This window comes from Eucyclogobius newberryi, unplaced genomic scaffold (assembly GCF_026437365.1).
Source record: "Eucyclogobius newberryi isolate DKJ021-1_F unplaced genomic scaffold, fEucNew1.0.hap1 SCAF_5, whole genome shotgun sequence".
Taxonomy (NCBI): domain Eukaryota; kingdom Metazoa; phylum Chordata; class Actinopteri; order Gobiiformes; family Gobiidae; genus Eucyclogobius; species Eucyclogobius newberryi.
In genome coordinates, this window is record NW_027316167.1 from 22186877 (window position 1) to 22324429 (window position 137553).

Sequence of the window (137553 nt, forward strand, 5' to 3'; positions counted from 1 at the left end):
TTCGAAAATTGGCTATGTGACATTTTTAACTCTATGTGCGCCACTCGGAGGAAAACACTGTTGTAACAAGGTTAAAAGATTGAAGTTGATTTTGAATCATCTGTCACCCATATATATATATATATATATATATATATATATATGTATCTATATAATATATAGATACATATACATATATATATAAGATAAGATAAGATAAGATTCCTTTATTGTCCCACATGGGGAAATTTCATTGGTGCAACGCAGGTAGATACAGAGGTAGATACAGAAGAACAGATCACTTATAGGAAGTCTGAAAAACACTTTCAGTAGAAGATCTCCTATAAATAAATAAATATATGTATATATATATATATATATATGTAAGCTATTCCTTTATTGTCCCACATGGGGAAATTTCATTGGTGCAACGCAGGAAGATACAGAGGTAGACACAGAAGAACAGATCACTTATAGGAAGTCTGAAAAACACTTTCAGTAGACGATCTCCTATAAATAAATAAAAACTCCCATAGACAATAAATAAATAAATACATAAATACCATTGCATGTGATCACGACAGTAATTGCACATGAATATGTGTCACGACAGCACATGGATTGCACATGAATTTCACAGTAATTGCACATGAATTGCACATGAATTCCAACAGCAATTGCACATATGATAGAATTGCACATTGTTAAGTCAGTATTGCGAGTGTTCAGGACTAACAGTGTTTGTTATAAAGTCTGACAGCAGCAGGAAGGAAAGACCTGCGAAACCTTTCCTTCACACAGCGAGGGTGGATCAGTCTCTCACTGAAGCTGCTCTCCAGAGTGGACAGAGTGTCCTGCAGGGGGTGACACTCATGGTCCAGCATAGATGTGAATCTAGCCAGGACCCTCCTGTCCCCCACCTCCTGCACCGAGTCCAGAGCGCAGCCCAGGACGGAGCTGGACTTCTTGATGACTCTGTCCAGCCTCTTCCTCTCCCTCTCTGTGATGCTGCTGCTCCAGCAGGCCACACCGTACAGGAGCTGATGCCACCACAGAGTCATAGAAGGTCTTCAGGGGTGGCCCTGTCACTCCAAAAGACCTGAGTCTCCTCAGGAGGTAGAGCCGACTCTGGCTCTTCCTGTACAGTGCGTCTGTGTTATGAGTCCAGTCCAGTTTGTGGTTCAGATGAACACCCAGGTACTTGTATGAGTCCACTCTCTCAATGTCCCGTCCCTGGATGTTCACTGGTGAGGGGGCAGTGGGGTGGCGTCTGCGGAAATCCACCACCATCTCCTTGGTCTTCCCCGCGTTGATGAGGAGGTGGTTCCGCTGACACCAGTGCACAAAGTCCTGCTCCAGTCCTCTGTACTCCGCATCATCGTCGTCCGTGATGAGTCTGATGATGGCAGAGTCATCAGAGAACTTCTGCAGGACACAGCTGTCCGTATCGTGTCTGAAGTCTGCAGTGTAAAGGGTGAAGAGAAAGGGCGCAAGGACAGTGCCCTAAAACCGTGTCAATACAATAGAAAGGTTTGCGAAAGTAAGTGTATTGTAACATCTGGATTTAGGTGTGTGTGTGTGTTCGTGCGTGTGCACGTGTGTGTGCACGTGTGTGTGTGTTGCAGTTTTAAATTAATATGTGGGACAATCGGAGATTAGAGCAAGAGCAAGGTGTTGTGGGGACATGAGGCTTATCTGGCTGACTGGAAACAGCACATTCCAAACTTGACTAAAAACAATTAAACTGAAACTAATATTATCCGATAAAATAAGAGTGTTAGCCTCAGAGAAGAGAGGAACATTGGCATACATCATAGCCTCAACAGATTAACTTTTTATTGAACTGCTGCAAGAACCATACAATGTGTTGTATTTGTGGACAGATATAAAAAAAAATACCTACAAGCTGAACAAAAAATGGCTTTGATAAAATAACATTGAAATACAAGATGTTGTACAGTAAGTTGTTTTTGCATAATAAAACAATGCATGCTGAATACACACTACATTTCTGACTGCTTGAGCATATTTTTCATCTGGCACAACTGCATATCAGCTTGAAGGCTTCATAGATTCTATATTTCTGATCAACTTGTTGATGCCTGACAAACCTGTGCTTGTTGAAGTATCAGGCCTTAGACTGTCCATGTATGTGTCACTGCCTTTGTCTACACAATGGAAAACAGTTTTTTCATCTGGCTCCAGATTCATATTCAGATCCTACACAGTATATCTAGGATGGTATTCAGTCAACCATGGCCAGTTTGTTGTTTGCTCAAGCAAAGGTAGAGCAGCTATACATGGAGAAGAACAAGCATGGTGCTGCAGACTGGAAGAAACAGAGTGCTAAAAGTGGGATCATCTTTGTAAGTCTTCCCTTTGAGTGTTTCTTGGTTAGTCTGATCTGAGGTGGGGGGACTCTGGGCTGCAGGCACAGAAGTAGGGCTGAGGGTGGTGCGACTGGCACACATCTCATAGAGGTTTCCTGAAAACTCTGTCTTCCTTGAGTCTTTTCTTAGAGACTCCCACACTGCTGCTGCCTCTCCAGGACACCCAGTAAGGGCGGCATTGGCACAGTCATGAAATTCATTCCAGGACCTTTGAAGGTACAGTTAAACGTTAATGTTAGGATTCCATAAACTTAATTTATCTATTTACTAATCTTTATATTACTGATTGGCAAACATTTCATTTCAAGTAGTTAGACACAAGATGCCTTATAGTTTGTTTGTTTTTTACATTAAAGCTAATACTGTTTAACATTTAAAATGAGTGAAATTATTTGTTTTAGGCAAGGGAATATTATAAACTTAATTAAAAACATACTACATACAAATTGGCTGCACATACCTGCATATTGCATCAATGTCTTGTGTATTCTGGTCAGGTTGATTTTCCACCAAACTGTCTCCAAGTCTCAATAAACATTGCGCAAAACTCTTATAGATTGAGCCACAGGAAGGAGGTATCGCAGCTCCAAAACTCAAGGTGACCAAACCTAAGAAGAAAGGAGGTTACATTGATTTTTATGTAATGTTCTTTTTGTTTCTTTGCTTAGGATTTAATGTATGCCTGTTATGGTGTGTTGATTCGTCCATGACAGCTGTAGAGTTGACATAGAAATAAAAGCATCAAACTGAACTAAATCCCTCATTCCTCTGGGAAAGCTTTATGCATGATTTCGGAGCTGGGATATAGAGATTTACTCCCATCCAACCACATGAGTATTAGTGAGACCAGGTGCTGTTGAATCGTATTGTTCCCCGGGTTGGAAACATAGATTACATAAAACAGTCACTCTTACGTCATACTGAAGTTATAGAATATAAAATATTATATTCTATAACTTCAGTATGACAGTATGAGTAATACTTCAGCCAGTATTCATCTGTGATCCCAATTCCATGTTTTTGGTGAAACAGTATAGCAGGCAAACATATACATGCATTTGTACTTAATATATTAGTGTTAATTTGTTTTCACATTGAACATAAAAAGGAATTTCTCGAATTGATCACTGCAAGACAAAATATAAAATCCTGTTTTAGCAGCATTTATATAACTCTTACTGTGGTAATAATATAATAATATAGTACATATATTAGTAGTATTTAATAATAATAGAGAAATCCTTACAGAGAAAAGGTGCAAGAGTCAACAGCATCTTTGAGGTGATCTGTTGAGACTTCATCTTTGACGCTGGAGTGTCCTCTTGAGATGAGTCCCACCTCTGGACTGGAAGGCCAGAAAGTAGACCCTACAGTTTGAAAATCCCAAGTTTTTCCTCATTTGTTTTGAAGATTGCCTGGGCACTAAAGTGCACCATTGCTCAGGACTGTCCAGCTAGATTAACAGAGTAAAGGTCTGATGATGCCCTGATGCTGCATGTGTACATGCATGTGTGTTAGGGAGGGCGTGCTGTGTGCAGCTGACCAATGACAGCATCACAGGAGCACACTGGATTAGTGTGTTCTCATTTCCGCTGTACTTACAACATTTGAAAGAGAAATCAATCATTAGTCATGTTTACTGCACACCCAGTACCTTTTGTTGATAGACTGATATTAATGGTCACACCTTCAATCAAATAAAACGTGCTACATGTAGAGCATTCTTTATAATTTGTTTAGTGACAGATGGGTAATGTCCCAGTGGGAGCTGGTTTGGGCCCATGAGAATAGTTTTTGTACGATGTTGAAATAATGTTGTGATTTTTTAAACTTCAAACCAAGCTTGTACAAATGATTCAGGCGTGAGCAGCTGTCTTACAATATCACTTGTGTTTTTCTGAGCCTCCAAATCTCTGTCCACCAGATGGCTCACATAATGTGCATACAAGAGGAACCTATTGTTAATCTGTGGCTTAAAGCAACCATTAAATACAAAATAATCTGTCTGAATCCTATGAATCAATATCATCAAAGATACTCGCGCTCACCAACATTTGAGGATGGGCTGTATGTGCAGACAGTGGTGGAAGCAATAAAACGATCGAGCGCCAGTGGTGAATGGGAGTGTGTAGAGATCATGAGGGAAGAGCCAGACCCCAACCACAACCTGTGTGAAGCTCTGCAGAGAAATAAGATGTAGATTTTTTTAAATAATGTGCAGTTTAAAAAACAATAATAGGTTCTGTCACACGGGTTGTTTTTCTCTCTACTTTTCATTAATTGAGTAAAAGTTTCAGATTTAAAGCAGGAATGAAGAGTTCCACATTAGCCATGTAATTGCTCTCAAAGGATGGGAAAATATGACAGCATAAGTAAATGCTGCTGTGACATAGAGAAAAGAGGGTGGTGGCTGCAGACAGTTGGATTGACAGCTCTGGATTAAGTATTATGTAACAGCCACCTGATTAGATACGGTCAATGTCTTTCATTCATTTATCTGTTTCACTTGGCCCGAAATAATCTCGTGATAAAGGGCACATTAAATTAATGTATTTTGAGAATTTTCCTAGTAAAAGGCACACATTACACTAAATTATATATTCTAAACAACTATGTAGGCCAGACAGACATATGAAGGATAGTTCCCATGGGCTTTAGGGACCCTGCAACACCCCAGGGAAATGTAGTAGTATATCGATGTCATGGCAAAAACTTAAATTTGTTCTATCATGGCTCATGAGGACAAGGCTTGATTATTTGAAATGTATATTATGCAAGTATATACAAACATTTTAGATGTTTTAATGCTAAAATCTGAAAATAAACTGAATTATAATGTCACCATAACAAAATTGTTAACTTTAAACCATTTTACATAAGAGGTTTTCAGTTCATTTCAGTCTAAAAAGTTTAACAACCGATAATGACAAAAAATAAAAATGGTTCTATACACCTAAACAGAAATTACATTATTGATAAGAAAAACATTTCCATCTCATGAGCTCAGGGCATTCTACTACACACATTGATGTAATAATTAGTATTCAATTCATTTCAGATTTATAGAATATTCACTATTCCTTTAATTTTCTATTGAAACTGAAAACATCATACAAGTCAGCTTAGACTCTAGACATTTCACAGAACCACACAAAAAATAGCAAGTCATAATGTCTGGACAGATTTTTTTTTTAAGCTGTCAGTTCAGTAGATAAGTTAATGTTACTTTTTGTATAACACATCTTATGTTATTTTAATGTATATGGCCAGCCTGACAAACTAAAACATTTACATGTATTAAATGTTCCTTTTTATTTGATACGTGATTTATCCCAAATGGTAGATTTCACTGCAAAATGGCTGGTTTATTGGATGTGCTCTGGTGTTAAACACCATGGCACTGAACCCAACACTATTCATAGCCCCTTTATCATAATAAAAACACTGCTCACATTTTGATACAAAATAGGGTTGTCTAGGACTTCAAAATTACTGGTCTCGTCTTGATGTGAGTTTATATGTCACGCTCCATCTGCAGGCATCAGAAAACACACTCTAGACTTTCTTCCGGGAACTGGAGCTCCCGGAGCTGTTTACAACGGCGGGGCTGCCGAAGCCCACGAGGAGCCGGTCCCTCTCCCGAACCTCCTCCTGTAACTTTGCCTCCGTCACCCGCAGCTGCCGGATAGTCGCTTTCATCTCCTTCATCTTGACTTCCATCAGTGCGATGATGTCCCGTTGTTCGTTCAATTTACGCAGCAGCTCCGAGGATGTAGTCCCGGTGGTCAGAGAATAGGAGTGGTCCAAGGGGCTGCTGGTCACACTCACGTAGTGCACTGTGGGTTGGACGACTATTGCCTTTGGTTCTGTCTTTAATTCATCGATAGGTGCTGTGTAACAAGTGCCCTCTGTTTGAGCGGGAAGTCTCGCTGTGCCCAAATACTCGCCGTTCTGACCAATCTGGACAACAGTGATCTCTTCGTTGTTGGCCTCACCACCGACACTTCCCTCTGGTCCGTCTGGTACACTCAGATTACTAATAACAATCCCAGAGGTGGCGGCAGAGGCAGGAGATGGCACAGGAGATGGCACAGGAGATGGCACTGGAGCTGGCAAAGGAGCTGGCGCAGGGGTAGACACCTTCTTGCCTCTACCCCGCCTGTTCCTCCGCTCATTCACGCCTCTCAGGGGAAACAACGACGGCACTCGTATGGTGTAGGTCTTTCTCCCTCCTGCAAAGTGCACGCTGCACACCCGGTGTCCTGTGGTGGGCTGAAAAGTACTGAAACAGCCGCTGACCCCGGCTCTGGAGATGTTCCTCAGCCACTGCTCTCTGAGCGCGGCGTCTTTAGGAAACGTGTAGAAGCGCAGCTCCCGGTCCCGGTGCGAGTTGTTGTAGCAGCCAGGCACACAGCACGTGAACCCGGGCATATTCACGTCCACTCTGAAAACATAGGTATTGTGTTGAGTTCAAAAAAAAGTGTCCACATTTGTTTCTTAACTATACATTTATATCAACCTTAGCGGCCTACAAGCGGAACTACACGTCCCAAAACACCAACGGCTTTGCGTTCATGCCCTACTAATCGTGGTGCTTTTTCGCTCAATTTACTGGATTTAATTCAAAACATAAATATTATCTGCGCTACATACGACGTGTGAATCTTAATTTTCGCAGGAAAAAGTCTAGTTTTGTTGTCCTCGCTGCACCGTCCTCCTCTTGGAACTAAAAATCCCACAATGCATTGCGCGCCCTTATCCAAATATTTGTTAGCTAGCTCCCCCTGCTGGCAAAGTAGTGGTCAATTCCACAAAACTAAAAACTTTGACTAAGTAATAATATACAATTACATTAATAATGATGATGATAATAAAAGAAAAAAATCAAAAGACAAATAGTATAGCGAAATCAATACCCAGAAGCGTGCAGAGTAATGGTTTATTATTTTACTTTTTACGTGAAATAGACCGATTGCTCCTACAATAGTGTGCTTTTGATTTTACTTTAATGCACTGATCACAGTATCCTTTATTGTTTTGGTGGTCCCCCACGTTTTAGTGATTTGTTGTAGTAGGTCCTGCTGAAGTTACCATAGGCAACGGCAGGGCAGAGACGAGTCCAGCGTTGTGGATGATCCACGTTACTAGAGGAGGTAGGGGGCTAATATAACGCTTTCTGTTGCTTTAAAATAGTGTGGTGACATTGTAATAGTTCATAGATACCTCGGAACAATTTCGTTTAGAAACTATACTGTACTCTGACTATTGAATATCGGTGTCTCTTGTTCCGGGTGTCAACCAGCTAATGTTAGCTGATGGAAATGCTAGTTGGCTAACAGCTAAACATGCTTAGAAATCTCTCTGAGCTCAAAAATCTCCCGTGTCGTTTATATAAAAACACTTTATGATTTGGCCTTTTCCTTCGCATTGAAAATAAATGTATTGTATGGTAAAGTTTACTCCTATTAGCACTTACTAGTCTACATACAAAGCTAGCTTTGTCAAGTGTCTAAACAATGTCGAGCTTGTCCGTTTTCTAGCAAGTGTCTTTTCCTGGTTGTCAATAGGCTCCTTTTGTATATCTATGCCACGTTTTAAAAACATTGCTAGCAACATGCCTTCTCTGTAGTACACATACCAAACCTTACAGTGTTCTAAACGTAATGGTGTGTTTACAAACTAGAAAAATATATTATGTTATGATTACATATAGTGTAATGTATACTACAAGACCCTATGGTTCATTGTGTTTAGCTTAATTTTTAGGTGGCGTTATAAATTATTTATTACTAACTTTACAATCATTTGTTTTGTGCAGGTTTTGTTGAGAATATCCAGAGAAGTAGCAATTGGCTCAATACAGGACAATGATGATCAGCATTAGACTTCCCTAAAGTGCCACCATGCTGCCAGGTGTTGGTGTTTTTGGCACTGGGACCACAGCCAGAGTGCTAGTCCCATTGTTAAAATCTGAGGGGTTTGAGGTCCATGCTCTCTGGGGGCGAAGTGAAGAGGAAGCCAGCTGTTTAGCAAAAGAGCTTGACATTCCATTTCACACAAGTCGATCTGATGATGTTTTGCTGCATCAAGACGTTGACCTTGTTTGTATCTATATTCCACCATCAATGACGAGGCAGATTGCCGTTAAAGCACTAGGTAAGAGGTCAAACATATCCACTGCCCTGTGTTGTCATTATTTTAATGTTTCTTTGAACACCGTATAAAAATATGTTTTGCCTAAACACAATACTACTATCTGTACATTCAATACACTGTAGGTGCAACAGGATTCCTGCATGATTACTTCAGTTTCCTGTTTTAGTTTGCAACTTCCTGAGTTTCCCTGTTAAAAGCTGATGTGTATCACCTCTTTGAAGGGTTCTCAACTATGTGTTTAAAACTAAGATTTACCCCTATGATATGATAAATCAGTTTGGATATTTCTTCCATGGGAATCTTTGCACCGCTTAATAACTGGGTGGGGGGGGAAACAAAAACATATCTAAATAACTAAACAACATATCAATGTTTTACAAAATGTTGAACATGTTAATACGTTTAGCATTAGCTTATTTTGAATTTTAAATTTACTTGGATGTATTTTGTTTTCTGCAGGTATTGGAAAAAATGTGGTCTGTGAGAAAGCTGCGACTGCTGTGGACTCATTCAAGATGGTGGCTGCTGCCCGTTATTATCCTCAGCTGCTCAGCATAATGGGGAATTCGCTGCGTTTCCTGCCAACTTTTGTTGCAATGCAAAATCTGCTGGTTGAGGGATATGTCGGTGAGGTGCAGGTGTGTGACGTCCGAGTGTATGGACCCAGCCTTTTGGACGAGTCGTATGGCTGGACATGTGAAGAGCTAATGGGAGGAGGGGGTCTACACACAATCGGGTCAACCATAATTGATATTTTAAGTTTTTTAACTGGGACCAGAGCCCATCGTGTGCATGGCCTTCTGAGGACTTTTGTGCAACAGAACAATTCTATTAGAGGTATTCGTCGAGTCACCAGTGATGACTTTTGCTTTTTCCAAATGTTGATGAGTGGAAAAGGCTCCAGTCCGAGTGGAGTATGTTGCACTGTAACTTTAAATTTTAATATGCCAGGGTCATTTGTGCATGAGGTCATGGTTGTTGGCTCGGCTGGGAGGTTAGTTGCAAGAGGAACAGAGCTTTACGGTCAACGAAATGGAAGTAAAAACGAGGAGCTTTTGCTTGGAGACAATGGATGGAGTGGGCCTGAGGTGAAAGCGATGTCATTGCCTCAGATCCAGGGATTGAGCTCAATGGTGAAGGCCTTGAGACAGTCTTTTCAGGCCCATGACCGCAGGTCGTGGGCTTGTGAACCTGTAGCCATGGCACCAACATTTGAGGATGGGCTGTATGTGCAGACAGTGGTGGAAGCAATAAAACGATCGAGCGCCAGTGGTGAATGGGAGTGTGTAGAGATCATGAGGGAAGAGCCAGACCCCAACCACAACCTGTGTGAAGCTCTGCAGAGAAATAAGATGTAGATTACTACTTCAGCGTCAATTACACTGGCCATGGCCTTAGAATGTAGTTTTGTTTTAAATCGGGTGCCTAGCAAAGATGGTTTACACATAAATACTGCATCTCTTACTTTTGTGATTATAAAGGTTTACATGTGGGAGCTAGTTTACTATCAGATAATTGATTACACTACATTTGTAAAAATGCCTAAATTTTCTTGTCATAAAAATCCATTTAACAGTTCTGAAATAAAATTTTAGATAGCTGGTTGTATGAATGTGAAGAATATAGATTTATTTTATTTTTTTCTAACGAAAAGAAAAATAAGTAAAGGGCCAATTTACATATCTTTGCCTTCTTTGGGTTTACTTGGGCTGTGTGTGTATATATATGTATATATGTGTATATATATATATATATGTATGTATGTATATATATATATATATATATATATAATAGTGAGATAATTGGTAATGGTTTCAAATTCTATGTGTCTTAATTTATATTTCATGTTATTTATGTTTTTAAGCTATTTTATGGACTAAACCTTCTTGAAAGAAAAGTACAGTCACTGGATTGTACCTGCTAATGTGTTCTAATGTGCTCACATACAAAGTTAAGCAGTTTGCGTTCCCTGTAATCACTCATTGTATCTAAACTGTAAACTGGTAAATACTTCTGCTTTCTGCTACAGATTTTGCCGGTGTTGCAGATGTAATTAGATGGTTCTGGATCTGTCTTCTACAGTTTGCGCACTTAATTCATTCGCAGTACACTTCTGCACGGTGCTTGTAAATTATCTTGAAAGTAAATTTTACACATGCATATATTTGTTTGCACTGATACACATTTTAATAAAAGTGCAGTGTAAAACTGCTAAAATTATTAGTGTATTCATTTGTCATGGTGAAAATAAATGTCCATTGATTTGATGCAAGCTTGAGCAAGTGGTGCTGTTTTATGTTGTAATTGAAATTATTAAGTTGTGTAAACATTATTTCAACAAATACACTTGACTAGAATTGGACACACCATTATATTTATTACATTACCATACCACATACAAGTTTTTATTTGTTATATGTATTGCTATGTTATAGCAATCCATCAGAAATCTGCGCAAATCATCACCAAATCACACCATATGGCTCAACATGCCTGTAGTCAAAGAAAAGACGACTATTTAACAGAATACAGACACAGAAAAAATTGAGGTTTTAGTGGTAGGATATGTCGGTGTAATCCCTCATTCGTCCAGGCGTGTTCCATAGTAGAAAAAGCTTCAGTTGTAGTCATCTGGACTCAGTTTGAAAAAATAGACGTTTCGACTCTCATCCAAGAGTCATTGTCAATAACAGAATTTAGGTCGAGAACTCCGATATTAATACTGTTCTGTGGTAAGACCCGCCCATTGGGAGGAGCCTTCCTGAAGTAGAAAGAGTTGTTTGTTTCAACAGAAACTCCCCCTTGTATCTACCGAGCTAGCCTATTCAGAATCTTAATGGGCTATTAGAAACCTCTTTGTCTTTGTGAGACCCTGGCTCAACCACCCTGAGTACCTGATTAGCATCTGAATGTCCTTTACCTTTCCATGGGTTCAGAATCCCATTATAAATAACAGGAAGATGACTCCTCTTTCAAACCAGGGAGAAAAGATGGTTTGAAAGAGGAGTCAAGGAAGCTATTTTTGTTAAAAAAGAAAGACCTTCTTTAAACAGAAATGGAGGGCTTAGGTTTCATCTTCCTGTTATTTATAATGGGATTCTGAACCCATGGAAAGGTAAAGGACATTCAGATGCTAATCAGGTACTCAGGGTGGTTGAGCCAGGGTCTCACAAAGACAAAGAGGTTTCTAATAGCCCATTAAGATTCTGAATAGGCTAGCTCGGTAGATACAAGGGGGAGTTTCTGTTGAAACAAACAACTCTTTCTACTTCAGGAAGGCTCCTCCCAATGGGCGGGTCTTACCACAGAACAGTATTAATATCGGAGTTCTCGACCTAAATTCTGTTATTGACAATGACTCTTGGATGAGAGTCGAAACGTCTATTTTTTCAAACTGAGTCCAGATGACTACAACTGAAGTTTTAGTGGTAGTGAATTTTAAACGTGCAGTAAAAGCTATGGTCATTTCGACGGTGCCATAGTTTGGACACTCATGATTGGGATGTTGTTCATTTTGTATTAATCTCCCTCCTGGAATTATGATGAACAATGGTCTACTATTCTACCAAATATGCACCAGAAGACCGTGACTGAACAAAACCCTATGTTTTCAGCCCTATGTTCCCCGAGACCTGGGTTAGGGTTTGGTTAGGGGGATATATGCTGCAATATTTTATGCTGAAAAAACATACATTTATGCACAATTATTGAGGATGTGGAGCCTGAACCAGTAGCCTATTCTAGTATTAGCGTAGTTCCCCCGTTCTTAGAGAATGGGGAACATAGGTATCGGGGAATATAGGTATCGGGGAATATAGGTACGCGCCCGACATTCGCCTCCGCAACTAGAGCGGGAGCTTCCTCTGAGTGTGCTCCGCCTGCAGTAGCTCGACGCGGGGAGCTGCGCGCTGAAGTGCCGCTTGGTGCGCCAGTTAGGGACCGACTCTGAAGTACCGTTTGTTTAAAAATGTGTTGTCTTAAAAAATATCCAACGTATTTATATTTAAAAAAAAAAAAAATATTGAGCATGAATCCAAGTTGCTAATAGTAGATGCAATAGTCCTTTTGGGCTGAAAAATTAACCCTTTGTAGATTTTTAAAGAATGTTTTTGTTTTGTCAAAAAACAAGGATTATTTTCAATAGCTCCTAAATCAGCTAGCCTAGATAGTAAACGCTAAGTGATTATAATAGTTTGAGTCTCGAGGTATCACGCACATCTTTTACTTTTTCAAATTAACCCTTTATAGATTTTTAAATAATTTTTTTTTCGTCAAAAATCAAGGATTCTTTTCAATAGCTCCTAAGTCAGCTGACCTAGAAAGTCAAACCCAAGTTATTATAGTAGTTGTGGTCTCCAGGTATCACGCACACCTTTTACTTTTTCAATTTAACCCTTTATAGATTTTTAAGGAATATTTTTCGTCAAAAATCAAGGATTATTTTAGCAGTTAGCAAACACCGTAGAGTTGCTCAACTGACTGATAAACGGTCAAGGAAACGGCCTGTGCTACTGGACCCTGGACCACAGAATGTCAGCAGAGCTTTGAGGCCTTAAAAGCCAAGCTCACCACGGCCCCGGTACTTTGCCTACGCTGACTTCTCCCTCCCATTCATTCTGGAGGTTGGTGCAAGTCATGCTGGATTGGGGGCAGTGCTCTCCCAGGACCAGGAAGGGAAGGTGCGACCTGTTGCGTACGCCAGTCGAGGCCTGCGCCCGACTGAGCGCAACATGTCCAACTACAGCTCCATGAAGCTAGAGTTGTTGGCCCTTAAGTGGGCCCTGACTGAGAAATTCAGGGAGTAACTGCTAGGACACAAATGCGTGATCTATATGGACAACAATCCCCTGAGTCATCCCTCCTCAGACACACTGGGAGCTGTTGAGCAGCGCTGGGCCACCCAGTTGGCCTCTTTTGATTTTGAATTAAAATATCGTTCAGGTAAGTGTAACCAAAATGCTGACACTTTGTCTCGCCAGCCTGGCACTTCCTTACAGGAAGTGGCACCGGGAACTTGGGGCACATGTCTGCCTGGGCAGTTAAAACAAGCCCTACAAGGAACGGTTACACAGGCAACACAGTCCCTTGTGACTTTTCTACCGCAAGTTGCCCCTGCTGACCTCCGCGAGCTTCAGCAGTCTGACCCCGCCATACAGGAGATCCTGACCTTTTGGAAACAAAATCGACAGCCCACTCTTGAAGAGCGACGAGCCCTCTCTTCGACTGCCCTCTTAGTGCTGGCCCAGTGGGACCGCCTGGTAGAGTTAGAGGGGTTGCTGTATCGGCAGGTGTTTCGTCCTGACGGTGGTGGGGCTGTGTATCAACTCCTTCTGCCTAAAGCCTTGGTCCAGAATGTCCTCACCCAGGTCCATCAGGAGCATGGACATCAAGGAATAGAGAGGACTCTGGCCTTGCTGTGTTCCCGGTGCTATTGGCCAGGTATGTCACGGGAGGTAGCCCAATGGTGCCAGGCTTGCGAGAGATATCAGCATGCAAAGGACAACCAATCGGTTCCTCACGCCTTTATGGGCCATTTACTGGCTTCACAGCCAAACGAGATCCTTGCTATCGACTTTACCCTGTTAGAGCAGACCTCCACTGGTCTGGAAAACGTGCTGGTCATGACTGACGTTTTTAGCAAATGCACACTTGTAGTTCCAACCCGCAACAAGCACGCTTCCACTGTGGCGCAAGTCCTGGTCACAGAGTGGTTTGCAAAGTTTGGTGTGCCGGCACGCAAATGTCGTGGCTACGATAGGGATATGATGTTTAGGTGGATGTCTTCCACATGAATTCCAATTTATGGGTTAAATGAATAATTATTGACTGTATTAGTTTCCAACAACGCCACCCTGGATTGGTGCCAGGGACACATACACAAGTAAGGCAAGCGCAAATTCTTTGATTGAGTGGACCAGGAGACTCAGATATAGGAAAACAGTTCACAATTTATTAAATCTAAAGACAGAGAGACAGATCAAAACAGCAGCCCAGATTGTCCCTTAAGGCACTTAGCCCGATTACCCTACCAGGAGGTGGCGCTGGTCCTTAGCAGCAGGCCTGGGACCCGGTACAGTCCCACAGTCCAGCTGGGTGCCAGAGCCGACACTCAAAAACTCCAAACGTTGATATGTTACAGTCTGTCAATGTAGAATGGGGCCGGTGCGAACGTGCCCAAACCCACCAAGGGCACTTGGAGGGAAGTTCTGGGTTTGGGGTCGGAGGAGAGACCCGCGGGGTTACCAATCCTATAAGGTACAATAGTTTGGGAAATTAACTCTCAGATGGATGTCCAGAACCGTGCGCAACAAGCGAGGGAGAGAGGAAAAGAGATACATACCGGTGCTCAAATCTGTGCACTATGCGCGCCGTGGCTGGGAGGAATCCCGGCGCACAAAGCCTGCACGTAACGTCACGCACGGGGCGTTAAACCTGGGGAGCGTGCGGCACGAGTCATGCAGCAAGGTTTGAGCAGGGTTTGGTGAGCGCACGATGCGCAAACCAACCTGATTAACACGCTGGTGTGATCGCTGGCTTTAAGCCTAAACTTTGGGGTGTTTTTGGAGCGATCAGACCTAATTCTCCGGTCCTCGTGCCGCTTGCACTGCTCCCAGGTGGCGGGTGACGTCAGAGGCGAGAAGGGCCAGCGCAGGTGAGGAAGCCTCCTTTTAAAGGCCCAGGTCACAGGCCATAGGCTGTCAGGGGTTATGAGGGCCTACTGCCACACATACACTCGGACCAGGGACGAAACTTTGAGAGCACTCTCATCCAGCAGTTGTGTAAGCTGTATGAGATTACAAAGTCTCAGATATTGAACTATTGGCTATTGGCATGAGGCCATATTATCTGCCCCGGGAGTTCTCGCATGTGATTTTGATTGTAGTCTGTGGCCCCGTTTGCCAATGCTGAATATGCTTGTGAAGCACTGCTCTCCTGCACTTGTAGGCTGCAAACACAGCATCCACAGGCTCTCTTCCTCATCTCTGGTGACTTTAACCACGCTTCTCCCTCTTCTGTTCTACCAACATACACCCAGTATGTCACCTGCCCCACCAGAAACAATAGAACATTGGTTTGTTTTTTGCCAACACCAAAGAGGCTTATTCTTCTTCCCCCCTCCCTCCCCTGGGCAGCTTGGACCACAACCTTGTACATCTGAGGCCTGTGTATGAACCCATCATGCGCAGGCAGCCTGTGGTGTCCCGTGTGGTGAGGATGTGGTCTGCTGAGAGCGAGGAGGCTCTGAGGGACTGCTTCAGCACCACTGTCTGGACTGAGCTTTACGGCCATGGGGAGGACATCAACACCATCACAGAGTGCATCACGGACTACATCAACTTCTGTTTTGAGAACATTGTTCCCTCCCGGACGGTGCGGTGTTTTCCAAACAACAAGCCATGGATTACCCATGAACTGAAGGCTCTGCTGAAGGAGAAGAAGAGAGCCTTCAGGTCAGGGAACAAGGAGGAGCTGAGGACTGTGCAGATAAAGCTGAGGAGGAAGATCAGGCAGGCTGAAGCCGGCTACAAGAGGAGGATGGAGGAGCAGCTGCAGCAGAAGAACATTCAGGGAGTGTGGAGAAGCCTGAAAACCATCTCGGGCTTCAAAATCCCCCCTGCCCAGACAGAGGGGGATCTACAGTGGGTGAATGATTTAAATGCTCACTTCTTGAGATTTGATTGGTCACCCGCCCCTCCCCCTGCACAGCTGCATGCTCCCTCTTCCACAGCTGGACAATGCCCTGCATCCGTTCCTCTTCATTTCTCCGCCCCGGACCATCAGCTCCCCACTTCGCCTTGACTCACCCATCCCCCCAGCACACAGTCCCCCTGCCAACCACTGACTGTCACAACAGCACAGGTGAGGAGTGAGCTGAAGAGGATTAAAGTGAGGAAGGCAGCAGGACCTGACGGCATCAGCCCCAGGCTCCTTAAGTCCTGCGCAGATGAACTGTGTGGAGTTATGGAGCATGTCTTCAACATGAGCCTGAAGCTGAGGGTGGTACCACAGGTCTGGAAGACCTCCTGTCTGGTACCTGTGCCCAAGACACCGCGCGCCAAAGACCTCAACAGCTTCAGGCCGGTGGCTCTCACGTCCCATCTGATGAAGACACTGGAGCGGCTGGTCCTGGACCACCTCCGCTCTACCGTGAGCTCAGTCATGGACCCGCTGCAGTTTGCATACCGGCCTGGCATTGGAGTGGAGGACGCCATCATCTCCCTACTGCACCGCTCTCTCTCTCACCTGGAAAAGCCTGGCAGTTCTGTGAGGATCCTGTTCTTCGATCTTTCCAGCCCCTTCAACACCATCAGCTCCTGAGGGACAAGCTGGAGACTGCTGGTGTGGAGTATGACCTGGCAGAGTGGATCCTGGACTACCTCACGGACCAACCCCAGTTTGTGAGAGCACGGGACTGTGTGTCTGACACTCGGACCTGCAGTGTGGGGGCGCCCCAGGGCACTGTCCTCGCGCCCTTTCTCTTCACCCTTTACACTGCAGACTTCAGACACGACACTGCAGAAGTTCTCTGATGACTCTGCCATCATCGGACTCATCACGGACGACGATGATGCAGAGTACAGGGGACTGGCGCAGTACTTTGTGGACTGGTGTCAGCGGAACCACCTCCTCATCAACGCGGGGAAGACCAAGGAGATGGTGGTGGATTTCCACAGACGCCACCCTACTGCCCCCTTACCAGTGAACATCCAGGGAAGGGACATTGAGAGAGTGGACTCATACAAGTACCTGGGTGTTCATCTGAACCACAAACTGGACTGGACTCATAACACAGACGCACTGTACAGGAAGAGCCAGAGTCGGCTCTACCTCCTGAGGAGACTCAGGTCTTTTGGAGTGACAGGGCCACTCCTGAAGACCTTCTACGACTCTGTGGTGGCATCAGCCCTCCTGTACGGTGTGGCCTGCTGGAGCAGCAGCATCGCAGAGAGGGAGAGGAGGAGGCTGGACAAAGTCATCAAGAAGTCCAGCTCCGTCCTGGGCTGCGCTCTGGACTCGGTGCAGGAGGTGGGGGACAGAAGGGTCCTGGCTGGATTCACATCTATGCTTGACCATGAGTGCCACCCCCTGCAGTCCGCTCTGGAGAGCAGCTTCAGTGAGAGACTGATCCACCCTCGCTGTGTGAAGGAAAGGTTTCGCAGGTCTTTCCTTCCTGCTGCTATCAGACTTTATAACAAACACTGTTAGTCCTGAACACTCGCAATACTGACTTAACAATGTGCAATTCCGTCATATGTGCAATATGTGCCGTCGTGACACATATTCATGTGCAATTACTGTCGTGATCACATGCAATGGTATTTATGTATTTATTTATTTTTATCTTTATTATTTTTCCCCTCCATCCCTTGTTGGGTAATGGGAGGTTTTGTCTATGGGAGTTTTTGTTTATAAGAGATCTTCTACTGAAAGTGTTTTTCAAACTTCCTATAAGTGATCTGTTCTTTTCTTCTGTATCTACCTCTGTATCTATCTGCGTTGCATCAATGAAATTTCCCCATGTGGGACAATAAAGGAATATCTTATCTTGTCTTATCTTACTCCGTACCACCCAGCAGGAAATGGGCAGTGTGAGCGGTTCAATCGAACACTTCACAATATGTTGCGTGCTCTTCCTGCATCCCGTAAGAGGGACTGGAGTGGTTGCTTACCCCAGGTGCTCTACGCATATAACACCACTCCCCACCAGTCCACTGGTGAGTCTCCATTCTTCCTGATGTTTGGGCAAGAACCACGTCTGCCTATTGATTTCTTGTTGGGTAGGGTGCAAGACCCCATGGGGGGGGAAGTGTGCATGAGTGGGTGTTACGACCACCTGGCTCAACGGCAGCCAAACAAAGAGGGGAGTCCACACAGCACTCACAATAATTAATAGTATATTTTTATTATAAATAATCAGGCCCTGACAAAATAAACTAATGTATCTGTGTAGATGGCAACTAACTAAGTGTAGTGTGATATATATCGTTGCAATGAAAATGTGCAAAAATAAACAGAAATAAAACTGTGCTGCCACACAGTACAGCAACCAGTCTTGGGGCGCGGCGAGAGAGAGAGACTGCTCCCACCAGCCTCCCTTATATCCAGGCTGGCGCCACTCAAGCCAAACGATCCTAAGGTGTGTTAGGAGGGACCTACAGTGGAGAGAATCATCTGGCAACCAGGAGAGGGTGCTGACTCCCACTGCCCAGGGAACTGACACCCCTACAGAACCCCTAGGTTCATAACAGTGGGTGAAAAGAGCACCAGACGCGTCTTCAGGTGGCTTTCAACGGGGCAAGAGAAAGATTGCGTCTGGCGGCCTCACGCAGAAAGGCAAATCATGACCAACGGGTCAGAGATGTGCCATTTAAGGAAGGCCAGCTGGTGCTACTTTGCGATTACAGAGCTAGGGGTTGTCGGAAGACCCAAGACCTGTGGGGTCCTCAACCTATGTTGTCCTGCAAGCCCCAAGGGAAGATGGTGTGGTGTACACGGTGGCTCCTGTGGATCAACATACCAAGGTAAAAAGGGTCCACCGATCCCTGTTGAAGGCCCTGCTTTGCAGTGACTCCCCTGCCACTGTCCCTGGTGTGAATCCTCCGGATGCACCTGTAGCACCAATCGTAGAAGATGAACAGTGCTCAGCTGGCAGACTATTTAAGCGCGCCCTCCTCATCCGCCTCTCGTTTCGCCCACACGCTCTTCCGGGCCTTGGTTGTTGGCCACTCCGTCCTCCATTACAGGTAATGACAATCCCGCGGCTTCGATTCATTCATTTCACAAATTCATGAATTAAATTCTTCCGGTAGTGCCGCTGCAGTGCCACAGGCACCCATAATCCAGTCCGGGGCTCTGGCAAATCACCTAGCAGGTAATGAACTCCCAATTCTCCTCAGTCATTCAGTTTCAACGCCCCAGATACACCGGTCAAGTACACCCGTTTGGCATTTAACGCCTTGTCCATGACCACGCGCCGCAGATTGCGGCGAAGGCGCTGTTGTGCGGCAACAGCTGGCCAAGGTTGCGTGCGCTGGTCCACTCAGTTTGGATGCAGCCTGTGGTGTGATCCCATTGAGCAGCTAAGGAAGTATTGTGTGCTACTCCGTCCAAACTACTATAATCACTTAGCATTTACTATCTAGGTTTGCTAACTTAGGAGCTATTGAAAATAATCTTTGATTTTTGACGAAAAATATTCCTTAAACATCTACAAAGGGTTAATTTGAAAAAGTAAAAGGTGTGCGTTGTACCTGGAGACTCAAACTATTATAATCACTTAGCGTTTACTATCTAGGCTAGCTGACTTAGGAGCTATTGATAAGAATCCTTGATTTTTGACGAAAAATATTCCTTAAAAATCTATAAAGGGTTAAATTGAAAAAGTAAAAGGTGTGCGTGATACCTGGAGACTTAAACTACTATAATCACTTGGGTTTGACTTTCTAGGTTTGCTGACTTAGGAACTATTGAAAAGAATCCTTGTTTTTTGACGAAAAATATTCCTTAAAAATCTACAAAGGGTTAATTTTTTAGCCCAAAAGGACTATGACATCTAGGATTAGCAACTTGGATTCATGCTCAATGTTGTTGTTGTTTTTTATAAATATGTTTATATTTTTTAAGATAACAAACGGTACTTTAGAGACGGTCCCTAACTGGCGCACCAAGCGGCACTTCAGCGCGCAGCTCCCTGTGTCGAGCTACTGCAGGCGGAGCACACTCAGAGGAAGCTCCCGCTCTAGTTGCGGAGGCGTATATCCAACGTCCAACGTGAAACTAATTTCACCGCGGTACGCGACCGAACAAAACTACCTCGAAAGCCTGGAAGTCAAATCCCAGGGAAACGTGACGTGTCTGTGTTTGAGAGGCTAAAGATGGCGGACAGCAGCTCTGTGGCAGAAAGGAGATGCGGCTCAGTTTCTTCCATCAGCATGGACACAATATCATCTCTGACAGAACTGGAGGATTTAGAAAATGTTTTCCAACAGCTTTGTTCTGAAGAGGTTTGTGATTTTATGATACATTCGCAGTGTAGTTTGCACTTCCGGGAGACAGCTACTTCGACAGCTTCCATATACAATGAGGAATGACACTGGAGAGAAATAAACAAATATCTTTGCTACATTAGTACATACAGTCCAGCTCATGTGCGATTTGTTCTGATACAGAAAGAAGTGGAAACTGAACTGGACAGACTGGTGGCCCAAGAAAGCACCATTCACACAAAGATGCTGGCTTTGCAGAGAATGGGGTAATCATACCAATATTTTTGCTTTATTGCATAAGATTTACTTGCTTAATGGATACAGTCAGTCATTGTAATCTTCCTTTCTATGTAGGCCTAAACTCCAGCTAATAGAGGGAGATGCCAGTCAACTGTCAGGCATGATAACTTTTACCTGCAGCTTGGCTGAAAATGTCAGCCGCAAAGTGAGACAGCTCGATCTGGCAAAAGTGCGTTTATTATATTTTGGACCATATGCAAATACATTAAAATACAGTTGGTGTAATTTTCTTTCATCAACTTATATCATTATAGACACGGCTGTATAATGTTATCCAACGAGCCGATGACATCCTGGACTTGAAGTTTTGTACAGATGGTGTTCAAACAGCCCTCCGCAATGAAGATTATGAACAGGCTGCAGCTCACATTCACCGATACCTTTCTCTAGACCAATCTGTAATTGAATTGAGTCGACAAGGAGAAGAAAGTATGAAGCTCTGAGTCATGGTGCATACATTTTTACTTGTAAATATATTAAATGTTTACTTTGTATTTGCTCAGGTAGTTCAGTGGATGCCAGTCTGGTTTTGCTCCAAGAGGCAGAGCAAAAACTGAAAGTCATTGTTTCTGAAAAACTGGATGAAGCTGTTGCTGCAGTTGATTTAGCACAGGTGGAAAGATTCTTCAAAATCTTCCCCCTGTTAGGCCTTCATCAGCAGGGGCTTGCACGATTTGGACAATATCTCTGCACTCAGGTTTGTATAAAATAATAGATTATGCATTTAATGTTTTTGAACATATATTGTTGAGATTATAACAATTTAAAATGTAATTTTAAGTGCAACTTTTCATACACTACAGCTTGCTGCTAAAGCCGAAGAGAACCTGATTTTAGCTACAGGAGGAGAAGTGGGTGACAAGAGGGCACCACTTATATTTGCAGACACACTAACACTTTTACTTGAAGGTAAAATTGAAATACTTCTTACACACATTTATTTCTAGTCCCTGAGGATAGTAAAAAATAAGGTTTGTGTATTTTATAGGCATTGCACGCATAATTGAGACTCACCAGCCAATAGTGGAAACCTATTATGGCCCAGGGCATCTCTATGCATTGATAAGACACCTACAGGAGGAGTGTGACAAACAAGCTCAGAAAATAGTTGACAAGTTTATTAAACAAAGAGGATATCACAACAAGGTATGAATTTTATCATGGAATATTACTTTATTATAAGACTTTATTACCTGCTTATTCTTTAATTTTTGTCATAGTTTCAGATAGTTCAAAATAGCATGTTGAAGACCCTTCCAGGGGAACGGACTGAGCCCAGGTTTGTAAAGTGGCTTTCTTCTCTCATGTTGCCTCTCTTTGGAGAAAAATAAACTTTTTTTTTTTTTTTACCTCATCAGGGAGCTGGATCCAGTGCTCACAGAAGTAACAATTATGAATTCGAGGTCTGAGCTTTATCTAAGGTTCTTGCGGCGTCGTATACTTGCAGACTTTGAAGTTGGAGATATACAGAGCATCACAAAGGGTATCATATCATACAGTTTTTTAAATTCATATCAGTAATGTATGTTTTAGACCATATACTCAAACTATTATTTATAGATATTTTTTTATTTGGTAAATGAAATGTAAATATTTATTTTCTTTTTCAGAGCATCAGCAGAATGTGGAGAAGCTCCTTAAACACTGCCAGCTGAGTAGAACAATGCAAGAGCTAATTGGCTACTACATACCGATGGAAGAGTATTACATGAGAGAATCCGTAAACAAGGTATTTTTATTGGTTGAATGACATGTTATTTTGCCAAATGGCTTACAAATTAAGAAGGATTTTTAATGTGCACAGGCTGTTACCATGGATTCATATGAGAAAGGCCAGATGACATCCAGCATGGTGGATGACTGTTTTTACATTGTGAAAAAGTGCATTAGTAGAGCCTTGTCCAGCTCAAGTATCGACTGCTTGTGCGCCATGATCAACCATGCTAACTCGGTGCTAGAATCGGACTTCAGGTGCTAAATTTGTAGCTACATTTAGGCTAACCTATTAGTAACTGCATCATGTTTTTAAATTACATCTGTTTCTCTCTTTTACAGGGAAGTATTGTACAATAAGTTGCGACAAGGTTTTCCAGCGACGACCCTTCAGGACATCCAGCGTGGTGTCAGTAGTGCTGTCAGTCTGATGCAAAGCAGCTTACAGCAGGGAAAATTCAACACTCTGGGCATAGAGAGCACTGAAAATGCGAAGGCTGCGTTTTTGGTAAGATGTGCTGCAAATAAGTGTCTACTAACAAAATCAAGCATGTCCATATTACTAGTGGCCCTTTTCACATGTATTTTCACTCTTTTTCCTCAGGTGACTTTGAATAATGTTGAAGTGTGTAGTGAGAATATTTCTACTTTAAAAAGGAACCTCGAGGTAGTTTTGGTGGGATGGTTCATTCATTATTCTTTTCACTGTAATTCAACATCTTTCTTTCTTCTTGCAGAATGACTGTGCTAAGTTGTTTACACAGAGCACTAGTTCTGTTGAACAGCCCAAAATTGAAAGTTGTTTGTCAGACCTTGTCAACACTTCCACCAAGTTTAAAGATCTTTTACAGGTTACATTTATTGTTAAACATGTATTTTCTGCTTAATTACATTAACAAACATGCTTACAAATGCCCTTTTTGAAACAAAGACACTAAAGTTAACATTATTTTATAGGAGGGTCTGACAGAGTTGAACACAACTGCTATAAAACCTCAGGTCAAACCGTGGATCAGCAGCTTTTTGTCTATTTCACACAATATTGAAGAGGTAATATTTACAGAAATATGTCTTACAAAAGGTGTCCAGTCAAAGCTAAAATGTCAAACTAATGCCACAGGATGAGTTTAATGATTATGAAGCCAATGATCCCTGGGTGCAGCAACTTATTGTCAACTTGGAACAGCTCATGTGTGAGTTTAAGGTACTTTAATACTGTTTGCCATAACTACTATAAACTACAGAGTATAAACTGTATTTTTGTTAAATGTTTTCACTATATACCTCTTCCACCAGGTGGCCCTCTCACCAGTTATCTATGACACTCTGACCAGCCTAATGACCAGCTTAATATCCATTGAACTGGAGAAGACTGTCCTCAAGTGCTCATTTAGTCGGGTAAGAGACGTGGTCACTCCACAAGATGGCAGCAGAAACCAGGTGCTGCTGCAAATCCAATATTGTTGAGAAGACACTTTAGGAACTTCATTGATTCAACACAAGATGTGCATTACCATATGTGAAAATAAGCCAAAATACTTTATCTTGTAGCTTGGAGGTTTGCAGTTTGACAAAGAGCTCCGGTCTCTTGTGGCTTACCTCACAACTGTGACGACTTGGACCATCAGGGATAAGTTTGCCCGCCTTACTCAGATGGCCACCATTCTCAACTTGGAGCGGGTAAATTTTATTGTTAAACATTCAGTCAAGACAAAGCACTTTGGTAATAGTATTTTTGCTAACTTCAAACACTTCAAACACTTTAGGTAACTGAGATCTTGGACTACTGGGGTCCAAACTCTGGCCCTCTGACATGGAGACTGACCCCCGCTGAGGTGCGACAGGTACTAGCTCTTCGGATAGACTTCAGAAGTGAAGACATCAAGAGGCTGCGCTTATAACTGATAAACTCATGCAGCCACTGGTTTGAATACACTATACAGGAAACTTCGCTGAATGGAGTTATAATTTTAACTGCAAACATGTGTGAATGCATTTTGATTTACAGACTGCATATGTTGTCATCCGAGTCAAGAATTTACTTTGTAAAACATAAAATTGATGAATTTATGTGGGTAATTAAGATCTCTAATTATGTCATTCTGTGAATAAGTCTTTTAACCTGTAACTGGCTGTGAGAAATGAGGACACTTTGGCACTAAGGAGTGGAGCTGTGTGGCTGTCAGCGAAACAGCGCAGTAATGAACTTCATTCCCATTAAACTGACAGAAACGGGTCAGACAGCTGATCCAGCAGAGTCATTCAATATACGAATAGCTCCTTGTCTATGACGATGGAACACTTTTAACCTAATAAATTGAGAGCTGTGGTGCAGTGCTGCTGATCCCTGCCATCCACTGGATTTTATGAAGTGCTGTCTTATTGCAATAAAACCTATTGTTCATACTCTGTACAGTTTTCCTCTCTATGAATACAAAGTTATCAATGCGATGAAGCATGAAATGTTTTCCACTTTCATAATTGTAACCCCATTTCCCTGTTTAACCCAACCTATTTCTGTACACACATATACACACGGGTTACACGTTTTACAGACCATGCTAGATGTGGAAAGCCTTGCTGTCTAATAGAAACTAGAAATACAATGTAACTCCAAATCATGAGCACAGATGTAATAAGGAAAAGTGTGGCTTTAATGTAAACACAACATTCGATTGGCTCAGCACAAACATTCCACATGAGAGCAACCAATAAACTACAGAATAGGATGGGATGCAGCACAAAAAACATTCACAGTAAAAAAAAATCTGGTATAATCATCATAATAGTAATATCATATATACAGTCTGGTGCTTTTAAGTAGTAAGGGAGATAGAATGTGGACCAAGATGTAAAAGGGAAGATAATATGAAAAAGGATAGGAAGATGAACAGCTGGGTGCACAGATGAACATGGAGCTGTACCTTTTGCTGTGGCTAGAGAAATGTTACACATAGGTAGGTCCCTGTTTACTCATGAGGCGTAAGTCCCCTGACAGAGGCTGCCTGAAATAATATTGTTTTCTCGGTGCAGTCATCTATTTCTAAACAGATTTACATAGGGATAAGTGTTAAGCACCACAAAGAGAACAAAATGTCAAAGAGGGGGGTGCTTTCAACCCTTATTATTATTATATATAGTTACAGGTATACCCTAGATTTTTATGACATGAAATAAATAAGTGGCACAGGATTTTAGGAGGTAGGAGGAGGCATGTTGGGCATGAGTCATAAATAAATAATTCAATAAAATAAAGTAAAAATTCCAAAATATAAGAGATGATAATATGCATTTGAGTTGGTTATGGTTTACGTTTCCAATCTGTTCTCAGACGGCTGGCACCATTATACAGTATGTTTTTGAGATGGCGGCTGACAGGCATTTTCCTCATGCTACAGGAGGTCAATGGTCAGATACAACTTAAATTTCATAGCTTTTAGAATATCGGAGAAAAACGTGATATGGGCCTGCAGACTAACCAGTCATGCATGGGTCTGAAGGAAGAGGAATTTTGTGCCAAGTTTTAAGTTTTTCTTTCCCAATTGTCACTATGAAGGCAGCTTCCACTTTAATACAACCTCTGTGTTCATACAGCACCAGGATCAAAATCCACTAATTATTCCTTCTTGTACATAGAAATGTTTAAAACATTACGTTGCACACTGCACCAAATGCATTTTTTTTTCTAACAAGACGGAGATAACCCTGGTGCTGCAGTTTCTACCTTAACAGATGTTGACAGTCATTAACACAAACAGAACAGATAACAAAAACATTCAGCTAAAACATTTTTTTTTTCAATTGTAATGAAGACAACAGAAAGGAGAAAAATTATAGCAGTAATCCAGGGCGGTGTCTGACGGCAGCTCTTTGGGCCCATTTGGACGTGTAGACTTTTATTTATGTGTGTTATCAACTCCTCATACTCTCCATGACAACCTGTGTGCTTGTTCAGGCCTCAATACAAGCCACATCCTCTAAGGTTATTTGCAATAATGATGTCAGTGACGGCATCAAACACTACCTGGATGTTCCCTGTGTCTGTGGCACAGGTCAGGTGGCAATAGATCTCCTTGTTGGGAGACCGGTTTTTACTCTCAAACTGAACCTGTATATATGCTGTGGCATCATCGTAAGTATTAGCACCTGTAAAAAGACATATAAATCAGCCCTTTGTGTATTGGCATTGTATCTATAAACTCCATTAAACTCTTAGCTCACCTGTGTATTCTGGAAAGCAGATTGTGAGAGGGGATTTCTTAATCTTCTCAGCAAACAGATCTTTTTTGTTAAGGAAGAGGATGATGGAGGTGTCAATGAAGAACTTGTTGTTGCAGATAGAGTCGAAGAGCATAAGTGATTCATGCATGCGATTCTAGAAAAAAACACAAATAACAGTTCAGTTTTATGTTTGAGTGTTATTACCTTTATCTTAGAGACTGATGAGTAAGAATCACACAGTCCAATATTTTTTTTAATCAAACTTACTGTTGTCTCATCTTCATGAAGCACCTGGTCATAGCCACTCAAAGCCACGCAGAAGATAATGGCTGTCACATCTTCGAAGCAGTGGATCCATTTCTTTCTTTCTGACCTTTGACCTCCCACATCAAACAGCCTTGAGTAGACAAGGATGCACATCTTAGGATAGTGAAATGTATGTAGAAGAAGCAAATACATGTAATAGGTTAAGCCCCTTCCTGAAGTCTACCTGAAATGTAGGTTTTTGAACGTGAAGTGGGTTTCGACAATTCCAGTGGTCTTCACTCGGGTTCTCAGGATGTCTTGCTCCGTGGGCTGGTAGTCTGCGGCGCCAATTCGGTCTAAACTATCCAGATAGCTAAACAACGAGGCAGGAGGGGACAGATGTGTACCGTTACCGTAGAGTTTTATGGCAATGAGTTATTGTAGTATTTACTTGTTAATGCACTCACTATTTGGCTGAATCATTGAGCTGGTATTCACGAGCACGATTAAAGCACTCTTGTGTTCCAGCATCTGCCCATACACGGTTCATAGCAGTCAGAAGCTCTGCAGAGTATGGTTCTGTGTCCTCCATACGACTGACTACATCACACACCAACTTTGCATCAGCCTAACAATTACAGAAAGAATATACAAATGGGTTTAGGTTCGGTTTCGTGGCTTGAAATGATAGATTTAGGTTCATCAGGAACATGACCAACTTTTCTGTCTTTGTCACCAAACTCAATTCCCAATGAGTCCATGGCTCGAAGGATGGCGGCCAAGCTCTGAATAGTGTTGCTGTAGACCACTGGCTTATACTGCTTCACATCATCCCCTGAAAAGCCATCTTCATGGATAATCCTGGAAACGCACATTTCATGTATTAGCACAAAGGGAAGAGTGGGTTAAGAGAATACACTGACACATCCCCATATGTTTCTCTACAGAGTGGTTTAGTCTGGGCTGATACTGAAATGATTTTCTTTGCACTCTTCTCTTTTTAGGCCTTTATCTGTATTGTGATTTCTGTTATGTCTTTGTGATTTCAATGCATTTGTTTTCCTGTTGTCTGAAGCACTTTGAATTAGAATTCCCTTGGGTATGAATTGTGCTCTACAAATGTTACAATGTACATGACAGCACAACATTACACATTTGTATTAAATCATTCTCAGTCTGTGATCTGTAGCTGGACAATGCACTGCAATGTGATATTTGAGACATTTATTATTTATGAGTGTCAGTGTCAGGGAAAAAGTCACTGCAAATCAATCACACACCATACTACATTTCCCAACGAAACAGTGCTATACAATGTAATTCAGTCTGCCAAGTAAATTGTCCAATGAACCTTGCCTTTGGTTTGTGAGCTACAGTGTTCTTCCTTTAGCTCAGGGGTTTATATATACAATGAATATAAAAGCTTTTCAATTCGTCAAATTGTTCCCGGTTATGACAGAGGATTCCCACTGTGTCGACAGATGTGAGCCATACCTTCCTTAATCCAAACATTATATCATGTGAAACGGAATAATGGAATGCAGGATTAATATCTTAAATGAACATCAAAATAGCAAAATTCCATAATTTTACTCAGTAGCCTACCTCTACAAAGCCAGATCTTTAGATCTGTGTTACGTAGCCTATTTGTATTGAATTATTAATAGACAATTAGGCCTACCGCTGGTGACCTATTCATACTGTCAGTACTCACTAACATATGGACATAATATGAATATCTTTTCAAGCAAGAACACTGTGCCCCAAATAAGTTACTTGTTATATAGCTTACAGTGACCAATTGGCCCTCTGCGAAACCCCATTTAATTTCCACTTAATTTCAGTAATCAGGTCCTGTAGGTCAGATATTAGAGGAAAAGAGTTTCTCTTCCACTAGGTCTGACTGCTCACAGCCAACTCAAACCTACTGCTGCTGTATGACTGGCGGTGAGACTACTAAAGTGAGGACTAGAACGTGTATGTAAACAGGGCATGCATGGTTCACTGTCATGGGGTCAATGCAGACCAAAGAGGTTGTGAAGGAGGATACTGCATTACAGGAAGACCAGAGGAAGAACCAGCAAAAGGGCAAAATATCAAATCTGCAGTAACACCAGGGTATTTTTCAGACTGAAACTTTACTAAGAGGGTTATAGACAACTACTGTGATTTAAAACATCAAAGGGTGATTTAGCTTAGATAGTAGGAAGGTTTAGATGCCATATTTCCACCACAAATCCGGTTTATAGGCAAAGTACTGTCGGCAATATCGGGCACTTAAAGCCATTAAGATTAAAAGGAGGTATTCACTAATGGAGCAGTAGTGACCTCTGTAACTCATGCACGAACAGAGGACAACACCCACGTAGAGTCAGTCACTACTGCCATACTGTAGTCAAGTGAAGTCCTTGTTAGCCACATTTCAGCATCGTCCAGTGAACAGCGCCCTGGGACACACCGCTGAGGCCTATTAGTCTACATGGGCCGAGCATAATTAAATTCATAGGTAATTGTAGAGCGCTACTGCAGAAAAACAGCCAAGTTAAACTCTTCCAAACTACAACGTAGATATAGTGATTGATTGGCCATAACTAAATGAGGTGTGTGGAAGTTGACAGAAGCTGATACTGTACTGTTGCTATGGCAGCAGCCAATTTAAGCGGAACCACATAAAAACCTTCATTTTGTCATTTGAATTACGTTTCCATAGCAACCGGGTGTCCCGATCAGTCAATTTGTGATGTCAAGACGTGCATTGTGTAAGATTTGTGTTTGATCCAAAATAAATCAGATCTGTCGATGAGGACATTGCGAAGGCGACTACAGGAGGTGCTGAAGTCACCGGTGGCACTCCTACGGGGCGACGGCCTCTTGAAACATGGCGGCTCAACCTGCCTTAGCTCAGATAACAAGGGGAGGGGATCGGGCCTTTTACTCCTCACACGACAAATCAGGTTGAAAGCAAAGTAAAAATGACACTTACTTCATCTGTTTGACAATGGTACTTTTGCCGGACTCTCCACCGCCTGTAAAAATGAAGATAGCCGGTGTTGAGAGAAATCAGTACCATGGAGAGCACCTCCGCCCCATGCATCCCACTATCGGGAGCAGGAAGCCGCAGCAGCAGCCCTACGGCCCAAAAACGGAGTCTTACCGAGTAGAAGCAATTTCACGTCCTTTGCGGCGACCACTCCATCTTCTTTAAGATTTTTTTCGATGGCTTTGCTCCTGTCCAGAGCAGCGCGCTCCTCGGCGCTCAGCGTACATCCCATGTTTCAAGGCGAATGAGCAATATCCTCTCTGGTCCGCCCTGTCCCTCGCCGACACTCAATCACTGCGTTGACTCTCTGCGCTCCCTCCGCCGATATTCACTACAGCATTAGGCCCAGAGTGAGGGCAGAACAACGGTATTTTTTACCTGTATATTTGTCACCGTCCCCTCTCTCCGCTTCGAGGGGGTTGTTAGGGGTGGGTTGTCCGCTGCTAAAGCTTGATGGTTGGGGTTATTTCATGGGGAGGGGGTGTCCTTAAGGGCGGAGTTGGCCGCAAGAGGAAGAGGAGGAGATAACGCAGACAATCTGCCTTACGTCAGGGGAGCCGTGTTTAAGCACGTCCCGTGAAATAATAGGTATATAGCTGTGGAACATGTTGAACCCTTGTCAATTTTATTGTCGATTAAAGTAAATGTGCACAACGTAAGTTTGCTGTTGTGTGGTCTTCCCCCTGCTTGACTCCATGGACATATTATTTTACTTAGTATTAACCCTCTCAACGAAGACAGGTAAATTCAGAGTTGTAATGCTCTAAGTTGTGTTTTTCAACTTATTTTTGAGCCATAAAAACATTTTTAATTGAGAACAAGAAAGGCAGGTTCATTCCCATACTGTGTAACATGTACAATGACAGCATCTCCAAGGAGAAAAGCAAGTCTCTATATACAATACAGATAGAATGAACGTAAGCAACAGCTCAATTTCATGCAATTAAAATTTAATGAATGAGCTTTAAACAGTGTTATTACAGAGTTCCCTCATCATTTACTTTCTCAATGTTGTGTTTCAATTGATTCTTGCATGTTTGAGAAATCCTACATTCAAGGCTTGAGTGCTCAGAAAATTGCAGTTTTCACCTACCCCTTATCCCTGCCCACTGCTCTGTACTTACTAATTATTCAAAGTATCTAGTCTCCGGGTCATATATGTAGGGGTAAAAATGTTGAACTGGAAACCTTCCCCAAAAAAATAATGATAAATGCAGATATATGGGAGTTTTTGTTTATAGATCTTCTACTGACAGTGTTTTTCAAACTTTTCTTCTGTATCTACCTCTGTATCTACCTGCGTTGCATCAATTAAATTTCCCCATGTGGGACAATAAAGGAATATCTTATATTCATACTGAATATATGCATAATGCACAATATTTGTTGTTTAATGTTGGGGGTGAGACTGCAGTATACAGTGTTTGATAAAAGCTTCTAATCCTATGCATCACATCTGGATGGATGGTCAAGTGGAGTAAAGGGGGTTGGGCTTTTGCAGCATGAATGAAGGAGGAGAGAGAGGTCAACCTGCAACAGCCTCAATCCATCTGTGAATGTCTTTTTGTCACTAGCGGCAGATCAAACCTGCAAACTTCTACATTTGACCTTGTAATGCAATGTGACACAGCGGCTACAAAATACTGTCTCCATCAGCACTGTTTGTGGACCAGGCTTGTGCACGTGATTGACAGGGAGCGATGGGGAGAGAGGCAGGCAGGATTTACACTAAACTGCACCTGAGTGAATTTAGATTCAATTATATTTCAGTTTTAATTACACTAATGGATTGAACAAACGTGAAGACATTTTTCACAACCATTTAATTTCTACAAACTAATTGGTGGTTGAAAATAAGGGCAGAGAACAGATATGCACTCATTAACCCACACAGACCCAACAGGTTTGATCAACTTATACACAATCTTAAACAAAAGATGGTGATATGCGTAATAACATATTATACCTTTCAATTCAGACAATAATAAAACATCTTCAAAATAATCACGTAATAGTACTTATTTGTATCATTATTGCAGCAAGCTTTATGCTTGGAATGATTTTGGGGCTAATCATCGCTCCATAAAAAATGACTGCGCTATAAATGGTTAGCGCGCAAAGTGAACCACTTTCATTTCATGCGTGAATATCTCACGGCTGAAAGTCCAGAATACTTTCAGCCAAGCTCGTGAGTTTGCAGTCCTCCAGTGCTTTGACCAGTCGGCTCAGTTTGGCCTGTCTCCCCTCTGCTTGCATGAAACAATTCAGCAGTTGATAGGCTTGTTCATACAGCCCCTCTCTGTCATATTCATATGCCAGATTGTCTATGGCAGGGCCTTTCAGAGCTCGGCAATTCTTTCCCAGCGCTCGTCCAACTATTTTCCATTGACGACCCACTCCGCTTGAAAAACTTTGAACATCTGCTTGGGTCAGCATCCGATCCTCTTGAAGGCCAGAGACAGGACAAACAGTCAATGTAAATGATTGGGTCAATAAGACGTGGGCAAAAGTAAAACACAAACTTACTAAAAACTCTATTCTGAAACTGGAAGCCATTGATGGGCACAGACTCCTCTTGCGTGAGGGGCAACGGCTGCTGGGTGTGATTGAAAGCCTGATTTTGTAGCTGCAGCTCCAAATGTTCAATTTCTTCATCACAAAGTCGCTCTGGCTGAGAACACAACAAAGTGAAGACAAACAAGATGATACTGTTGTGTAATATAAAACATGAAGTATACTGCTTTGCAGATTATATTACTCTTTTATAATGACCATACAGTTTATTGGCCTATTTGTGAGGTCCTGCAGTTATTTAACCAGGATTTAAAATTGGACACAGATACAACAAACAAACAAACAACATTAAAATAACAGGTAATTAAAAACAATTACACATTATTGAGGCAGTCTCTAATGCTTTTAACATGGTTTTAAAGGCATTTAAGCCCATTATCTCAGTAAATTTCCAGTCTTTCTGCAACATGTTCCAAGCAAAAGAAGCTATGTGGACAGAAGCTGTCTTGCCAATCTCTGAAAGAAACAGCAGTAAATAAAAGTGTGCCAATGCCCGAGTTGGGATCGAGCCAGCAACTAGAATATGGCCAAAATGAATATCACGGCTTTCTTGAACATTATGATTTAGATTCTATCACGATATTCATATTCCTATTTTTCCATTGCCATCAAGAGGTAAATTATATAATCTGCTTCCAGCTGTCACTCACACAGAGGCTGACCTTATTATTATTTAAGTATTTAAATCAAATCAACTTGAAAATGGATACATTTTACAGACTTTGGACTAAATGGGAAGTTTTTTGGGGGGTTTTCCAGGCCATGGTTTTATTTTTTTAATTATTTGCTGGATGTCTGCTGTTTTTAGTTTGTGTCTGCTCTCTCTCTGGTTGTGTTCTCTTTCACTGTGTTTGTTTTTATGTGTTCTTAAATTTTAAAAATAAAAACATTTAAATTGACATTTAATTTTTTTTTTTACATATATCAAATCAAGTGAGGCTGGGAATAAAAAAAACATTTGCTTTAAATAATAACATCTGTTGATCTGTCTATGTTTGATCAAACGATAGTCTTGATGTTGTGTGTACGGCACAATCAACGGACAAAACACAAGAATAAATAAATGTTACCTGTGAAAGGTGGATTTGTTGTAGGCAAAGCTCAATTTGGTCGAGATGAGGATCCAGAGTATGCGTACTAGCCTTGAGCTGGGTTTGCACAGTGATTTCTTCGGGCAGAGCAAGCAGTCGGCAGCCATGTTGAGAAAGGGACTGCCGCATCGTTGCAGAGCTGTAACTCTCTAAAAATTGCTGACAAGTGGACATATCCAAAAACTTGATCTCCACACCGAGGAAGGGGTCGGCATCGTGAAATTTTAATATTTCATAACCCTCTAGACCACCTGCTGAATCTAAACAAAACGTCAAAACAGGTCAATATAAACCTGACACCTTTATGAAAAGTGAAGTAAACAACAACTTTTACCTGAAAGTGTTAGCTTGATAACTTTAAAGACAATAAATTTTCCTTTATTGTCTTTGTAGAGTGACAACAGGTTCACACTAGGGCAAAGTGACTGCAAAAACAGCACCGCACATCCTGTCCATGGCCCACGACCCATAATCTTGGTTGCCATTCTGTCGACTTGTCAAAACACAGACCAATCAAAACCAAAAAATAAAGACAAAATTCTGTGGAGTTTATGGCACGACCACAGCAGGCGTCGACCCATGGTAGTATATGTATTATATAGAATATGTATTATCTAAAATAAAATATGGCATAAAAAATGACTAATAAGGTAAGATAATGTACTGAAATAATCGATGTAGCAAGAAAAAACTAATATTGCAAATTTGGGTCCTCCATCTGACCAAAGTTTACCGTTTTTGAAGGGAGTGTCTACAGAGCTGCGGTGCGTGGCCGAAACTGCTATGTTATTTTGTGCCGCGGCTGCTGAAACTGTTGGGCTATTTGACCGCGCCGGGTTAGGTTTAGGGTTAGGGTTACGGTTAGGGTAAGCCATGAGGCTATATGGCCGTGCCGCGGCTCCTGAAACTACTGGGCTATTTGACCGTGCCGCGGCTCGGCAGCCATTTATGAAAGTAAAAATGTGAATTAAAAAGTCAATCTTCATTTTTCTCATTAAGAGGAACTGTATGTAAGGTTTGGATTTTAAATTCCTTATCTGTGCGCCCAAATAAACATATTAAAATTAAATACAACTTTTGCTGATAGCATTTTTATTTATTATTGTATTTATTTTAAATTAAAAAAACAAAAACAAAGGACTTAATTTTCAAGTTGCTAATATTACAAATTTTAAGTTTTGGCCAGATGAAGAACTGTCCATATGAAGTAGAGACCGTTTCCCCAGGCAGACCGTTTCTCCAGGCAGTTGAACATGTCCATTAAGAGTGTCCTCTAAGTGCTTTGTGCAGGGTAAGACACTGGCAACATGGTTTCAGTTGTGAATATAGGTTCTTTTTTGTCCTAATTTGAGTCATGTTTGACTAGTAATTTAAGGTTCAATGTAAAATTAATGTACAGTGTCAAAAAGTATATATAATATTATAGTATAATAAGTAATAATATAGTTATTTGTTGAAAAACAGTAATTGTATATTGCATATGTTCATATTGTGCAGCCCTCTCCAAGATAAATACATTGTGCTGTTAAACATATTGTCCTCTCTCATGTGGCCTCACTGTACCCATTTTACCCCAACCTGCTTGTGAAATATTCATTACATAAAAACATGTTTAATCTTCTCCACTTCCCCCGCTCAGTCTCTCGCTCCTGTACTCTGATTGAACTACAGCGCCGCACTGACAGCTCTTGGTCTGTCCACAGGATGTGCAGGACTCTCCATAGAAAGAACAACACTGAGCTGGATTATATTTATGCCCTCATATTTTTCTAATACAGTATGCACAGGAATCTCATAAATCAGCCAGTATGTAATTATGAGCGATCCTATCTACTGGTCCCTGAAAGTATACTGTGAGATTATTTCAATGGCTGCATGAGGATTACATGATCATGAGGGGCTTAAAATATATCATTAGTGATTTGGCTGCCAAAAGACAACCTCTAGTATTCCCTGAACAAACTATTCAAAGTATATTAATGTTCCATTTAACAAACAAGAGCAGACGACTTGATAGTTCCTCTCAGACCAAACACCAGAGCAGCTCAAGCAGTGGAAACTCTAAACTCCCGAGTCGTATAACTACTATTGGGACAGTCAGCTTTCACTGCACAAGGGACCAAAACAATGGAACTCTTCGCCTGTAGAACTCAAGGGAGAAACAAACTGGGCCCTTTTCAAACAAGAACTCAGAGAGACTTTTTAATCGGACATTGTTTATGACTGTCTTTTTATATCAAAGCTAGAGACGGACATGAGAAGACATGAGCTCATGAAACACATGTTCCCCATCAAATAAACCTACATATATAAATAAGTGGTGCTTGGGTAATATTACCAAAAAGGAATATCTCAAAAATAATTTCGCAATAATCATGCTATATTTTAACAACGCATCAGGGATTTGCTAAAACGTGTTTGTGAATGTCTTAGTTGAGGTTCAAGTATAACGCAAAACATAAAATATACCATAAAATGAACCACTAAAGTCTATTTCAGCTTTTAATATTCTCATTTTGCACATCTCCAAGCTATTTATATATTCATTTTAAGGCCAATTTTCTGTCGGATCTAATTGCACACAAAATATGTGCAATTTTTACCCATTAAATTTGCCTTATTTTTATATAAAAACATGACATAATGAGAAATGTGTCATAATTTATTTTCTGTGAATAAGCTACAGGACAAGTTTAAAAATCTGTAAATTATTATGATTTTTCCTATTCACCTGCAGTGTCTCGCCTTAAAAAGACAAATGTGAAAAATAGACTAAGGCGTTACAGAAAAATAGCAACATTTCTCATATCAACCCGATACAAACATGTGGGAAAACCCTCCAATATCACAATAACTCATCCCTATTTTAAATTAAAGAGTTTTCAAGTAAACTGAGTCAAAATAAATGGGATTAACTTAACGTAATTAACGTACAATTAGAACGATTACTTTGTTGTTGTTTTTTTAAGTAATACCGGTGTGTTTGATTACAGATCCTGTCAAGCAAGCTTAAAAGTGGTTCATTTGTTATTAGTAAGGGGACATTAACCTTACTCATTGTCTTGAGTGGACTTTGACTTGAACTCCTGGACCATCTGCAGCCTGTCCATACCTGGCAGTGATCTTTCCTTCACTGTAGTTTCACTTCTTTATTGTTTTGATTTTCCTTGTCAAGAAGTGGAAGCTCTGGAATAGTTGCCCATGTTTATTTCCAATGATCGCTTCATATTTAGGTTTTCCTTCAGTTGTTATATCAATCCTTTTGTGAAGCCCTGGGACCTGACAGGTGTGGTGATTTTTTGGAAAATAATCTGAATAAAAGTGAATGGGGAAAAAAGGGCTTTGGGGTGGGGCGCTTCCTTCTTTTTGAGCAGGAACAAAAGATAAGTCAACAACTATATACAAAATAAAATATCCATTCGTTTTTGAGGGATCCAGCAAACAAGATATAGTGCAAATATGGAAAGTAAGGGAATATATTCTCTATTTTCAATATATGTATCATGTTATTCATTTTGACTTGTTCCTCTATTATTGTTAAGTAATAAGTAAAACATATTGTAACATTCTGTCGTAAAGTCGATACATGCCCAGGAAGTATAATGCCCACCTCATGATTCAGAGTGAGACATCAGCACATTGTACGACAGTGGTCGAGAGGGATTTGTGCTCCTCACGTGAACGGATTTTTAGCTCCTACAGGTGAGATGTCCTTTGGTACATAATATTACGCTGTTATTTTAGTCCCAGTGATGTTAGAAACGCCAGATTTGAAAGCTGTAAGATCGCTAAATTCTACATCAAACGAGTTTCTCTTGTTGTGGCCATGTACAGTATAGCGTGTGATTATTGTTATCTTTTAGTTGAAGTAGTATTACCAAAAGTAAGCAAAGTACTTAAAAACAATAAAGGGCATAACAAGTGCGTCTTATATTGTCTTATGAATGGTAGAATATGCTTGTAAACGCATTAAAAAAAAAACAAATAGAGCTTTAAAAAGAAAACAAACTTACCGCACAACTTTGTCAAGTTCCTCGATCGTCTTCCTCCAGCTGCGCCACACCCACTTCTACGTCACTGCCTACTCCCTCCTGATTGGCTACGTCGATGCAAAGAGCGTGCCGCTGACTGGCCAGTGCAAGCCATAGAAATAGAGTGCTACATTCCCACAGCAGTATAGTGCAGAGCTTTTAATAGATCCAATGGTGCAAACATGTACAGTCAATGGTGCAACCACGTACTACAGAGGGGATTCATCAGCGTGGCAGTTATGATCATTGAATGTAGAGATCATTAACCATGTAATTTGATCATGTATAAAAAGCAGGCCAGACCACTGATCAAAGACTCGATCCAGAACAAATGATCGGTGATCCGTTGTTTAAATTGTATAACATAGGCTAATACATGTATAGCTTCTGAAAAATCCTAAAACCGATGATGTGACCGTGTGAGATCTAATAAGCAGCAGTAACATTAATATTGATTTTTTAAATTATATTAGCCAGATAAGAAAATAATGCTCTTCCACAGAATACACATTAAAAACCTTGAAAGTTGTTTATTCATAGTATACAAAAGAGAAATCAATAAATGTTCTGTCTCCTGAAACATCAGATGCTTGGAAGCTTTTGTGGTTTATATGTTTCACAAATTTGAGTGTTTCCCTGTCTCTGTAGACCAATGCAAGAGAATTATCCTCTGGATACACAGTCAACAACTGCAAAAAAATAAAAAATAATCAGTAATATATTATGTTTGTTGTAAATTTATTTAATCAATATTGACAACTTACTTCCTCATCCTCTTCATTAGCAACATAACTTGTGAAGCCCCCAAACTCTGTGTCCCAGTCTGAGAAGAAAATTACATCAGTATATAAAGTATAACAGAATGATCATGGTACATTTTTTAAACAGTGTAAATAGTATTGTTGAAGTACAAATCTGTGGTTTATGCATCATATTACATATTTTCTGTACTTAATTTAAATCCAAAAAATGTGTCATTAGTGACGTATAATGGCGGTTTGTTTGGACTCACCTGCACATCGGAAAGGCAAAATCAGGTCCAAGGCATACTCTGCTCGTGCAGCTTCACCATCATGCAGCAAAGTATAGCTGCCATGAGTCCATCGGCGTAGCTCCCCACTACATTTTGGTGTGCTTTCCACTTAAAACACAGACCAGTCAAGACCAACATAAGACTTAGTTTAATTTTGATACTTTAAACAGAGATGCACCTGCTGATCCATTATTGTCTGATGTTGTTTCATCAGCAGAGGTCCCGGCTTCTTCTCCTTTTACATTTTCTTTTGTCTTTTGTTCTTCTTCATCATCATCATCATCATCATCAGAAGGACAGAGATAGTGCAGTCGAAGGCCAGTAAAGTTGGAGAGAAGTAGGAAAAAAACCTCTGAATGTAGGAGTTCCCAACAACCATAGACACAATCTGGCAAATTATCAAGTGAAGCAACGTCATAGCACCTAAAAGCATTCAAATAAACTAGATTAAACACTGAAATGTATTTATACAGCAGCAAACATGGGTTACCAGTCTGACCTTTTGTTGACCGGCCCTTTCTTTGTCCACTGAATCTGACTGAGTTGAAGGGCTTCGTTTACTTGCCTAAATTTCTCCTCCTGAGGAGAGAATCACAATTAACCAGGAGCGAGTCAATGAAAACAGGATGCTTGAAATAATAATTAACCTTTAGAAAGTCTTTTAGTTGAATCTCTGAGCTATCCTCAAACTCTCCCTGAATATGCTCTTGATAGGAAATATCCAGGTAGACAGGATTGACCCACTCCATAAGCAGAGTTTCCTAATACAATAGAATATAATAAGTTTCATACATTGCATTCATACACTACACAAATACTACAACTTAGAAACATTAAGATTACATCTCTTGGTAAGTGAGGTGTTCTTGTCAAAGGCGGCTCAATATAACGTGGTGGTCGTTCTAAAGACGGTCCATGGAACCAACCGCTGAGTGAAAGGCGGCATTTGTCTTTTGACAAAACTTCAGATACCTGAACCAGATGAAAACTTAATTTTAGTTATGTCATTCATGAAAAATAAATTACAAAAGGTTTACATATCAAGCCTCATCTTACTTGATGAAAAGAAACTGGAGAAACTTCGAAAATTACAAGTGTGTTTCGAGTAGGCACAATTGTCTTACTTATTTCTTTTGGTTGGAAATTACCTACAAGGAAAATAAATAAATATATATAAATATCTATATATATATATTGGAGCCCATTTTTTTATACATTTAGTTTAATGCAGAAAAAATAGAAATACTGCAATGCTCACAGTCCGTTTTGTAAAGATCAAGGGTCCCCCCATCACTGCTGTCCCAAGGAGGTACAAGATACAGTATAAAAGCAACACGTCTGCCCTCCAATTCATCGTCATGACAAAGAAGAACATCTAAAAGGAATTATACACGGGAAAAATATTTACATAGAAGAATGGATAAGGATTTTCCATTTCCAGAATAAAATTACCAGTGTATTCATATTTGGCACAAGAAACATCAACTGTGGTCTCAAGTTCAACCCCTATCATGGTCTCCAGCCATGGCCGAAATTGTTGAAACAACACAGACCTGAAAAAATTATAATAAATAATAAAAACAAAAACTACAGTATTAATTGAACTATTATAGTCCCACTTGGAAAGTGGCAATTGGTTTGTTTGCATGCATTTGAGTTAATTGTAGTTGATCACAGATACATTTGTAACTGTTTATTAAACTCAAACCTAAGGAGGCTACTAAAGAATAGACAGTGCATCATTTTGGCAAGACTTTGTTAGGTCTACTTATTGTTACATGTGGTATATCAACATATTGACTGCCAACTGCGATCTGATTATCAACCCAAATAACAATCCGGCAATCTGGTATTCTCGTATTCATAAAACACTAGTCGATCTAGAAATAAATAATAATATATCTATGGCTCCCCCTTGTGGTGAAAGGTCACATCTATACTGTAAAGGAAAACTGATGTACTGTGCTTTATCTGCTATTACCTTATGGCTCTGATGTGTGGTTCATTTCTCTTCTTGAGGTCGTCAGACTGCACAGAAGCACCAGGTGAGTTTAAAAAAATGCAGCTCACACATCATGCATTAGATCATATGTGTGATAACGTTTGTAAATACCTGTTTAAACTTGTATAAATCATTCGATTTTTCATTAAAGTTGAGTCCCATCAGTTCTTTCTGTAGGTTATCAACAAAATCTTCTTCACCTATAAAATTTCTTATGATGCAGTGTGGGAAAGGATGGCAGGCCAACTCAAGATCTCCTATTCAACGCAAAATATGTGTTTACGTAGTTCATCTTCAAATTCTGAATATATTAATTTATTTATTATTAGCATTTTTATTTCTTCAGGATTTCTTTGCCCATAATCTTCATTAGACGGGAAAGGACAGCGTGAAATGGGGATAAGAGTGAAGGGAGGACATGCAGCAAATCGGCTGCACTTGGAGCCTTGCATGTGTGCTGTGCCATAACCAAATGGCATCTGGGCAGCACCAAACTCAGAATATATTAAGTATTCGTGAGGTGATTGTTTAGAAGAGGGTTTCAAACCCGTGTTTTAGACATCTCATTTCCATAAAATAATGAACTATTTTTCAAGAACTAAAAACAAATATCTATGTTTTACCACATCAAAGCGATACTGATGAATAAATATATTTTAAAAAAATATACCATGGCAATAGTGTGTTTTCTGGCTCCATGCTTGCGTCACTTCTGCCTTGACTTGTTCTTCTAAAACCGAGCAGAGTCCAACGGTCTTCTCTGCACTGCTCTTGTTCTTTCTCTTTTTTATTTCCGTGCTCCCACAATCATCTTGCGGTCGCTTCGAAGTCATTTGGAAATACGTCTTCAGAAATCGTACAAATGATGTAAAACTTCACAGCTGATTGCAACCAAAGAAAGCGTGTTTGGCTAACAGTGTCGCGGATTAATGACGTATTTCTGTCCCAGAGTTTGGGGTGACAGGCTCTTAACATGGATCTATCATATTATGGCTCTTAACGATCCTTTATTTTTATGCTCCGCCCCATTTCACGACCCTGACCTACGGATGTGCCCTCCGAGAACACTGTTGTGATTTTGGGCGTTACGAAAATACATTTAATTAAATTAAATTAATTGCCTGGATGAACTCTTTTTGCACTGAATGAACTGCTCATCAGCCTGGATGATCTCTCCTCATACTAGAAGTAACACACTTCTGGCTCCAGTCCCATGCAGTCTGTCCATCCTTGTAGTTTCTACTTCCTTGCACAGAGTTTTTTGTAGTTTTTCCTCAAAGAGGAGGAGGGTCTAAGGACAGGGGAAGCTCTGGGACAGTTATCCATTTGCAAAATTCCTGCGAACATTGTTTAATTGGCTTTTGATAGATTGTTTAACCTGTTGATTAAATCAACTCTTTTCGAACGCCCACCGAGGCAACTGCCGTTGCAACAAAAATAAATGGAATTGAATGTAGAATTATTCTCCAAAAATCAACCATAACATGATAAAAGAAAAATACATAAAAGTAAATAGTGCACAAAACAATAGTACACATTCTAGCATTACAGTGGTCGAAACAGATTAAAATGATCAATAGATTAGCAACTAACAAACCAAATTATTATGCTCAAAATGAGACCTTGTTGAGACCACCGAAGATAAACTGAAGAGAATACATTTATTTTTAATACATAAAAGTAGCTAGTAGTAGGACATAATTTCACACATTAAAGCTTTAAAAACGTCTTGTATTTTATAAAAACATTCAAATGACTGATTTATTAAAAAGGGGGAAAACAGACATTACAGGGTAGAAGAACAAATAATAAATGTTGCAGGTTGTTTAATCAAATAATGTCCTCTTTTGTAGGACATAAAACCATATTTTTCACACTTATACCTTCTACAAAAAGCAACTATTTAAAAAAAAGCAAGAGTCATTACATAATTAACACAGTTGTGGACTGGCAGTTCAGTCACGTTTGCCAACAATGACTGCACTCATAGAGACAGCCAGACATCCCCCATCTACTTTAGTTATAGATAAAGTTGAACCTGTAAAAATATATGTAAACATTAGTCTAATTTGATAAATTCCTCCATTTAGATTTGTCAACAAAATACCTGCTCAGCAGTTGTGGTAAACTGGAAATTATAGGGCCATATCCAGGCGCATTGTCATACAATTCAAACAATGGTGCTGCCACTAGTTTGTAGTTTTTAGGCACAGCAAACAACGCTGCAAAGACCAAAATGCACATTTATTTTTTGCAATGCATATTCACATACAAATTAAGTACTTTTTAGAATTTTTAATGCAAACAAAATTGTATATGTTCAAACCTTTTTCTTGTAGCTGCACCAGGAATAGCTTCTTGTGCTCTTTTGGCTTGGTAATGTGAGCAGGAATGTAAGGGTACTGAAAACATTTTTTTTTTTAAATCAATATATTTCTTCTATATATATATACTTATTTTTTTGTAAAAATGAATATATTCAATCCGCATCTTGCTTGATATAGTACATAAAGGTATATCAAATACTGACCTGCGGAGGCTCAAAATTGGGACGCCACCAGTTGCCAATGCAGTCATCAATAACCCAATCTTGCTTTACACCGTCCTGTCGTCCAAGGATCTAAAAGACAATGACATTAAATATCTGAACATCCGCACATTGAGACAAGTACAAACATACTTATTAAGATACTGTACCTCTGTCATTAAACGTTTCAAACCCTCTACTTCATCTTCTCCTGGATTTAACTCTCCACCAGGCCTGAAGAGGGAAACATATCACGGTTATATTGATTATATTATTAGTAGTGCAATCTAAAGAAAATATATCCAGAAGGCTCACAATTTGAAAAAGGTGGTGCCCAGTTGCAAAAGAAGAACATGAGGCAGTCGATGTTCGTGCACAATCAGAACGCCCTCCACTGTTCGCCTCATTCCCATCTTATCAAACTCTTCTCGCATCCGTTGAAACCTGGCAGCCACGGAGCCATCTTTTTCATAAAGAGGCTCTTTAGTGCCAAAGGTGTAATTGGTGAGCGGGTATCTAAATAAAAAAACAAATAATACATTGGATTACATTTGAACTGCAGCATTTATAAATTCCTATGAAGACAGCTCTATCTGCAGCCTATACATTCATGGGAGTAGATCTCTCCTTCACTGTGGTTCCTGAGGTTTCTTGTAGTTTTTCCTTGCGGATAAGGTGGGTCTATGGACAGGCGATGCTGGGACAGTTATCCAATTGCTAAATTCTTGTAAACATTGTCCTTCCGGACCAGAGCCTCCCGCCAGAAGAACAGTTTATTTCACTCGGCCGTTGGACTCGTGAACACTTCTTCGTCACTTTAACTATAATTTAATATACAGTACAGAACAAACGTTTGGACACACCTTCTCATTCAAAGAGTTTTCTTTATTTTATGAAACAACTGAAAATATTTCTTAAATTCTAGGTTCTTCAAAGTAGCCACCTTTAGCTTTGATTACTGCTTCGCACACTCTTGGCATTCTCTTGATGAGCTTCAAGAGGTCATCACCTGAAATGGTCTTCCAACAGTCTTGAAGGAGTTCCCAGATATGCTTAGCACTTGTTGGCCTTTTTGCATTCACTCTGTGGTGTGTGTCCAAACTTTTGGTCTGTACTGTATGTAGGTTGTTTTTATCATGTTCATTGTTTTATGTTACACTGAATCACAAAAGCAAGTTCCTATGTTTGTGAATTCTGTCTATCAGCAATGGCAATAAACCTTTTCTCATTCTGCAAATGGAATTGAATCTGAATTATTTGCATTGCATGCTTATTTGAAATAATAATTGTCAAGATCGTTTGTTTATCAAAGCAATTTATTCATTCACATTAATTCTTTCTTTCTTAGTATACCTATAATGCATTAGTTTTATCTTTGTCCAATATCCAATTTTATTTTAATTGTTTTGCTTTAAAAAGGTCAACTGTATTTTATTGTTATCCAACACTAAATATTTTCTGAAGTTAAATGACTATAATATGATAGGCTATAATTCACAACAATAAAAAACTATTTTGTAGGTGAGGTTTGCAACTTCAATCGCTTCCCTGAGTTGGGTTCATTCATTTGTTCAACGAACAATGGCACGATACCTTTGCAATGGTTTGATTCAACTAATATTCGTTCCTCGTTCATTTTATAGCAGTCACATTTTAAATGAATTGATCTAACATTACAGCATTCGCTTGTTTCCTTCAAACATAACTTACAGATTAATAGTCCTCTCCAGTGTGAGAGGCTTCGCGGGGCCGCCGCTGCTGCTCATGTATTTGTTGCCGAACTGAGCGGTTCCTCCTCGGGGCCAGCCTGCCGTGGAGCGACTCTGGGGGCCCACAGACATCGCAGCCGAGCTGTAGACCGGATATAAACCTCCGATGAGAAGCGGTCAGTAAACAAATGTACTATTAAAGCAGCAAATGTATTTTTTTTACACTCGTTTGAGTGGATGCACACTCCCTCCGTGCGTCCGTGCAACCCAAGCACTTCCGGCGTGTGTCTGACCCTGATCTATTCATCAGCGCCATCTGTTGGCCTGTAAGCAAAAGGACATGTGATAGAGTCTTGGTCTCACGTGGTATAAGGTAGAAAATTGATTCATTCATGTGTATATTTTTCTTTTTCTTATTAAAACAGAGACAAGAATTTAAAATGTTTAATATTGATTTATTATTCATATTTTGTCTCTATTCATTTGTAAACATTTTGTAATTACCACAATAGTTATTTTATGGTACATAATCATACGTGCAATGCAAATCTTCAAACAAAAGATAGAAATAAGGACATAGACATTGCTGGATTTTTTTGATACATCAAAAGGGGATTTCAGATCTTTGGGCCAGTGGTCCACCTGCTTAGGTGTGCTGCAATAAAGGTGGTCCGCGGACCATGATGTAGGAAGATTAATGGATCTTTTCCCCGTCATCTGTTTACTGTGGACTCTCTAAGTTAAGTCACAGTTTTTGGTCCCCGATTCTGAAACGTTTAACTACTAGTATGATTTAATTTTCATCAGTAGACTTAATTTCTTGTTGCTTTTCATTCACTGTCTCATCTTCAGAGAGATCATCTGCTGCTCCATTTGATGCCTCCAATTCAGATACTGTTGTGCCATTTGTTTTCAAGATTTCTTCTTTAGATTTCTCTTCACTATCTTCTATTACTTCACTACTGTCTTTGCAGCTTTCACTTTTTTCTTTCCACTCAATTTTGTTGGTTTCCTCAATAAGTTGAACTATATCACACGCCTTTTCTGCTGTGAAAAGACAACAATTAAACATAATTTTAAAGTGTTTTTATTTCAATGTAACTCTAGAATAAAAACTTACCGCTGACATTCACAACATCCTCTGTCACAGATGCTTCAGGTGGAGTTGACTGAAGCTCATGTTTTTGGTCTGAGTGCTCATCAGAGAGAGAGGTCAGATCAGCAGCCACATTTTCATTCTTAGTGGCAGAAACAGCTACAGTAACTGGATGGATGGCAGGAAGTTCTGAGATTGCCATGGGCTGGGAGCTACTAGCTGTTGTGTCTTGAGAAGTGTCATTAATTTGAGTTCCAGTGGTGTTAATGGAGGTGACAGTGGTAGGAGCCTCACTAACTGTGGATGTATGACTGATGGTTGGAGGGGAGGTTGTGCTTGTTGGGGTGGCTGGAGTTTCAGATTTGGCAGCTATAGAAGGGGTAGACAGGGTTTCTGGGAGTTCAGAAGAAGCCGTAGTACTGTCAGCAGCAATTGTTGAAGTAACAGTTATGCTAGCGGCCTCAGATGTAGTAGTTTTACTGTCGTGTGTAATGATGGCACTTTCTGCTGGAGTGGGGAGTGTATAAGGTGTCGTACAAGATTTGTCACTATCAGTTGTAAATACATTGTCTGATTGACCTGCTGGTGTGTGTGATTCGCTGGTGGAGGTTAGAGGAGTGTCTATAGTGGCATTGATTACGGTCAAATTTGGCTCTGGCACATAAAGTTTAGTGTAAATATCTGTTGTTGTTGAGTTATCCTCACTTGGTGCTTTTTCTAAAATAACAGTTTCCAAAGTGGAAGTGAAAAGTGTGGTAACTGTTGAAGTGGGTGTCTCTATGAGATTTGAAGTATCACGCTCAGGGGTTGGTGTTACAGGTGAAGTGATTTCAAGTGTTTTTTCTAATGTAGGGAAAGGGGTTTCTGCAGTCGTAGTTGGGCTTGCTTCAGGCATGACTGTGCTGTCCTGCTCTGCCTCATTTGCAATGGCCTTTACAGTGGACTCTGTGCATATATGTGTGTCAGTTTTAGTTGAAGGTAAAACTGTGGCTGGTTCAGGGGCAGTGTCTGAGATTGTCAGAGTGGAGTTCGCACTGACGGCTGGAGCAGCCTCAGCGCTTTCTGAAGAGAGTGTATTGGGCTCTCCTTCTATTTGGCCTAGTTCATTCTCAGGTGTGTTACGTCCAGATACTGTAGTGGGTGGTCCAGGTTTAATGACTGGTTTTGGAAGTAGAGGAGGTTTTCCCGCTGATTCATGGGCTGATACACTGGATCGAAGTTGATGTCTAGTATCTAAACAATACAATTTGACAAAAGCAGAATAAATTGATCATGAAAATGCCTCTGACAGGTTGGACGACTCATTGAACTTAAATACAGTTAAAATAAATATATTTTGAACTTTGCTAATAAATTATAAAAATTATATCACAATAGCAATTTTTTAAGATTTATAACTTCACTTCCTATTTGTAATTGATGAATTACAAATTTCACACAAGGAAATTACCCAGCAACCATTTTTATTTGTTGAATTAATGTTTATTTAGGGTAAAAAAAAAGTTGTTTCCTTACATTATGCCTAAACTTTGACTGGAATGAGTACCCCTAGTGTGATGTCACTTCCTGTAATTTTCTACACATTTTTCAACGTTTTCTCCACAAATACCTACTGGATTGGTGTAACACTATAATTTATATGTGCAACAGGTACAAATACACCAAATTAAGTCAAAAATCGTAAAAACCTGTCATACAAAACCAGTGTTTGCATTTTACCTGATGATGCTGACATTGTTCGAGGCTTTGCAGAAGGTGGCTCTGGCCTATTGTCGATGATAGTACCTGGAGCATGAATATGATTTTGTTTAAAACAAATAAAACAATGTAGCAAGAAGCATACTGATACCCAAACCCACAACAGATGCAGTGTGGAGATCTGTTATGTGCAGAGCTGTGACATTATAGAACAAACCGTCACCAAGCTACTTTTGAAAAAAACTATGCTGATTGAGGCCTATGTATTATTTGACTATTATAATGGTTGTTTTTGTATGTGATATGGTATCTTAAATGTATTATTCAAATTGCTTTGTATCAGAATATTAGTAAATTTGGTGAAAGATGATGGGGATCCAAATAAATAGACTATAAACAACACAGACTTTCCATAAACAAATGTTTGTTTTGAATTCATTGGACTTACCTTCAGATTCTGCCTTTTTCATCTCTCCCTCTTGATTCTATACATCAAAAACATATACATTATGATTTTCATGTGACACATGAGTCATACAGTATTTACCCCGATACCCACCTGTGTCTCTCCAGACTGGGGTTTAGAAACTCCAATACGCTGTAGCATTAGATGAAGTTTCTGTTCAAAACTGTTTTGGCCATCAAGTTTCTGAAATGGAAGTTATTACCTTTAGATAATGTACTACACGTCTACATATATGTATGCATTTTAATATTGACCTTATTTCTACTAGCCCCTGAAGCTGATCCAGATAGCAAGATGAGAGATTGGGATTTCCCTTCTCGGAGAGCCCTGCGGGGAGGCACCACTTCACCTCTCATTGGTGGAGCATCAGCAATGGGCATCCCCTGAACAGCTTCGCCAGTGTCAGCACCATCTTTGCCTTTCTCTTTTTCAATTTCCTTGTCATGTTCCTTCACTTTGTCTTTATCTTTATCCTTTTCCCCTCTGGCCACTTCCCTGAGAGGCCGAATAAAATCAGCAATGGATGCCTTTTTTGGACGGCCCTCTTGGCTTGGCTCGGATTTTAGACCACGCCTCTTTTTAAGTGTAAAAAAATCACCAAGTTTCCTCCTGAGTGTTTTGGTTGGGGGTGGACAAGGGACAGTGCTGGCCGGAGCCACTTCATGCACTGTGATGATTTTTTCTTCTTCTTCATCATCTTCCTTTTTACTATTAAAAATGAAATAACAAATATTTCTGTTCTGAAGATGTTTTTGCAGCACATTTTAAACTTTAAAAGACTAAACTGGCAGTTAAAGATACTCACAGTATTTCAGTGGGAAGTACTTTCTTTGTAAAAAACTCTTCAACTCCTTCATCGACTCGTCCCATGAGCTCAAAGTCTTCATTTTCACATTCAATTATGGTCTCCTAATTTGCACAGCCATACACAGAAAACAAAGACTGAGTGTTCACTCCATCAAACTTTGCATAACCTTAACCCTTCCAAACACTCTTTGCCACTATAGATACATTTTGGTTGAATCTATTTGTATTACAATCACTTCCATATCACAAACCAGCCTCTCGGGATTCAGTTGCTCAGTAACGTACAATAAGGGGGCGTTGCTAAGTTTTATATGAGGAATGAGAGCAGAGAGACAACTCATTCTGCCAATGTGGGTAATATGATATCACAATGAAGTTATACAATATTGTATCACCCGATCGTGTTAACATTTATGCCCACAAGATGGAATGAAAACCATAAGGTTGACTGCACGACACAATTTAGCAGAAGTCATCAGTACATGATATCCTATCTGGGGAATCGCTTAAATCTGGTCTAACTGGACACTGGCTCTCAGGGATCTGGTGTTCTGTGTGTCTACAGGTTAACAGACACATCTGGATCAGAACTGAATGGACAATGTATACCAAATTTTCTGTTAAGGATTATTTACTACTATAAAAGCACCATGCATTCAATAATTGCATTCTTGGATACTGAAAATCCATGTGAGTGGCCTCAAACAGCTGGTGGCCGGTACAATGAGACTGCCTTATTCAAACAGGGACCAGGCATCTTCTCCAGCGCTCCCCCTCCATCCTTCCCTTCCCCCTGCCTCTCCCCTCTGTCCCCTTCTGCATTTCTCCTCTCACTCCGAGCTGCCTCCTTTTCACACACAACACCTCTTTCCATTTTTTCCAACAGCAGCCCTCTCTCTGGTCCTCTCTCACACTGTACCTGTAGTCTGTTGGGACGATAATTCAGCTTTTGTCGATGAGGTCTCGGTCTGCTCTGGGTGTAGTGCCGGAGCGCTGGTCCGCCCAAAGGCAGCTCCATTGGGGAGACACGGCACGCTGTTGCCTTGGCTCTGTTGCCGAGGCACGGTTGCTAAGAGCTGGAGCAGTATGTAATGCCTTCAGTGAAATGGGCGGGACACGGGGCCAGACTGACACATCTGACAACAGAGCCTCGCCTTTCTCAGCCCCCTCCCCTGGAAGAGACAGACATGGGAAAAAAAGAGATTGATCAAATGAGGAGAGGCAGGTTTAGATTAAAGTGACAACACTAGTTTTTTAGTTCAGACAATTTCTGTTCAATCTTGTAAATACTACCATTACTACTACTGCTAATACTACTATTAATACTATTACTACTAGCTTCTACACAAAAATAAAAGAGGATTCATTGGTGTTAAACGAAATAGTCTGTGGATTATGTAATACATTAATAATTAATTTAACATTCAGAAAATGGGCTTTCAAAGCTCAGAATGATAAGTTAAGATTGAGCAAACAATAACTGAACATTTTGTATGATTAAAATACTATATTTTTTTGTACAAAACCGTTCAATAAAAAAACAAATTTCTATCCATCCATCCATCCATCCATCTTCTACCGCTTTATCCGGGGCCGGGTCGCGGGGGCAGCAGTCTAACCAGGGACTCCCAGACTCCCTTCTCCCCAGACACTTCCTCCAACTCCTCCGGGGGGATCCCAAGGCGTTTCCATGCCAACCGAGAGACATAGTCTCTCCAGCGTGTCCTGGGTCTTCCCCGGATGCCCGAGCCACCTCAGCTGGCTCCTCTCGAGGTGGAGGAGCAGCGGCTCTACTCCGAGCTCCCCCCGTGTGGCCGAGATCCTCACCAAAGGAGCGCCCAGCCACCCGGTGGAGGAAACTCATTTCGACCGCTTGTATCCGCGATCTTGTCCTTTCGGTCATTACCCAAAGCTCATGACCATAGGTGAGGGTAGGAACGTAGACCGACCGCTAAATCGAGAGCTTTGCCTTTCGGCTCAGCTCCCTCTTTACCACAACGGTCCAACTGTCAATCTCACCCTCCATCCTTCCCTCACTCGTGAACAAGATCCCGAGATACTTGAACTCCTCCACTTGGGGCAAGGACTCCCCACCCACCTGGAGAGGGCAAGCCACCTTTTTCCAGTCAAAAACAAATGTGTACATTATCATGCAACATAAACCAATATGCAACTTAGATTTGACCGTGTTACTTTCAGTAGCATTGTTTAGCTCAGCAGTGTAATTTAATACATGAAATCTTGTTAATAATACCGTTCATGCTATATTGGTGTATATATCCTGTATAATACTTCCATGTAATGTTAAATTTGCCTTCCTTTTATACTTCATCACAATAGTTAAACCTGAGCTCAAACTATTACCTATATATCTGTAATTTATCAAATTAGCATATTTGGTATGATATTAATTAATAATTATTTGTGCAGGGACAGCGCACAGTACATTGACCAAGACGATCAAAGGAGAGATGCTAGTGCCAGGTTAGAGCATGAATGCTAATTTACACCTGAGTTGACGTTATAATAAAAATATGCTATAATTATTTGATTAAGATTAAGACATTATTTGATCCACATTCATGCAGCTATTATAAATATATAATGCATATCAATTATTTGGGTGTATATTATAAACTCCAACAAACATCATAGTTATGGAAACCTGATTATAGTTGATAATAAGTAGAAGGCGCCATGGAGAAATTATGATTCGGTCAGGGCACAGAAAAGGGAGTGCCGCCGGGCCGAACGGAAAAGGCGTTAGTCAAGCTTCAGGTTCAAAAAGAGATTTACAGAGCGAAGTTGTACATGTACAACTTAATTTTATTTAGAACTAGGGAAAGACATTTTTCTGAAATAATTGGAAGCTGCAGTAACAACTTGCGTGTCCTGTTTGCCACAGTAAACAGATGAACAAACACTCCTGCTCAGCTGCCATTATAACTAAGTTGCACATCCAAGTGTAATGTGTTTGCATTATTCTTTAATGACAAAGCTCAGGGCATTAAAAATGCTATAAATTCCACAATGCAAAAAATAACCCTAAAACCACCCACACACTTAGAGCTAACTCACTTTGCACCTGTAACTGACAAAACTGTCCAGGAGATCATCACCAGTCTGAGTTCATCTACATGCTGCCTCGATGTGTTACCCACCAAATTTGTAAAGTCTGTGCTGAACAGTTTACTAGCACAACTCACTCACATAGTTAACATGTCACTCCAATCTGGAACATTCCCAATGTCTTTGAAAACGGCGATCATAAATCCTCTCCTAAAGAAGAGCAATCTTGATGGCGCAGTACTGAGTCATTACCGGCCCATCTCTAATCTGTCATTTTGGGGCAAAGTCCTTGAAAAGGTTGTTTACCAACAGTTCATGGATATCCTCTTAATAAACATCTCATTTGATGTTTTTCAGTCAGGTTTTAGACCTCATCACAGCACTGAGACTTATCTTGTCAAGGGGACAAATGACATCCGCCTGAACACTGACATGGGCAATTATTATTATTAATAATTCTGTTAGATCTGAGTAGTGCTTTTGACACTGTTGATCATAAGATCCTCTTACAGAGACTAGAGGACTGGGTGGCCATCACTGGCACTGCCCTAAATTTGTTGAAATTGCTGTGTCTCAGACCACTTGCCCCTGACCTGTGGGGTGCCCCAAGGGTCAATCCTGGGACCCTTTCTGTTCAACCTCTACATGTTGCCGTTAGATCAGTTGATACACGAAAATGTGTCCTATCACAATTATGCAGACAACACTCAGATCTATGTTTCACTGTCGGCAGGTGAATATGGACCAGTGGATTCACTCTGTCACTGCATTCAACAGATCAGTGTGTGGATGCAAAACAAGACTGAAATCATCATAGGCCCACAGAAACAAAGAGAAAGTGTTAGCGGTCACCTCCAGAGTCTCGCTCCAAATCTTCAAATCAAGCTAGAAATCTGGGGGTAATAATGGACTCAGACTTTAATTTCAGGGAGTGTCTACAAAGCCGTGGCGCGCGGCCAAAACTGCCATGTTATTTTGTGCCGCGGCTCCTGAAACTGCTGGGCTATTTGACCGCGCCGTTTTAGACCGCGCCGGGTTAAGGTTAGGGTTAAGGTTAGGGTTAGGGTTAAGGTCAGGGTTAGCCATGAGGCTATATGGCTATGCCGCGGTTCCTGAAACTGCTGGGCCATTTGACCGCGCCGCAGCTCTGCAGCCACGGCCTAAATTTTAACAGCCACGTCAAATCAATAACATCAGCAACTTTTTACCATCTAAAGAAAAAATTGCCAAAATAAAAAATAGTGTCTAAACTAGACTTGGAGCAACTTATCCATGCATTTGTCTCCAGTAGATTAGACTACTGTAACGGTCTGCTCACTGGCCTCTCCAAACGAGCTGTAAAACAGCTGCAGTACATCCAGAACGCTGCTGCTCGGGTCCTGACTAGAACCAGGAAGTACCATCACATTAGTCCTGTTCTCAGGTCTCTGCACTGGCTCCTGTGGCTCAGAGAATATACTTTAAAACAACTCTGCTTGTTAACAAGTCTCTCCATGCCCTTGCGCCAAAGTACATCTCGCACGTTAGTGCCATATGAACCATCTCAGGACCTCAGGGGACTGGCCTCCTGCTGGTGCCAGAGTCAGGACTAAACATGGGGAATCTGCGTTTCAGTTTTATGCAGTTAAAATCTGGAACCGTCTTCCTGAAGTTGTGAGACAGGCCTCTACTCTGGCAATGTTCAAATCTAAGCTAAAAACTGTTTTATTTAGCTGTGCATAAGACTGAAATGATTTTCTTTGCACTCTCATCTTTTATGTCTTAAAACTGTTTTGTGATTTCTGTGATGTCTTTGTGATTTTACTGTAACTATTTGAGGGATAGCCTGAAAATAACACCTTTAAATTTCATTAAATTAAAAGATCAAACATGGGAAAGAATCAATTTAAAAGCGACGTGCCCATCCCGGAGACACCTGTCATGCGTGCAATGTCAAATAAATATGGGAAAGATTGTCTGAAGTGTCTGCCAGTGAAGTCCAATAGATTTTCCATCTGGCAGATCACTAAGCACGGACAAAATGATTCATGTCAGCAAAATTGTTAAATCGAATGAATAGAAATTAAGGTATTGTTATTTCTGTCATGTCTTTATGATTTTGATGCATTTTCCCCTGTTGTGTGAAGCGCTTTGAATTGTCTTGTGTATGAATTGTACTCTACAAATAAACTTGCCTTGCTTATCATGGATCTTAACTACTGGAGTGTATGTCTGTGGGCACTGGGGCCGCGGCTAGCCTATTCAACAACTGTTTGTCAAAACAAACCCATTACAAGGGGCACTGTGGAGTTGTTTATGGATACTTTAAGTTAATAATAATGACCAACACCTCGTGACCCGCCACAACCACCGCTGAATTCAAAAGTGGCGCCCATTAGCGGCCGCACGCACAGGCCACGCCTCTAAATTCTTGTGGGACGGCACCAGCGCATGCGCAGAGGCACACATCGGCAGCCATTTTACGCTGGGCCCACTCTTCCAAAGCGGGAGAAAATTTTAAGGCTGGCGCTTAGCTCGCTCGTACATCGGCAGCGGGATTGAAGAGATCAAGGGTACTCACTTGACTTCGAAGTGAATATAACCACAAACAGAAGCTGTGAACAGTAAGTAAAACGCGTACTTTCCCACCAAATATGTATAGGTTTTTGTAGGATCTTTCGTCGGCCTCTAGGTGTCACGGTAGTGCTTACAGGCGCTGACGGGGGGTGTTTGTCTCCCTCTATCGTTATCCAAAATTCACCAAATCGCTCCATAAAGTGAAACTCGATGTTTCGCTCGAGTGTTCATTCGTTTTTGGCTGTATTTTTAGATGCACGTGGAGGAATGGCTTTGATTTGTACACTCTGTGTTAAAAGTTAGTTTAGGCCTGTCGTCCATCTTATCGTGCCCTTTGTTTCCTGTTTTCAGGCGCATCGCGCCTCCCCAGTTCAACTGCCCACAGTTGATATTCAAGTAGTTGTGAACATTGAACCGTTGTCGTCAAATCATTATATACTGTAGCATACACAAACTGATTATCTTTGTTGACGTTTATTTATCAATAAACATGGTTTGAGTTATGAATGCATTTTGAGCCTCAACTTCAAACTGATAGATTTTAAAATATACACTGTGTTGTCATCAGATTGATCAACTGATGGAGTCTGGGCTTTGTTTAAACGATTATTTCACGAGATACGAAATCGTGCATACGCATCTGCACACAGGCTAAAGTTTGATGCATTGGTTTGTGAAGATACATTTTATCCCAAAGTCCGTGTTCAGCAAACTTAACTTGTTTTATTGACTTACAGAAGTATCCTCAATATGTAATTTTTCTCTTTATCGCTTTGTGAACTTCTCTTGCTACCATTTTTAACAATGTCCTGAAATGTATTTACTTGTCCAGTGGTTTATTTATGGGGGCACTTCTACATTTTAGAACCTATTTATACTGTCTCGTTAATCGCTTTCATTTATCAGGGTGTCACTGGCCCATTGCCATGGAGGGCGAGGTTGTGTCCATGGAGGCTGTTGTTGATGGAAAGGTCCTACCAGAGGGTGCAGAGGCTCTGTTACAAGCCACAGCTGTAGCTCAGCAGGCAGAGGTGACCAGTAACATGGAGATGATGGTCATGGATGCTTTAGACCCAACTCTTTTACAAATGAAGACTGAAGTGTTGGAAAGCGGTGGCACTGTGACAGTCACTGGAGGAGATGAAGGTCAAATCATTACCCTCCAGGTAGGTAGTGCTGTTTAAGTTTCCATTTTTAAGGATCCAGTCGGTAAATAATTATATGATTTACAGGTAGTTAACATGGAGGAGCAGGCTGGTGCTGCTTTGGGACTTGGCCAGCTTCAGTTGGTTCAGGTGCCCGTCTCAACTACAACAGTGGCGGGTCTTCAGGCCACATATGTTGAGGCTTCTGCTGGTAACAAGGACGGAGAACCTGTTATCTGTCACACTCTGCCTTTGCCTGAAGGCTTTCAGGTAAGAAAAATAATCACAGGGTTCTTCAAGTTTAAACATTTACACCAATTGACATGCAAAACCATTCAGGTGGTAAAAGTGGGCGCCAATGGTGAAGTGGAGACTGTGGAACACGAGGAGCTCCAGGTAGCACATGAGAACCTTCAAGGGGCAGTAGAAGAGGAAGAAGAGAATATTGGAGAAGAAATGCCCCCTCAGGACCAGGAAGACCCAGATTATCAGCCTATATCCACTATCCGCAAATTGAAGAAGGGGAAAAAAAGCAGATTGCGTTATTCGGAGGGGGACAGAGGCATGGATGTGTCTGTGTATGACTTTGAAGAGGAACAGCAGGAAGGGCTTCTGTCTGAAGTGAATGCTGAGAAGGTTGTGGGTAACATGAAACCACCTAAGCCCACAAAGATCAAAAAGAAAGGTTTGGCTTTTTGTTGTTGTTGAACCCATTCTGTGTATGTCTTTTCCCTTTTTCATAAATGTCTTTTGTGTAGGTGTTAAGAAGACCTTTCAATGCGAGTTGTGTAGCTACACGTGTCCACGCCGCTCTAACCTGGACCGTCACATGAAGAGCCACACAGACGAAAGACCACACAAATGTCACCTGTGTGGAAGGGCTTTTAGAACAGTCACACTGCTCAGAAACCACCTCAACACTCACACGGGTACCCCATTTTCCAAGGCGTTCGGCTGCTTAAAGTATTCTCTTGTGATTATGGCAAAAGTTAAACCATTTATCTCGTTAAGGTACACGTCCCCATAAATGCACTGACTGTGACATGGCTTTTGTGACGAGCGGAGAGCTGGTGCGTCACCGTCGCTACAAACATACACACGAGAAGCCCTTCAAGTGCTCCATGTGCGATTATTGTAGTGTGGAGGTATGTAAACAGCCCTGTTTTTATGGTCCTATTTTTGTCCGTTATTGTTATATTGCTTTGATTAAATGACATAAAAGGAAAATTAAGAAACGACTAATATAATAACTCTCAATTGTTTTATAATTAGAAAGCATTGGGGCTCTGTCTCAAAACTGACGAGTTGTGGCTGTAGTTGTCACAGTAACTTATCAAAAATGCAACTAATACCACAAATGAAAAGTGATTTATAAAAGTAGCTCTAATGTCCCCTTGGTACTTTGGTCTCACCAAAGTACTCTCTCCTACATGTGTATGGTGCCATTCGGGCTGCTCATCATTCCTGCTGCTGAAGCTCAGAGTACACCAGCAGTACACAATGAGTCTTCAAAGTTGCAGTCCTCACACTCAATTCCAAGTTTACTGAAATGTGGGGTCATATGAACTTGTATTTTACGGAGGTGGCGCATTACTATTTTTCTATCTTGTGTTTTTAGGTCAGTAAGCTGAAGAGGCACATCCGCTCCCATACTGGAGAAAGGCCTTTCCAGTGCAGCTTGTGTAGTTACGCGAGCAGAGACACCTACAAGCTTAAGAGACACATGAGGACACATTCAGGTTTGATGCTCGTGAGTGGGTCCGGGCACAAGCAAAGGAGACACTAGATGACACTTGTTTGTTTGCAGGTGAGAAGCCCTATGAGTGCTACATTTGTCATGCACGCTTCACACAGAGTGGTACCATGAAGATGCATATTCTCCAGAAACACACAGAGAATGTGGCCAAGTTCCACTGCCCACACTGTGACACGGTTATTGCTCGAAAGAGTGACCTTGGTATGTACTATTCTGGACATGTGGCCTCTTGATAAATTTGCCAAGTGTAACTAACATCCTCTTTATCCTAGGTGTACATTTGAGGAAGCAGCACTCGTTTATTGAAACTGGGAAAAAGTGCCGTTACTGTGATGCTGTGTTCCACGAGCGATATGCTTTAATTCAGCACCAGAAAACTCATAAGAATGAGAAACGCTTCAAGTGTGAGATGTGTGACTACTGCTGCAGACAGGTATTTATTTTATGTTTTTTTTTTTTTTTTAGATGTGCTCTGCCTTTTATATCAAACGGATAATGTGAATTATTGTTTCGCTTGTAGGAGCGTCACATGGTGATGCACAAACGAACACACACAGGAGAGAAGCCGTTTTCCTGCACTCAGTGTGAGAAGACATTCCGGCAGAAACAGCTCCTGGACATGCACTTCAAACGTTACCACGATCCAAACTTCATCCCTACAGCATTTGTGTGTAGCAAATGCAGTAAAACCTTTACACGCAGGGTAAGATGGCTACTACACAAAAACATGTCTCAGTATGCACTCTTGATAACTGCAAATGGAGTATATGCATATTCAGTTTATTTTACTTTATTTGTGAAGTTTTATGCACTGCCCTTTTTGATATGTTTTGCTTTTACTGTTATTCATTGTTGTGTGCTGTACCCAGTGAATTCCTAGTTTGTGAATTCTGTTCTGAAACGTAATGTTTTTGAATTCAGAACACAATGATTCGTCATGCTGAGAACTGCAATGGTGAAATTACTGCTGATGAAAATGGAACTCCACCCAGAAAGGGACGCCGAGGGCGAAAGAGGAAGATGCAGTCAAAGAAAGATGATGATGATGACGAGGAGGAGGAGGAGGATTTTGAAGACACTGGTATAAATAGATCTTTTATTATAATTGTATACATTCGGAATGCCAAGTATATTTTTATTGGAAAAATGAACAATTTTGTGCCGTCCTAGAGGGTGAAATGGAGGAGGCAGAGGAGGATGACGAAGATCTTCTTGATGAGATAGAGTTGGAGCAGGCCTCACCTGTGGTTCCTGTTCCAGCCCCGGAGCCCCCGGTGAAGCGGAAACGTGGAAGACCCCCAAAGAACAAGCCAGAAGGTGACCCTTCTAAGCCACATAAACTACATTATGGTAGAATCTCATTTCAGGGTACAGTTGAACACAAACCTGAGCTTTCAATTGTTGAATTAATTCTAGCTGCTGCCATCATTCGGGTGGAGAATGAGGAGACCGGAGAAGTGAATGACATCATTGTGAAGAAGGAGGTTGGAGTAGACCAGGAAGATGACATTGCAGAAGAAGTGATTGTTGGTGAAGGAAAGGCCGCCATTCAGATGGAAGAGTTGTCTCAAGTGGAAGAAGCTGTACAGGATCCGCAGCTGACAGAGGCCCCACCAAATGGAGATCTGACCCCTGAGATGATCCTCAGCATGATGGACCGATGATGGCCATGGTCCAGCAGAGTAGACCACCCCTCTCACATCACATGCATTTAGATTTAAACGGCAACCTGCACAGAAATCACTGTAAATTAAAATGTTTTAATGTATGTATACAGACTGGGGGTATAGATTTGACAAATAATTACCAAAATTATTTTGATGGCTGCATTTAATGCTAGTGTCCTTGGTGTAATATCTTTTGTTTTTATTGAGGCTTGATGTTTTGTGTTGCGAGGTCTTTTCTGAAGAGTCTTTTCTCAGATTAGATTTAAAAACTGGAAAAAGGACTTGCCGGTCAGCTAAATGCCAGGTTTATTTTTAAAAAGGGGATCCTGGTGTTAAATGTTGCCATAAGATATTGGATTGTTTCTATGTTAGTCTGATGCCTGTAGTAGCTTTTAAATGCTTCTCGGCTGTTGTTTATGCCTCCCAATTGTAACCCTAGATTATGCATATGTACTATAGTCACAGATTAGGTGCAAGATGGGGTGTTTGTTTTGCTTTTTTGTAGCCATTCAACTCATTGTTGGTCTTTTGTACAACTGGTTGTGCGACAAAGAAGCCTGAATCATATTTTTAAGTCCGGAGCAAAATTAAATGTACAACTGTAAAACCATCAAAACATTTGCACCGTTAAGTATGAATTACCAATGTTTAACTGTGGTTTGGAAGACTGGTCACAGTACAGTTTGATGATGGCATTGTATTTTTCAGAACCTGGCTGATGCTAACACAAAAAATCTTCTGTATTTTGCTTGCGATTATATTTTATTAAATTGACAAACCGTTATTAAATCTTGTTTAGCTTCCTTCTTTCTATCGCACCAAGTGGTCTGTGTTAATGTTAATTCATAGTAATGGTGAGGAAGATCACAGTATGCTAAACTACATGGGTAGATATTTATTTTACATTTTGTTCATGGTAATCTGCAATAATTAATTGAAACAGATCCATAGACTTGTGTTTTTATTGCTGGAAAAGTGTTTGAATCTACATGTATTGATAAGAATAGAGCAGTGGGCGGGGATAGTGGGTGGGTGAAAACCGTTATGTGAGCTCTCATGCAGGATTAAGTTGCTCATACATGCATGGATCTATTTAAATACAACTTGGTAAATTAATCTTGAACAGCGTTATGACATGGCTAATAAAAGAGCATAATAAGTCTAAAAGATACAAAATTCCATTTGTAGTTCCTCAAAAAGCTCTTCCAGGAAACGCACGATTGATGAACCTTACAGATATTTAATTGTAAGAGTGCCAATAGTAATATCCCCTCAAAAGGATGGACATTTACTTCATACACTTGTCAGTAGTGGTTTGGCTGCACGGGACCTTTAAACTAGCCTGTTGCTCAGTTTACTTCTTTTAAGGGTTAGCTACTGTTTAACTTACCCTTAAAATGACTTTAACAAAGTGATGACATTGAAACACTCAGCGTGAAGGAGCCAGTCTTGTAACTTTAGGACTGTGCTGTTGTGAGAACCACGTGAGATCGTTTCATTCACCTCGCCTTGGAAACACAAGGCTTCGTTGTTTTTTCCGCTGGGCCCGCGGCGGCTCGAGGGAAGAGTGACAAGACTTCTCATCGTTTAGGGACATCCTTGTTGCCACAGTAACTAAAGCGAGCACGGTTTCCGGTGTGGTTGTCAACTTTTCATAATAAACTGCAACTCCGGAACATTTAGGTTACATCACGTACAAGCAAATCTCATCTCCGCGGCCGCCAATGGAGCACGGTCAAGTTAAAACTATTCAAGTGCCACGTAAAAGTTTGATACGAAATCAACATTCACGGTTCAAGGGACAGAATTACCTATCAATCCATTTTCTTCCACTTATTCGGAGTCAGGCCATAGAAGCAACAGAAAACCAATGCCTCCAGCCCCTCCAGGGGGATCCTGAGTCATTCTCTCCAGCAGGGCTGGAGGCATCTGCAACGTAGCCATTTCAGCTGGCTCCTCTCGACACAGAGGAGCAGTGGCTCTACTCTGAGCTCATCCCATGTGTCTGAGTTCCTCACTATCTTTAAGGGACTACCCAGCTACCACTTGTATCTGCGATCATTGTATAATTTACAATGATTCATATTTTTTACAATTACTTTACTTTACTTAGCTATTAAAATGTGTTATTTTATTTTATTTTATAGAAAGCAAACAACAAAACAAAGCAAGTAAGCGGGTAAGAATTCAATATTGGCATATGTGGCTTAGCATATTTCCATCTGTCATTTTTAAATGCCAAACTTCAACTTAACAGCAAAGGTGATTTTCTTTTCTTTTCCCCCCATTTTATAAATCAACATTGTTTGAGCCGAGTACTTGATTGTTCATTCTGTTTTATCCATTCATGTCTTTTTTGAAAGATTTTCCCCTGCTGCCAAAAGTACATTCCAAAAATATAATGGTTCCATTGCAATTTCATGTCCCAGGATGGTGTGTGCAGGGCCGGCCCAGCCTATAAGCGAACTAAGCAGCCGCGTAGGGCCCCGAGGCGTTAATAGGGCCCCCAATCTGGCAACCCGTCTTATGCGAAGTGCAAGCGCAGCGTGCGCCACTAGTGTAGTAGCGCTGCTGGCGCGGCAGCGCACACAGCGGTAACATATAACGCACAAACCGCATTTATTTGTAATGACAATCTGGCAACTAAGACACCAAACCTGCGCTGATTGGGCAACTTCATTGTGCGCGAGGAGCTCGAGAGCAAAACATAAACACAACACAACGTGGTCCTCATGTCCAGAAGAATATATCTCCCGGTGCCGAAAAACGAAAGAAGAAACTTCTTGACGATGTAAAGAAACTGCAAACTCAACAACACTCTCCAGGTATTGAACTTCTCTTACAAAGAGACGGTTAATGCTGCTGTTTGAAACAACACGATTCTGTCACGTTAGTTCGCTCAGGCTGGAGGCGACGAGAGCTCTGCCCCGCGCACAATATGTGTCTGAATGAAAGATAATAAGCTTAACATTTACACCAGCCCGTGTTAGCTGCAGGTGAGGCCGGTGAGGGGCCTCTATGCCCCGGTCACTAAGAGGCGGAGATCCGGTCCGGACGAGCGCCGTCTCGTCCAGAACCTCTGACATGAGACTTTGGAGTGAACAGTGTTCGGCCCCTGTCCCGGGCCCCTGTCCCCTGTCCCGGGCCCCTGCCCCGGGCCCCTGTGCAGCCTCAGTCAGAGATGAGCGGGTTTGAGTTTGCGTCCCCTCTCTCTCACATCACCATGTGTGAGATCAATCGTGACTTGTGATGTCTGTTTTACTTTGACTTCTTAAAGTGGAATGAGAGGAACGTAAATGTTTATGCATGTAAGGTCCATCAGCCAATCACATCGCAGCATTGTTTCATGCAGGAGTCCAGTGTGTGATGTTCTGATCAGAACAAACATGTATAGTGTAATTCACTTTTAATAGATTTAAATTAAACATTTACATTTATTTAAAAAGCATCATTAGACTATTTGTTATAAATTATAATAAATTGATAGTGAAAAATAACCAGACATATTATGATTATGTCTGTTATAGAATAATACTATATATTTTTATATAAAAGTGGCAAAGTTGCAGAAACGCAGTCTCTTCACAATAGCGAGGTTTGGACCTTCAGTTCTAGTTCTGTTCATTCTCTGGGAATTAACATTTTTGCACTGTTTTATCAGTGTTAATTGTTAATCAAGCAATGCTTATGCCATTTGTTTAATTTAATATAACTTGTTTTGTCACTTTGGCAAGAAGGAACAGTTGGGAGCTGTAAAAGATAAATTAGTAAGGATAACTATTAATTTTACATTTTCAGTTAAAATGAATCAATTTGATCATAATTATTTTTCATAGCCAATATTGTATTGAGTAATTAAGTACACTAATGTATTAATAACTGGCTTTAATCATTTTCTCCTGGCAGTTTCATCACATCATCATTTTATAGCATTACAACCTCAACATTTTACTCTTACTTTAGCCGGCTGGACCACATTAAAATGCACCAGAAGACCCAAAAAAGGTCTGAAAATCTCTGGGGGAGGGCCCCCAGACCCCCCCTGTTCATTAATTTAAACTGCTAATGTGGCTGTCGACCCTTAACGCCCACAAATACGCCCAAAAACATATCTGGGACGTGTGTTATTTGTACAGGGAGTAGAGGTGATGTCAGTGGAATACCAAGTTGCATTGTGGGATTTAAGTTATCAATATTTGAGCTTGTGAGGTGCTGAGAATAAACTAACTGGCAAACGGATGCCCTCGCATTTTGGTGCGCTTTGTTTGCGTTGAAGAAAGTTCCCATATGTGAATTGTTTACTGACAATGGCAATAAAACTGATTCTGATGACGTGGTGAGGGGCCCCCAAAAATGTTTTCGCTTAGGGCCCCCTGAAGGCTTGGGCCGGCCCTGGGTGTGTGGGATCTTTAATGTTGAAAATAATTCTGGCAGCCACAATGATGTGATTTAATAATCTCATGTAACGAATACATGCATGTACTAAAATACACAAGTGGCAAACACGAGACATAAACAGACGATAAAATGTTCGACGACTGCTCGGTACAGCTCAACACGACAACCCACACTTTTATTGCGAAACGCACCAACCGGAAGTGACTTTGTTGATTCACGTTGGCTTCACATTGGACTCAAGAAGAACTGCGAAATCTCTGAGAAGAAGGACAGCGCCCAAATAACTGTAAACCTGTGCAAAAAACATTGTGCGGCAGAAATGGGACGCGACCCACTCATACTGTGTGGTCGGACCGCCAAACGAAGGTGAGAGCCGTTCCTTTTTGGTCAAAGATCCGCTATACGTTTTCCTCTACATGGGCATTGGGCACGCGCGAGTCCTTCCTTTTTCCGAGGAGCATTATTAGCGACCAGCTGGCTGTGATTCACAGTTTTTCCTGCGCGCGGTGCTTTCTGTAAAACCTCATAAATAATAGTTTAAGCCGGTTAGGCAGCCGGGGGTCTAGATGGGGGCTTCGTGAGGAGTTTTTTGTGGCCTGCGGTGCGCTCTATGGTGGGAGCTGAATACTAAATGCAGCAGGACACTGTTTCCTAAGTTTGTTGTGTGAACTCCTCCATCCTTCAGTGCTGGGCCCGGGCGCAGAGCAGGGGCGTCATAGGAGTTTCAGAGCCCCTCCACATGTCGCTTCATTTGTTTTGTTTTAGCTTTATTCTTATCTGGAATTTAGGTGGTGGTATTTTAAAGAAAGCATCACTTCTATGATCTTCTACTCGGACAAACTTTTGGATCCTCAAGGGAAATTACTTGGACACAGTAGCTCTCACATTACATTATAATAACCCATCAAAGAGTACAGCATACGAGGTAATACGATTCAGAGTAATTAAAGTAGCAACAATACTAAAATAATTAGACATAGTGATTCATTGCTCCAGGATATACTGGACTAAACACAACAATGAGTCCATCACTTTAACCCTCTTGTTATGACAATCAGTAAAGATGCTGTTGTCAAGATAACTGCATTATTGTTACGAAACGTTTGGATTCAGTGTCTTTGCATCAATTATATTTAGTTTTTATAAGCAATTGTAAGTTTATGATTAGACTGTATTACTATTCAAAGTACTGAAAGTGTTTAAAGCTGGAGAGGACACTGTTCCTGTCTTAACAGAGTTGGAGAGTCAGAGTGTCTAGATGTTTTAAACAAAACTGCAGTCTTGTGAGGTGACTACCAACAGCGTCCACTTTGTTCACTCTGCTTGAAGAAGATTTATCCAGCTAATTATTCCTAATGTAAGGTTTGAAGCACATTGGCGAGTGAGTAAAATGTATAATAGTTGGATAAATGTCGGTCAGGGCATAGCAGTCCGTCTTCAGCTTCAGTGTTTGTGTGAAGAGTCCTATGGATTTATTCTCATGATGAGGCTGTATTAATAATGTTCCCACGTTTATTATTCAAACATATGGAGAGCCGTGTAGCACTTTCTTTTCCACCTTTTAACTCAGACCAACCACAGTTAATCCTTGGATTTATTACTGGGTTATTAAGACCTCCGGCTTTGATCACCTTAAACAGTTAATAAAACTGAGATGAATGGCACAAGTTTACTGTCATCCCGGTTGTTTACTGATCTGTGTTTTGTGGTTTGTAACAAATGGCCTTTTAAGGTAAAATACATAGATTGCATTATTCTTTTGTTTTGTAAAATAAAGTGATTATGAACGCATCGTGAGGCTTTTGCTCTCATCCCACGTGTTATATGGATTTGCCTTTTGCTTGACAGATTTAGTTTGGTCTAAGTCTCTAATCTCTTGTGTGACTAGATTAGCTCAAGCACGACCCCCTTCTGTTTTTTTTTCTTATGTTCTAATAATATGTGTTGTCTTCATTTAGTAGTAAGTCACACACATTGTAGAAACATTTCTTATATTCTGTGTAGAATTTCCTGTTGTAGTTAGCCGCCGAGCTTCCTGTTGGATATGGAGGGGGTGGAGAAATAGGAAAGGGGAAGACTAGCACAAGCGGTTCAAACTCCTTACTGTTGTCACTTGTGGCCCTCAGTCTCTGTCTAGTCACTTAGTCAATTCAAAATTAAAATGACTGAAGTAGTCAAAGACTGTAATGACAAACCAGGGGAAATATGTGTAAAGAGCAGGTAAAACTGGACAGTGCTGCAACTAAAATGTTTGTCTAATTACAGGACATGTCCATCACTTTGTTAAAGTGCAACATCCAACTGTTCGAGCAGGTGAGGAGCACGACACCCATTATTATATTTTAATAGCTGCAATAGCAGTCTCAGTAGTCTAATCACAGTTATTACAATTTGGTATCAAAAATGTACTAATACTAATAATAAAATGTACTACTACTACTACTACTACTATTATAGTGTCCTATGGCCCTCCACTTCATAAATCTTTCAAAATGCGGTGTTGAAAATGAGACCGCAAGTCTCTAGAGGCCAACCTGTATAGAAAATAATTAATAATATCTTACTACTGGTCTCATAAATTACACAATCCTTGTCTTGCTGTAGTGGTGGTAGAAGTAGCATTAGTGGTAGTGTAGTAGCCGTTTCAATATTTTTTCTTTTTTTTCCCTACGCTCTTGTCTTTGTATTTCAGCACTGTTTGATCTCAAAGAAGCACCAGCCATAAGGAAGCAGGATGTTCACAGGCTCCACCAAACTGCCTCCTGCTAAAACGCCTCAGCCTGAGCGGTTGGATGAAGTGTATGCAGCTCTACGCAGAGGACTACAGTGAGTAAACATGTTAGACTCTGTTGACATTGAAGGCTGTAGCTGAAAGCCTGATAGAATAAGCAGGAAATAATGTTGACTTTGAATCCTCAAAAGGCTGGTTGTTGTTTTCTGTCAGGTCATACCTACAGGTCCATCAGCTGGAGTTGGACAGTCTGGGGCAGCAGAGCAGAGAAAATAAAAGGAATGGGCGCTTGGTGAGAGTCAAACCAGTTTCTCCAGTATCAATTGGTCCAGTGTTGTGTCGGGCGTTTTTTAAAATGCTAATTGTTTTTAATTATTCACAGGGATCATTGTATGAGCTGGATAAGGTTAGTTTCATCACTCTGGCTTTTGGATTTGAACAATGAAACCGGACCGTATACATTTTCACTTACCAACAATAGGAATAATCAATAAATTAAGATAAAAGGAGAATAGAAACATGCAAAACAAGTAAAGACTTTTAAAAGAGAACTTAGAATAAAATAATACTAATAGTAAAAGAATAATAATAGTTAAAATAGTTGAAGAATAATAGTTAAAGGCGGTATGGACGATTTTTCGGCGATTTGAGAACGCAGGTGGAAGTGCGCATGCGCACTCTCCCGTGCGGACTGATACAACACACACGTGCGTTTGTTTATTAGCGCAACGGAGCGCATCGCATCTCTCGTCTCCCGTAGATTTCTGTCCACTTCTGCGTCAGCTCGAACTGTCTTTCTCCGTCTTCATTTTGCCCCGTACACTGAGGGAACTATATTATGATAGATCCATGCGCTTAGGCACGCGGAAACGTGGGGACGAGCCTGACGCTGCAGGTGAGCGATAGGTGCGTTTTATGATTGATACGTGGCAGGACAAATGATTTATCCACGCCACGAGGAAATATGATAAAAAAATTGCTGAAAAAAAATCGTCCATACCACCTTTAAAATAGTTGGATTTAACACAAGATTGTGCAGGTAGAGCAAAGAGAAAAGACTAGAAAATTATGATGTACAATAAGTGGTTATGACTATGGCTATGTGTGGTGCAGCGGGTGTCAGTGTATTATTGAGTGTACTCCTTAACGCTTCAACAAGTTATACCTCATTACGATCGCTTTCACAGTAGTACGTGTGCTATTACTTTTGAAATTTCAACAACTTGTACTTTTTGCAGAATTTTCAAAAGTATTAGTACTCCCCAGTGAAATAAATGGGGCATTATGAGTGTCTACGGAAATCTTTAGGCTTTATTCTTTAGGCTTTATTCTTTAGGCTTTATTCTTTAGGCTTTATTCTTTAGGCTTTATTCTTTAGGCTTTATTCTTTAGGCTTTATTCTTTAGGCTTTATTCTTTAGGCTTTATTCTTTAGGCTTTATTCTTTAGGCTTTATTGTGTGTGTGTGTGTGTGTGTGTGTGTGTGTGTGTGTGTGTGTGTGTGTGTGTGTGTGTGTGTGTGTGTGTGTGTGTGTGTGTGTGTGTGTGTGTGTGTGTGTGTGTGTGTGTGTGTGTGTGTGTGTGTGTGTGTGTGTGTGTGTGTGTGTGTGTGTGTGTGTGTGTGTGTGTGTGTGTGTGTGTGCGTGTGTGTGTGTGCGTGCGTGCGTGCGTGCGTGCGTGCGTGCGTGCGTGCGTGCGTGCGTGCGTGCGTGCGTGCGTGCGTGCGTGCGTGCGTGCGTGCGTGCGTGCGTGCGTGCGTGCGTGCGTGCGTGCGTGCGTGCGTGCGTGCGTGCGTGCGTGCGTGCGTGCGTGTCCGTCCAGCCGTTGCAAATTATCTAGTTGTTATTATACATATGCAACAATAACATGGAATTTCCCTTTATAGCAAGTCAAGGCCATAGAGAGGTTTATGCGTCGTCTTGAATTCCACCTCAGTAAGGTAAATATGAATAATATATTTGATATTGGAGAAGTTTTTCAAGAACAACCTGGTGATCATTGATTGTCCAGGTTGAAGAGTTGTATGATGCTTATTGTATTCAACGGCGACTGCGCGATGGAGCAAGTAAAATGGTGGCAGCCTTTAATTTGGCCAGTGGCAGTAAAGAAGCCAGAGAAAGTTTAAGTGAAGCCAACAAAGGCTACAGGGAATGCACAGAGGTAAGTTCATCTCATATTTAGTATTGACAAAAAAATCGGTGCACATTTTAGTTGTTTTGTCAAATTAGCCAATATGAATAGTCACTTGCCAGTTTGAATAAATGGCACTGCTGTATTGTAGTTGGTTTAATAATATTTTCTCCACAGCATATGTGCAGTCTTGAAAGTGAACTAGAGAGCCACATGGGAGAGTTTCATGTCAAGATGAAGGGTGAGTCTATTCATGTCTGTACTTCCCATTTTCCCTTCTTGGCAACTTCTCATTTTCTTGTTCTTCAATGATTCAGGACTTGCTGGCTTTGCGCGGTTGTGTGCTGGTGACCAATATGAGGTAAGAATGATTTTTCAGACTGTTTTCCTGTGGGTGTGGATTTTATCACCATGCTACTTCCTCTTTAGGTTCTTATGCGTTACGGCCGGCAACGCTGGAGGCTCAGAGGCCGTGTGGAAGTCAGCAACAAACAGATCTGGGACAGTGAGGAGTACATATTCATGCCTCTGGTCACTGAACTCCTGTCCATAAAGGTAATACACATTAAAAACACAAGGCATTATATCTTTATTACACAATTATTTTACATTCTTACTAGAATCTGCATAGTTGTATTTGTACTTTTCTAGTTTTTATTACACATAATGGCCATTTTATGGGACACTATCAAAAAACACATTTACACATTGACTATGCTATCCTCACAATTGGCTAATTGTTGTGACATGAAGTTTCTCCTCTCTCCGGTTGTCAAGGTGACGGAGCTGAAGAGCTTGGCGAATCACGTCGTAGTTGGCACTGTGTCGTGTGAAATGCTGGATCTGTTTTGCCCGCTTCCCCAGACGCTGGCGGTGGACATCAACGACCTCGGAACAGTGAAGCTCAATTTAGAGGTCACGTGGAGGTAAAGCCCAACATCTGAAACACCTTTTAGAGCAGGTGGAGGTCTTAAGGAGTCATTCATTTGCTCATCCTGTTTCTGAATGCCACTAAAGTCCATTCGTCACTGTGTAATGACTGTACTTTGATACATTGTTTTCATCAGGGAAACAAAAAACAAACAAACAGTAAAACAAGTTTATTGTTTTATCATTTAATTTCATCACCCTGCATCCATAGATTTTTTTTTTTTTAACAATTTAAATAAAGACTGGAGATTCTATTATAGATATCACACTATTGGCTCTTTACAATACAATGTTACACTATCATGCTAACACACTGAATTATTTGTATTCTTCTGTGTGTTTTCAGTCCATTTGATAAGGATGATCAGACGTCGTCCAGCAGTACAGTCTCCAAGCGGCTGCTGTCCAACCAGAGCCCCCCGGACACGCCCTCGATGAGAGAGCAGGTGTTCTATGTGAGTCATGTGGTCATACTCAGCATTTTCTGCTTGCAGCTGCTCAGACAGACCTTATTTTTTAGCATGCAGAAGGATTATTGCATCCTTAATTAAACTTGCAGTGTAACTATGTAAACCATTGTCTTATTCAGTGTTTATTGTGTGTCATTTGTTGTTTCAATGCCTTGTTCTATTTCAGCGGCTTCCCAACTGTTTTATGTGTAGTGGTAGAACAGATGAGAGGTTTCACAGAGCACAGTGTGTGCGGGGCATGTCTGAGGCGAGCGGGGCAGGTCTGGTGGTGAATGGTAGCAGTAGGAGGATGAGTGACAGCACGAGTACGTATGAACGCAGCTGTGGTCCTTGTAGCTGTTTAATAGTAGTTGAGTAGTGCTCCAATGTGTCCCTCCTCTTGCTCACCTCGCCGAGGAGCGGGCTTCACGGCGGACTACACAGCTGCTCACTGGTGGTCGATTTCCACGATGGTGTGATGGCCCGGACGGTCTACTTGCATTGCCAATTGAATTGTACAACACCTTGAGTCACGTCTGTGCTACAGTCGGTGTGTCTTGGTTGTAGTTCTAGCACTAGATTAGGATTTAGGGCAAAAGCCAGAACATGAATAGTAAAATCACATCAAAAACATAAATACCTATCTTTTAAACAATCAGTATTGTGTTTGATTTTATTCTCATTTGCCTCTCCTTTTGTTTTTAGTCTTTGCTGAAGCGACAGGGTGAAGTGGAGAACGGAACCGTGTGGTCAAACTCGTCTGAATCCTCTGACGATTCGTCAAGTCCAGCTTTGGCTCACCCGACACAGCGCCTTATTGCCTCAAACCTTCTGCAAACCACTCTCACCAATCAATTCTCACTCAGTCCAAACAAATCCAGTGCGTCAACTCCATCGCTCTCCTCCAACCAGGAGGAGGAGGAGTCGGAGGCGCCTGAAGTTTTCTGTTTGAACGATTCAGTGCCTAACGGTCACCTTCAGACGCCGTCCTCTGACTGTAAAGCCTCTGACAGAGCATCGCTCCAGTCTGCTGACCTGTCTGAGACCTCTGTGGACCTGTGCAGTTCCTGTCCTGATGTGTCCGAGTCCCCCACGCCATTGGTGGACAGTTTGTCCGAGGCCAGCTGTGATCAGCAAAAAGACTCAGTATTTGAGACTCCAGAGACAGATGCAGAGACAGGGGACTTTACTGAAACGCTACTAGAAAAACTTGAAGAGGAGACAGAAGAGAAACAGCAGCCAACATGTGCTGAGGACGTGAATCATGCTCAGAAGGAAGAGGAAACTCCAGAGGTAAGTTTCTACTTGCATTTTGAAAATAAAATGTGTAAACCATTGTAATGTGACAATCCTTTATTCTTTTAAGGTTCCTTTTCCAACATCTGCAAGTTTCAACCTAGAAGTGGAAACTGCTCTGGAAAGTTTTGACTTCTTGAACTGCTCTGACCTGGAGGAAGATAGGGACGAAGATAGGGACGAAGAAGGGGATGAGGATGATGACAACGTTCACGAAGACGACGAACAAAAGGAGACCCAGGTCAAACCAAAAGGAGAAGAAGAGGACCAAAACCAGTCAATAGAGAACCATAACGACTCGACAGAGGAGACTGCAGAGAATAAGGAAAAAGACATCTTCTCAGAAGGAAGGTTAGTTTAACAACGTCCATGGTAATGGCAGCCACACTGTTTGTACAATTGACAGATTCCTCAATTCTGGGGTGGAATATTAGGGATTTTCTTCCTCTACCATGAGAAATTGTTTTATATCTGGTTCTAGACGATTATAAGCCTTAAATATCAAAATCTACTTCTATCCTTGCAAAAATGTTTTGCAGCTGCCACGTTTGATAGGATTTGTTTCATAAAATAGACAAATAAACAAAACCTTTTTTCTCCACAGTGATGAAGAGGTAATTTGTGATCTAAATATAATTATGGAAGCTCCAGAAGGATTTAGGAACTCTGATGAAGACGGTTATTCTGAATCACAGGTAAAATTGAATGCGTTTTAAGCATTAAAAACATGTTGAAACAAAATACACATGTACTTAAATCAAAATAAAATGTTTTCTACAAAGGAGTCAAGTGTTGCTGACCTGCAGGATCTAGGTCAGATTGAAATGCCAGAGGAGCCACAGAAATCAGACCAAGAAAAGGGAGATGAGCAGCATGGTAGGAGGAGTTAGACACTGTCACAGATTCATGTGGTGATACACATCTTATTTGTTGTTTATTTTTAGAAGAAGCAACGTCTCATGATCAGGAGGAGCCCTCAGCACCCAGCCAACTGGCCACATCTGTCTTCTAATGCTCCGAGGTGGACCATAGTTCTGCTCCAGGCCCAGGGAGATCTCTCTCACTGGTCAGACAAACAGGCTCCCACTTTATGGTGGAGTTTGTGCATTTAACAGAGTTGGCCTTGTGTACGTCCAAGAAAACTCTGGCCTCAGCTGCGTCTAACAACCACCAAACACGAAGATGTTCCCACATGTCCTTATCATTTCAACGCTCACATCGAGATGCCTGCTTCTTTCGTTTACTCAGTTACAAATAGACCTTGTTTAAATATTTCAGAATTTTTGGAGCTTTATATATATTTTTAAATGACAAAACATTTCAAGTTTTAGTCCTTCTCTCATAAAGCTCTATTTGACAGCTAATGTCAGTATTTTTGGATAAGTAATTTTACTGTTTGCAGTGTTACATTGGTAAAAAGCTCAGATCTGTTTATAAAGAGATTTGATGAGCGCATCGTTTGCTTCATTGTTCCTATGAAGTTACAAAGCCACTCACTTGCCACATTTAAAGTTGTCCTCTTGAAAACCACTTTTTATTTTTGCCATTATTCCTCTTTTTAATGGACATTATTTTATGTTTACAGGCACATTATGAACACAATGAATATAAAACACTCCAATGCTGTGCTGTCAAAGGTCATTCAATCTTTTGCAGTGATAATATGTATCTGCATGTGTAGTGGCCTCACACTGCCATTGTGTGTATCAAAGCTCAAATCAGCTGTTTGTGTTTAAGCTAAAGCTAAAGCTCCAGTTCAAGGGGGCGTCAGGTGTGGCTGCCTCTAGGGGGCGCAATATTATGTGTGAGCTTCTTCATGCTTAACGTGCCCTAAAGCCTCTTCTCTCAGAAAGTGCCTCACGTGATAGATTTAGAGGGTTTAAATAAGTGAATGCCAGAGGAGACCAAGCAAAGAGAACAGTGTTTATTTTGACTAAGCGTGTGCACAAGAAATATTTACTGTTTCATATAAAAGAATTGTGTATGTCTTGAATTGTTAAAATGTTTATGTTCTGAAATGTCCAAACTTTATAAAGGTTTCTTTAAAACAAATGCAGCTTGTCCTCGTCTTTGCGGATGACTCCATACGCGTACACTGTAATTATGGCTGACTCATTGTGGCTTATGGCAATAAAAGTCACAAACCAAGAATGCACAGCCCACAATTTTAAGGATTTTATTTTTAAAACACAATTTCTAAAAATAATTGACTTAAGACAAAAAGGCATAAGTTAAAATTATATTTATGTAAAAGTTATGGCGCACACACTTAACATCAGCTGCGCTACATTGTAAAATGTCAATACATAGTTACTGTATTAACGAATGGTCTTAAAACACTAACTGCCACAAATGTACCAAAAGCAGAGAAAAAAACTCAAACCTAAACTCACCAAGGCAAAATGTGACTATTAAAATTGTTTACACTATTTAAAACATGTGTGCGCAGCCAATCCAAGAACTAGACACCTCTGTGATCAGTGAAAACAACAGGACAAGTAAACAAAACAAAAACACACTCAAGTCTGAAAATAAAAGGAAAAACGTTTGATCATTTGAGGTGTAAAATGACTAGAAATGTAAAGGAATTAGAGTGTTGTAAACAGTGGATCTACCTAAATGTTGAGAGGCTGCTCCACAGACGCTCCCAGCTTGTTCAGAGCTGCACTGAGCCCAGACTTCAGTGCTGTGTAGTCCGGCTGCTCGTTGTACTCCAGGGCCATCACAGCAGACAGGAAGGACTGAAACGCTCCTACAGCAACTTAAACAAAAGATGGTAAAACACACATACCGAGACAACACATTGAGCCAAGAATTTAGCCCACCACAAACGTTCTTCTTTCCATAGCAGTGGTGCAGAAGGTTAGGTACATCTTTTATGTACCTGAATACACAGAAAACATAAACTGTAATGTAGTGCCACAATACTAAAAGTTCAATTTTCAACTTCGATACAAAGGAACAGGCTTAGTACTTGATACTCGACACTACAGTGATAACAAAAGAATTGCACAAATAGACACATTTCAAGATAATAGTTTTAGATTAAAACAAGAACATTTAATACTGTCCAGGGAATCATTTGTCTTGATTATTTCATGACTCATTAGTATCGGTACTTGTTCAAATGAGTGTGTAGTTTCAAACTAGTTTTAGTATTGATTAGTATCCGATAGTTGTACTTTTGAACACCCTACTGTGATTGTACTTAATCTGAGGTAAATGATCGTACTTTCTTTTCTCTGCTGCGATCTGTTCGGGTTGACTTAGTGTAGTCCAAGGTAGAGTTCCCGTGTGCCAATACAGCATACAGTAACCCAGAGACTGAAGATCACTGCGACGCGACGGAGCTGAAACATGACAAAATACTGCTAAAGTACACTCAAACACCACCAAATTATATCATTGCTAAAAAAAACACTATCACATCTGAATTTTTTGACTGAAAAGAAAGCTATTGTCGACTATCATCTTAAAGCTATGAAGCAACATCCTGCATAAATCTTTAACTGACCTGCACCACTGTGAGAGTCCAAACTAATTGACTCCACAGCACCCTCATTTGGTGTTCTGCTGCCTTCTCTGTACTCCACATGGTGACCTCCGGGACAATACCTGAAGGCATGGTTGTATCCAACAAGAAACACCTGGACGCAAACACACCGCCTGTCAGTATCTACAAATGCACAGTTTTGAAATTTAAAAATGCTATATTTACCTGTGGCCCTTGTCCTTGATCTATATAGATATTCTCTGCATTAATATCAGCGTGGACGTACTCATTTGAATGAATATAAAGCAAGACGTCAAGCTGCAATGGAATTTTCATCATTTTCTATTTTTTTTTTTTTTAAATGAACCGATAGCGACTGTACTTACAATGCGGCATGCCAACTGCAGAACTGTAGCCTCTGACAAAAGCTTGTTGTGTTTGTTCATTAAAGACAGGAGAGACTGGCCCATATTTGGGAAAACTAAAAACCTACGATAGAATAAAAAAAGAAAGACACTTGTTAATCCTCTGAAAATGCCTATTCAACTTTGGACCACATCCTAACAGACCTATACGAGTCTGCGTGTAATCCAAAGCCAACGCATTGAGGCAGCCCAATCAAATCCATTTTGTGTTGTTTGACCCATCGTTCTACTATAAAAAGACAGATGTTACGCCAAAGCAAAACCCATAAAACGTGCATATTCTTTAGGTTTGTTCATCATCGGGCAAAACAGAAAAGTAAATGTCTCTTACTCGATGCAGATTTAGCAGCTCTTTGCAAAAAATTCTGCTCATTAAAGATTTTGCCATCCTTTGCCCCCTAAAAGAAAAGCACTATATGTTGAGTCTCACATCAAGTGGTTTTATGTAGTATTCATACACAATTACCAGTTTGACAGTGTAGTTAGATTCTTTTGCCTTTGGTGGTGAAGCTAAAAAAGTGTTTTTTTTATTATTGAAACATGTTGACAAATGACAGTTTGAGAGATAATGTGTAAAATACAAATTTTACTAATGATTTACCTTCATACATGAGCTCTGTTGTTGCATGACTGAGCAATCTGACCAACTCCCACTTTTTTCCAGTTGTATCTATCAACTCGGTTCCTTCCTGAAGAGGCTCCAAAGCAGGAACCACTTTTGTCTTCTTAGATTTGCCTTTCCCTATCACAACAAAAACAGGTTAGGAGGTTTTGACAAATGAAAAATGGATGTATTAGGTTTCCCTCACCTTTTAAAGGAGATTTTGAGTTCGGAGACATAATCGGTGAAAACATTGGTACTGCCAAAACCTCTGCATCTTCAATCTGCTCAGCTTTCCGTTTTGATTTGCCCCTAACTTCATAAAGCATAGGAAATATCGTTGCAAAATTATTCTTAATTTACCCCAAACCATATATCGGCCTTGTCATGTTATTGCATATTATTCTCACCATTTCTGGATTTTGCTAAAGGAGAAGAGTCTAAAGACTCTCCTCGAATGTCAGCTTTAAAAGAGACCGTCTTTGGAGGAATAGCATGGATCATACTTACTGCATGAAATATAAATACATACAGTACAGTTACAAGTATGCGTATATTTTGGGTTCATAAATGAACCAGTCCAGCTGAATCTTACCTTCAGGTGCATTTACAGGAAACGTCACTGGTGAAGGAGCATCTTTGATATTGAGATTGTCCAGACGAAGTGAGTTACGAGTCTTTTGAAGTGGCGGACGGGGGGACACTATACTTGTGGTAAGAGAAGCTCGAGCTGTGAAATATAAAAGCAGTATTGAAGTATCTGATTCAACAGTAATGCCAAATGTTGTTGTTGTTTTTACCAGTTTTTGGTTCAAAGACTGGGCTTGAAATTAGGCCTTTATGTTCTACAGTTGCTTCATAACTTGTGGAAGGAGACAGAGAGAAAAGTTTTGGACCAGGAGCCACAGGAGCCTCAGGAAAAGCCAGCTTCTCTCCACAAGAAGGACAGAACTTAAAGTCTGGCAACAGGTTTGTTCCACACTGAGGGCAGAAGTGGAAAGCCATTCTGCAAACAAACATGTTTACTAGTCTATCTAATGTGACCTCAACATTAGAATCAATGCAATCAATGTGTTTAACAGTGACACGCCTACATGTAAAGCTTTAGCCTGTGTTTGGGTGGGACTGACACTTCCTCCACACAGATAAAACATTTTATATCAGAGAATCAGAAAAGATTTATTGCCATCGCCAATGCCAATGAACAAAATTCACAAACATAGGAACTTGCTTTGGTGATTCTGTGCAACATAAATCAATGAACAATGATAAAACAACATATATAAAATCAAAAGGGGGATTAATTAAAGAAAAACTATTTAAATCGACTATAGGATAAGGGTGTATCTCCATTAAATATAGAATTTAAAATATAGGTAACCATATAAATGATAAATTGACTTGAGCTTGATACCGTCATTGCAATGACAGAGGTCTAAGATTGTAGAATAATCCAAAGATACATGATGCACAACAGAGTTGGTTAGCATAGCATAGCATATTTAGTTTTTCAACTTAACTTACAGTAACTTGCGTTGTGTTGTATTGAAAAACACATGAAGCCTATTTTAAGTTAAAACGTTTGCAGATACGTAATGACTTTAATTTATCTTTGTTTTTACCCTTTTGTTTTGCTGCTCATACTTCTGTTTCTTGACTTCCTCATTCTATGTCCCGGAAGCGGGATCACAGTGTTCTGCTCAGGAGCGCCCCCTGTCAGGAACAACCAAGCACCGCAACCACCAACTATAAGTTTTAATAAAACTAGACAATTGTCGCCATGGCAACTCAAAGTAAACAACACGTAGTTCCAGCGGTCATGTTGGGAGTGTAAACGTGTATATTTTGAGGACTTTTACCCGTTTAAAAAACATATATTACATATATATACACAATACTTCCCCTCATTATTAGAACCACAGAAATGCAATAGTATGTCAAGTCAAACCCTTTAGTCAACTAAATGTTTGGCCCCCGGCTTAAATTTTTGCCCCTGGCATAAAAATATTTTTGCTGCAAAAATCATCAATCAACATAATCACACTCGCAGCAATTGCCACAGCAACAGAATGCATAATCTCTCTAGCTTTTATTATATCAATATAAACTTATTGCTAAAGAATAAAGTCTAAAGAAGGAAGCCTAAAAAATGAAGTCTAAAGAATAAAGTCTAAAGAATACTGCCATAATACCAACCGCCATATAGAATAAAGTCTGAAGAATAAAGTCTGGCGGCAATGTAACGCTTGGATACCTGCTGTCATAAAACAACAACAACCAAAGAAGAACTTAAAAATAAAAAAACATTCACTGAATTATTTATCAAATAAGATTGAAACTATACTGCCATTTCAATTGATTAAAATGGTTCACTTTATAAGTGAAAATCTTAAATTATATTAATATTTACACTTTTTTATAAAGAGTTAATCAAAGAAAAGGCCTCAAAATTCCATAAATAGTTTATTTTTGTAAATAGTTACCCTTTTTCTATACAATAATAATACAATTTAGGGTTTCAATGATTTAAGTGATATGGAGGAAATTATGTGCAACCACTACCAGTACTTTCAAAGGATAATTCTTATCTTAAACTATAAACAATATACTGAAATCAGAGTGCAACAACAGTAAATTACATTGGTGAAATTAAAACTGTTAATTTTTTTATGCAACATATAAATGGCATCATTCACACAACTTATTTACACCCAATAAAATGTTCACATTCTATCTATATTAGTTCCAGAGATTTACCGGTACAAACTGTCTTTGTTTTACAACTGTTGATTTGTTCTCCTACGCCTCAAATTTAGCCTTAATATATTATACTGTGCTTATTAATCATTTTAATACAAAGGTTCATTAGTGTGCCTTATGATGAAATCAAAATGAAAAATCTCAAAACATCAGCTTGACAATGTATTCTGCTGCAGAAAGAGGGGGCTATTGGCATTGAATTTTACATTTCCTTAATACAAGAGTGAGATTGATCTTTGATTTTGTGCAAACACATAAGAACAGTGGACAGCAAAAAGAGCAGCACAGTCAAAAACATAAATGTTGCCAACAGCACATTGTTAAAGGATGTCCAACAGTGGAAACATAAGATAAAGATTGTGTCCTAAAATATTTGCAGTTGGATTAAAAGCAAAGAAAACCACTTATAATCAAATGAAGCATCAGGTATAGGCACCGTGTTTAAGGCACAAATGACAAAGTTTACATCTTCACATGAAATAAATATCCTCCAGTCCCCAAAAATACAAAGCTTTTCAAAAGATGCATAATAATATGACCTGTTATAAAAATGCCCCCATTTTAAAAGGGCATCGAGTGTGTATTGCCACGCAGTGCAGCGTAGAAATACATTCCCGTGTATAATGTACATAAAGACACTTCTTCAAATCTTGAACTTGGCCGTTTTCTAATATTGAACCGGTGTTGGGCGAAGTTCTTTGTTTAACACGCACACTTGCTTTTATCTGGACTTTCTGACAGGTCTGCGTTTGTGTTTCCATTCGCTCGGACCGTTCCATCTGGGATCCAGGACTTGTCCACACACCGCTCCATTCGCTTCATGATTAGATCCAGCAGAACATCCACAGCCTCGTTCACGTTCTGGCCATTAGCGGCACTGGTCTCAAAATAAGGGATTCTGTGGGACACAAAACCATAAAATAAAATCCTTCCAATGGGCGGGAGCAAGCGCATTTACTATCTAATCCAAATATTTGTCTTTCAAGGAGGAACAACTTGGCTTGACATTCTCGGCAGGCTTTGGCAAACAGTAAAACCACTGCCTCTTTTACAAACGTGGGATAGGTGAATGTAGGTTAGACCCATACCCATATTTCTCTGCCAGCTCTCGCGCCTCATCTTCACGGACAGCCCTCTGATCCGAGAGGTCGCACTTGTTCCCACACAAAACGATGTCTGGGTTTTCACAGTATGCGTGGACTTGCAACTGACCTGAAGAAAAAAGTTTTTAGAGTGCTTATTTGAACACTATGTGACAGTACAACCGTCAGTTAATATGAGACGGTCTAGTTCTGTTGGGCTTCTACGTGGTCTGACAGCAACATACTCATCCAGTTTCTGACGTTCAAGAAGCTTTGTTCGTTTGTGAGGTCAAACAGGAGGAGGAAACCCATCGCATCCCGGAAAAAAGCTGTCGTCAAACTGCGAAACCTAACGGCAAACAAAACTAAATGAAGTTGTGGAAGTTGAGTGTTTGCACAAGAAGCGGAGTGGTTTATACCTCTCTTGACCTGCTGTGTCCCACAGCTGCATGTGGATCTTCTGCCCTTTACCGGACGAGCCATCAGAGCCAGTGGATTTATAAACCTGGACAAATCAGAGGCAATCAGAAATGTAGAATGTAAGTAAATTATTAAAGTATACGAGAGATAAACACTCTCTACTGCTGTACCCGGGTGCATCAGTGTAAATATTCTGTCTCTGGATGAATAAAACTACCATACAATCCCCTGATATGCACTCAATTTATTGATGAACGTGCAACGATCATGACGAGTTGACTATAAAAAAAATTATTGAGAATATTATATTGTATTTTGAACCTTGTAATTGTTAAACACTCAAAAACACATTGAAAAATACCTTTGAATAACAAAGACAGTGGCATTATTAAATCAAATGTAAAAAAAAATAATACATACAATACATTTGTAAATATTTTCCTTAAAAGAAGCCAGTAACCATTTTCCGATTTATTATTTGGTTTACAGTGCCTTTAAAAGTCTCAATATACAATGTTTGTCATAATAGCTGACTGGTCAACTACACAAATAATAATTAGTTGCACTTTAACACAAAGAGTTCAATCCCTGAGCTCCTCTTGTACAGAGATGGATAGATCTTCCAATTTATTTGTTCTTGATGAAAGCCAGATAATCCTTTTACAGGTACTCTTCATGTACGGAACTCTTTTATCATTTAATTAAAGTGTGATTATGGTGCAAACGTTTTTGAAATGGCCACAGGCTCCGTTACACGAGTGAATGATCTTCATGTAAATACAAGTTTATATAGTTATGGCTCGGTGTTTGCTCTGAAGGAGGGAGCTGCTGCATTAGTCATATTCAGATCCCTGTAGCAACATTCACATGCACCACAGCTGATTGTACTGTGACTCACCAGGCGTTTTTCTCTGAAGTCGATTCCCACTGTAGTGATGAACTTGGAGTTGAATTTGCCGTCTGTGTACTGGAACAGGAAGCTGGTCTTTCCTACGCCAGAGTCTCCAAGGGCAAGGAATTTTATGAGGTAATCGTAGTCCCCATCAGACATTGTGAGAGCAAATAATCTGAAACAAATAAGTCAAAACAGTCAGCACAACCTTATATTAAAAACCTACATAACAGAGGGCAAGAAAAGGATTTTACAAGGATTCCCACCTTTTCACATTACAGCTATGAAGGCACTATTTAATGCCGTTTTAGAATTTAGCACAGCTTTTGCATTTAGGGACACACAAACGTAAGGAAATTAATATCACAATGTGATTGGTTATTCCCCGGTCACTCATGATGAGAGTAGATGCATCTGTGAGAGCAAAGTGTTGCATTAAATACAAGTAATAATACAAATAATGCACTGAACATAACAATCTCTCCATCAGTATTTCATTTCATGCCATAAATCTCCCACGGCCAAGACTAAAACCACAGGTGTATTCACACTTTCGAGCAGAAAAGTTCTTTGACATACCCAGACCAGACCCAAGTACTGTATATTCTCCATAGTTTTAATTAAACACAAATCCAAATACAAGCCTAAAAGTAAAAACTACATCACTAATAAAAACAAAGTTGGCAGTAATATCAGGCTCATCAGGTGCAAATGAATCAATCTGATAAATAAAGCATTTGCACACAGGCACTGACAAGAGCTACATCAGAGCCATTCTTTACTGACATATTTCATCACACATGACATGAAAGAATAGAGTTGTAAACAGATTATGTCGTTTCAAAATCGTGTTATGCAAGTGACCAGTGTAAAAGCAAAAATGTGTATGCTCTTTAGTTTGGTTCAGGAAAATTAACACTTACTTGAGCCTAACTAACTTGATATTAATTTAACTTGTACTTGTAATCATGTGTAAATGTAACTAATGAGAAAGGGAGTCCAAATCAAAGCACAAATGTGTCACATGACTTGTAAAAAGTATTCAGTTAAGTCTGCATTCTTTCTCCCCAGCCCCCACTGAGCTTTTCATCAGAGTTTAACGTGCGTGAAAACCCAAGACCCTTGATAAATGCACTGGGACCCCCAGAACTAACTGAGACAAATGTGGGGAAAAAACATGAATTGTACAATTAAAACATAATGTTTTGCTTGTTTTTGTTTCCCTAGTTTTATTTTTCTGTGCTCATTCTGTGAGTTCATGATCAGTAAAGGTGTAATCCTAATCCAGCAACGTGATCGTCTGATTTACTCCATTATGTTTTGCACTTTGAGTTTCAGTGAATGAAATAAAAGAGCTTAATTTGTCCCTTCATTTGCAGATAATGTTTCCCATTAATAGACTAACTCTAACCTCTAATCTAGTGTTGAAATGAACCCAACTCAATGTCTGGAGACAAATGTAACATTTGTATTTAAAAACCCAGACATGTCGTTTCTCCGTCTTATCAGCTCACAGAGGAAGTAACTTAGATGACACAGGAAGATTATGTCTATTTAGGCAATAATGAGCAAGAATATCCTGTCCCCTTTTCTGCTCACTGAAATGACTTTTGAAAAACTTCTAGGCTTATATTTGAGTCGTTTATTTAAAAATAGTGTGGATTAACTTCATAGTAAAGTGTAAACTGGTATTTAAGTGTCTATTCAGTAAAAGAATAAGGACATTGTTTACCTAAACCCTCATGTTTCCCACATCCCTGAGACAACAGCGCCTTGTATGAGTGAAACATCCCAGGACAGTGCACTCCTTTAGACACGGAGAAGACTCTTAAAACAACTATGTCATTCAATTACCACAAACGAGCCGTGATGTCGATTAAAGTGCGTACACAAGGTATTCAGCTACACAGAGTTACACAGTGAAAATGTGAGCGCACTGTACGAATCCACAGTGTGTTTACTACGGTGCACGACAGACCTCCAATCTTAGTGCTAGAATTATTGAGAGAAGAAAAGGTTTAATGGATTTCAACAATTACTGTTACTTAAGTGTGGCCACCATTATTAAATCTATGTTTTAAATTGTTTGATTACACTAAAAAGGTAGCCAATTTTTTGATGACACATTTCGTTAATCAATTGTCACAAAACACAAAGAACCAAAAACAATAATTTTAATTCAATCTACAGTCCAAAATTAGCCCAAAATCTAAAGAACGTTATTTTATCTGGCTGTTTTTGTCACATTTAACTTTACTTTGTCTTTTAAAAAGTTAAATTCCGTAAAGCCGGTCACAAACTTGAGGAATAGTCGCATGTTAGACCACGGGAATAAAAGAAAATTAAAGATTTCACACTTTGGTTACAATCTCAAGCCCTCTCTCAATGATCATAACACTAAAATTTGATATCGTGACATCCCTGTAATCAATCTTCAGTGATGGTAAACTGCATTCCTTAAAAAGGGCGCGTGGCTGTGCCGTAATAACCAATGGCTAAACAGCATAAATGAAGTGTTTATAGAAATCCAGACATTTGGTTTATTGAGAAATGCAAGTGTAATGGTTGAATATTTCCTCATAGACAGCTTTGAGCCAGGTTTACACCATCTATTAGACAGTAAATGTTTGTTTGAGGGAGCAGGAGAGCAGCTGGTTCCTGGAGAGGCCACTGTTTGCCAGCTCAGTCACTAACAAAACAGGCCTTGGCTCATTTGTAAAGAGCTTCAAGATCCACCCAGAAGCCGTCGGTTCCTCTGGAAAATCCGGATTAGTAATGTCTCATAAACATCACCTTGCACAAGATGAAAAAGGATGCAGTTTAATAGTGAACAGAAATAGCCCCGCACAACCACTCCGACCATATCTGGAGTTTATCGGGCTGTTACTAAAGTCTGGCCTCATGGGGTCTTATCTGTAGTCATGACCAGGGTCTGGCACCAAATAAAAAAGAGGCAAACTCAACTCCAAAGCTGAGAAGCAAACACTCCAAATCAATTAAGTGAAGCAAACAGAAAAAGTAATGACCCTCAGCTGTTCCTCGTGTGATTGTTAGAATCAAGTGACCCCTCTCACACAAAAATCATGACTTTCTGCCAAAAAGTAATCATGACTTTCTGCCAGTCTGCCATCCAAATAAGGGCGACTTCTTAAAGTGTCAAACTGGCAGTAAGAGTTGCTACATGTTGAGTGGTTGAGGGCAACATTGTGAAACACGCAGCTTTACTGACAGAGCAAGAGGAAAACACACTTTCGACACAGGACACAATGTGTGTGAAGAAGAAAACCCCGCGCACTCGTTTACCGTGTGTGCACATTAGGACATGAAACACTTTCTTTTGGTTTTTAAATCTGTAAAGTGCACTTCAGCGCGTTTCGAGGGACATTTCCTGAAAAGAGTTTGTCCTTAAACAGCACTCACCAGCAGCAGCAGCCCGAGCAGCGGCGGAGTCTCTGCTTCCTCGACTCTCACAACTGGTTTTCCCCTCGAGTAAATCTTTTCGCCACAGTCTTTGTGAAGTTCAGCTCAAGTCTACTTCGTCCGCTGTCTCCTCTGGGCCATTAGTGACACGAGAGCGACTTCACTGCGCACTACCTCCACCTTCCTCCACTGCAGCTCCGCCCCTCGAGGCTTCAGCCGCGTGAGGATGATGATGATGAGGAGGATGATGACGATGGAGGAGGATGATGATGATGGAGGAGGATGATGATGGAGGAGGAGAAGGATGATGATGAGGAGGAGGAGGAGGAGGAGGAGGAGGATGGGGGAGGAAGATGATGATGAGGAGGAGGAGGATGATGATGAGGAGGAGGAGGAGGAGGAGGATGATGGGGGAGGAAGATGATGATGATGAGGAGGAGGAGGAGAAGGAGGAGAAGGAGGGTGATGAGGAGGAGGAGGCTGATGATGGGAGAGGAAGATGATGATGATGAGGAGGATGGTGATGATGATGATGATGATGATGATGATATAATGGAGGGGGAGGAGGATGATGATGAGGAGGAGAAGGATGAGGAGGAGGAGGAGGAGGAGGAGGAGGAAGATGATGATGGAGGAGGAGGATGATGATGGAGGAGGAGGGGGATGATGATGATGGAGGAGGAGGAGAAGGATAATGATGGAGGAGGAAGATGAGGAGGATGATGATGATGATGATGATGGAGGAGGAGGAGAAGGATGATGATGGAGGAGGAAGATCATGGAGGGGGATGATGATGGAGGAGGAGAAGGATGATGATGAGGAGGAGGATGATAATGATGGAGGAGGATGATGATGAGGAGGAGGATGATGATGGAGGAGGAGAAGGATGATGATGAGGAGGAGGAGGAGGAGGATGATGATGATGGAGGAGGATGATGATGGAGGAGGATGATGATGGAGGAGGAGAAGGATGATGATGAGGAGGATGATGATGATGGAGGAGGATGATGATGGAGGAGGATGATGATGGAGGAGGATGATGATGGAGGAGGAGAAGGATGATGATGAGGAGGATGATGATGATGGAGGAGGATGATGATGGAGGAGGATGATGATGGAGGAGGAGAAGGATGATGATGATGATGAGGAGGAGGATGGGGGGGAAGATGATGATGAGGAGGAGGAGGAGGAGGAGAAGGAGGAGAAGGAGGGTGATAAGGAGGAGGCTGATGATGGGGGAGGAAGATGATGATGAGGAGGAGGATGGTGATGATGATGATGATGATGATATAATGGAGGGGGAGGAGGATGATGATGAGGAGGAGAAGGACGAGGAGGAGGAAGATGATGATGGAGGAGGAGGAGGATGATGGAGGAGGAAGATGATGGAGGAGGAGGAAGATGAGGAGGATGATGATGATGATGATGATGATGGAGGAGGAGAAGGATGATGATGAGGAGGAGGAAGATGATGATGATGGAGGATGATGATGATGGAGGAGGAGGAGGAGGAGGAGGAGGAGCAGGGTGAGGAGGGAAAACAGTGTCCACAGATGAGTCAAAGTCAGAGGGACTCGGGGGCCCAGCATCCATGAGGGTCCATCTGGGGTCCACAATTAAAACTGAACATAAAGTTATGGTCTTTTCTTGCATTTAGTCGGTCATGAAACTACATTTTGTTCATTGTCACAGCATATTTTCACCATAATGGGTTTTATTTTAGAAAAATAACTACTTTTAAACTCTTGTCTTAATTTGACAAATAATCTCAACTAAGTACAGAACAGTGATAAGGGATAGGGATAGGGGGTAGGTGAAACCAGAATCTGGAATACTGGATAACTCAAACATTCAGGAATGATTTAAATTACAAATTAGAGTAAGATAATGATGAGGGAAGAATGCTCATTAATAATTGATGTCCCTTTTAATGCAGATGTCTACTACTGTGTTGGAGCGATACTCTGGACTGTGTGGACTGTAAGGTGCTGGTTCAGGAGTGTAGCTGTCACTGCTCTGGAGCGGCCAGAGCACCACCCGAGGCCCGGATGGATAATCAGCTAAGTGGAGACAATGAGGAGACAGGGGGACAGGTCAGGAGCTTTATTCAACCTCACAGATACACAGAGATGACTTTCTGATTCTGTTGATGTTGTTTTTATGTTACTTTTAATGGTGGTTGGTAGCCGACTGAAAAGGTGCATTTATTGCCACCTACTGTAGTGGTATGTCTTCTGTAGTTGGACATTTTCAAAGTATGTGTTTTACACTAAACCATAAAAAAGAGAGAAAGAAAGAGGGAGAGAAAGAGAGAGAGAAAGATAGAGAAGAGACTTTATTCTTTAGATTTTAGACTAAAGTCTCCTTTTCTCTCTCTTTCTATTTGTTTATTTCGTTTTTTGATGGTGTGGAGTGGAGCACGTGCTTTGAAGACGTACATCTACAGAAGACGTACAACTACAGGAGACGTACAACTACAGGAGACGTACTGTACAACTACAGTAGGTGACGGTAATGTAACACTATGGATACCAACGACCATAAAACACAAAAGAAAAAGAAGAAGAAGAAGACACTCCACAAACTACAGGTGCATGAAAAACAAAAAATGATGGGGCCTTTTGTACTGTCTGTTTTATGTTAGTCTTGAGGCTATGTTCTGCACGGCGGCTTGTTGCTGTGAAACTTGTGTAGACCTGTGCAGACTCTTTTGTACATAAATGTTAATCCCAGGCTGTGGGAAACACGAGTGCAGCGGCGCCTAATGAGCCAAACCCACTGAACTAAAACATAAGGGTCACACAAACTGCACGCGCTCATTTGCCATGGATTGTCATCTCACAAACTGACTTTGCATCTATGTGATCTTAAAGAAGCACTGTGTAACTTTTCTGGCATCGTTGTTGATGTTGTTGTTGTTGTTGTGTTATTTTCAATGGCAGTTGTCAGTCAACTGAAAAGGTGCATTTAGCGCCACCTACTGGATTGAGTGACAGGAGATCAACGGAAACCATAATACCAAAAAGGGGATTGTAGTGTAACACTACAAAGACGCTCGTAACAAGGATCAAATTAATCCTGTCTTATATAAGTAACTATAGCCTTACATGATTCTTGTGACTGGATTGTAAGAAGATTCAGCAGATTGAATTTGTTATTATTTTGAAACCATAAAACTAATTCAGTTAGTACAGTGAATCAGCGCATGCTCAACAGTTTTAAGATGTTTGCCGATCCTATTCAGTGACCTATTGAGTCCAGTGTGGCCCATTCTCATGCGAGTAAAGGCTCTCTCTTCCCCTGTATTCCTGTCCATGGATCTGCATGGACCAACACTACTTTGAAGGAGACCCTCACTTCCCTCCTGGACAGAGAGAGGATCAAATAGAAGATGCTATATAGAATATCCCGTCTACAATCAGATTTTCCAGATTGAATGCTTTGCAGTGCAGAGAGGCTGTCAGAATCACAATGTTGTGACACTGTAGATTCAGCTCATTCCATCGCTAATCGTATTGCCATGAGTATCTCTTTGGTGAAGACAAAGAGGCAATCCATAAATCTCTTCTTAACCGCTATCTCAAGGTCAGGTATGAGAAAAGCAGCGCCTGTTCGCCCACTCTCAGGATCTTTAGATCCATCGGTATAAATAAACACATCATCAGAGTGCTTATCAATGAGCTCTTGAACAATGAACTGCGGTGTCTTTTTAGTTTTTCCTTTAGGTTTGTGGTGTAAACTAATATCAACAGGAACCGGCATAAAAGATGGTTGACCAAGCCACTGAGGGGCTGTGCCACAAACTATCTCACACCTATTAAATAACGTTTCTTTGTAATTTGGCTGGGGGATGTCACCTGTTTGTCTCCATGGAGAAGAGATTGATTAGTTTAATGCCAGGCAATTAAACATTATAGGCAGAGCAATAACAGCTCCATGGAGACATGCAGGTGACAGAAAAGTTACATTATGCAACTTTACACATATTAAATAACAAAACATGAATCAGCCAAACTCAGAGGAATTATAAAGTGTACATTTTAATCTTCTTTCTCTCTCTGAACAGTACAATGTTTATTTCAGTCCATCTCATCTCGTTTCTTTTGCACTTGTGTTTTGCTGGTTTGTTGTAGCTGTAGCTGTTGCTGTCGGCGTTGGTGTTGGTGATGGCTCAAAACAAGGTTTGTAAATATAAACACCAGCAGCAACTCCAAGTAGAAGGGCAAAAGCCACCTGGGTCAAGGGGACTCTTATCCTGTGTCGAATCATATTTTCTTCAAAGAAAATTCAAGCTTGTTTCTGTAGAGAAAACAACAGTTATTAAGACATATGAATTACAAATCTATATTTGGAATTTCAAAAACAAACATTAAACATTTGCTAGTCTCAGCCAAAACTGGTCATAAAAGACTCAAAACAATAGAATGAAAACATTTAATCAAAAAACATTATTCCAAGTATTCTTTCTTCTTTTATAATCATCATTTAATCATTACATAACGACGTTTTAAGCCCATGTTTATATCTCATACGTTCACTGTCCGGGGCAAAACTATTATTGCATTTCCTGTCTAAAAAAGTGGCCACGGATAAAAAATGACCGCCTTTAGCTTCGATAACTCCACATTCTCAATGTCATGGTTTCAATAAGCTGTGTTGGTGGAGATATCTCCGCTAGCAGCTCACAGGAAAGATGCATATGTTTCGAAGGTATTTTCGAGCAAAAAAAAAAAGCCTATGTAATAAAGTTAGATATGTTAGTTTAGTTTGTTGTTATGGCTTAAATCAATGGTTTAAATAGTTTGTTTTCTAACTATTTTGAAAGTCTTGGCGGATATCCTGTCACACTTTTACTGCAGTGAAGCTGCTGTGACAGCCGAAACGCGACTTATCTATTTGTCATTGAATCATTGAGTAACATGTTCATGAAGTGCTTTTTCTTACCACGGCACCGGGTTCACTCAACGCGATCCACTCTCGGGGGGAAGACTCGACACGACGATTTTAAAACAGAGGCATTTGTTTTGCCTTTGACCGAGACAGCAACCGGAAACCTTGTGTTGCTGTGGCGTAAGCGCGATAGTGACCGTACTGCGCCATCTGCTGGTGTGAAACAGTACTTTTGTTTTACTCATATCCGTGGGTTTCAGCATGATGGATTATTATTGATAACGAAATATTATAGATGTTGAATGGCGAAAAAAAAACATAAAATTGCTGTTTTTAGTTCGTCCAAAACTCACTCTGCCTGTATAAAATTGTAATAAAAAAGGAAACCGTACAACTCAGACAACAGCTTTATTGATTATTTATTTTGAACGTCCCGCCGGAAGTCGGTGCTCTTTCTATTTATAATACTTGACGCGGCGTCGCTGATTAAGTTGAAGTTGACTCGCACTTTGTATCTTTATAAAAACACATTGCCTCTGGGAATCAATTAAAATATGTTCGGTAAGACGTTTAATGGTTTTATTCTGTGGGCCGCAGGTTTTTGGTGATGACTTTCTGACACATTTATCATTGCTCTGACAGGTGGACACTTTGACTGCGCCGAGACCGATGGCGGCGGCGTTTATTGAAGTTTGTTTCCAATGGAGAACATCCGATCACGTCTAACGTTTGGGAACAAGGCCGAAGATGTGAAATTAAGAAAACGAAAATCCCAACTTTACGCAAAAGACGATCCGTGTCCTCTTAACTGTGGTTAGTCCTGATCCGCCACAATCAGACGTCCATTCAGAGAGAAACTGTAACGTCAGTCAAATGTAGGCTTCATTTCTGTATTAATGGTATTATACCGTGTTGTACTTTATCCAACAGGTGCTCTTGGATTCCGGTTGGCCCTGTTTGTTGTGGCTTTTAGACTTATAAACTGCTTCCTGGTGCAGAGCAGCTTTGTCCCAGATGAATACTGGCAGTCTCTTGAGATTTCACATCACATGGTCTTCAAATATCCTTTTTGTGGCCTTCTATGTATCATAATAAGTTACATTTAAAACAATACATACTTTTACTTCCTCTTGAGTAATATATTTGACAGTAACATTACTCTCATTTGTGCGATGACGCTTAATGTTATAAAATATAAAATTATTTTAATATTTGTGTTCCTTCAGATATGATTTTGTTTTTCTCATCTTTGTGTGTCTATCTTTTTTAAAATGCCAGATTTCATGCATTATTATTTATTATTTTACCCTTTCCATTATAAATCAGATATCCAAACTGCTGCTCTTACGATCACTCTTAGTTGAGTCATTTCTTAGACTTCTACTTTGTACTTGATTATTATCTTACGTAACATATTTGGATACTTACCACCTGATCATAATATTAAGGCTTGTAGGATACAAATGATTAGCTGTACCCAAGTGAATACCTAAGGCTGTAGTGCAATGTTCCATAGTTTCTTTAACAGTGATACTTATGGTTACTTGACCTGGGAATGGAAAGAAGGCATTAGAGGGTATTCCTATCCTCTCCTGTTTGCGTTTGTTTACAAAGTATTGTATTATATTAACTACGACTCCGTCCACTTGCTTGTAAGTAGCTGCACTTTATTTATGCATGTATGTTTTTATTTGATTTCGTTTATGCCCAAATCCTCTTTTGATTTGCAGAAATGGCTTCCACGAATCCTTCAAACGCTTCTGGCAGCATTTGCAGATGTCAAATTTTTCTTTCTCGTGGGAAGTTTGGAAAATACTGACACTGCAAAATGGACGGTAACATTCAACTCACTTTGGCTGACAGTATATTGACCCGTGCTTTTGAATGACACGTTTGATTTCAATGTGTTTGTCCATTTATCTCTTCAGTTTATTTGCCACTTGTCGTCCTGGTTCACCTGGTATTGCTGCACCAGAACTTTGACCAACAGCATGGAAACGACGCTCACCACTTTAGCCTTGTGTTACTTTCCTCTGCCAGGATCCAGATCTCAAAGCAGGTCCCACGACTAATCATGTTTTTAATCAAGTCCAAAGCATTGTTGTTTTTTCTACTTTTCATACTGTCTTTTATTTTGACAGCTGGAAATACCTTACCCTGGTTGCCTTGTCTGTACTTGTGCGTCCGACCGCTCTGATTGTCTGGTTTCCTTTGTTGATCTACCATTTCTGGCAAGAAGAGAACAAACTGAAGTTTATAATCCACCGTTGCGCTCTCATAGGGTCAGTTTTCTGGTTCATATCCCTCAAAATTGCCATTGTTTATCCCATTTTCATTACTCACTGTTCTTTTAGGACCCTGGCAATTCTAATCTCTACCACGATTGACTGTGTATTCTACGGCAAGGTAAAACATAATCAGCAGAAACTTTTAAACTTTGCACACTACTGTATTACACGTAGATACCACCCAATGTTAAAGATGCACTATGTAAGTTTGTCTCATGAAAATGTTATCACTTAGACAGTATGGTATAAACATATCTAGCTTTCATTTATTCAAAATACTTTTTTTGTTTTGTGATATTTTATGCCTTGAGTTCATGGATATTGCAAAGTTTTATGCCATTTTGTGGAAAATACCAGACAAAACAACATATGCATGAAGAGTAGGTTTCAAACCCTCTACCTAAAAACTGTCCCTTTAATGAATGGCAAGTCCATTATTGATTTAACCGTTATTAATTACACATCTTTTACACCAGGTAACTTCTAAACATTGTGTCATTTTTACCAGAGCTTCTTTTACACTCCTATTTTTTTTAAACAAAATGGCATAATCAGAAACATGTCATGTTATTGTGTCTTGTTTGCAGTGGACTTTTGTGCAGTTCAATTTTATAAAGCTGAACATCTTCCACGGAGTTGCAGATTTCTATGGCTCCCATCCTTGGCACTGGTATTTCACACAGGGCTTTCCTGCTGTGATTGGGCCCCATCTGCCTTTGTTTCTTCATGGCTGTACAGTTGCTTTTAGACGCTACAAGATGATGGCTTACACCATTACCTGGACGTTAATTGTCTACAGGTGAGCTTAATTTTAAATCCATTATTTCCCTCGTGTAGTGTTAATTGCTTGTCGTATCAGTTTTGTCACTAGATTCAGAATGGACTAAATGTATTAATACATTTGTTTCAGCCTTCTACCGCACAAGGAGTTCAGATTTATCTACCCCGTGCTGCCGTTTTGTATGATCTTTTGTGGTAAGCTCTGTGCAGACATTCAAAATACTGCAAACCATGTTGTAAACCATCTTATACATGATTATCTATTATGCTATATTTCCCACAGGCATTTCTCTGGCAAGTTTAAAAAGCTGGCGACGGACTGTGACTGCCATCTTGGTCGTGTCTAACTTACTCCCAGCTCTGTATACTGGTTTAATCCATCAGAGAGGAACCCTCGATGTCATGGGCCACTTACAGAGTCTTTGTGATGTCAGCGGCAGCAACAATTTACAGCCAAACGTGCTCTTTCTAATGCCCTGCCACTCCACACCGTATTACAGGTACAGTACTCGCCCCCAAAACATGTGCCACTCTGTGCACTTCCTAGTGTATATCACAGTCTTTTTAACATCTTTGCAGCCACCTGCACTGCCCAATAAGTATGAGATTTCTCGAGTGCCCCCCAAATCTTGGAGACGATTATGTGGATGAATCTGCCATATTTTATGAGGACCCGCTCCAGTGGCTTAGGGCTTCTTTTCCATACAAGTCATCTCTGCCCACTCACCTAGTTATCTTTGATGTTTTGGAAAAGGTAAGTCCTAGATGAGTCATGACCAGTAAATAAAATGTTGAATGGGCAACTTAAACTTTTTTTTTATAGGACATATCTGCATTTTTGCAAGGAAATAACTTTGTGAGGACGACAGAAATATTTCACACTCATTTTCCAGAGGGAAGAGTCGGAAGAAGCATCTTTATTTATGAAAGGCACTGATGAACATCGTATTAATAAATATTTACATTTGAGAATTTAAAGCGCATTTACTATTTTTATGACATTAAAGCACTGGAATTATTGTTCCAATTGTAGATACTGAAAGCAATGACGGTATATACATTAAATCTATGAACAATGAACACCATAAACTCTAAACTTGAAACACCCGGTAAAAATGGTAAAATTGAATTTGTTTGATATGAAAATGTATCATCACACCTGGACTTTTTAGTTATGGTATACTTTTCCATCTCAGTCTTTTCTCAGTTTTTATGCTTTGATAAAAAATATTTAACTTAAAGGCGGTATGGACGATTTTTCGGCGGTATGGACGATTTTTCGGCGATTTGAGAACGCAGGCGGAAGTGCGCATGCGCACTCTCCCGTGCGGACTGATACAACACACACGTGCGTTTGTTTATTAGCGCAACGGAGCGCATCGCATCTCTCGTCTCCCGTAGATTTCTGTCCACTTCTGCGTCAGCTCGAACTGTCTTTCTCCGTCTTCCTTTTGCCCCGTACACTGAGGGAACTATATTATGATAGATCCATGCGCTTAGGCACGCGGAAACGTGGGGACGAGCCTGACGCGGCTGCAGGTGAGCGGTAGGTGCGTTTTATGATTGATACGTGGCAGGACAAATGATTTATCCACACCACGAGGAAATATGATAAAACGTGCTGAAAAAAATCGTCCATACCACCTTTAAAATGGTGCAGATGTAACTAAATGTGAGTCTCTTAACAGATTTTCTAACATAAATCTAAAATGCACATGTTTTTCCTTATAAACAATATGGTTTAGTGGATACTGTGTAATTCTATTGGCAACAATATGTTTACACTTGAACCCTACAACAGCAAGTAACAAACTGATCCTGTATCACTACAAAGCAATGGAAATTACTTCCTAATTTACAGAGAAAATAAAACAAATGAACAAAAGAGACAATTGCACCAACAGGGGTCAGTAAATCCAAGAAGAAGTACATACGGTATCTAAAAGAGTGCATTTTGTGTCAATATTTAGGATCGAAAGGCATTGGTCCCAGCTCTATTTTGACATCTGCCATATGTCTGTCTCTGTTTTTTCCAGCTTGGTTCCATTTGCGCTCAGTGCCATGTCTCGACATATGTTGCTTACTGCGATGCCTTTCTCGCAAATCCTCCTTTGAGTTAGGTCGCTCGGATGGTCCACTGTAACAAGGTAAGTTAAAACAAAAGACAGAGATGCACCATTAAGACATAAAGTCTTACCTCGGTCCAGAATGTTTGCCGTACGTCTCGCCAAAGAAGTGCCTGTAGATGTAATCGTCAAGATCCTCAAAAAAGTCTTCATTCAAACCTTGGTGCTTGCACATATCAGCGAGATGGTCCTGGACTTCGTTAACAAAGTCAGTGAACAGCATTTGGTCGTGAACAAACAAACCGTTGTGAAAGAATTTATTAATGAACCTCTCCAGCGCCTTCCAGTTGGTGAAGTGGTCGACCTCTTTCTGAATGTAGCTCTGTAGTAGCAGGTAGAACTCATCTGCTCGTATGGGTCCGGCAGCTTTGTTAAAGAGACTCATGAACTCTTGATACGCACAGTCAAACACCTCGGAGCAGCTCTGTGGCTTAAACTTCTCGTGCACCTTATCGGCAGAATTTTGAGCAAAGTGGTCGCTCTGGAAGAAGTCGAAATTGGATTTGAATGCTTTTTTAGCCCGTTTACCAGATCGGTGCTGCCACGTCTCATCCGTGTTTCTGTCATTGCCTCTCTTTTTATAAAAGCCTCGTGCTTTGTTAAAGATGGTCGACGCCGAATCTTTAAAGTTCCTAAAGGTGGATTTGACGGAATCAGAAAACTTCCTGAGGTTCTCTTTAACAGCCTCCTTTGCCTTCTTGATCTGCTCTTTGTGGTGATGAACAAACTCCTTTGTGGTGTTCTTCACAGCGTCAAAGGTTTCTTTCACTTTCCCCGCCATGCCCTGCTTGGATTTTGACTTCCTCACTTTCGGCTCGGAGTCTCCTTTTGCCGTCTCCTCCTTAGTTTGCAGGTAGAGTCGCTCCCACAGGTCAGAACGCTGCAGCGCAAAGCTCAGCCGCTTCTCCAGCTCCATCAGACGAGACTGCAGGTCGTCTGCCTTTTCCGCCCCATTGATCTGTTGTTGATGTTTGTTAATTTGTCTTCTCAGCTCGTAGGTCACCTTGCGCTCACCGTCCAGTGTCTTTCTCAGCGTCTGCACTTCAATCATCAAACCCTCCCTTTTTTCTCTGAGGCTGAGGATCGCCTCCTTCTCCTTCTCCAGTTCAGCCTTCAGTCTTTGGTTTTCGGACAGAAGGAAGTCTGCTCCTGCTCTCGTGGCCTCGAGGTCTTGCATCGCCAGGTGCAGGGTCTGGACTTCCTCCTTTACAACTGACAAGGATCTTTCCTCCTTTAGCAGGCGATAATTCTCCCTCAGCAGCCTCTGGTACTGAGATTTAATCTGGCTCCCCTCCTCGGCCTTTTCCTTCAGCAGCGCCTCCAGCTTATCCCTCTGAGCCTGAGTGTCGAGAAACAAGTTGTTTATGCTCTTGTTAACAGTGCTCCACATAAACTCGAAAATAGCCCAAGACAGTATTTTGATCCCAATATGTATTCTTTTTCTAGCAAATGTAAGCTAAGATACAGTAAATGCAACATAACAGGAAATAACTGTTATTTAGGCAACTATTATTTAACCAGCGCATAAACTTTTTGCAATGTTTGGTTCCTTCGTGTGAATATGCTAAAATAATTAGCATCTGAAAGGCAATATTGAACTACTACTTAGATTAGATTTACTTACTTGCATTTGAGCATTTTCTATTCTGAGCTCTTCATTCCCTTTTCTTATCTGGTCAATCGTTTCTGAAAGCACTGAAATGGCTTTTTGAACATCCAGGTCTTTTAGGCTCAGGTCTCCTTTCTGTAGAATGATAGTAAAGTATTTATAAATCATGAAGTTTTTAGGTGAGATACAAATGTGGTGTCTTGTCACTCACCTGCTCGCCAGCGTGAATATAAGGTAAAATAAGGTCTCTCAATCCATTCAGTTTCAGTTCATCCACAAATTGCCTTTCCTGGATCTGATTTGTACCTGTTATCAAAATCCAAAATATTCAGCAAACAAAGCTCAGTAAAGGAACGAGAAGTGCAGATAAAAGGCCTTTTTTTCTTACTGTAGATGTGTCCAAACCCGGAGCTGATGGCAACAATGAGAGCCAGTAAGATGCAGGTGGTGAGCGCGCTGCCGCCTTGGAACCGTGTCTCTCCTCCAGCCGCGGCCTGCTCCTCCAGTCTCTCCTCTCTCTCGCTTTGGTCGGGCTCAGACGCCGTCGTGGTGTTGAGGGTATTTCTTCTCACACGGCGCCTTCGAATTACAGCCCCAGCGCTTGGGTCAGGCTCGTCCTCACTGCTGCTCAAGTGAGGCACAACCAGCGGCTGCACTGGGAAAGCTGGAGAGAAAAAGATCAACTATAGATGCTGTGGAGTTTCAGCTAGGGCTGTCAAAAAAATCGACACACAGAAACTACTTAAAACTGATATTGAAACTAGACACTAATCTGGGCTGATTTCGATACAAATTACATCAATGAGACCACGTTTGACCGTTCCTGAATAAGGTTATTAGATAAGACCACATGGTACAATTAAAGAAACTACCATTATTTTGTGTAGAAAATGACATCCCAACTTATGTTCTCATTGTGGTATCAAAATTGGTATCGAGACCTTTCCTTAATTATTAGAATTGAGTTAAAGTTAGTTTTGTGACACCAGTTTCAACAAAATACAAGAAAAGCCTACAACAAACTCCATGCTCAGGGCGTGAATGTTTAGTGGTTTCATTTAAATCTCAAAATCAGTTGTTACTTTTTCCAATTCAAGTCATATTTTTTTCATTTAAACTTATGAAAAGTGAGATGGCACCGCATTGCAGTAGATGTGCAGTTGCAGCACCTGAATGAGAGGAGATGAGTGGAGTCTTCAGGTGATTGCCTAAGTTTACAAGGGTCTGAGGCAGTTTCCACTCAATCATCATCAAGCCTGCTTTATCAGTGAGTGTACCAAGACATCCTATCATAAATACATTCCAAAATATAGAACACACAGACATGATTTCAGATTGTATGACAAAAGAAAACATCGCTTTCACAATATATGTGTATATTACCACCCAACAACTATTGACTTTTCATAAATAATCTGACAATCAACAGTATGTATCCTGATGCAAACAACAAGTCCCTCTGGACATGTTCACATTTTTAAACTTGTTCCCAGATGTTTGTGTCTTTTAGAGAGCAGTAATCAGGTGAGGTCAGTCTAGTGCTGTACCTGTCTGTGCTGAGGTGAACGTGTACTGGCTGCTACAGTCCTCAGCGGCTTCTGCAGCGACTGGCTCATCTTCTTTTGAGTCTCCGAGTGTTAAAATGTCAGAGTGATCACTTGATGACAACACGGACACGTGCTCGATACCGGCCGCATTCACATCAGTCTAAAGAAGTTAGAAAACATTGTTAGGGAGATTTAACGTGGTACAACATTTATTTTATTCTGTGTGGTACCTCCTCTGGATCGAGCGCTTCCACTGTGGCTGCATCAACCAGAGTGACTTCAAGTGAATCTTCTTTTACTTCACCGTGATCAGCTTGAAATACAATCAGATATTGGGCTAGATTAACCTTCCATATACGGGTACGACGGCCAGCGTATTTTATGAATTGGAGAATAGGGCAACACGTGATGATTATTGCAACTGTAGTTAGATTTGCAATATGTGCCGTCGTGACACATATTCATGTGCAATTACTGTCGTGATCACATGCAATGGTATTTATGTATTTATTTATGTTTATCTTTATAATTTTTCCCCTCCATCCCTTGTTGGGAAATGGGAGGTTTTCGTCTATGGGAGTTTTTGTTTATAGGAGATCTTCTACTGAGTGTTTTTCAAACTTCCTATAAGTGATCTGTTCTTCTGTATCTACCTCTGTATCTACCTGTGTTGCATCAATGAAATTTCCCCATGTGGGACAATAAAGGAATATCATATCTTATCTTAATATGTGTTTAAAAAGTAGCATTCGGTTCTGAGTGCAGATTGTAAACAACTCTATTTGAGAGAAGACTGAAATAGAAACTAATACTAAACTCATGCATTTCAGAATATGATTGCAGATGTCTAAATTACAGGTGCAACAAGATGTTTCTATAAAAAGACAGGATATTTTATTCTTTGCAGGGGACATTCTATTATCCAAACAAATGAAGCCTTTGCAATTTGTTTGTTGCTTCAAATTGCCTATTGGAAATTACTAATAGGTATAACATGTTCATTAATTGGCTCGAGCCATGGAATGGAATACATTCCAGGAAGGAGGGGGAATAAAGTCTAAAGCAGGGCTGCCTAATACGTCGATCGCAATCGATGGTCGATCGCGGTGGAAGTGCCGGAAAGCTTCGAAGCGCACCGGAAAGCTCTGGAAAGGGCCAAAGCGCGTCTTTTTTATATTGCACATTTATGATAAACAATATTAGGCTAGGGTTAACCCTAGGAAACACAAAGCCTACATTGTGTTTCTATAGCCTAATTATGGTCAAACAAAAATAAAGCATGTTTAATACTGAAACTAAAAATAACACTAAATTATACAATAATTTAGATCTATAGGTAGATCTTCGGGCTTTGTCGAATATAAAAGTATGAAAATGTGTGGGTACCCCTGGTCTAAAGAATAAAGCCTAAAGAATAAAGTCTAAAGACTTTATACTCTTTAGGCTTTGTTGTTGTTGTTGTTTTATGGCGGTTGGCATCCAATTGTTGCATTACCGCCAGACTTTATTCCTCAGACTTTTCGTAGTCCTCAGACTGTCGTAGTCCGTAAAAGAACTCCTTCCATTGCTTTGGTGTTACAAAGCCCATGAGGTCATGATATGTCTTTGTGACTAGAATAGTTGTTGTTGTTTCAGAGACCAACCGGCTTTATTCCAGGGAGACTCTTCTTCATCTTCCTCTCCTTCTTTGACGTTCGGTGCTTCCATCGTACAGCTTTATTCTTTAGGCTTCATTCTATAGGCTTTAATATTTCCACTGATGTCGCTGCTTGGTAGCCGTGCGTCTACGAGACTGGACGAGGACAGGAGACCACCCCCACCTCGTCACTCTGATCACTCTGACTCCCCAAAAGCAGACCCCCATCACTCCGACTCCCATTTAGCGCCTTTAGCCTGTTTTCTATATCTGCCCAATCAAGCTCCTTTGTTCCAAGGAATCTCCCTGCAGCTTTAGCAATGATCCTGATCCTTTCAGTTCTGCTTTGAGTCTGAGCAGCACAGTTTACAACATCCACCATAAAGAGTACAAAATCCTCTCTATCCACAACCAGGGTATTCTCATTAATTCTGGAACCTGCACACTTGGGACCTCCACTCTTGAAACCTTCACACTTCTTGGGAGCCACACTGGCCTTTCTCATTTCGCCCTGGCTGGGAGCAGCGCTGGCTCCTCTCTCTGTATTTACTCTAAACTCGTTACTTGAAACTTTCTTGACTGCATCTGCATAGGATATACCTTGAGAGACCTTTCTTTTCTGCACCTCAGCAGCTCTTTTGCTAAACCTGCATCCCCCATAGGCAGAGCTATGTTCTTCCCCACAGTTACAGCACTTCAGTTTTGCTCCCACGTCACACTTCCCATACTCGTGATCTCCTGCACATTTACCACATCTTTGCCTCCCTCTACAGACCGCTGCAATATGCCCAAAGCGCTGGCACTTAAAGCAACGCAGGGGCGGTGGAACATATGGCCTAACGTCATGGCACATGAACCCAATGAACACCTTACTAGGCAGGCACCTCCCTTCAAGTGTTACCATTACCGACAAGCTGTCACATCTTACCCCAGACCGGGTCACCTTCAACCGCCTAGCGTCCACCACCGTAGCTCCAGTCAAATTCTCCTTAACTTCATCCACAGACGTCGCCGTAGGGACACCTACGATAACTCCTCTGACCGTGTTTCTTTCAGCATCAGACACAAGAATGTCCTTTCCACCCAGACGTTTAGTTCCAATCGCCTTCCGTTGCTGAGCCGCGTCCTTGCACACGACCAGCAGCGAGCCATCTCTAAGGACACTCGCACTCTTGATCACTCCCACAGCTACAGTTAGGCTCTTTGACAATGCCACTGAATTCCACTCCTTAAAGGATGCACTATCCTTTGCAAGCTTTATGATCACCTTACAGTCTCTGCTCTCACTCCGGATATCAATTGCTTCAGCCTCATCCTGCTGCTCATTCCCAGAACCCTCGGACGAGCTAAGGGACTTTTTACGTTTCCGGGCACGTGCAGCCAGAAAAGGCTGCTCCTCCACGCCGTCCAGAACGTCTTGTTGTTGTTGTTGTTGTTGTTTTATGGCGGTTGGCATCCAATTGTTGCATTACCGCCAGACTTTATTCCTCAGACTTTTCGTAGTTGTTGTTGTTGTTGTTGTTGTTTTATGGCGGTTGGCATCCAATTGTTGCATTACCGCCAGACTTTATTCCTCAGACTTTTCGTAGCCCTCAGACTGTCGTAGTCCGTAAAAGTACTCCTTCCATTGCTTTGGTGTTACAAAGCCCATGAGGTCATGATATGTCTTTGTGACTAGAATAGTTGTTGTTGTTGTTGTTTCATGGCGGTTGGCATCCGAGCGCTGCACCACCGCCAGACTTCACTCCCCAGACGTTTCGCAGTTGTTGTTGTTGTTGTTTTATGGCGGTTGGCATCCAAGTGTTGCATTACCGCCAGACTTTATTCCTCAGACTTTGTCGTAGTCCTCAGACTCTGTCGTAGTCCGTAAAAGTACTCCTTCCATTGCTTTGGTGTTACAAAGCCCATGAGGTCATGATATGTCTTTGTGACTAGAATAGGTGTTGTTGTTGTTGTTTTTTTATGGCGGTTGGCATCCAAGTGTTGCATTACCGCCAGACTTTATTCCTCAGACTTTCAGAGACCAACCGGCTTTATTCCAGGGAGACTCTTCTTCATCTTCCTCTCCTTCTTTGACGTTCGGTGCTTCCACCGTACAGCTTTATTCTTCAGGCTTCATTCTATAGGCTTCAATATGTCCACTGATGTCGCCGCTTGGTAGCCGTGCGTCTACGAGACTGGGCGAGGACAGGAGACCACCCCCACCTCGTCACTCTGATCACTCTGACTCCCCACAAGCAGACCCCCATCACTCCGACTCCCATTTAGCGCCTTTAGCCTGTTTTCTATATCTGCTCAATCAAGCTCCCCTGTTCCAAGGAATCTCCCTGCAGCTCTAGCAATGATCCCGATCCTTTCAGTTCTGCTTTGAGTCTGAGCAGCACAGCCTACAACATCCACCATAAAGAGCACAAAATCCTCTCTATCCACAACCAGGGTATTCTCATTAATTCTGGAACCTGCACACTTGGGACCTCCACTCTTGAAACCTTCACACTTCTTGGGAGCCACACTGGCCTTTCTCATTTCGCCCTGGCTGGGAGCAGCGCTGGCTCCTCTCTCTGTATTTACTCTAAACTCGTTACTTGAAACTTTCTTGACTGCATCTGCATAGGATATACCTTGAGAGACCTTTCTTTTCTGCACCTCAGCAGCTCTTTTGCTAAACCTGCATCCCCCATAGGCAGAGCTATGTTCTTCCCCACAGTTACAGCACTTCAGTTTTGCTCCCACGTCACACTTCCCACACTCGTGATCTCCTGCACATTTACCACATCTTTGCCTCCCTCTACAGACCGCTGCAATATGCCCAAAGCGCTGGCACTTAAAGCAACGCAGGGGCGGTGGAACATATGGCCTAACGTCATGGCACATGAACCCAATGAACACCTTACTAGGCAGGCACCTCCCTTCAAGTGTTACCATTACCGACAAGCTGTCACATCTTACCCCAGACCGGGTCACCTTCAACCGCCTAGCGTCCACCACCGTAGCTCCAGTCAAATTCTCCTTAACTTCATCCACAGACGTCGCCGTAGGGACACCTACGATAACTCCTCTGACCGTGTTTCTTTCAGCATCAGACACAAGAATGTCCTTTCCACCCAGACGTTTAGTTCCAATCGCCTTCCGTTGCTGAGCCGCGTCCTTGCACACGACCAGCAGCGAGCCATCTCTAAGGACACTCGCACTCTTGATCACTCCCACAGCTACAGTTAGGCTCTTTGACAATGCCACTGAATTCCACTCCTTAAAGGATGCACTATCCTTTGCAAGCTTTATGATCACCTTACAGTCTCTGCTCTCACTCCGGATATCAATTGCTTCAGCCTCATCCTGCTGCTCATTCCCAGAACCCTCGGACGAGCTAAGGGACTTTTTACGTTTCCGGGCACGTGCAGCCAGAAAAGGCTGCTCCTCCACGCCGTCCAGAACGTCTTGTTGTTGTTGTTGTTGTTGTTTTATGGCGGTTGGCATCCAATTGTTGCATTACCGCCAGACTTTATTCCTCAGACTTTTCGTAGTTGTTGTTGTTGTTGTTGTTGTTTTATGGCGGTTGGCATCCAATTGTTGCATTACCGCCAGACTTTATTCCTCAGACTTTTCGTAGCCCTCAGACTGTCGTAGTCCGTAAAAGTACTCCTTCCATTGCTTTGGTGTTACAAAGCCCATGAGGTCATGATATGTCTTTGTGACTAGAATAGTTGTTGTTGTTGTTGTTTCATGGCGGTTGGCATCCGAGCGCTGCACCACCGCCAGACTTCACTCCCCAGACGTTTCGCAGTTGTTGTTGTTGTTGTTTTATGGCGGTTGGCATCCAAGTGTTGCATTACCGCCAGACTTTATTCCTCAGACTTTGTCGTAGTCCTCAGACTCTGTCGTAGTCCGTAAAAGTACTCCTTCCATTGCTTTGGTGTTACAAAGCCCATGAGGTCATGATATGTCTTTGTGACTAGAATAGGTGTTGTTGTTGTTGTTTTTTTATGGCGGTTGGCATCCAAGTGTTGCATTACCGCCAGACTTTATTCCTCAGACTTGTTGTTGTTGTTGTTGTTGTTTTATGGCGGTTGGCATCCAAGTGTTGCATTACCGCCAGACTTTATTCCTCAGACTTTGTCGTAGTCCTCAGACTCTGTCGTAGTCCGTAAAAGTACTCCTTCCATTGCTTTGGTGTTACAAAGCCCATGAGGTCATGATATGTCTTTGTGACTAGAATAGTTGTTGTTGTTTCAGAGACCAACCGGCTTTATTCCAGGGAGACTCTTCTTCATCTTCCTCTCCTTCTTTGACGTTCGGTGCTTCCACCGTACAGCTTTATTCTTTAGGCTTCATTCTATAGGCTTTAATATGTCCACTGATGTCGCCGCTTGGTAGCCGTGCGTCTACGAGACTGGGCGAGGACAGGAGACCACCCCCACCCCCATCTCGTCACTCTGATCACTCTGACTCCCCACAAGCAGACCCCCATCACTCCGACTCCCATTTAGCGCCTTTAGCCTGTTTTCTATATCTGCCCAATCAAGCTCCTTTGTTCCAAGGAATCTCCCTGCAGCTTTAGCAATGATCCTGATCCTTTCAGTTCTGCTTTGAGTCTGAGCAGCACAGTTTACAACATCCACCATAAAGAGTACAAAATCCTCTCTATCCACAACCAGGGTATTCTCATTAATTCTGGAACCTGCACACTTGGGACCTCCACTCTTGAAACCTTCACACTTCTTGGGAGCCACGCTTCAGAGACCAACCGGCTTTATTCCAGGGAGACTCTTCTTCATCTTCCTCTCCTTCTTTGACGTTCGGTGCTTCCACCGTACAGCTTTATTCTTCAGGCTTCATTCTATAGGCTTTAATATGTCCACTGATGTCGCCGCTTGGTAGCCGTGCGTCTACGAGACTGGGCGAGGACAGGAGACCACCCCCACCTCGTCACTCTGATCACTCTGACTCCCCACAAGCAGACCCCCATCACTCCGACTCCCATTTAGCGCCTTTAGCCTGTTTTCTATATCTGCTCAATCAAGCTCCCCTGTTCCAAGGAATCTCCCTGCAGCTCTAGCAATGATCCCGATCCTTTCAGTTCTGCTTTGAGTCTGAGCAGCACAGCCTACAACATCCACCATAAAGAGCACAAAATCCTCTCCATCCACAACCAGGGCACTCTCATTAATTCTGGAACCTGCACACTTGGGACCTCCACTCTTGAAACCTTCACACTTCTTGGGAGCCACGCTGGCCTTTCTCATTTCGCCCTGGCTGGGAGCAGCGCTGGCTCCTCTCTCTGTATTTACTCTAAACTCGTTACTTGAAACTTTCTTGACTGCATCTGCATAGGATATACCTTGAGAGACCTTTATTTTCTGCACCTCAGCAGCTCTTTTGCTAAACCTGCATCCCCCGTAGGCAGAGCTATGTTCTTCCCCACAGTTACAGCACTTCAGTTTTGCTCCCACGTCACACTTCCCATACTCATGATCTCCTGCACATTTACCACACCTTTGCCTCCCTCTACAGACCGCTGCAATATGCCCAAAGCGCTGGCACTTAAAGCAACGCAGGGGCGGCGGAACATATGGCCTGACGCTATAGCACATGTACCCAATGAACACCTTACTAGGCAGGCACCTCCCTTCAAGTGTTACCATTACCGACAAGCTGTCACATCTTACCCCAAACCGGGTCACCTTCAAACGCCTAGCGTCCACCACCGTAACTCCCGTCAAATTCTCCTTAACTTCATCCACAGACGTCGCCGTAGGGACACCTACGATAACTCCTCTGACCGTGTTTCTTTCAGCATCAGACACAAGAATGTCCTTTCCACCCAGACGTTTAGTTCCAATCGCCTTCCGTTGCTGAGCCGCGTCCTTGCACACGACCAGCAGCGAGCCATCTCTAAGGACACTCGCACTCTTGATCACTCCCACAGCTACAGTTAGGCTCTTTGACAATGCCACTGAATTCCACTCCTTAAAGGATGCACTATCCTGTGCAAGCTTTATGATCACCTTACAGTCTCTGCTCTCACCCCGGACATCAATAGCTTCAGCCTCATCCTGCTGCTCATTCCCAGAACCCTCGGACGAGCTAAGGGACTTTTTACGTTTCCGGGCACGTGCAGGCAGAAAAGGCTGCTCCTCCACGCCGTCCAGAACGTCTTCCATCCCCGATCCACTCTCCTCCGCCGTCTCTTGAGCAAGGTCTCCTCACAGTTTTGTACAATAATGGCGGTTGGCATCCAAGTGTTGCATCTGTTGTTGTTGTTGATTACCGCCAGACTTTATGGCATCCGAGTGTAGCCAGAACGTCTTCGACCACCGATCCACTCTCCTCCGCTTTTTATTCTTTTAGGCTTTTATTCTTCAGACTTTATTCTTTAGGCTTTATTCTTTAGGCTTTATTCTTTAGGCTTTATTCTTTAGACTTTATTCTTTAGACTTTATTCTTTAGACTTTATTCTTTAGGCTTTATTCTTTAGGCTTTATTCTTTAGACTTTATTCTTTAGACTTTATTCTTTAGACTTTATTCTTTAGACTTTATTCTTTATGCTTTATTCTTTAGACTTTATTCTTTAGACTTTATTCTCACAGGTCTCTCAGGTCTGCATTCAGCACAATCTTGCAATTTGTCAGGACAAACAAGTATTTGAATCGCAAACTACGCAATCATCAACGGTGAATTACTGACCGTTGTTTGGTATGCCGCAAAACGCAGGAGAAAACATGGCCGCACGGGAAGGCGGTCGCGCAGGAAGGCGTCTCGCGGGAGGCGAGAGCCAACATCGCCGCTAGCGCGGCTTTAATTGTTACTTTAATATTACATACCATCAATTGAGGTGACTTTTTGCCGCGCCGAGTTTACAGATGCAGGTTCAACATCCTCCACAGCCTCAGTTCCCAAAGTCTCAATATCTGAACCCTGAAACAAACAAAACATAATTTAGGGAACCATTACTGTACGTCAGGATAAATATATGACAGTACAAACAAATTACCTCATTGCTGATGATAGTCCACCCACAAGACGACTCAGTATCACTTCCTGACATTTTGCGTAGTTGTCTTCAAAAAAGAGACACACTTATTATGGCGTTAAGTTCGTTAACATATTTGTCCAGGTCTCACTCTCAGCCCGTGTTATCTGTTCTGCTGAAGATCTACCTGAAGTACAGATGACAGCTTAGACGACCCATTCAAAGAAAGTGTAATTGTTATATTTTTTATTTACGAACATGTTGCCTATTTTTACCCAGTTTGACCATTTCGGTGGTGTTTATAATTGTACTTCCAGGTTGGACGTGAGCAGCAGATGTGACAGAGGTAGAGGTGATCCCACAACTGTTACCTAGCAACCATACAATAAACAATGGCCAAAATCCATATATCCATATATATATATATATATATATATATATATATATATATATATATGGATATATATATATATATGGATATATATATATATATATGGATATATATATATATATATATGGATATATATATATATATATATATATATATATGGATATATATATATATATATATATGGATATATATATATATATATATGGATATATATATATATATATATGGATATATATATATATATAGATATATATATATATCCATATATATATATCCATATATATCCATATATATATATATCCATATATATCCATATATATATATATCCATATATATATATATATATCCATATATATATATATATATCCATATACATATATATATCCATATATATATATATATCCATATATATATATCCATATATATATATATATATATATATATATATATATATATATATATATATATATATATATATATATATATCCATATATATATATATATATATCCATATATATATATATATATATATATATATATATATATATATATCCATATATATATATATATATATATATATATATATATATATATATATCCATATATATCCATATATATATATATATATATATATCCATATATATATATATATCCATATATATATATATATCCATATATATATATATATATATATATATCCATATATATATATATATCCATATATATATATATATCCATATATATATATATATATATATATATATATATATATATATATATATATATATATATATATATATATATATATATATATATATATATATATATATATATATATATATATATATATCTATATATAATATTAAAGGCGCAATGGACAATTTTTTGGCGATTTGAGAACGCAGGCGGAAGTGCGCATGCGCACTCCCCTGTGCGGACTGATACAACACACACGTGCGTTTGTTTATTAGCGCAACGGCTCGCAGCGCATCTCTCGTCTCCCGTCTTCTTCTGAGTCAGCTCGAACTGTCTTTCTCTGTCTTCATTTTGTCCCGTACACTGAGGGAACTAGATTATGATAGATCAATGCGCTTAGACACGTTAGACGAGCCGCGGCTGCAGGTGAGTAGGTGCATCTTAGGATTGATACGTGGCCACGAGGCAATAAGACTCAGATTTGAGCCCAAAAAAATCGTCCATTCAACCTTTATATATTAAAGTTGCTGTTGCGTGTAAAAACATCTGTGCATTTTTGAATGAATGTCGCACATTGAAGACATAAATAGAAGGATTCTGTTTTAGCTCTACTTCTTCTTTATGATGCCATGTTTGTTATTTTTTATTTCATATGATGTAAAATTTAAAAAAATAAAAAACTCAGCCCTACTTCAGGGACCGGCCTCCTGCTAGCAAACAACAGAAGATACACGCTGACGGTGGATTATTGAGCGTTGTTTGGATATTACGGCAACATAGAGGAACGCCTCGGCCCGTATGACGAGGAAGAGGAAGAGGAGGCATGACCTGGTCGGTGACGATATGAACAGCGGGGATGACTCCCCTGGAGCCACTGATCCTGTGCAGCGTAGGGCGTCTTCTTGCTCGTCTATGGAGGGCTCTCTCAGTGAGGAGCAGGGCAGGGGGGTTGCAGATATCGGGGATGTGAGTTCAGAGTGTAAGGTGTTCATAAAGCTCGCGCAGGATAATGCGTCCTTTAAGGGGTGGGATCCGATGGTGTTGACAAGGAGCCTGACTGTAGCTATGGGAGTGGTCAAGCATGCGAGTGTCCTTAGGGATGGCTCGCTGCTGGTCGTGTGCAAGGACGTGGCTCAGCAAAGGAAGGCAATTGAAGCTAAGTGTCTGGGTGGGAAGGACATTCTTGTGTCTGATGCTGTAAGAGGCACGGTCAGGGGAGTTATCGTAGGCGTCCCTACGACGACATCTGTGGATGACATAAAGGAGAATTTGACTGGAGCTAAGGTGGTGGATGCTAGGCGGTTGAAGGTGACCCGGGATGGGGTAAGGTGTGACAGCCTGTCGATAATGATTAGATTTGAGGGTGAGATCCTGCCTCGTGTGGTGTGCGTTGGGTACATGCGCTATGGCGTACGCCCATATGTTCCGCCGCCCCTGCGTTGCTTCAAGTGCCAGCGCTTTGGGCATATTGCAGCGGTCTGTAGAAGGAAGCAGAGGTGTGGTAAATGTGCAGGAGACCACGAGTATGGGAAGTGTGACGAAGGAGCAAAACTCAAGTGCTGTAACTGTGGGGGAGAGCATAGCTCTGCCTACGGGGGATGCGTGTTCAGCAAGAGGGCTGCTGAGGTGCAAAAAGTTAGAGCCTCTCAAGGCATATCCTACGCGGATGCGGTCAAGAAGGTGTCTGGTAGCCAGGTGAAGGTGGATGCAGTGCGGGCTGCCAGTGCTGCTGGTGACCTAGGCGACAGGGGTGGGGGCAGCGTTGCCCGCGGCCAGGGGGAGGTCCCCACTGGGATCCCTGTGAGTGTGGCTTCCACGGGCAGAGGCCCTGTGGGTGCGGAGGATGTACTGGTTGTGAAGAGGAAAGATTTCTTCCTCTTTATGGTGGAAGTGATTAACTGTACTGGTCAAACCAAGAAGAGATCCGAAAAGACTAGGATCATTGCTAAGGCTGCAGGGAAGTACTTTGGAGCTGGGGGTCCCGAGTGGACGGAGATAGAGGATGCGCTGCGGGAAGGCACCCTGCCCCATTCTGGCAGTGGGAGTGGGGGGGCTCCCGATGCGCCGTCAGGTTCCGGGGGCTCATAATGGCGGTGGTTGTCTTGCAATGGAATGCGCGTAGTCTTCGTGCTAATGGCCAGAAATTTAAGCATTTTGTCTCTACCTTGTTGAACAAGCCTCACGTTATGTGCGTGCAGGAGACTTGGTTACAACCTAGGTGGGTTTTTGGGATACAAGGGTATGTGTGTGTTAGGAATGATAGGGAGCAGGGTAGAGGCGGAGGTGTGGCTGTGTTTGTCCGAGATGACCTAAATTACGTTGTTGTCAGTGTGAGTAAAGCGCCGGAGGCTCTGGCGGTGAGGGTCTGGCTGGGTGGTGAAGCTGTTACTGTGGTTAACCTTTATAATCCGTGTGGTGAGTTAACGTTAGAGTCCTTACATAGTATCGGTAAGGATGTTCGGGGAAAGGCCATGTGGTGTGGGGATTTTAATGCGCATAGCGCTTTGTGGGGCGGTAGTGGTACCGATAGGTATGGGCAGGTGGTAGAGGGTTTTATCAATCAAAGGGAGTTGGTTTGTCTGAATGATGGGAGTGGGACCCGCTATGATATGGGGACCGGTACGGAAAGTGCAATAGATCTTACGCTTGTGTCCAAGGAGTTAGCTGGTGTTTGTAGTTGGGAGGTTCTTGGTAATCTTTCTTTTGGTAGCGATCACTATCTAGTCCGCACCGAGATTGGCTTTGGGAGCTGTGTGGTCAGGGGGACGAGGACTGGGGGGCTTTCCTGAGGAAAGCTGATGATGGTTCTAGGGTTCTGCAGGAAGGAGGATTGACTCAGGTGGATGATCTCAATAGTGCAATTGTCTCGCTCATCACGCAGTCAGCGGTAGGCACGATTCCTAAGCGTGGTGGTAGTGGACATAGGAAGCGGGTGCCGTGGTGGAATGAAGCATGTGGTTATGGTGTTAGGGCGAGAAATGCGGCGTTTCGCCGTCTAAGGGTTACCCACACTGAGGGTGCCCTCATTGACTACAAGAGGGCCCGCGCTGTTGTGCGGAAAACTGTAAGAACGGCCAAGAGTGCCTGTTGGAGGCGGTATTGTTCCAAAATTGGGAGAGAAACGCGTCTCGGGGATGTTTGGGGGATGATTAAGCGGATGCATGGGGTTGAGCGCCGTCACGGGACCCCGGTCCTAATACAGAATGGTGTTGAAGCAGTCAGCAACGTTGACAAAGCTGAACTGTTGGCCAGCACCTTTGTGTCGGTGCACAGCTCTGACAATCTCTCACCTGCGGAAAGGCACTACAGGGAGAGTACTTTGGCCCAGAATTCTGAGCTGATTGGGCACCAGCCTTCGACTCAAGATGACCTTGACCTTCCGTTTAGTTTGTTTGAGCTAAGGAGGGCACTTTCTAAGGCGAAACAGACAGCCCCGGGTAAAGATGAGGTGTGCTATGACATGCTCTCTCATTTGACTGATGACACGCTTGGGCTAGTCCTGGGTCTTTTCAACCGTGTTTGGGATTCAGGTTGTGTTCCATCTGCGTGGAAACAGTCTACGGTGGTGCCGGTTCTGAAGCCGGGTAGGCCAGCGTCTGACCCTTCAAGTTATAGGCCAATTGCCTTGACGTCGCAGCTCGGGAAAACGATGGAGCGCATGGTTACCGAGCGGTTGGATTACTTCTTGGAGAGTCAGGGTTTGCTTCCCGCGCACCAGAGTGGTTTCCGTAGGGGCAGGAACACCATAGATTCCGTGTTGTGTTTGGAATCTGATATCCAGCTGGCCAGGGCTCAGAGAGAAAAGGTTATTGCGGTGCTCTTTGATGTGGAGAAGGCGTACGATATGGTTTGGAAGGATGGGCTCCTCATTAAGCTGCGGAAGTGTGGTGTGAAGGGTAAACTGTTTAACTGGGTCCGGAGCTTTCTGTCTGGCCGGCGTATTCAAACCAGAGTGGGCGCTGCTTACTCTGAGGTCTATGAGGTAGAGAATGGGATCCCACAGGGGAGTGTGTGTAGCCCTATCTTGTTCAATGTTATGATTAAGGACATCTTTGACGACGTGGATGGGTCTGTTGGGAGGAGCCTTTATGCTGATGATGGCGCTCTATGGGTGAGAGGGAGGAATCTCCGGTTTTACGAGGCGAAACTGCAAAGGGCAATACAGCAGGTGGAGCAGTGGACCCTGAAGTGGGGGTTTAAACTGTCCGTACGGAAGTCTCAAGTGATCTGTTTCTTCAATGGGCATAGGGACGTCTCCCTTCGACTGCATGGGCAGGTGCTCGAACAGGTCAGGGAGGTGAGGTTCTTGGGGGTCACCTTTGACGAGAGGCTTAGTTGGCGTCAGCACATTGATGAGGTCAGTGGTAAATGCAAAAGGGTGAATAACTTGCTTCGTTGTCTATCCGGCCAGGACTGGGGGGCCAGCAGAAGGTCGCTCCTGGGTATTTATCGGGCCGTCATGAGGGCGGCTATTGATTATGGCTGTATAGCCTACATGTCTGCGGCTGAGACTAACTTAAAGAAGCTTGATGTGGAGCAAGCCCAGGCCTTGCGCATCTGCTGTAGGGCTTTTGGGACCTCCCCTGTCTCGGCGCTGCAGGTTGAGTTGGGGGAATTGCCGTTGCGGCTCCGGAGGCTGGAACTTCTGTTGGCTTGCTGAGTGAATGTGCAGGGTCGTGCGAGCTCTCACCCGGTGAGGGACTTTCTCGGGGTTGATGGGGGGCAGAATGAGGCTGGCGGTATGGTTTTTGGCCAGGTGGGAGGTGCGAGGGCGCGGCTTGCGGGGGTGGGTGATCTGCGTGTGAGCCCGTCGGTGGCTTTGTCTGCTGTGGCTCCGTGGAGGTTTGTCCCGGCTCCTGTTGATGTTGGCTTGCATGGCGGGCTTGGAGGAGTCGCTGGGAGGGCGCCGCAGTTTGCCGTTCGGGCGCTCATCGATGGGCACTCGGGTGATGTGTTTGTTTGTGCCGACGGGTCTGGGGATCCTGGGAGTGGGCGTGCTGGCGCCGCTTGTTTTGTGCCTGACCTGGGGCTGGCGGTCGGGAAGAGGTTGACAGATCGCCTTTCTGTTTTCGCGTCGGAGCTCATGGCGGTGCGGTTGGCATTGGAATGGGCGGAGTCTGCTTTGCAGTGTTGCGGCATTGTGGTGGCCTCTGGCAGCCTTTCTGCATTGCAAGGCATTGAATCTGGGAGGTCGGATTGCAGACAGGGTGTGTTGAGTGGCGTCTTCTGTCTGGTGCTCTCCCTGTCCAGGAAGGATGTGGGGGTTTCCTTCGTTTGGGTCCCTGCGCATGTGGGGGTGGATGGTGGCGAAATGGCTGGTGCACTGGCTGGGCGTTCCCTTAGGCGGCCATCAATTGATGTGGCGGTTGAGTTGAGCGGGTCTGGGGTCAAGCCCGTTGTCAAGGGTCATGTGGTTGGCCTTTGGCGGGAATTTTGGAGACGATGTGTTGCTGGACGGCGTCTCTATCGCATGCAGGGTGGTGTGGGTCCTTGCGGGTCTGTGGGCGGGAGCGCGTGGGAGGAGGGGGCCTTCGCCCGCATGGGGATTGGCCATGCTGGACTCAATTGGTCACTGAGTGGGATGGGCGGACATCCGACCGGTCTGTGTGGTCGCTGTCGGGTGCCGGAGACTGTCGAGCATGTGCTGATTTGCTGTGGGGCTTATGATGGAGAGGGGGCCGGGTTGGCCTTGTGGTTTCGGAGTGATGGGCGGGAGTTCAGTCTGCGGAGCGTTCTGGCGATCCAGTCACAGGGTTTGTGTCGGGCTGTGGTTGCTTACTTATGTAGCACAGGGCTGGGTAAACGTTTATAGAGGTGGGGGGTGTCACCCCGGATATCAATAGCTTCAGCCTCATCCTGCTGCTCATTCCCAGAACCCTCGGACGAGCTAAGGGACTTTTTACGTTTCCGGGCACGTGCAGGCAGAAAAGGCGGCTCCTCCACGCCGTCCAGAACGTCTTCCATCCCCGATCCACTCTCCTCCGCCATCTCCCGTCTCTCCAGACCGGGTGTTGAGCAAGGTCTCCTCACAGTTTTAGTCCAGGGCTTGTTCTTCCTCAGACTGTCCTCAGACGTGTTTTAGCCAACCGCCATAAAACAACAACAACAACAACAACAACAACAACAACAACAACAAGTCACAAAGACATATCATGACCTCATGGGCTTTGTAACACCAAAGCCAATGGAAGGAGTACTTTTAAGTCTGAGGAATAAAGTCTGGCGGTAATGCAACAATTGGATGCCAACCGCCATAAAACAACGTTCTGGCGATCCAGTCACAGGGTTTGTGTCAGGCTGTGGTTGCTTACTTATGTAGCACAGGGCTGGGTAAACGTTTATAGAGGTGGGGGGTGTTGGAGACTGAGCCGAGGATGAGGAGCAAGAGGATGTTCTAACGCGCTTGGACTTCATGGGCCTAGAAACGCCAAAGTGATGGAAGAAGGACTTCTAAAGGATAAAACGACAAAGACGTCCCATGACCTCATGGGCTTTGTAAAACAACAAAGACGTCCCATGATCTCATGGGCTTTGTACTTCCAAAGCACCGAACGTCAAAGAGGGCGAGGAAGGTGAAGAAGAGTCTCCCTGGAATAAAGCCGGTTGGTCTCTGACACAACAACTATTCTAGTCACAAAAACACATCATGACCTCATGGGCTTTGTAACGCCAAAGCGATGGGAGGAGTACTTTTACGGACTACGACAGAGTCTGAGGACTACGAAACGTCTGAGGAATAAAGTCTGGCGGTAATGCAACACTCGGATGCCAACCGCCATAAAACAACAACAACAACAACAACTACGACAAAGTCTGAGGAATAAAGTCTGGCGGTAATGCAACACTTGGATGCCAACCGCCATAAAACAACAACAACAACAACAACAACAACTATTCTAGTCACAAAAACAGATCATGACCTCATGGGCTTTGTAACGCCAAAGCGATGGGAGGAGTACTTTTACGGACTACGACAGAGTCTGAGGACTACGAAACGTCTGAGGAATAAAGTCTGGCGGTAATGCAACACTCGGATGCCAACCGCCATAAAACAACAACAACAACAACAACAACAACAACAACAACGGACTACAACAGAGTCTGAGGACTACGAAAAGTCTGAGGAATAAAGTCTGGCGGTAATGCAACACTCGGATGCCAACCGCCATAAAACAACAACAACAACGACTACGAAAAGTCTGAGGAATAAAGTCTGGCGGTAATGCAACACTCGGATGTCAACCGCCATAAAACAACAACAACAACAGGTGCCCAGAGTCAGAACTAAACATGTTTCAGTTTTGTGCAGCTAAAATCTGGAACAGTCTTCCTGAAGATGTGAGACAGGCTTCTACTCTGACAATGTTCAAATCTAAGCTAAAAACAGTTTTTTTTAGCTGCGCATATGACTGAAAGGATTTTTCTTTGCACTGTTCTCTTTATGTTTGTGATTTCATTAGTTTAGACAATCAGTTGGATTGATTTAAAAGGGTGTTGGACTCCAAAACACGTTAGATGTGTAAAAGTACGTACAATCAGTTGGACTGATTTAAAAAGGATTTAAATACGTTACCCTTTGATGTGTTTTTTATTTTTATTTTTAATTTAGTTAATTTTATTGTATTTCTGTTTCTGTAATTTCCTTATGATTTGAATGCATTTTTCCTGCTGTGTGAAGCACTTTGAATTGCCTTGTGCAAGAAATGTGCTCTACAAATAAACTTGCCTTGCCTTACTTCCTGTTATTGTCAACAACTTACTGCCATTTGAAACGATGATCAATATTTCCCACAGGGTTCTATAGATCTATGGTTCTAGCCCAATGTAATAATTTCGAAAACCACAATAACCTGTCGTATGCACTCTCATTTCACATTGTTCCAGACTGTAAACCTAAAGAAAATACATTATTTACATTGGACATGACTCCGCAGTTCCCTCGAGCGGTGATAAATGGACTATAACAGTAACACAATCAAACGAGGGCAACAACACGCACAGAAACCCCGACCTTCATTGTGACGCACGGACGCATTGATTAAGCATTTTCACGGCAAAATGCGACATCTGCAGCGATTCATTAACGAATAAACCATGGTCTAAACGCCGAAGTTGAGTCTTGAGAGACAACCACAGCTTACCATGGGACCACTGCGTCTGTCGTCCAGCTCCCGGAAGTGGAAAGGGGATGTTTTTTACGGACAGTTTAAAAAAAGTTGATCTAAAACCATTGAAGGATTAGCGTTTAGTCCAGACAGCTGTTTGCAGGCTCCACCATAATTATGAAGTACAGTTTAACGACGCCGCAGCCCACCGTCACTCAGCACGTGGGAACTGTAGTTTTGATGCGTAACACAAAGCGGCAAATGGTTTAACACAACTACATTACCCATGACGCATTGCGATACTCAGGTTTTGCAAGGGTGGTGAAACCCTGTAGAAACCGCTCTGAAAAAACATAAACAAGGAAGTGTGACAAGGCAGACCGTCCTTATTTGTGTTTATGTGGAAAACTATTATAAAACATAGATCCACGGGAAAAATAATAATAATAACACATGTGCCCACGCATTTATAATTGTTCGGATCTAAACTGTCTGATTGTCTGACTTTTGTCGTCACACGGACAACGTGTGTTTGTTTAAAAAAAAACTGTCAGTAATCGAGGGCCCTTCTAAAGAACACATTTCCCCGTCTAATGCATGGAGAGTGCGCGAGTCAGTGCATTAGGGGCCCGATTAGGGATCTTTGGGGGGTTTCTGGCTTGACTATTGTTGTTTCATTTAGTCGCCGCTAGATGTCAGTGTTGTCACAGTCCATCTTGAAACCTTTTTACACCACCCATTTTAGTGCACGGATCCGGCACGGATCTATTCTGTTGGCGTAGTGGGCACGGATCTATTCTGTTGGCGTAGTGGGCATGGATCTATTCTGTTGGCGTAGTGGGCATGGATCTATTCTGTTGGCGTAGTGGGCATGGATCTATTCTGTTGGCATAGTGGGCACGTATCTATTCTGTTGGCGTAGTGGGCATGGATCTATCCTATTGCCGTAGTGGGCATAGATCTGTCCTATTGGCGTAGTGGGCATAGATCTGTCCTATTGGGGTAGTGGGCATAGATCTATCCTATTGGCGTAGTGGGCACAGATCTGTCCTATTGGCATAGTGGGCATGGATCTATCCTATTGCCGTAGTGGGCATAGATCTGTCCTATTGGCGTAGTGGGCATAGATCTATCCTATTGGCATAGTGGGCATAGATCTATTCTATTGGCGTAGTGGGCATGGATCTATTCTATTGGCGTAGTGGGCATAGATCTATCCTATTGGCATAGTGGGCATAGATCTATTCTATTGGCGTAGTGGGCATGGATCTATTCTATTGGCGTAGTGGGCATAGATCTATTCTATTGGCGTAGTGGGCATGGATCTATTCTATTGGCGTAGTGGGCATGGATCTATTCTATCGGCGTAGTGGGCATAGATCTATTCTATCGGCGTAGTGGGCATAGATCTATTCTATCGACGTAGTGGGCACAGATCTATTCTATTGCCGTAGTGGGCACAGATCTATTCTATTGGCATAGTGGGCACAGATATATTCTATTGGCATAGTGGGCACAAATCTATTCTATTGGCGTAGTGGGCATAGATCTATTCTATTGCCGTAGTGGGCACAGATCTATTCTATTGGCATAGTGGGCACAGATCTATTCTATTGGCGTAGTGGGCATAGATCTATTCTATCGACGTAGTGGGCACAGGTAGCACATGTAGCATGATGGAATTGTAGCTATAGACAGAAGACACAATCTGACAAATGTATTGTATATTTTTTATTTAAACTTCAGAATCATACTTTAATTTGTCTAAAATTTCCTAATCATGTTGGGACAAAATGCTAAATGTCAAATAAAAAGCATAACAGGGTTAATAATTACAAAATACATTCATTTTAAGAAGCCTGCTTCCTCCATTGAGGCTGTGGGTCTCCCTGAGTTTAACTGTTCATAACCTTCAGCACAACAACTGCAAAAGGGAGAGACAGATCCTTATTTATTATGCAAATGAGGCATTCAAACATTCCCCTTTTAATTACATACTTGGACAAGAACTAATAAAAGCACAATTTAAAAGATGAAAGACTAAACAACATTACAGGTCCCTATTTTTTCTCACATAAATGGACAAGATTATTGCTTTTGAGGTCATGCACTTTCTGCATTCTGCTTGAAGGCCCAATTCAGAATGTGTTGACGGCTGAAATTAATTTGCTCAATTTGTTCATACAATTTAAATCAATAAATACATAATTTTAGATTCTGAAGGGTATACCTTCAAAGCCAGTCGTTACAGGAATAAGTACAGGAATACTTAGTTATGGTTTTGAATAAATGAACAGGACAAACATATAAATCTATCCAACTCTTCATTATTTCTGAGACAAAATGTGTGAGAAAAAAAAAGTTGGACTTACATACATAAACTCAGTACCATTTTAAATCCTGCCTTTATTTGTATAATACTTTGCATTTTATCATTGCTTCCAGGCATGATGACACATCTGCCAATATGCAACGGTGACCCTATAAAACTATCTTTGGTTTACTCTGTTTGCTTTTCAAAAGAAAGTTAAACTGATTGTGTCACCTGATTGAATCCTCTACAGAACCCTCTGATTAAATACAGCTATGTGAAAACACTGAAGCCACTGATGTGTTTAAGCAACACTGAGAATAAAAATAATACTGCATTTTCATCGTGTTCAAGGCATTTGTGTGAACATATCAACATATGTGTAAATCTTCATCTATATCTTTGTATTATAAATTCTTTGTATTAGAAATTCTGGACTGGTGTTGTATACACATTAACTGCACCGTGGCACCACAGGTTACTACATAATAAATTCTATTACTCTATATAAAATTCACCTACAATATAGAAACCTGCGCGCAACAGTGTGGAGGGAACTGACAGATTGATTGGGTTTGGTGCATAACACTGATTATTAAATGTCACTCCATCTTCATCAAGTGCCCTTCCATTTCATTGGTACTTATCTAGAGTCACCCCAGAACTCTCGCTCATCTGATCACGGGTAAGGCAACTAATGTGCAAGGCACCTCGACTGATTTAAAGGCCGCCTTTTATCTTTGGTCTGAGAGAAATATTTCACATAGCTCAGCAACCTTCTGCCAGGGATTAGACAAGAATCTAAAATAATAAAACTCAAATTGCAAACAACTTCTCGGGCTGTCACCGATGCACATTGGCTTACAATGCTAAACTATTCGGCAGACAAGTGCTAATCTTTATCTACTCTACAGCAAAACAAAACTACAGTAACTACACATGTACTGGGTGGCACATACTTTCTAACAAAAATATAGTTTTATGCTGTAAAAGGTTTACTGTTTACTATTGTTTTTCTTCACTTCTCCACAACTGATTCACGCCTCCATCCACTGCTCCTACATTCTTCATTTGGTTATCACAAAACTCATCCTCAGAAATATTAGCTTTAGTTTGGACAGTTGAGGGTGCTTTGTGCATTAAGGCCAATTTTAAAGCTTTCTCAAATCCACAGACGCTTTCAAGCACTTTTGGTGTGTATTACTTATGAATAAAAATGAAAATGGGTCTGTTGTTACACAAACCACTTTAAACCTGAGAAGTAACTGTGACGGAGGGCATCACAATCATCTGTGTCGGAGGGCATCACAATCATCTGTGACGGAGGGCATCACAATCATCTGCTACTGGCTCGCTCAGTCCAGATACATTCACATCTATTAAGCAATTACTACAGCGGTTTAGTACATAAATACCCTGTCAAATCACCATGTAACATGTTACACAGCTATTCAAATTGTACTAAACCTTGTTCCCTGAGTTGAGGAAAACAAAAAGTCAATAAAATAAATTCTTTAAAGAGGTAGTATAAAACAGGAATAGCGAGGGCAGATGCACACTGACAAACAAACAGACATTCACTTGTTTTCCATTACTCAATAATGGACTAATACTGGCTCATTAACACAGTGGCGTGTACGTTGTAGTGCCCTCACCATTCCACAAACAAGAAACAAAGTAAGAAAAGGTAATCAGGAAGTATCAAATGTAAAGTAAGCAAGCAGACACTTACATAACGTAGGTATAAGTAGTAATTAAATACAGTGGAAGTTTACCCCGAGGCAAACACAGGTAGATAATCAGCAAAAGGGAACTACTCTTTCCTTTCGCTCCAGTGATAAACTCTTTTAAATAAAGTCAGAAATGTCTCCATTTTTGACATTGTTTTAGACATTCATGATGGGTGAGTTTTTTCCACAAATAAAAAAAAACAAAACAAAATCAAATCAAGCCCTTAAGAAAGAGAGTCTTGTACAGTATATCTACCGACCTCCTTGTCATGAGGTAATTGTAACCCCTTCCTCTCCTCCAAACGACACACATTCACACTGAGCTCAGCAGTGCGGTTGCAGCAGACGGAGCACTTTGTGTTATTATATATTTGTATCCCCTGGCATATTATTTCCTGATGGATTTGACACTGTTTTCTTTTTGTTTTCTGAAGATTCAACTGCGGCAAATGCACTGCGTCACCCTCATTCGCACTCAATCACACAAGGGGGAAAGTGCAGAGCTGTTTTTGTAGCCCTTCTCAACACACGCCAATAACCACCGTCTCAGGCCTTGGCCCCTCTTTCAGCTCACTGGAGTGTCTCGCCAAACCGCTGTCCCCGCTGTCCCCGCTGTCCCCGCTGTCCTCGTCAGTCAAAGACGACGGGCGGCTCCCTGGACCAGATGACAGGTTGGTGAGTTCTGTCTCATCGTGCGAGTAGCGCCCTGAGTCGCCTGTCTCGTGGCTGCCCTCGCTACCGGACGAGCCTTCACTGTCTGTGGGACGTCCCAGCAAAGCCTCCAAAGATACAGGCTGGTCTTGAGACAGCTCTTCTTTGTAAGTCAGAAGTGTGGTGCCGGGCTGGTACTGCAAGGTCTGGTGTCTGTTACTCTACAAGCGAATACAATGTGTGTTACAACCCAATATATTTGTTAAATATCTTGTTTTAATACATTGAATCTCTTTAAACACACCTGCAGACATTTGGTACTTGTTCTATTCCTCTTGCTGAAGGAAAACCATTTACTTTTTTCCTTGGTACCGGGTTGAACAGGACCAAGCGAATTGATGATGAGGTTTGTTCCACCCTGTAAAACAAAATTCAAATTGAAATCTATGTTTAACAAATGAACAAAATAAGCATTAGTTTAGTGGAAAATACCTTGGCATCAATAAAGTGGTTGCTCATGGGCACAGTCACTTCTCCATTTTCAGCTTGTTCCTCTGATCCGCGTCGGGCCACTGTGGATGATGGTGAGGCATCTGCTGATCCAATCTGCTGATCCTTTGCTGCTGAAAATTTCCTGTAAAAAAAAGATCCAGTCATTTCTGTTAGCTCATATAATACTTTTCTGTGAGCTAGCTAACAGTTACCGGCTTAAAGCTTCATGTATGTAATTTTTTTTTTATTGTGATTCGCAAAGGCACGGGGTTAAGTTGAAAACCAAAATCTACTGAGCATTAAAGCCTCAAATGTTGGACAATAAAATATCACTCAAAATGCATGTTTGAGTAAATTAAGGATGAGGAAACACCATTATAATATGGCTAACTGTTGTTTTGCATAATGTCTCCTATAAACTTGGTTCACACTGAAAATGCATTTCAATACCTGTTTTTGCCTCGACAGACAAGGACAAAAGCACAGATGATGATGCAAATGAGCGCAATGCAGACGCCAATGGTAATCCCAGTCATAGACTTTTGATCCAAGTGGTAGAAACCATCGTAAAACACTGTAAAGAAAACATAAAGTGAGCATACTTAATATTCAACATCAGTGACTTTGTGGCATCACTGACTTGTGGATTCGTGGGAAAGTCGTGGATTTTGGGCTGAAGCCAAAGCAGTCAGCTCCACAGTCGGGGAGTATGGCCCATCGCCCATGTTGTTGGAGGCAGACACTTTGACCACATACACTTGACCAGGCTTCAGGTTCTCCAGGAGGGCCATGGTTATGCTCCCTGTGGGCCAAATAAGATTGATTTAAGGTTAACGAATGGTGGTCAGTAGGGCTGCAAGATAAATTGCAATTGAATCAAAATTTGAATAATCACGATTAGCAAACATAATTTCCTTTGGAAAAAACATATTATTCTGTGTACAAGCTGATAGCCCTGTAGTTTAGACTTCTACAAATATTTTGTTCGGAAATTCATGGGATTCTTGTATTAGTTTAGGAGCTAAGCTTTCAGTCTTATGTAAAATGGTAATGCTTCTGGACAGGTTTAAAAAGGGAACCTTGAACAGAATCCTACTATCAAAACATAAATCACAAATCAAATCGTAATCATAATCGCAATACTAGTTACAAAAATTGCAATTAGGTATTTTTCCAAACTCTTTCATCAGTAAATGTTTTATGACACCATTTTAACTGATATGAATTAAACTGCACCAATGGCTCAAGACAGATACAGTAGTTATAGAGTAATTGACTATTGCTTAAATGCAGACATTAATTCATTTTAAGGCTACATGTACATACTTTTTTGCAAAGAAAAGAGCAATTTCAAGTTATTGTTCATCTAGTTCATGAGGTATATGTTCTGGTGAGCACAAAAAGCACGAATGGGGAACGCATGGGTCATAGCACACCGCTATGCACTGCCACACAGTTTGTCCTTTCAGAGACTGTTTTTACAGCAGGTTCACATTTGACCCCAGCACCAATGGCAGTCAAAGTCTGCTTTGTGTTTCCTGCTTATAAAACACACTGACATCCCAATACCTACAACTTTTACAACACATTTATCCATCTATTTTATTTTCTTAATTACTTCACCCACTGTTAAATAACATAAAAATTGAGCATACAAGACATTGTATGTATTTTTGAATGATTTTTCTGAAGCATATTTGCTTTTCTGATGCCCCTCGATGGCACATTCTTCTTGTAATGTAATTACTTTGTTATCATTAGGATGAGATAAATCTGGGTCTAATGATCAAAAGCCAATAGTGAACCAGAGCCTGTTACAAACTCATGGTTGGTGTCAAACAAAGCTGGACAACACAATTCACAACTAAATGTGCCATGCTTACCCTCTCTTTGCAGCACCTGCCAGTGGCCTGCAAGCCACTCCTTTTTGGAGGCAAAAAGAATGGTGTATCGCGTCACTGACACGTTTGTCTCTTCTGGACTTTTCCACGAGACAAGAGCAGTGTCCTCCTCAATCAAAGTGACTTTAACGTTAGATGGAGGCTTTGTTGGAGCTGCACGAGGAAGGATAATAAAACGGTAAAAACATCCATACTGTCAAATGAAGTCTTTCTGTGATCCCTCTCTTACCTTCAGGCAAAGTGCTATGATAGACTACAGGACTCCAGGGGCTGGACAACTGGTCAATATGAAGACGGATCGCAAATTCATATCTAGTGTTTGGCTCAAGATTTTTAACCACAAGACTCTGCTCGCCCCTGCAGAGGAAAGTTAATGAAATGTGAGTTTAGAGTACTTTTCAAATCAACAAACCAACATAAATATCTGATATAGATGGAGCATGTACAAATTGTGTATATTGTAGCAGTAGCACATGGGTTTAGGTGAAATTATATGTAAATTAGATTGTGGAAAATATGTAATTACCCTCACATTAGTTATAAATCTAAAGTCGAGCATTTATATCTTGAGACACTGTCATACTGTTCATATCAGTTTAATCAACACAAAAATGTTTGCGCTCACGTTTGAAGGTAGAGCACCAGAGAGGCGTTTTGCAGGCCTACAGGGTTGCAGCGGACAGTGTAGTTGACGGGATGTTTAGAGGTGAAAGCGGGACAGCCCCAGTGCAGAGACACGGCTGTGGAGCTGTTGGTTTTGGCGTACACATTGTGAGGTGGTGGTGGAGGAGGCACCAGGCGATCTCGGACAGCTGTAACACAGTGGTATTTATAATTAAACATACAGTAAAATGGAAACACAGTACGGTGCGTTAAAGAGTTACTCACAGACACAGCTTGAAGTACTAATGGTCTGGTCAGCCTGGTAGCCGTCGCCTATGAAGTTATAGGCTAGAATTTTTACATGGTACTTCTTCCTTGGGTCTGCAAAGGAAACAGGAACACACAATCAGATTATTCACTGATGAGAGATTACGATTATTTAGGGGTGTTTTCATTTCAATGGAAGCTTGTATTGTATTTTATAACATCACGTCAAAGTGCACTTTATTTGTAGGGAATTACTTTTTGCTATAGAAACTGTAGTTGTGGCCCACCATTATAGTGTGTTTTTGGACTGTCTGACTGTTTGCAAATACTGGACAAGATCAATAAAGCACAGCAGAATCATACCTTCAGAATTATGTATGATACAAACTTTTATGGATGGGTAGCAGACTCGGGATGGTTATCAATATTTAGTGGATAACATTTGCATGCAAAAGTGGGGGAAAAAATAAAATAAGAATAACATGCAAGAGTGAGTTTCAAACCCCATTCTCCCACATAAATGGCAAACACCGATCCTACTGAGCTAAACTCCCATATGCGTTAAATCTGCTGAATAGACTATTTGGACCAATCAATTAATTACATGTTCTATGAACGATTAGTGCTCTATGTTGTTAAATGACTGCCTTTATTTCTAACGTCTAATCAATATATACATGAACAGAGCCTAAGCTACAAACAAAGACTAAGTATATTTTGAATTTGTTGAAACTTGGCGCTGCTGTTGCTTCACTTCTCCTCGGCACAATATTCCCTCACATGTTTATTCTGTGTGGTTTGAGTTTGTCCTCAGAGCACATGTGCAGGCCTCTAAAACAAGCTGCTGTCCACTCTGGTTCTAAAAGCTCATGTAAGAGAGCGGAGCATGAAAGGGCCTCTGAACAAGGCCACAGACTGAGCAGCAGCGGGAGAAGAAGAACCAAGCTTCCTGTGCAGTATTGCACAGCGGCCTGTAGAGGCCACTAAAAACACTGTAAAATCCAGCCAAGCTTCAGCAGCAGAAGTGAGGGGAAAACAGGCTTATTTGAATAGCATTTCAGACCAATTCAAATATAATTGTGACAAATGGTAAGTTTAGATTTTATTGGTCAATCACTGCTTGTCTTGATTGCCCTGACTGCACGCCATTGTAGTAATAATAATGATATAATAATATTAAATAAGATAATGTGGGGTGTTTTGAGGAAATGGCCTGATCTGTGTGGGGTCATTGAGGTTTTCTTTGGTGGTGGGGTGAAGGTGAGAGGTGCAGCGAAGGAACAGATGCTTGGTGTGGCCAGTCCTTTGGTCAGTGCCCAAACCAATCAGAACAGGGAACTCCTATATCCATCACTGTCAGCCTTTTCAGAGCAACTCCTAAAGCCTTTTCTCCAGCACTGGCCTGGCCGGCTGGTCAGTGGTCAGCAGGCCAGTGGACACTCCTATTCATATCTGAACTAAGGGGTTTTAAAACCAGGGGCAAAATCTCTCGGGACGACACAGGGGATGGTCACAGGCCGCAGTGACCCTGAAGACCTGCGCACAACAATAGTCACTTGACCACATGCCCCCTCATTTACCTATGCTAAGTATTGCATTTAAAATAAAATAAAAATCAGTGCCAAGACACTACATTGTACAAATATACCTGTCTGTTTTATTTTGCATTATCAGTTCATGTTCTTTAGATTATTCCACAACTCACAGGGGCTGCAGAAAAAATATAATTGATTTTTCAGTATTCATTAAGAAGTGCAATTAGATTAGCTATTCCTTTTTTGAAATAAGGATTCAGTTCTCGGTGGACACATAACAAATCTCCAGGAGAAAAGGACAAAATCAGAATCCAGAAAAAAATTAAGAACATGTTTGAAAAAGTCTGAACTACCACTAGTTTACCCTCCATAAAACACCTTTTCTTGTTTGCAGTGGACATTGTATTACCTAAATAATTGCAGCCTTTCTGATGTTATGTTTGTGGAAATTGAAATTACACTTTCCATTTGTTTTCTGTTCCTTGATTGTGCAGCTCTACAATACACTTTTTTTCTTCTCCTTGTTCTCAGTTTTTGCATTGATACGTTTACCCCTTATCATACTTATACAGAATCAAACTGGCCATAGACACTTGTTGTGCAATGTACACATAAGAATATTGCTTTAAACCTAGTTTATTTGTGTTATTTCTCTAAGCCACAAAACATATGGCCACTGTGCAGATAAGAAATACTTGCAGGCTTAAAAGAGAAGTTGGACCACAGGGGATGAATGTGTGTTTCGGGTGGGTGGAAATTTTTTTAAGGGTGGAGCAGAGCTATAGGAACCCCCCACACAGCTCTGACGGGTTTCACTGGAGCCAGCCGAGGGCCAAAGGGTCAAACCGAGATAAAACTCTGAAAGAATCTGAGGTCATCATGTGCAATACGAGATGCACTTCCTTTTGCCCAAGTATTTTGCCTAAGCAATATTGTGGGATGAACAAAACAACTCACCCAAGAAAAAAAATAACAAAACATGCATGTACAGATATTTGAAAGGCTTGATTAACTATTCAATTTGTTGAGACCAATAGATGAGTAAGTTTGTATGATTTGGCATAACTTTTTAGTGCCCACTCTGAAAGGCACAGGGATAGTTTGAACCTCTACCCAGGCCACAATACAATGAACCGTCGTAATTATGCGAGAGAGGAGCTCAGAGAGAGGGGGGGCTTTGACATCTGGGCCATGACCTTTGACATGGAATCTGGGCAAGCTAAATCCTGCAAAAGGAGGGTCTCTGTGAGGGGGAGGGTGAAGCAGTAGGAAGTGGAAAACCAAGAAACACCAGAAGTCCAAAACACTTAAAAGATGAGTCCTGATCATGGAACTCGCTGCAATAGAGGCATTTTGATAATTTAATGATGCATCAAAAACACAAGCTTCTGCTACACGCCATAGTCTGTTGACATATCACAGTGCATATTATAGGACTACCCATTTCATTGCAATGTCATATAGGTCTGATTATAAAATATGTAGTAACAAATCCAACGTTTTATTCTGTTTCCTTTGAACGTTATTGTCATGTGCCCTCTGCCTATGTCATCAATACTTTTTGTATAAATTATCTTTGTATTTCCCTACAACTTTTGTTCACACACTTGACTGGTATAAAACTACAATAAATATGTAACACTGGTGTTATTATTCAACAAAATTAAGTAATAGTTGAAAAAACATGAATATTACAACATGTCAACATTAACTGCAAGTTAATCTTCTTAAAAACACAGTTAGTAGCTCTTGGAAAGCCATATACCATTACGCCGTGTGCCATTCCTAGATATTAAGAGAGTTGAATCTCTCTTAAAGGGCATATTTCTGCCATTTGTGGTGACCTTTTAACAGCCAAAATGCAGATCCTGTTGGCCTCAATAGTTTTGTTCTACCCCAGGCCACAGCAAGCCAGGCTTGAACAGGGGCCATCATAAATATCAACTTCCAAAATGAACCCTCACATATATAATCTCTGCTTGTGTACTTTTGCTCAGGCTGCCACAAATCAACACTGTAAATAAGTAGATAAATGTGTGTAAAAAGTGGTCAGTAGACCATAGGTCTCAGACTGCGTGCAAGTCCTTCGATAATATAAATCTACTGATCTGCACAGAGTAACGCCTGGTGCCAACAGTTTTGAGAGGTATTTATTTGTGTCGCTGACAGTGCTTATTATAGGCTGACACCAACTTACATACATGAGCAAGGGTCATATCATCAACTAAACTGCCCCTATTACAATCCAGTGTCTCATGATCTGCTTTAAATCATATGAACTGCAACCATTATTCAAGCTCTGAGCATGTCCTTCTGTCGCAGCCTCAGCTGAATCAGCTGGACATACTGTACTCATGAAATCAATATTATTGTCACACACGCACACACACACACACACACACACACAGAGAGAGAACAGTCGATTACAAGCAGTGACTTAATTAAATTATGTGAAGATGCCCTGTCCACACAATGAACACAGTGTGTAGTCCATAGATAAGCACATACTGAAACACAACATTGTAATTAGATATTGACCAATAAATATAAATAAATAAATATAAACCTAAAAAGAAAACTTGAATTTTTCTGAACAAATAATGAGCTTTCTTGAGATAAAAACTGAATTATCTTTTGTACTACCAAATCCACAGGAAACACAAAGGTAAAATTCTGGTTAATCAGTTCCTGAGACCAACATTGTTGAAGCAGCAATTACTGACAGGATGCATTTCCTTTAGGCATAGGGCAATAAACCATCTTTGTGCCTTTCTAAGCCCAACACAATAGAGTCTTTGAAGTCAATGCGCCTCCAGCCACACTGCTTAAAGAAGTCATAAAACACTAAATGAATTTTCGTCACAAAACAGCTCCTTTCTATTTCAGCAGAACACTACAAAACATCTGTATAAAACAGCAAACTTATTTTATTGGAATATAAAGCCATCTATCGTTTTAATTGGTAGCCTGGTAAAATAACATATCACACATATTTAATTAAAGTCATGAATGATGTCAACAAAATTTGTTCAGCACATTCTTTTATGATTGTTGTCTTGAATTCACTTTGTTAAGTTTAATCATGTCTTAATACCACACTAGATGAAGAGTGGGTGACAGTTAACTCCACACCTTTAGTAATTTACTGTGGTTTCTTCATATATCACATCTTTCTAACCCTTCATGGTGATTTACAAGTCAGCTGCTGACCACCTGGTTGACCCCTCTGGCCACAGATGGTCAGTTGTCCACTACACTAGCCCGGGAGCCTTCTTCTCTCACAAACAAAAAGAGCCAAAATGAATCTGACCCAAAGGCCAAGCAAGTCGCAATGAGCCAATAGCAGCATTGGTCAGCTGCTGAAAAGAAGATCGTTGAAATATATTGCACAGGCATGGGAGGAGAGAGAACACATCCAGCACTCATCGGCTGCAGTTCAAATCAAGCTCTAAAACATGGGTTAATTGCCTGTCTATGATCCACTCTAAATCCAACTTAAATATTGTGAACATTGTTGCTGGGGTTTTTAAAGAATAATTAAGTAAATTATTTGTTTCTGCTTTTGCAGCTAATAAGACGAAAAAGTGGTTATTTTAGATGGGTTTTGTGTTATCAACTTCCCTTCATTAACAGGAGTAGGTAATGAGAGACTTACCGAGACCACTGATGGTGTGGGATTTGACAGAGGTGCGGAGCTGTATTGGGGCACTCTCAGGCTGGCTCTCCTCGTGGTAAAACAGTCTGTAGCCCAGGACACTAATCGCATTTCTTGGCCCCAACTGCCAACGAGCAACGATGGTGGTGCAGTTAAGGGGCTCTAAATGTAGCGCAGGAGATCCAGGAACTGTGTAAAGAGATGACATAATATTTAGTGCTGTGATGGAGCCACATTTGAACAGCTGTCAATGTAGGATGGTCTGTAGTGGAAAGTAGCTTTAAAAGTGAAACAAACTGCTGTTTGACACTCACACACAGCAGGGGTTCCAATCAAGTCTCACCTCTTAATTTTAGGAATTAAGTTAACAAAACGACATGGAAAGTGGGCAAACAGGACAAAATTTGTGGACTGTAAAAATGAATTGTCCCATCCTCCAAAGCCGTTAGATGTCGTGCTATGCAGCCTTTAGTACACTTTATGATCCATGACTGAAGCGCATCCAGTGTTTTTGAAAGTGGAGGGCAAAGGTCAAAGAGGAGCAAGCACAACGTCCTAACAGGATTATCAAGAAAACCTTTCATTCAGTTATTAATTTCAATGTGAATGAAGCTTTCAAATCTTTTGTTTGCACAAAGGTTATAAAAAAAGGCTGCCATACCTTGAGCACTGGATGCCTTTGGTGTGCGATGGGAGGTCCAGGCTGAGGGCTCGCCCCACCCCACACTGGTGGCTGCAGCAAGCCTGAGGAGGTAAATGGTGTCTGGCTGTAGGTTTTCCAGTAGATGCTGAGTTTTCTGTCCCGGAAGTTCCAACTGTGTAACTGCATTCTCGGCGCTGGTGCGGTAGGACAAACGATAAGCCAAGACGTGTCCTCGACTCAGTTTGTCAGGAAGGGACTGCCATGACACCTGTATGTCTGTGGGGCTGTTGCTGGTCAGGCTGAGCTCAGGGGCTCGCAGGGGAACTGTCGGGAGAACACAGTAATGATCAAAACACATTTCTTAAAGACAGTTTTGCAGACAATGCTATCACATTAATGGACAATGGACAATGGAAGTTAACTTTCAACACTGCACTGTGACGAACCAGCCATTTATAAATGAACCAGCTTTATTTTATTCTTTTTTTTAACTACACTTTGGAAACTGCTTGATTATATAAAAAAATAAACAAAAAAGCAGTATAAATAAAGTGTATTTGGACGATATAAAGGTTACAATAAAGCTGATATTGTTGCTTATGATTATCCTATTACAGGCCAAACTATTTATTTATCTGTATATACAATACATTATTTCAGTGTCTCTTCTTGCTATAATTTAAGATTATTGATAGCACAGGATTTGTCAGTGTGAGTCTCACCATCCTCAAGTGTGTGCTGAAATACGTGGTCTGACATGCGGCTGGCTCCCATCGGCATGTAGGCCACCACGTAGAAAGTGTAGTTGCGAGCCGGCTCCAGGTCATCAATAATGTATCGAGTTGTATCATTTCCAATGACCACTTGATATTCCTCATTGTTTAATCCTACACAAATAAAAACATGTATACACTGTTACAACAATGTCAATAGGAACATAATGCAATCATTTGACTGTGGATACCAACAGTTATTATCTCCAGGGAAAGCTACAGCATATTAACACAATGATTTTATGTCATTTCTTCGAGAGCTTACAAGACCCTTGACACAAAACTAAAATGTCAGTAAATTACAAAATGCAATGTTCATGGCCCTTATCAAAGGTTATTTCACACACCCCAGCACACAAGCTTTGGGACACTTCTCTCTGAGGGCTAATTAGTGAGCACAGTCAATGAATTCTACTCTGTCAATGTCAGTAAAGAACGGGTCTCAGAGAAAGGGACAAAGGTGTTGTGTTTTTAAACACAAAATCAAGTCCAGTTATTTCCACTAAATGGCTCTTATTTAGGAATGAATTTAGAAGAATTTCTACACAATCCAGCAGGTGCTCACTTGTCAGTGGCAGTTATAATTAGGAGCACTTCCTGACTGAAGAAGACTTTTTAAAGCTCCTTTGTGAGGACGTTGCTCTGGTTGTCAAAAGCTAAAGTTACCAGAAAAAGGCTGAATAGCATTTTTGCTGCCAGGCAACAGCTCTTGAGTGTTTTATTTGTTGCTGCTTAAAAAAGTAGAGGAAGTCAGTTGCAGGTTATAATAGTTTTGGTTGTTTTTCAGAGACATTTTAGGTCAGGTGGCCTTTAGAGCACTAGAACTGTTTTGGATTATTTGATGATTAAAATACTAAAGTCAACACTAAGCCAAGACAAATCAGATTAAGCAGCAGGTTTTTTCATATCTCACCTTCAGCCTTCATATAATGTACAGAATAGGCGATAACTTTGTCAGAGTTGAACAGGGGTTTTTCCCAGGCCAACAGGATGGCAGAGCTGGACACAGTGTCAGCCCGGATGTTGCGTGGTGCACTCGGGCGGTCCTCGGACATCACCACAATCAGGCGTGCCATCGACATTACAGAGCCCAGTTCATTCTCTGCCTGACACTGATAAATAGCATCGTCTTCTGGGATGATTTGGTTGATGACCAGTTTGCTACAGAGAAACCATAGAAAATGTATAATTAAAATACTACTAATAAATTATTCTGTATCTCTGCTCTCTAGAGCCAGCAGTAATTGGCTTATATGGATGTCAGTCAGTGGTTAAAACACACACACACATATGAAATTGGTCTGGTACCTGTTGTACATCTTGATGCGGCCATTAGAATGAACTTTGCTGCCGTTCTTGAACCAAGTGATTTGAGGAGTTGGGACACCTTCAGCTTGGCACACAAAGCGGGCTGTGCCTGCACGAGGACGGGTCAGACTCTCTGGCCATTCAACTAGGGAAGGTGGGGCTATGAAAGACAATTTGATAAGATACAGTTATGATAATATGAACAAAATATAATCAAAAAAGTCATTTGAAAACATTTTTGCTTACCGAGTACAGTGACATTGGCTGAGGCGATGGTGTGGTTTCGGGTGCCAGGGGTAGTGGCTCGGCATAAGTAGACTCCTCCGTGTTGAGGTTTGATGTCAGAGATGATAAGGTTGCCATTTCCCAGCACTTTTGTGTTGTAAACATCAATAGATTTGCTGTCCGCCCGGCTCCATGAGATGATAGGTCGTGGTTTGCCCGTGGCCATGCACTCAAGAATGGCGTTCTGGTGCAGTGACACTGAGATATTCTGTGGCCCAGCAATAATGCGTGGCCTCTGAGGGAGCTGGGGGCTTGGTGCTACAGTTGGATAACAACAAGCTTTATTAGATTAAATGTGTTTGCCCAACAGGGTCTGGATGTTTTTTTTAATTATATATGACCAACCTGGAGTAACTGTGAGGGTTGCTTCCACACTTCGGCGTCGACTGGCAATGTTTGTGGCAATACAGCGATAATGTCCAGCATCAGTTTGTTGTGCACCATAAATTTGCAACACACCATTGGGCAGCACTGTGATTCTGTGGTGAAAGAATAATATGGAATTTAAAACAATGTTGACGTCAATGTATTACTGATAAACAAGTCTTACCTCTCAGTGGTCAGGGGTAATGTTACACGATTGAACTCCCACGTGATGATGGGAGGAGGTTGTGCACTGATTTTACAGGAAAATCGAGCCACTGAGCCTTCAGTGACCACTATGGAGGTAGGCTGGATTGCAAAAGCATGGATACCTACAGATGCACAAAGCAGCAAGAGATTAAAACATGTTTACTTATTAAAACGGTGTGAAAAACACTGAATTCAACAAGACAGAATTAAAATAGGAAAAAAATAAAGAAAGCAGAAAAAAGCAGGCAGCAGTCAAACAGATGCTCAACTTCAGACACCATCCACAACAGATCTATTGGACTAAGCCTAAAGCCACAGAGCTGCTGAGTGCTGCTGGAGGTGATGACTGGAACAGCAACATCCTGCAGGATTGGGTTTCTCTGAAACTGAGACCATGGCAGCCACCAGCTGAGAAGGAGCAAATGCTGCCCAATGAATTACAATAAGTCCTTTTAATGGGGACTGTCAAACAACCAGCAGTGCAAAGGTGTGTGGATGTCAGTTTCATCAGGCAGTTTCAGTCTTCCTATGCTCTCTTTGACAATAGTTTCTAACATGGGCCATAAAATCCCCTGGGGTCATCAAGTGCAGTACTACCCCCTTCTGAGTTCAAAAGCTGCAGGAGCCTATGGTCAGTCATATGTTAGAGGAAATCAATTGCACAGCTGTTGAAAAGATTGCCAAAAACACTGTTTAACTTTATTTTATAGATATACATTAGCCAAACAACATACCTGACAATATTGTATCCAAACAAATATGAATCATTATTCTAAGAATAATGAATATATATATAAATAAGTAACATTATTATTCATTATAAGTTATTAGTTACTAAAGTTCTTTCAGGATCAAACTATCAGCTGAGTAATGGATGAGCAAACACGCTGAGTTGCTCTTTAACCTCTCTGGTCACATCCGAGGCTTTTGGTGCCATGAACCATCAACACTAAATAAAAAGGAAACAGAGTTAAGTGGGAGGAGGATGTTGAATTAAGTGTTCATCAAAAACTTAAGAGCTTATACATACATCTGTTTTCTCAACACGGTTGTCTTTAGGCTAGTTTTGTAATTAAAGTACATTACAATGCTTTCCATATAACATTCCCTCAAAATTGGACACATAGGTCGATCTCATGGCCATTTGGAAATGTTTACAGAAAATCGACATACTTTGATCTGTATGATGAGCAGGCTGTTAGCCGTGGTGTGAAACAACAGGGGGCTTAGTGAATGACAAAATCAACAGTTGTACAACAAATGCCATTTACTAGAACATTCTTATTGCAACAACGACAATTACAGACAAGTAATCAGATTAGATGATTAGATGTGTTTTCAAATGTCTGCGAGGGAGGAGATGAGAGGATTACCCCACTTACTACATTAACAGCCCTTTACACCAAAGTGATATGTCTTCAGGGCATGAGTGTTGAGTTCACTGATCCTCTACTTCTATACTTTGGCTTTCCATTCAGACCAATGATATGGGATTGACAAACAACAAGATAATCATTGATTAATGACAAACTACAAACACAGCGTGGAAAATCTATAACTGCTGGGGTTGGGTTAAATCCAGTGTGCGAAGAGTGACAATATTTACCCAGAGGAATCTAATGTCTGTTAAAACAATCAGAGTAAACACATACAGGAGATTTTAATCATATTATTATATTCCTTCCTGTCACTCAGGAGAATTCATTGTTTACAAAACTGTTGTTAGGGTTCTATGGGTTGTAGGGACCTTTACTTTGATGTACATTCATTTCCTGATCCTAAACTTAATCATAATTACAACTCACAAACCTTGACCTAAATTAATCCATATCTTAACTTTAAACAATGTGATCTAATAAGGATGTCACAAATATTTTTTTTTAATTTTTTGTGAGAAAAAAAAATATTATTTACAATTACTAAAACCATAAGCAAAAAACTGTGAAATCTTTTGATTTTCTTTCATTCCCATTGTCTAACACATTGCTATTCCTCAAGGTGAACTCTCTACATGACAACATTTGTATGACATGTAAAAAGTATTTTACATTTAGTTTTTTGGACTTTGGAATTGAAGCTAAAAGACTTGTCTTTTTGTCCCAATTAATATGTTTTAGTTATCACAATTACATTGCGACCTGAATAATCACGATTATTGATCAACCTAATAATCTTGACATCCCTATGATCTAATCATGAAGGCCTTGATTTTTGGTTCCCACAGTGCAAATGGTCTCCACAAAGGAACTGTGTAGATTTCAGTCACCTTCTCTCACTCACACAAGTGCCTCAATCTTTTCCTCAGAAGTATTCAAAACAGCTTGGACATCTGCATTTCCCTGGTTTGTCACCTCTCACCTCTGGACACATAAAATTAATCCTGGCAGACCTGTCTCCAGTTCAGCGTGGTCCCTACATCATCTTTCAGTGGCACTACTTAAACACAGGCATTTTTACAACCTGAATGTTACAGTATAAATCCCATTCAGTTTAACTTGAGCTGTGGGGACCAGGGCTCATTTCTTCAGGCTGCAGCAGACGGGTGCGCTGATGTCAGCAGCTCTCCAAAACTATGGTCAAAGTTTTCATTACAAATTCCAGATATCAGTTCTCCCTCTTGTTTCACAGTTGATTTAGTTTGTTAAATTGAGTTACATAATATGTGAAAATAAGCTATACTCCACTTTTTTGTTCTTCATGTTTTGACCCTGGGAAACCATTAAGTTGCTAAGCCATGCACAGTCAGAGATGGTCCTCCCTAGGTGACTTTTAACCTAACCCAACCCCCAGAATCCAATCTTTTAGGGGAAACATTAAAATTGATAATTTCTTTCTCATTCTGGAGGCAACATGCTGAATTGATAGCCTTAAGGATCAGGAGGGCAATGCAAAGGTTCTTAACTAAAGTAACACCTAAAATATTTCACATGAGCTCATGTCACACACTGCATACACCAAAATACTACATAACACACAGTCTTCACAATGTTCTTACTCACAAGACTGACTGCGCAATTATTCCAAGACAGTACTCACAAATATCTATTTGTATAGTTATTTTTGATTACCGATATGTATATAAAAAGTTTAACAAGTTGAAATGATTATGTTAGTGATTATTTTATTTATTTATTTGGATGAGTTTGATTTATTTGAGGTCTAATACTTTTTTAAGTGACAATACTTTGCTTTAAATCGCAACGAGCAAATCCTAAATGGGGCTATTGATAACTTTGAAACAAAACAAAGCATGACTAAAATGACCCCTTATCAATCACAAGATGCCTGGCAGATGTGCTCGTTCTCAGAGTTGGGTGCTGGGAGCCGGACAGTCAAATGACCATAGGCCTGGCTAAACAAAGGCTCATTCCCGTGGGCAGTGTGACCTCTTAAGACCTGTCCTGTTGTTGGGGGAGCAGTGCTGGGAGCAAGAATCCTCCCCTCCTCCAGTGACTTATCTCCTCTGCAAACTTCTGCTATCATTCATTTGAGACGGTTTACTCAGCCCAAACAGTGACCGCATTGTTGTTCTATCTCCTGTGAGCAGTGTGTTACATAAGAAGACCTAGAATTGTTCTTTAGGAAGATCATATGATAAGATAGATACTGTAGATTAAGTATTGCTCTGCCCGATCTCTTGCGTCCACTGAACTATTTAAAGCAACCTTTGACCTCTGAGACTGCTGCTCAGGGTCTCCATGGCAACCTTTCGTGTCCAGCAGAGGAGAGAAACAAGATTGAGGCCTGGAGTGGTTTCAGTTCAGGACTTTTCCTCCACAGCTCAGGCCAGAAAGTTTTTTTTTAACCATTTTGGAGTGACCGAGTTCACCCCACCAAGCCATACATAAAACACGTCTGCCCAAACTAAAATGATACATGCAATAAGTCGGAATCAGAGTTACAGCCTCTACAGCACTGGTTATAGTGGCTAGTGGTGGATGTTTTAGTTCAAAAACACTTAGATCATTCTTGCTCTAAACTATGTCATTAGGTTGCTTTGGGTCGTTCTACTTTTCGATGAGGGCCACATGTGCTCCAGTGCTCCAAGCTGTCGCCGTGCAATGGGCTGTATTCATTCAGCATAGGAAGCAAAAGAGGGAGTCAACTTAAGGAGGCATTCTCACCACTGAGATCGGCATCAATCAGAAGTCTATTGACAAATGTCACATGATGAGGCTCATGTGTCTTTTGTGCCTCAGCAACCAAATGCTTAAGGTTACCCTCCATCACACCAGTCCAACACAAACATTAGCGCCTAGGAATAGCTCAAAGAAAAGATATTGGCAAGTGAAAAAAGGCAATTTGTGTAAAAGATACAACAGGCCTATATTTGATTACAGAAAAATGAAATTAAAAACTGAAAAATATTTATCAACTTTGCATTGATTTTTTGTGCCATTTCTTGACATTATTAAAACAAAGAGTACACGTTTGAAAGTTTGAGCCAGTAGTTTCCAAAATATGTAACAAAATGGTGCACTTTCAACCTTATTTTTATTGATCTGTGGACAAACTCCTTCCCCCAAAGCTCGTTTTGTCTGTCCAGGGGGCAGAGTAGACAAAAACATTTTGAGAGAAAGCCCATTCAGGTCTTTGGTGAGAGTAGTGGGGCAGAAAACAATTGCGTGAAGCCCCCACAGCCCCAACTGACCTGGCAAGACTTGCAATAAAGTTTAGTGTCATTTAGACACTCAGGGTTGGGCCATGGTCCCAGGAAACTGGGACACATTTGTCAGCAGATACACCCAGCTCCCACATGCACCTCTGATACCACTGTGTCCTCCCTTGAGCATTTCTCAGGTCTGTGTAAACTTTATGAGCTCTCAGACAGACCCTGAAGCTGCCCTAAGTAACAGTTTAAAACTAGTAAAACTTCGAAGCTGCATTTATCGCCTCTTAAAATTAAAGTTACACTAAGTGGGATATAGAGGTTTTACGGGCAATGAAACATCTCTAAATTAACTTTAATAAACTGCTCAGATAAGGCTTAGTTGTTATGACTTTTTGACTTCATCAAACTACAGACAGCATTTGTAGCATAGTAGTCGTCACTCCATGTAGTAAACAAACAAAAACAACTCAAAACAGAAAACTTATAGTCACACGAGGAATATTTCTCACAATACAGGTTGGTGTAATCCTTCATTCATTTTCCAAAAATATCCAGTTGTAGTCATCTTGACACTGTTTATCATAATGTTAGGGGAAAATAGTCACATTTCGTCAACTTTAGTACAACATACAGCCCTAATGATGATTAAATACTGTACATGGCCCTGGTCACCCAGCTTGTCTGTCTGTTAAAACACATGGTCCAGTGGAACATAAAGCATTGAAAAGAACAATTCCTCTGGTGACCAATAACATGAAAGAGTTGTCAGTGAATGGGGGCCATCCTCCAACAGAACTACTGTCCTGAGGTGCTCTAACCTTTCACTCTTCTCATTTGCACACCAATGGGCAGGTTTTATTTCTAAACAGTGTAAGCTTACAAGGCTTCT

The 137553-nt window shown here is 41.3% G+C and overlaps 16 protein-coding genes across 23 annotated transcripts in view; 5 read left to right on the forward strand and 11 right to left on the reverse strand.

Annotated features, from left to right (window-relative positions):
• Window positions 1-2172: 2172 nt before the first annotated feature.
• On the reverse strand, window positions 2173-3892 carry nrn1lb (neuritin 1-like b). The gene is made up of 3 exons (XM_072465148.1): window positions 3616-3892; window positions 2830-2977; window positions 2173-2577 (listed from the first exon to the last, which is right to left on the reverse strand). Exons 1-3 carry the CDS (start codon window positions 3668-3670, stop codon window positions 2274-2276), a joined length of 507 nt encoding a protein of 168 aa, XP_072321249.1. The 5' UTR covers window positions 3671-3892; the 3' UTR covers window positions 2173-2273.
• Window positions 3893-5421: 1529 nt separating this feature from the next.
• On the reverse strand, window positions 5422-7138 carry thap11 (THAP domain containing 11). Its single transcript, XM_072464748.1, has one exon. It carries the CDS (start codon window positions 6798-6800, stop codon window positions 5925-5927), a length of 876 nt encoding a protein of 291 aa, XP_072320849.1. The 5' UTR covers window positions 6801-7138; the 3' UTR covers window positions 5422-5924.
• A 285-nt stretch (window positions 7139-7423) lies between these two features.
• Window positions 7424-10051, forward strand: gfod2 (glucose-fructose oxidoreductase domain containing 2). 2 transcript variants are annotated; one of them, XM_072464746.1, is made up of 3 exons: window positions 7424-7522; window positions 8188-8525; window positions 8985-10051. In XM_072464746.1, the coding sequence occupies exons 2-3, from the start codon at window positions 8273-8275 to the stop codon at window positions 9881-9883; spliced, it is 1152 nt and encodes a 383-aa protein (XP_072320847.1). In that variant the 5' UTR covers window positions 7424-7522; window positions 8188-8272; the 3' UTR covers window positions 9884-10051. The 2 variants fall into 2 exon arrangements, with proteins under 2 accessions (XP_072320847.1, XP_072320848.1); XM_072464747.1 differs by having other exon boundaries at window positions 7474-7522; window positions 8199-8525.
• A 10269-nt stretch (window positions 10052-20320) lies between these two features.
• Window positions 20321-24934, forward strand: cog4 (component of oligomeric golgi complex 4). The gene is made up of 19 exons (XM_072465706.1): window positions 20321-20530; window positions 20696-20778; window positions 20867-20981; window positions 21067-21241; window positions 21316-21509; window positions 21616-21721; window positions 21801-21958; window positions 22033-22091; window positions 22171-22295; window positions 22423-22541; window positions 22617-22783; window positions 22868-23033; window positions 23130-23192; window positions 23263-23376; window positions 23483-23575; window positions 23646-23729; window positions 23822-23923; window positions 24077-24205; window positions 24292-24934. The coding sequence occupies exons 1-19, from the start codon at window positions 20402-20404 to the stop codon at window positions 24424-24426; spliced, it is 2316 nt and encodes a 771-aa protein (XP_072321807.1). The 5' UTR covers window positions 20321-20401; the 3' UTR covers window positions 24427-24934.
• Window positions 24935-25158: 224 nt separating this feature from the next.
• gnao1b (guanine nucleotide binding protein (G protein), alpha activating activity polypeptide O, b) lies at window positions 25159-30527 on the reverse strand. The gene is made up of 8 exons (XM_072465723.1): window positions 30147-30527; window positions 29976-30018; window positions 27712-27853; window positions 27460-27620; window positions 27237-27365; window positions 27014-27143; window positions 26747-26900; window positions 25159-26671 (listed from the first exon to the last, which is right to left on the reverse strand). Exons 1-8 carry the CDS (start codon window positions 30262-30264, stop codon window positions 26484-26486), a joined length of 1065 nt encoding a protein of 354 aa, XP_072321824.1. The 5' UTR covers window positions 30265-30527; the 3' UTR covers window positions 25159-26483.
• Window positions 30528-32026: 1499 nt separating this feature from the next.
• On the reverse strand, window positions 32027-37788 carry tradd (tnfrsf1a-associated via death domain). The gene is made up of 5 exons (XM_072465511.1): window positions 37711-37788; window positions 34032-34190; window positions 33677-33957; window positions 32559-32703; window positions 32027-32476 (listed from the first exon to the last, which is right to left on the reverse strand). Exons 2-5 carry the CDS (start codon window positions 34180-34182, stop codon window positions 32184-32186), a joined length of 870 nt encoding a protein of 289 aa, XP_072321612.1. The 5' UTR covers window positions 34183-34190; window positions 37711-37788; the 3' UTR covers window positions 32027-32183.
• A 455-nt stretch (window positions 37789-38243) lies between these two features.
• ogfod1 (2-oxoglutarate and iron-dependent oxygenase domain containing 1) lies at window positions 38244-41687 on the reverse strand. The gene is made up of 13 exons (XM_072465326.1): window positions 41434-41687; window positions 40875-41020; window positions 40743-40789; window positions 40214-40314; window positions 40020-40136; window positions 39818-39909; window positions 39605-39733; window positions 39409-39522; window positions 39261-39340; window positions 38940-39184; window positions 38741-38869; window positions 38493-38551; window positions 38244-38417 (listed from the first exon to the last, which is right to left on the reverse strand). Exons 1-13 carry the CDS (start codon window positions 41594-41596, stop codon window positions 38259-38261), a joined length of 1581 nt encoding a protein of 526 aa, XP_072321427.1. The 5' UTR covers window positions 41597-41687; the 3' UTR covers window positions 38244-38258.
• An 817-nt stretch (window positions 41688-42504) lies between these two features.
• Window positions 42505-45293, reverse strand: nudt21 (nudix hydrolase 21). The gene is made up of 7 exons (XM_072465891.1): window positions 45001-45293; window positions 43606-43806; window positions 43461-43524; window positions 43294-43383; window positions 43090-43165; window positions 42871-42985; window positions 42505-42801 (listed from the first exon to the last, which is right to left on the reverse strand). Exons 1-7 carry the CDS (start codon window positions 45129-45131, stop codon window positions 42780-42782), a joined length of 699 nt encoding a protein of 232 aa, XP_072321992.1. The 5' UTR covers window positions 45132-45293; the 3' UTR covers window positions 42505-42779.
• Window positions 45294-45442: 149 nt separating this feature from the next.
• LOC140381166 (uncharacterized) lies at window positions 45443-50260 on the reverse strand. 3 transcript variants are annotated; one of them, XM_072465189.1, is made up of 10 exons: window positions 49986-50260; window positions 49065-49168; window positions 48514-48967; window positions 48353-48442; window positions 48242-48278; window positions 47815-47880; window positions 47033-47328; window positions 46930-47002; window positions 46120-46893; window positions 45443-46043 (listed from the first exon to the last, which is right to left on the reverse strand). In XM_072465189.1, the coding sequence occupies exons 1-10, from the start codon at window positions 50082-50084 to the stop codon at window positions 45793-45795; spliced, it is 2244 nt and encodes a 747-aa protein (XP_072321290.1). In that variant the 5' UTR covers window positions 50085-50260; the 3' UTR covers window positions 45443-45792. The 3 variants fall into 3 exon arrangements, with proteins under 3 accessions (XP_072321290.1, XP_072321289.1, XP_072321288.1); XM_072465188.1 differs by having other exon boundaries at window positions 45443-46046; XM_072465187.1 differs by having other exon boundaries at window positions 45443-46046; window positions 46120-47328.
• A 4318-nt stretch (window positions 50261-54578) lies between these two features.
• LOC140381754 (transcriptional repressor CTCF-like) lies at window positions 54579-60048 on the forward strand. Its single transcript, XM_072465890.1, has 13 exons — window positions 54579-54738; window positions 55598-55857; window positions 55924-56106; window positions 56176-56521; window positions 56595-56765; window positions 56848-56981; window positions 57455-57575; window positions 57644-57793; window positions 57865-58025; window positions 58113-58295; window positions 58514-58673; window positions 58763-58909; window positions 59009-60048. Exons 2-13 carry the CDS (start codon window positions 55618-55620, stop codon window positions 59254-59256), a joined length of 2244 nt encoding a protein of 747 aa, XP_072321991.1. The 5' UTR covers window positions 54579-54738; window positions 55598-55617; the 3' UTR covers window positions 59257-60048.
• Window positions 60049-63854: 3806 nt separating this feature from the next.
• LOC140380645 (rho family-interacting cell polarization regulator 2-like) lies at window positions 63855-73244 on the forward strand. 3 transcript variants are annotated; one of them, XM_072464518.1, is made up of 18 exons: window positions 63855-64023; window positions 65923-65970; window positions 66350-66483; window positions 66602-66680; window positions 66771-66794; window positions 68273-68326; window positions 68398-68547; window positions 68695-68758; window positions 68835-68878; window positions 68947-69072; window positions 69295-69443; window positions 69794-69902; window positions 70602-71189; window positions 71263-71343; window positions 71374-71543; window positions 71797-71887; window positions 71975-72068; window positions 72137-73244. In XM_072464518.1, the coding sequence occupies exons 3-18, from the start codon at window positions 66392-66394 to the stop codon at window positions 72202-72204; spliced, it is 1983 nt and encodes a 660-aa protein (XP_072320619.1). In that variant the 5' UTR covers window positions 63855-64023; window positions 65923-65970; window positions 66350-66391; the 3' UTR covers window positions 72205-73244. The 3 variants fall into 3 exon arrangements, with proteins under 3 accessions (XP_072320619.1, XP_072320617.1, XP_072320618.1); XM_072464516.1 differs by having other exon boundaries at window positions 71263-71543; XM_072464517.1 differs by lacking the exon at window positions 66771-66794 and having other exon boundaries at window positions 66602-66704; window positions 71263-71543.
• Window positions 73245-73352: 108 nt separating this feature from the next.
• Window positions 73353-77381, reverse strand: vrk3 (VRK serine/threonine kinase 3). Of its 2 annotated transcripts, XM_072464520.1 has the most exons (16): window positions 77334-77381; window positions 76512-76717; window positions 76307-76441; window positions 76122-76220; window positions 75920-76027; window positions 75712-75852; window positions 75577-75620; window positions 75442-75508; window positions 75255-75339; window positions 75072-75174; window positions 74911-75003; window positions 74707-74839; window positions 74425-74542; window positions 74018-74076; window positions 73808-73953; window positions 73632-73717 (listed from the first exon to the last, which is right to left on the reverse strand). In XM_072464520.1, exons 1-15 carry the CDS (start codon window positions 77375-77377, stop codon window positions 73808-73810), a joined length of 1581 nt encoding a protein of 526 aa, XP_072320621.1. In that variant the 5' UTR covers window positions 77378-77381; the 3' UTR covers window positions 73632-73717. The 2 variants fall into 2 exon arrangements, with proteins under 2 accessions (XP_072320620.1, XP_072320621.1); XM_072464519.1 differs by having other exon boundaries at window positions 73353-73717; window positions 73808-74076.
• A 1784-nt stretch (window positions 77382-79165) lies between these two features.
• rab27a (RAB27A, member RAS oncogene family) lies at window positions 79166-81048 on the reverse strand. The gene is made up of 5 exons (XM_072465153.1): window positions 80872-81048; window positions 79973-80058; window positions 79799-79902; window positions 79560-79683; window positions 79166-79369 (listed from the first exon to the last, which is right to left on the reverse strand). Exons 1-5 carry the CDS (start codon window positions 81022-81024, stop codon window positions 79174-79176), a joined length of 663 nt encoding a protein of 220 aa, XP_072321254.1. The 5' UTR covers window positions 81025-81048; the 3' UTR covers window positions 79166-79173.
• Window positions 81049-89805: 8757 nt separating this feature from the next.
• On the forward strand, window positions 89806-93222 carry pigb (phosphatidylinositol glycan anchor biosynthesis, class B). The gene is made up of 12 exons (XM_072464570.1): window positions 89806-89989; window positions 90107-90236; window positions 90711-90828; window positions 90907-91011; window positions 91105-91235; window positions 91318-91458; window positions 91531-91582; window positions 92052-92263; window positions 92375-92439; window positions 92528-92744; window positions 92824-92998; window positions 93068-93222. The coding sequence occupies exons 1-12, from the start codon at window positions 89878-89880 to the stop codon at window positions 93179-93181; spliced, it is 1572 nt and encodes a 523-aa protein (XP_072320671.1). The 5' UTR covers window positions 89806-89877; the 3' UTR covers window positions 93182-93222.
• Window positions 93130-115531, reverse strand: ccpg1 (cell cycle progression 1). 2 transcript variants are annotated; one of them, XM_072464568.1, is made up of 10 exons: window positions 115362-115531; window positions 106155-106221; window positions 105985-106078; window positions 97757-97839; window positions 97527-97686; window positions 96368-96643; window positions 96191-96285; window positions 95995-96114; window positions 94442-95709; window positions 93130-94381 (listed from the first exon to the last, which is right to left on the reverse strand). In XM_072464568.1, exons 2-10 carry the CDS (start codon window positions 106206-106208, stop codon window positions 94204-94206), a joined length of 2328 nt encoding a protein of 775 aa, XP_072320669.1. In that variant the 5' UTR covers window positions 106209-106221; window positions 115362-115531; the 3' UTR covers window positions 93130-94203. The 2 variants fall into 2 exon arrangements, with proteins under 2 accessions (XP_072320669.1, XP_072320670.1); XM_072464569.1 differs by lacking the exons at window positions 97527-97686; window positions 97757-97839; window positions 105985-106078; window positions 106155-106221; window positions 115362-115531 and adding an exon at window positions 97149-97326.
• Window positions 115532-118957: 3426 nt separating this feature from the next.
• Window positions 118958-137553, reverse strand: part of prtga (protogenin homolog a (Gallus gallus)) — a 19796-nt gene continuing 1200 nt past the window's right edge. Inside the window, exons 3-19 of the mRNA XM_072465637.1 lie at window positions 132030-132174; window positions 131825-131958; window positions 131441-131737; window positions 131195-131354; window positions 130800-131047; window positions 129836-130000; window positions 129132-129437; window positions 128471-128659; window positions 123299-123394; window positions 123036-123222; window positions 122640-122767; window positions 122393-122563; window positions 121150-121311; window positions 120960-121083; window positions 120510-120651; window positions 120322-120435; window positions 118958-120238 (exon numbers count right to left, since the gene is read on the reverse strand). Coding sequence (XP_072321738.1) covers window positions 119888-120238; window positions 120322-120435; window positions 120510-120651; window positions 120960-121083; window positions 121150-121311; window positions 122393-122563; window positions 122640-122767; window positions 123036-123222; window positions 123299-123394; window positions 128471-128659; window positions 129132-129437; window positions 129836-130000; window positions 130800-131047; window positions 131195-131354; window positions 131441-131737; window positions 131825-131958; window positions 132030-132174 — 3119 coding nt within the window. The 3' untranslated portion in view covers window positions 118958-119887. The remainder of the gene's footprint in view (window positions 120239-120321; window positions 120436-120509; window positions 120652-120959; window positions 121084-121149; window positions 121312-122392; window positions 122564-122639; window positions 122768-123035; window positions 123223-123298; window positions 123395-128470; window positions 128660-129131; window positions 129438-129835; window positions 130001-130799; window positions 131048-131194; window positions 131355-131440; window positions 131738-131824; window positions 131959-132029; window positions 132175-137553) is intronic.

Bases quoted from the DNA above. Each gene is read 5' to 3' on its own strand.
- rab27a (XM_072465153.1), bottom strand. From the start codon at position 81,024: ATGTCTGATGGGGACTACGATTACCTCATAAAATTCCTTGCCCTTGGA. The intron at 79,903-79,972 runs GTATAAACCACT...GTTTGCCGTTAG, and splicing joins GACACAGCAGGTCAAGAGAG to GTTTCGCAGTTTGACGACAG. The intron at 79,370-79,559 runs GTATGGGTCTAA...TGTGTCCCACAG, and splicing joins GAGCTGGCAGAGAAATATGG to AATCCCTTATTTTGAGACCA.
- vrk3 (XM_072464519.1), bottom strand. From the start codon at position 77,377: ATGAGGAAGTCAAGAAACAGAAGTATGAGCAGCAAAACAAAAGG. The intron at 76,718-77,333 runs GTAAAAACAAAG...GTTTGTTTGCAG, and splicing joins ATGAGCAGCAAAACAAAAGG to AATGGCTTTCCACTTCTGCC. The intron at 74,077-74,424 runs GTACGATCATTT...CTGTGTATTCAG, and splicing joins ATCGCAGCAGAGAAAAGAAA to GTACATAAAAGATGTACCTA.
- pigb (XM_072464570.1), top strand. From the start codon at position 89,878: ATGGAGAACATCCGATCACGTCTAACGTTTGGGAACAAGGCCGAAGAT. The intron at 92,440-92,527 runs GTAAGCTCTGTG...TATTTCCCACAG, and splicing joins GTTTTGTATGATCTTTTGTG to GCATTTCTCTGGCAAGTTTA. The intron at 92,745-92,823 runs GTACAGTACTCG...ACATCTTTGCAG, and splicing joins CACTCCACACCGTATTACAG to CCACCTGCACTGCCCAATAA.
- gnao1b (XM_072465723.1), bottom strand. From the start codon at position 30,264: ATGGGATGTACGCTGAGCGCCGAGGAGCGCGCTGCTCTGGACAGGAGC. The intron at 27,366-27,459 runs GTGAGTGCATTA...CTCGTTGTTTAG, and splicing joins CTCAATGATTCAGCCAAATA to CTATCTGGATAGTTTAGACC. The intron at 26,901-27,013 runs GTAAGTTTGATT...GTTTTTTTCTAG, and splicing joins TTCATGAAGATGAGACAACA to AATCGCATGCATGAATCACT.
- cog4 (XM_072465706.1), top strand. From the start codon at position 20,402: ATGGCGGACAGCAGCTCTGTGGCAGAAAGGAGATGCGGCTCAGTTTCT. The intron at 21,510-21,615 runs GTTTGTATAAAA...CATACACTACAG, and splicing joins GACAATATCTCTGCACTCAG to CTTGCTGCTAAAGCCGAAGA. The intron at 22,296-22,422 runs GTATCATATCAT...TTTCTTTTTCAG, and splicing joins TATACAGAGCATCACAAAGG to AGCATCAGCAGAATGTGGAG.
- LOC140381166 (XM_072465187.1), bottom strand. From the start codon at position 50,084: ATGGAGCTGCCTTTGGGCGGACCAGCGCTCCGGCACTACACCCAGAGC. The intron at 48,968-49,064 runs GTGAGTATCTTT...CATTTTTAATAG, and splicing joins GTACTTCCCACTGAAATACT to TAAAAAGGAAGATGATGAAG. The intron at 48,279-48,352 runs GTGGGTATCGGG...TTTGATGTATAG, and splicing joins CCCAGTCTGGAGAGACACAG to AATCAAGAGGGAGAGATGAA.
- LOC140381754 (XM_072465890.1), top strand. From the start codon at position 55,618: ATGGAGGGCGAGGTTGTGTCCATGGAGGCTGTTGTTGATGGAAAGGTC. The intron at 56,107-56,175 runs GTAAGAAAAATA...AAAACCATTCAG, and splicing joins CTTTGCCTGAAGGCTTTCAG to GTGGTAAAAGTGGGCGCCAA. The intron at 56,522-56,594 runs GTTTGGCTTTTT...TCTTTTGTGTAG, and splicing joins CACAAAGATCAAAAAGAAAG to GTGTTAAGAAGACCTTTCAA.
- gfod2 (XM_072464746.1), top strand. From the start codon at position 8,273: ATGCTGCCAGGTGTTGGTGTTTTTGGCACTGGGACCACAGCCAGAGTG. The intron at 8,526-8,984 runs GTAAGAGGTCAA...TGTTTTCTGCAG, and splicing joins GATTGCCGTTAAAGCACTAG to GTATTGGAAAAAATGTGGTC.
- ccpg1 (XM_072464568.1), bottom strand. From the start codon at position 106,208: ATGTCAGGAAGTGATACTGAGTCGTCTTGTGGGTGGACTATCATCAGC. The intron at 97,687-97,756 runs GTACCACACAGA...TAACTTCTTTAG, and splicing joins AAGCGCTCGATCCAGAGGAG to ACTGATGTGAATGCGGCCGG. The intron at 96,115-96,190 runs GTGAGTGACAAG...ATCATTCTACAG, and splicing joins ATATTCACGCTGGCGAGCAG to AAAGGAGACCTGAGCCTAAA.
- tradd (XM_072465511.1), bottom strand. From the start codon at position 34,182: ATGGCAACCAAGATTATGGGTCGTGGGCCATGGACAGGATGTGCGGTG. The intron at 33,958-34,031 runs GTAAAAGTTGTT...CGTTTTGTTTAG, and splicing joins TATCAAGCTAACACTTTCAG to ATTCAGCAGGTGGTCTAGAG. The intron at 32,477-32,558 runs GTAAGTTTGTGT...CTGGCCTTCAAG, and splicing joins GTTTCAGAATAGAGTTTTTA to AGGATCGGATGCTGACCCAA.
- LOC140380645 (XM_072464517.1), top strand. From the start codon at position 66,392: ATGTTCACAGGCTCCACCAAACTGCCTCCTGCTAAAACGCCTCAGCCT. The intron at 69,073-69,294 runs GTAATACACATT...CCGGTTGTCAAG, and splicing joins CTGAACTCCTGTCCATAAAG to GTGACGGAGCTGAAGAGCTT. The intron at 71,544-71,796 runs GTTAGTTTAACA...TTTTCTCCACAG, and splicing joins GACATCTTCTCAGAAGGAAG to TGATGAAGAGGTAATTTGTG.
- nrn1lb (XM_072465148.1), bottom strand. From the start codon at position 3,670: ATGAAGTCTCAACAGATCACCTCAAAGATGCTGTTGACTCTTGCACCT. The intron at 2,978-3,615 runs GTAAGGATTTCT...CTTTCTTCTTAG, and splicing joins GACTCTTGCACCTTTTCTCT to GTTTGGTCACCTTGAGTTTT. The intron at 2,578-2,829 runs GTATGTGCAGCC...GTACCTTCAAAG, and splicing joins GACATTGATGCAATATGCAG to GTCCTGGAATGAATTTCATG.
- nudt21 (XM_072465891.1), bottom strand. From the start codon at position 45,131: ATGTCTGTGGGCCCCCAGAGTCGCTCCACGGCAGGCTGGCCCCGAGGA. The intron at 43,807-45,000 runs GTAAGTTATGTT...TTTTTTATTTAG, and splicing joins CTGGAGAGGACTATTAATCT to ATACCCGCTCACCAATTACA. The intron at 43,166-43,293 runs GTCAGTATTTGA...AAATGTTTTCAG, and splicing joins CCAATTTTGAGCCTCCGCAG to TACCCTTACATTCCTGCTCA.
- ogfod1 (XM_072465326.1), bottom strand. From the start codon at position 41,596: ATGACTTCGAAGCGACCGCAAGATGATTGTGGGAGCACGGAAATAAAA. The intron at 39,523-39,604 runs GTAATCTTAATG...CTATTGTATTAG, and splicing joins CACCTCACTTACCAAGAGAT to GAAACTCTGCTTATGGAGTG. The intron at 38,418-38,492 runs GTAAGTTGTCAA...ATTTTTTTGCAG, and splicing joins CTAATGAAGAGGATGAGGAA to TTGTTGACTGTGTATCCAGA.
- thap11 (XM_072464748.1), bottom strand. From the start codon at position 6,800: ATGCCCGGGTTCACGTGCTGTGTGCCTGGCTGCTACAACAACTCGCAC.